The sequence below is a fragment of the Vanessa atalanta genome, chromosome 1, assembly GCF_905147765.1.
Source record: "Vanessa atalanta chromosome 1, ilVanAtal1.2, whole genome shotgun sequence".
NCBI lineage: Eukaryota > Metazoa > Arthropoda > Insecta > Lepidoptera > Nymphalidae > Vanessa > Vanessa atalanta.
The window spans coordinates 6,252,103-6,382,257 of NC_061871.1; the positions used below are offsets into that span (position 1 = coordinate 6,252,103).

Here is a 130,155-nt window from a genome sequence, read left to right on the forward strand (position 1 = left end):
GGGTGAGACAAAATAGTAAGCCGTTTCGGTGAAAGTACATTACGCTCTCGTATGCCGTTAAGGCATCTCTCTAGACCCCTCCCCTCCCTCATTTTTCCTTCATGTGTGCGTAATATCTAAATAATTATAACAATGATGTAAACATATTAATTTTATGAATAAAAATCTTTGTTTCTTATGAAATAATTTCATATTAGTTTATTGATTTACTATAATTGTAATTTCTTGCAATATCAAGTCAGTTTTGATGTTTAACATGTGACTGCCATTTTTATGTACGTATATGTGTATATATGTATTTATGTGAGAGTTCATAACAATTTTGACATACCCTTTTATTATTTATTTTTATTGTGTCTGTTATTTTATACTTAATATATATCGAAAGCAACCGGGTATCCGACGTCATCTATTGTTTTTTTTTTTTAATTAATTTATGGCTTTTGCTATAACGTGGTATGTGTTTTTGTTACATTTTCTTTATTGCTTTTCTTCTTCGATTCAGTTATACTAGAGCAAAATGTAATAACTCAGTATTGTAGAACATGTGAACAAAAGAATACATATATGTATATAGGTATATACGAAAGTTTTTAAAAGCACGGTGTTTTGTCTAAAACACATAGAAATTGTATTTATAATTATATAGCATCGATTTGGTATACTTTGATTTCGTAATATAATAATATTAAATAAGATATATATACAAGTTAGCAAGTAATTTTTAAATAATATCTTGATTTTTATCGAAAACTATCACAATGTTTTCATTAAAGTTATTTCAACGATTCGCTAGTAACTTGTTTAAATAAAATATGTTTTGGGATTTTTGCTTTTGATTAAAAAACCTAGTTCATCGCGTAACTAACGAGTGTTTTGTACGTAAGGAATGTATTGTGATGTCATACACTCAAGACTGTCCTCGTAGCTAGTGTACTTATTATTCAGAGTTATGATTCAACCGAGAAAAGTAATTAAGTTTTCCTTCGTAGACGAGTTTTGCTTGAGGCTGGTTCACTGTTAATTAATCATCCTAGCTGTCTCTTTTCTCAGCATTCTGAAATAGGTTAATAATGGTTGTCTTTTTCGCATCCTTTCCACCGCTTCCATTATTTAATAAAGCAAATAAGTCACTGAGAATTTTTAATTTGCATGAGACTTCGAGATTTCATTAAGCAACGTCTATATTTTTTGCGGATTTATCTTTTAGTATTTGCGAAATGAAATTTTTCTTTTATTTCATTTCTTTAGAGCGAATTCAGCGAGAGCCGATTCAGAAAATCCTGTCAGTGTTTAAGAGTTTCTCACACCAATAAATCGGGTTAAATAAGTTTCCATGTACCAATTGATCCTTCAGCAAGGGAGAAAATTATTAGAATTTCAATTTAATTTTCATGTTGACGATCACTGGTTTTAAATAAATGCGTTATTTAAATCTTTTAAATAATTTAACGATTTTTGTGATCTCTGTTAGAAAAATTAAGTATTATTTAAATTATGGAATAGAAAATAAGATACGTCTAATATTATATGGATGTTATTTACAACGATCATTGAAAAAGATCACGCACTTCAGATCTTCATATAAATTACTAAAGTAAGCAAAGCTCTAGGTGATTTAAAAAAAAAAATGTATGTATTTTTAATCATCAAGTTAAATATAAATAAATGTAAAGAGTATTTGGTAATTTTGTTCATTTGCTTTGATGTAACAGCAAGATAAAAGAGATTCTAGAAAGAAACAAATGCGAATGAAATTTTTCGCAGCGTCGAGATTTATTTAGGAACCCCTGAGGTGCCAGAGTCGACATTCGTTATGGAGAAAGATAAGTCGTAGCCAAATTTAAATTTTCTCTTATAACATATTCTCGTTTATATCATTTGAAGAGATGAAACCTTTTAAACAAGATATTTCTTCAGATATCATTATCCAATAGTTACGTTTTGTTAGCAGCTTTGAAGTTGTTTTTGAAAGTAATGTCATCCCATTAATATCCCAATAAAAGGCCACCGCTCTTTTTTAAGAGATGTTTCGGAACCATTACTCTAAACCAATGCGGTAATATATGTCTATGTGTCAGCATTGATCGGCAAATATATTTTTTTTTACACAATTCGTTCATCACGAAAAACTATAAATAATATTTTTGCAAATATATTTATAAATGGTGCTTTTGTTCTTGAACTGTGGTTCAATTTATGTGTTTAACCCCTAAGTAATATCGGTTCTTTTAGCGTAAGATAATTGCGATACTTTTTAACTGACCGTTATCAAAGAGTCAAACGGTTACATCGATCTGTCAATGACCTCTCTCATTATAAACAACATATAAACCAGAAAAACAGTGCATTTGCATGTGAAAAGTTTATTTCCGACCAGTTCACTAAACCGATTTTCTGGATGATAAAATGATAAAAAAAACTCATATTAAACCTTATATTTTTAGAATATGTACGATACAAATTAAAGATAAGATACACCAGAAGCACAGACAATATGTCTGTGGAAATAGAACTACAATTTAAAAAAAAATGATACAATGAAAAATAAAATTAAACATGAAGCAGTTAAAAATGGACGTTAAAAAATCACTTCATCACTAGTATTTTATTTATTCGTTTAACTAACATTCACTTACACCAAACATAAATAAAAAAAACGTAGCTCTATGAAATAGCTAAGCGTAGTCATTAATAAAAAAAAAACGTATTATGGATAATAGAAGATGAAAACATATTAACGATTCGTAACTGACAAAGTGAAATACAATAATAAATTTAACCACAACAGAGAATCATTTAAAGTAAAATAAGATTATATTGAAGAAATATTATAATAATTGTTATCTACCCTCTATCTATAAAAGAAGAACGTTTTCCTCACTAAATTCTTCATGAAAGATTTGTAGATAGGACGCAAGAAATCTACGATTTGCATAATGTATTTCGTTACGTACATGATGAGTCGGAAAAGATATCAACAATCGTGCTATTATTATTGAGGGTCTTACATAATCTTGAAGTAGGGGAATTCGCACCAAGCGTAGTTCGATTTAAAGGAGGATAAAGTGGTTTTATGGGCTTATGCGGGTAATTGACAGGTATCTTATAACTAAAATTGCTTAGCAGTTAAGGACAATTAAATTTTTTATTAAGAGTTTTATATAAAATTTACCGATATAAAAGCTCCCTGCGTTTTTCTAATATATTTATGATAGCGTTTTAAAATATAATAATCTTCTAATGTTACCAAAATTTCTGCTATCCTTGCCTTCATTCCAAATTCCGTCAAACCTTTTTTTGAATACGTTCTAATAATTATCAATGTGTGCGTTGCATAATGAGGTCTCCAGACTACTCAGCAATATTCAATGATACTTCTCACTGCACTAATTTAAAGAAGCTATTTGTGTTTGTTTATAATTTTCTACATTTAAAATTACGAGATCTTTCAGTAAAAGTACATAATCGTGAAAAGATTCGATTGTCCCAGCAACTTTTAAGTCATCAGCGTCTGTAAAAACAGATGAATTATCAAAGTAAGTGAATAGATCGTTTTTAATTATATGAAATAATAAAGAACCATGGTATGAGCCGTAAGGTACGCCAGAAAAAATATACAAGAATGCAATTGACACCCGTTTACTACAATGAATTAAATCAAGGATTATCTAAGTAAGAGCTTAGCTTAGCCAGTTCAAAAGCGCCCCAATACATTCATATGCCTCTAATTTGGACAGTAGAATATCGCGTGGAACTTTCTCAAACGCCTTAGTAAAGTTCATGCATTTATAAGAATTACAGTAAAAGTTATCAAGTTGGTACTAATTGGTCCTAAGCCCATGTTGGTCAGTTTTAGAATGGTGATTAAAATTATTTTGTATAAGGGGAAATATCTTACATTCGAAAATTTTACTTTCCGAAATTTCCATACAAATCTGTGAGTGGGAAGTATATACATAGGAATAAATCCGGAAAATATTAAGAAATATGCAAAACTTACTCATAAGTATACCTAATAGCATCATAGTTAGCGAATAATTGTGGTATACTTAGAAGAATCGAACATTCATGACTAAATATATAAACACATTTATGCTATAAATTACATTTAGCTTTATACTAATAGTAATTAGGTTAAGTGCCTTTATTAAAACATAATTACAATATAATGCTTCGTATTTAAGCGTCATAATTAACGTAGATTTGCAAGTAAAAAAATCTATGTGGTTATAAAATAGAACAGATTTATTTTCTTTTGTTTTGAATATATCGGCTCTTAATTTTTTTTAGGTAAAATCAAATATTATTAATATTTACATAATAATCGATACAATGTAAGACAGTATTGCTTTTCGTAAAATTTAATATACTATAAAACATACAAATAAAACAAAGTCATTACTAGGACGTGAGCATTTGACTCGAAAAAGTAAGGGTGCAAGATGCGGAACCACCATGAAATGTTGCACGCGATGAAGCGTGTTATCCCGCGCGCTAAGGTAAGCCAATTCAGTCTAAAATAGATTTCCTGACGGCATCTCGCTTTGAACTCAAAGGTAATCCAAATTTAACTTTAATTACGAACAAAACCAACTATCCTTGAGTCAATCTAAAACAACTTCAACGAACCATAAACTTAATGCTATCTACAATATAATCATTCAGTTATTCGATCAGAGTAATTCGGGAAGGAAATCTGCGAAAATAAGTTAACTATAATTATAGTCTGTAATTATGTTTTATGATTTAAAATTAAAAGCAAAATTATATTTACAAAAATACAACCTTTATAGACTCGGAACCTATCTTCGTGTTCCTGGAAACGTTTAAAATAAAACGGATCCGACAGCGCGACGCAACGCCGGCCAGCGCAACTCCACAATAGCTCATTCTGCTTCCCTAATGCTGCAATTAGAACAAAAAAAAAACAACTCAAAGTATTTGTCTCCGGTAGCGAAGGCAACAACTTAATTGTTTAAATACCTCTTCTTTTTTCTTTTGTTATGTACAATAAGAAGTATCTATTCCATTATAAGGACGTGTTATTCTAAAAACTAACATTTAAAATAAACTATTTCCCAATAGAATTGATATTATAAATTGATTTCGTTTTAGTCTTGTCAGCGAATAAACACACGACAAGTTCTTAAAGAAAACTGGATGGAACGTAACCAGTTAAATGCTCTTAGATATCCCTCGGGATTGTTCAAACACGTTTCGTTCACTCAGCACTAGAGATGCTCCAACTCTCAAAGACAATTTCACTATTCTTTCCCTCGGCTATAGAGCTTCCAATAAAGCTGACATATAATTTCAATTTAATACGATATGTTGAACAATATGAAGCTGAAACTCAGTAAATAAAACTAGGCTAACAGTAACTAATATCCGTAGCAATGAAATAATTTTGTTTAAAAGAATATATTTGTGTAATTTTTTTCATTCGAATTCCATTGCGCCAACGCAAACGTTTTTGCTTTTTAATTTTTTTTCAGTATAATTAAAGGTATTTAAGTTTAAATTCTTACTTTTAAATGCTGAATGTGTTGAAGAAATGTGCATTTATCTTGTACCGAGACAACGTGGCAGATTTATTTCCAACGCGTATGTCTAAAACTCTTTCAAGATTACAAAGTTAGATCTCGTGGCGTTTTTACAGGAAAAGTGGATTAAGATTTCCTCAGTATACCTAATATTTCACATTACGGTACGTTCGTATGATTTATAGGAGAACTTTTAAAACTTTCGCATGTCATCCACGAGCTCTTAGCAAAGTTCTGAAGAAAATTTAAACTTTTTACGTTTGAAAGATGACGACCAACCTACGTACATTTAGCGATGAAGAATTTATGCATTATTGTTAAATATGTTAATTATTATTTATAACAATGGCGGAATTGGTCTTTTTTCAGATCACATGCATCAAAATGTGACAAATACGAAATTTAAAAACTTGTCATAAATTCAACCAAACATAAATATGACTCACATAAAATCTTTCCCCTTTTTTTCTTTCTCTTACAATTGGCGTTGTAGGACTCGCCGGTTCCGAAAACACCTGGTGCGCCCTAGCATACCAAAATCTCATTTCAGCACTCTCTGACTCTTTGGAAGCATGACGATCACGATCGCTTGCACATGCTACCGTGACGCCCCGAACTCACATTAAATCCTAGCTTATATATAAATGAGAAAGTGAATTTGTTTGTTACATTTTCACGTCTTAACTACTAAACTGTTCAATATGAAATTGGGAAATGAAAATTTTAACACGAGGATACATCGATGTGTTAATACTCGTATACCAAGAGGAATATTTACGACACACAGACAGCAATAAAAAAAATTATATGATAGGTGGCAAACTAGTGAGAGACTCACCTGATGGAAAGTGACTACCACCGCCCATAGACATCTGCAATACCGGGGGCTTGCAGGTGTGTTGCCGGCCTTTAAGGAAGGAGTACGCTCTTTTCTTGAAGGTTCCCAAGTCGTATCGGTTCGGAAGCTGGTTCCACAGAGTGGTTGTACAAGGCAGAAAATTTCTTAAAATTATTAAATATTTAAATTTATTTTTTGTGTAACCACAAGATTTTTTTATTTATTTTTATCTTTAACATTTTCAGTTTAAAAATACGGACACGATTTAAATACATTTATCTGTGATTCAAAGAGACACTTTGATTCCGAGATCAATATGTAAATGCATCGTGAGTGCACGCGGCTCGGCGAAGGCGTGAGTGCATTTTGTCGTAGAAGAAAATCAACCAGCCGTGAATACGACCTACTGTCCCAAGCCCCGGTTGTTAGCCCGACCTCGTGAAGGATTAAGTAAAGAAAACCTCAAGCGCTATGTGTATTTCCTACGTATTTGTTGCGTTTAATTCCTATAAAAACATTGAACCATTTATTTTTAAGAATCTTTAAATAAATAAATTGGATTATATACAAATATGTATTAATATATAAATAAATAATAATGATTACAGATATGGAAGAAAATTCAAGAGAAATATTGTTTTTATAATATGGAAATGTTAGTTTCATATAGAAATTGGATTTTAATTCGTAGGTAACGTAATCACCTTCATAACAAAACATAACATTTTATTGTGGAATAATTATATAATGTTTATTATTACATTTGTGAAAGTGCCGTTGCAATAAAAAACCATACATGTTTGGAAAGCAAATCGGATTATTAGCGAGCACTATTTAATTTAAAATATAAATAATAATTACATTCGAAAAAAACAACATCGCATAAGTTATTTTTTATTGCAAAGTTTAATTTTAATATGTTGTTGTTATATTTATACAACAAATAAATTCTTAGACTGAAAACGGGGGAGGTATTTAAATTTTCAATGTAATAAATTAACTTGTTCTAAACTTATATTGTAACTTCGATATTAAATTTCGATAGATAAATCTGAGCAATTTATACTTGGGAAACAATTGAACTATCGTTATTTGATACATAAATAGGATAGTGTTAAACCCTCTATAATATATTACAAGTTATTATCATCTAATGTATTCACGTCGTAATTTACGTGTGTAACGAAGTTATACATTGCTGCGTTAATTCGTTTTATACGTTCTAAAATATTCATATGTCGAATTTTATATTCACGTAACACATACGAATATTGTAAAAATATGTAATACCCAGTTGGTTGTCATTACGGATGTACAATGAGGTATTTTCCAAGATAGATTTTATATAAAAGTATTAGAAAGTTTTTTTTTATTATTTATTAAATTATAAAGAAATGCAATAATAACCGTTTTCAATGTACATTGATAGAAATTATGATGTTAATGTCCTTGCTATTCTTTCGACAATGAGGGCGAAATCGAAATGATAAAATCCAACCTAAAAATACGTAGGGCGCAGGGCCAAGGGGCCGTGTTTTTCGAGGTACAGAAATGTGAGTATTGCAAACACTTTATCTCTAGGCTGTAATGGAAAGATATTGACTGAAAAACCCAATAAAATAAAAACTCCATCTGCACATTAAGCCCAAAACCTTTGGATATATTACATCCCTTATGCCTTCGGTTTTATAATCTAATTTTAAAAAACATAAGACACTACAAACACCTAAGTTGTGGGCTGTAAATGAAAAATTGACAGAAAAGCTGAATAATATTTTTTTTACCCGAACTGCGCTTTGAGCGAAAAGTCTCGGGATATACAGACTTATGAGCTAGTAATTAGACCAACGTCTTTTATTCAAGTCTACGAATGCCTTTAAAAAATGTCTCTCTCCTGCGCTAAAGGATCTCTCCTTTTTGAGGGAAAGATTCGGAGCTAGTTCCTCCCTTCTGATCTACTAAAGTCTGTATTGGAGCAACATGATGGAATTAGGAAATATAGACGACATACAAATGAATAATACAATTTTATTATAATAGTTGGTGAATAATACTTTTTCTATTAAATAACACCTTATTTATATGAGTTCTATCCTCATAGAATATTCAGGGAAGATTTTATTATACATTTATATAATAATATATTATATTAATGAATTATGGAAATTATGTAAGTGCTTTCAACGCTTTAAAAGCTTGTTTCGGTATAATATTTTCTGTTATGTTATACAAAAGATATTAAAGACATTGAAAGCTTCTCGCTGTTGTGGAAATCGCTCCAGGCAAGAGAATTTCCCTTCATAAAAACCTCGTGAAATTCCCTCATTTCGAATCAATGGTTCCTTATTGGTATCAAATAGATATTCCATTATCATAATGGTTTTAAATTTCCGATTTCCATTTAACCGTATTAATTTGTTTCAACTATTGAATAATACTACCAACAGTCTTTTATATGTGACCTCTGTATCTAATGATATAGCATGGGTAAATATGGTATATAATGTGTACGTTTTGTAAGTATATTGTGATAGTCCGCTTATCTCTATCTTTCTGTCTGTTGCTTTTTCGAGGCCATACCATATAACCGAATTCGATGGAAATTAGTATGAATTAAGCTTGAACCCCAAGGTTTGCTTATCACCTAATGGTAATAAGCATAAAAAATTGGTTGGTCATATGGGGTTGCTCAATAGAACAATATCTAAAACACAAGCAAAACCGCGGGCGACAACTAGTTAAATTAATAATTATATGTTTTCCACGTACAATTAATAATACTCCATGATTGGATATATCGTCGGATTAAACAAAAGACGGCGGCCGGATGTGCATTTTTACCCAAGCGCCGGCCGTCTCCAATCAGTTTGCGTTCGGTCATCGCGAATTCAGACAAATTCATTTTACATTAGTCATATCACGCACATTAAGATATCATGTAAGCACGGATGTAAATGACGTCGTTGCTTAACTAATGCCCTATATACTATATATAGAGATAGCGTATCACATGCAGTGGTTGCAATATTGCGTCACACGAAAAGATTCGTATATACCGATGATATCGAAGACGTTTTGGTAACAGTGGTGAAGAGGGCACAAATAGCGACTACCAAGGAAATTCTGGACTACAAATTGAAAATGGCGATTCATATTAGAGACGATCCGATAGTAAGCAGACTGTCCGGATACTATCCAGACCGACCAAGCAATACAGAATCCCAAGAAGACAAATAACGCCCCTTCAAATTTATTACAAATTAAAGTTACGTACAACATGTCTATGTGTATATGTAAATATAAAAATAATATATAAATAAAGCAGTAAATATATATAAAACACTATATACAGTCTATTCATTAGCCATTCTAATAAACTCTAACATTTATAAACTACACTGCAACAGACAGACATACAGTTATTACGCCCGTCTATTTGCATCGGGTTTTAAAAACAAAAAATAATGGAATGTATTTGGCCTCACATCGAGTTTCCAGACAGTTTATAATCTGTGTTTGTTGGAGATATAGACAATTACAAGATCGATACTCAATTAACCGAATGATATCGTGGTAAGCTTAGTCCTTTGACATTATGTTATTTGAATTACTTGGGTAACCTTATATTGTAGATGAATATATCGCACCGCAACTGCTTTAGATGTTTTGTCTTAAAACGGCTGATGAGACATATAAGAACTCTAAGACAAATCACGTCCATTCCTTGATTTTTTTCTAGCAGTAAAACATAACATTTGGCAGGAAAAAGCTTACTTGCTCAATTCCAGGCTTGTGTTTATGCAGCGGGCACGCTTCACCGATTTTCTCGACGACAAAATGCACTCACGTTGAGTCTCGCGTGCACTCAGCTTGCCATTCCAATGCTTTAATATTATCGATCACAGCATAGTTTGTCGAAACAAACATTTCAAGAGAATCTTAAGAATAAAACGCAAGCAATACATTTTAAACGCAATGCATATATTAAGAAATGTGTATTTTAAGCCTGTGTCAATAGTTTATATACTATTTAAGTTAAGGTAATTTTAAAGTATTCATTGATCCCAGTTGGCGTGAAAATAAGTAATATTATGGGTGAAACGCTATGAAAATATTACGTTAGTATAAAAATACATATTCTCATCAAATGTGTTATGTGTATAAAATGTATGTACATAAAAAGTATTTTCCGTTTAGTAGCGAATCATTGACTCCACTACGCTATTTCAAATTAGTAGGGGTGCTCTGTAAGGATATACCACGAAGCGTTACACGCGATGGAGCGTGTGATCCCTCGCGCTAACTTAAACCGATCCTGTCTAAACGAGCTCCCCCAAACATCCGTCGCGCTGCCGACCCGAACACACTCCTACTTCTTGTTCAACTGTAAATATGTGTTCCTCGCAAAATTCTGAATTATCTTTCACCTTAAATGTCGTAAATAAGGAACAAATTGTGTAATCGGTCTTTAAAATCAAATATCTCTTTATAAAAAAATATTAAAAGGAATTCTATGCAAATTTATATTTTTATGCATACAAAATTATACAAATAACTCAATTTAAACTACTGCACAGTAGAAATTTTAAATATAACAAACATGACGTACGAACTGAACAAAACGTTCTATTTCAACAAAAGTTAACCTTGAAGCGATCGAAGCCAAGCATTGTGTTCCCGTTTAAAATAAAACAAATTCTTCGAAGCGCTGCAGCGTCGGGCAGTGCGACTCAATAGCTCATTCTTCTTTCCTAATGTTGCAATTAGATTGAAAAATACAACCAAAAGATTTGTCGCTACTAATGAAGGAAAATACTGCTGTCATTTATCTACTAAATTATTTTAAATTTTGGCGTGTAATGATTTAACTATATAAATAATTTGAACATAAACAAATTAGTGTAATTTAATTTTTTATTTGTATCATGTTAAATTTTCTAAGACATTTTAATATGTATAAAAAGTAAATGTAATATAATTAATCAACCACAAACTTTTTGTACGCTTTTCTCTGTCTATGTCTCAATACTATTGAGTGATACTCATAAATTATTATTTATAAAAAAAAATTAACTGTCACGTAAAGTGTATCATTTGTTTTATTTAAGAGCGTCGCAATAACAACCCTTGTGTCTGTGAAACAAAACAATTAAGAACTCATTAAAATAGGATAATTTGATCAAAAGTCTATGAATACACAAATTTTCTTCACTTAATTATAGATTCGTAAAAATAAAATGAAATCGTATTTATTTACAATTTTAATAATATTACACAATATATATATAATACTATAATTTAGAGAAGGCTTTTTGAAAAACTTACTTGTCTCGATATGAAACCCCGAGGGAACTATGAGTGTGGTAGAGGTATCGTGAATCCGATTCTAAGAAGACTGTCATCCGAGATGGCATTGTAGTTTGCACCGATAAGCTTCTGTGAGTGGATCAAGATCACTCTCTATCCTAGTGCAACTTCGTTGATTTTGCCTATGTAATAAAATACAGTACAGTGTGAACAAAATAGCATAATATGTTACTAATAACTTTAATCTGAACATTAAATGGGATGGAATCTACTTCGTATTTGGGATTTGTTGTCCATCTATGTAGGTACCACCCATTCATTCTACATCATATATACCACCGCCGAGCAGAAATACTGTGTTTTGTTGAGTACCGGTTTGAAGGGTAACTACAGGCACAAGTGACATAACTACTTAGTTCCTAGGTTGGCGGCGCATTGGAGTTGTAAGGACTGGTAAAAATGTCTTACGGCGCCAATTTCTATGGGCGATGGTGACCACCTACTATCAGGTGGCCCACTTGATGATCCGCCTACCTGATTCATAAAAAAAATATAGCCATTTAACAAATTATTAGCTAAATTAACAAAAATTGCCTGACTATGCTTTATTGAATTGAAAAGTTATAATGAATGAGGAAAAGACAATCGTTATTACCATTTTTATGAAAATAGAACAAGGATGATTAATTAAAAGTGATCCAGGTTTAACTGGAACTCGGCTGCGAAGGCAGACTTAATTACATTTCATGATATAATCAAAACGCTCAAAAATGACACTGAACTATGCATAATATCCTAATGATAGAAAAAATTTAAATACATATAGTTTTCATTTGTTGTAATCCTTTTATATGAATGAATTTTGTAAAACAAATAGAAATGTGAGATGTATGACCTTGTATTGATGAGTACTAGTAGTTTAAAAATTTTACATGCGTTTGTTCTTGAAGATTTAAACCTACTGTCTCCTCAGGCAATGTAGAAGTTACGTTACTGGTAAGTGCCGCCAATATTGTTAAATATTTTTTTTAATCTTATAATATTACTCCTTTCAGAACAAGAGGCTAAATATTATACATCATTTTTTTATAGTTCATCTCGATATTGAAAAAACTAACATTCATATTATATAACATGAAATCATCATCCTCATAATCTCAGCCGGAAGATGTCCACTGCTGGACAAAGGTCCACCCCAAAGATCTTCATAAACACTGGTGCGTTACTTGCATCCAGTGGCTTCCCAAGAACCTCACCATCTTATCAGGCCATCATAAAGGCAGCCTACACGCGCTACAGTTTCCGTTTAGTGGTCGCCACTCGAGAAATTTTCTGCCCCTGTTTCTTTTCTGGCTATGTTGGTAATTTTGGTTCGCCTGCGAATTTCATCATTTCTGTTTCGAGCTCGTAGGGAAACTCCATTGCTTTTTGCGTGACTTAGATTCTTCTTACGAGGCACTAAGTAAGCGACCACGTCTCTGTTCCGTAAGTCTTCACTGGCAACACACACTGGTCGAAGCAAATCTTTATATGAGTGGGACCAACATGGACATTCGACATAATTTTCGTCTTGTTCATGTTCATTTTTAGACCTACTTGTTGTAAGACTCTGCTGAGATCATCGGTACTATACCGAGGTCTTTCAATGTCTTAGACATGACTCCCACGTCATTGGTAAATCAAAGGTGAGTGATGTTATCGCATTGAAATTTATACCTGATGATGGATATATATATCCAGTCCGGAAGCTTGAAGCTTATATCCCCCAAAGCAGCGGTGAACTGTTTCGGAGATATCACATTTTGAATTCTAATCATGGAGTCGAAACGACATGGTAGCGTTCTCATGTAGACACTTTAAGACCTAGAAATACCAGTTGTGGATTTTGAACCTTACGATCGAATCGAAAACCTTTCTCTTAGTCCACGAACACTAAGCATAGGGGCTGGTTGTACTCCTCGGTCTTCTGTATAACTTGCCACAGCGTATGTACGTATGTATGTATAGCTTGTTCGGGAGGCTGGAAGTCGTCAAATTTGCGCTCGCGATGATTCGTAATAACTTTCAAAATCAACTTGTAGGTCAGAAGTGAGATGGGTCTGTAATTTTTCAATAGGGTTTTATTGACCTTTTTGAATAAGAGCACCACTAAGTGTAGTGACAAGACAATAGTTCTGGACTGAAGTGCAAGAAGTATTTCAGTTCAGAACTGTCTGGACTGAAATACTTCTTGTAAATATTAAAATGCTTCAACTCCACAGATTTAAGGAAAAAGGGATTATTAATTTTTTTATCCTTTCAATCCTATATGTTCATCTTCACTCTGAAAACGGTCCATCATAGCCTCCTAGAATTAATCATTGGCTGAAATTCTTTTTAGGAATGAAAGTGGACTTTGAAGTAATGGTGGTTTTTTTAAATTTCTTATTAAGATTTTATCACAGTAAAAAAAAAAACATTTAACCTTCTATACATATCTAACAATTTAGGGGATAATGAAATCTGAATGCACAGCTCCAAAAAATTATTGTGTCTTTGGATCTTGTACTGACGTATTATGTTAAGATTCTAGTGTAAGATCCTCAAAAGCATGATATTCACTTATGGAGACTACACTAAAAATCTCTGGCCGACGATGTCAAACGTAAAGGCGTGAATGTCGGGCAACCAGAATCACTTTTAAGCGATTCTCGACATTGTTTAAATACTACGCCTCTTTTACTTAGCATGTTTGACTGAATTTTATTTGCTTGGTCAACAACATTACCATAAAGAAATATTATGTTCGATTTTCTCCAATATTGCGGTCGACGTGTTTGTTCAATGATTACGCATTAATCATAATTATGGTTAAGACATGCTATTTTTAATGTGTTTCTAATAACGGTTGTGTTATACTGATAAGTTTTCCGTACATTTTAAGACCCATCTTTGATTTCAAACACTTTAAACAAACTTGCCACAGCTCCTTCATCAATGATACTATGTTCCCTTTTTTTAAAAGAAAAGAATATTAGAGTTCTTGAATATTTCCAATGTACCATCAGACTTTTTTCTATTTGAATATCAATAGGATTTACATTATATAACAGTATTATTTTTACTTAACTTCTCGTAACTTCTTGTAAATGAAAAATTTATAAGAGCCTAAGTGACTCTGGTGTGTGACCACATGTTTATTAATAATACTCATATTATATATTTTTATACAATACAGATTTCTTAGCAATGTTTTACCTCAACGAGCTAATTGAAGTAAGTAGTTTAATTCCAAAGTTAGATGCATCTCAGTACTTATGTAGCTTGTATGTGTGCTAGCTGAAATTATTTTATGATCAATTTGAACTGACGCAAATTAAGATCCATTTGGTAAAGCGTTAGTAGAATCATAGTAGTAGTATTACAGTAGTAATTTATGTTTTTTTTTATGACATTTTTTTAAAATATATTTTAAGTAGAAGGCTAGATTACAAAGGATGCATATGTAATCTTGAAATCTATTTATGGCATCATTGTTAAATCTATATTTCATTGATGATGATTTTTCCAGCTTTGTCCTTTGTAGTGTTTGTAATATGTTTGCAATCGTGTACCATTTTAAAAAATAAGGAAACGTTTTTTTGTTCATTAAAAGTTCACTTTTTAGATCAAAATCGATACATGAATACCATCTGGGGGGCGTCTAATAATAGCGTAACTCTATGGTATTGAAAAATGAAAAGATTTCAGTCTTGTCAGCGAATAAACACGCAGCGTTTTGTTAAAGGAAACTGGAAGGAACGGAGCCAGTTAACTGCTCTTGGATATCCCTCGGGATTGTTCAGAAACGTTTTGTTCGCTCAGCACTAGAGATGCTCCAACTCTCGAAGACAATTCATTGTTATTTTCTTAGAATCCATAGTATTTAACTTCCGATATACCGTTTTTATTACTTTTAAATGCGTACCGAGGCGCAGATTCCCTATTCAGTCTATTTTTAGTACAATGATTTCCTGTGAACAATACTAATGATAGGAATATAAAAATATCATCAAAACGTAACAAAGTACGTCATACATTGTTTAAGTCCTTTACAATAGTACTAGACAAATCAAAAAGGAAACAAAGATAAAAAAATAATAATAATGCCATAAAAATAAAATAACAATAGTTATAAAAAGAACAGCATATAAATGTCCCATTGCTGCGCAAATCTCATAATGATGATAAAAGTATTTTACCCCTTATTCTTTACCTTGGCAACACCCGCCACTTACAATCCGCATTGGGTACACGTGTAGTATAATTTCATAAGACCTATGCTAGTTTGCTCACGAGTTTTTCATCACCACCAAGCATGAGATTAATTAAATCTATAAAACTCAGTAGTGTTTGCTCGCGTAAACCCCGAAAATCGGACTTAGGACTTGAACCCCTGACTGTTACAGTATTTTTTTAATTAAACATTTCAATTCCCCTACTAATTAAAGAACAAAGGTTGTATAAAAACGTTTCGTAATATAAGAAGATGTTTTATAATAGTTTATACAGGAAACGAGATACTCAAGGCTTATTAAAAAGTTCAGAAGAAAATTTCAACTGTACGTCGATTAAATTCTAGTCAGTTCATGCTGTCTCATATCATATTTATATCAAGGTACAATAAAAATAAAGCATTGTTATTTCGTTTTTGAGCAAGTATTATTTTTATAATTGATTTAATATTAAAATTAATAATATTAATTAACATTAACCTTTATAAATGTTGAACGTATTCGATATTAGAACAATAAGTTTTCTATAGGTAAATATTTTATCAATAAAAATGTAAGAGAAACAAATTGTTTTTGTTCGCATTCAGTTAGAACATTAAAGAAAGAAAAATAGTTCAATTTCTACTAGTGATGATTAATGTTCCCCCTCTCGTAGAATGTACTATCGAGATGAGTTCTGAAGCGCAGTCACTGGCCGTAAAATTAATTTTCGTCTTCGAACGCTTTTGAATTTGCTCTCTTAAACCTTAAGAGGTTATTATTACTATCCTAGAATTTATAGTTAAATATTGTAAACATTTATTGAATATGTTTCTGTTACTACGGGTTTTCTTATTTATTGGAACATTGAGCAGACTGTGCATATTACAGATAAAAGTCAAATAAATCTCACAAAAAAAAGGAATATTTTTTTGTTTGTTATCAATACTTTCTTAAACCATTCATCTTTCAGGTCTGAAGTAGAACAAGATTGCCACAATGTGTTTTTATGCTTCAACATGAACGTTTAATGCAGAACCCGAGAAACGGGTAGAATAACACTTGTAATGTTTAGTTACTTAACTCAAAAAATATTGAGTTATGGTATTGAAACTGTTGAGTTCCCGAAGGCGGGTCCTAGTGTGGGACGCTGTATGCGTTGACACGCTGGCCCCGTCTCATATCAGAGAAACCTCATATCAGAGAAACAATATTAGGAGCAGGTGCCGCGAAAAAAAGCTGAAGCAAACGAACGATTAAAACATCCCTTGACTAACAACCCTAACAATATTCTCGTCACATAGAGTGACCCTTTTTCTTCATATTTAAATGACATCTTTCAATATAGCTCCCACTTAATTTTATGGGTATTTTTGAAAGTTTACGGTCATGATGTTCAGCGGCAATGGCTAACGAACCAGTAAGTATCATCTTTTGTCGATGTTGTGTATGTACCACTAAAATATATATATATATATATATCAGGTCTATATATATATATATAGACCTGAATACTGTTTCCTCTATAATGCATATGAGCTTTTATTAAGTCCTGGCTTTGTCTGGTAACCACACTCAAGTATCGTAATAAGTATTAGCGTTCGTAAAGTCTAACCACTAATGGATAGGCGGCATGCGTCATGATGGTTCATCAATAATGCCATGATTTTAGTCGGGCCTTTGTTGAGGTTTACCAATTACTATTGGCAATGGTTGGTTGTGAATATTATAAGTTACTAATGATAATAATTCTAGAATATTTAGTAAAAATGCAAGCTAGTAGTAGCTTAGGACTTACTATCTCGTTCCGTCCAAATATTACTTAAACTCTATATTGAGATGAGAGCTAGTGTTAATAAAGATACAAGGTATATAAAAACTTTGATTTCATTGTCTAAAATTTATGGTACAAGAAGTAAATTGCACTAACTACAATACCAGTGTGTCTGAAAGTGAAGTGAAGTCTGAAAAGACATTTGCACATTTTCCTTCCTTTAAAAATAGAAGCGCTTAACATTGTTACATTATCTGTACACGTAATTACTAAGCAATAAAAACGATAATTTCGTACCAGTAGTATAACTGCTAAACGCCAATTAAGTGGTACCTATCCCTGCGGACTTGTACTGATTCCTACGACCGACGTTCTATTAACATTTATTACATGGTAAATTTCGATCAATATCTCAACGCCATTATTACCTATATACAAACATTACAAAGAGGGTTTTTTTTTTGTCTTCCGATTTCACGTAAAGCTTACTGTGATTGCTATGAAACTTCTATATCTTATAGTTCTAGGATGAATATATTATTATATATAGAACATTTTTTGTGATATATAATCCAACACTGGTAAAACTACATGTAAAATATTTTATTATTTTATACGTATATCCATAATAATTACTCATACCAACGAATAAACTAGCATTTTAGCATTAGCATTTTTTTAAGCATTAGCAGCCTGTAAATTTTCCCACTGCTGGGCTAAAGGCCTCCTCTCCCTTTGAGGAGAAGATTTGGAGCATATTCCACCACGCTACTTCAATGCGGGTTGGCGGAATACACATGTGGCAGAATTTTGTTGAAATTAGACACATGCAGATTTCCTCACGATGTTTTCCTTCACCGCCGAGCACGAGATGAATTATAAACACAAATTAAGCACATGAAAATTCAGTGGTTGCAAAACCCTGCCTGGTTTTGAACCCGAAATCATCGGTTAAGATGCACGTGTTCTAACCACTGGGCCATCACGGCTCTTAATATATAATAAACTAGCAGTTGATTTAATTCACCTAGCAGTCTCGCAATGTTAAATTAACACTTTAACTACCCAAATAAAGATGTACGCGATCCGTTATTCACATTGCAACTGTGTTATAAAATTTTAATATGCAAATGTAATCATTCACACAATGTGAAGGTCTGGGTATATTTGGTTGAGACGAAAAATATGTAATCGTAATTGTAGGCAATGAATTAAAACATAACAAACATTTATATATTTTAAATGAATTTGTAATGATAATAATAAATACAAATATTTAGTATATATTTTTATAACCTTTTATTATATGTCTCAGTCAATGCTGAGAAATAAAATAATGGCCAACGGCTGGCCACTCAGTACACGCACACTAAGAAAATAATATTACGTTAGGCGACTGTCAAGCGTACCTGTCACGCACACTAAGATAATAAAGTTTGCTCGTTTGTTTCAGTTCTTTTGTATTGTAAGCTTTCAAAATGACTTAAATTTATTTCAATCAAAATCATAAATAATAATTCAATTAATAAAACATTTTAAAAATCCTTGATACTCTCTTTTACCGCTTTTATTTGACTTTAATTTTTAAATGCTATTAAACATTATCATTTTTATAATAATATACATATATTATAATTAGACACGCGACTATTGGCACGCCATACTCAACTCAGTATGAGCTAGTTTTCTTAAAATAAAAAACTCGATTTTCACAAACCATAATATAAAACAAAAATCATTCAACATTCAACAACCAATTATATTCATCAGTCTATTTTATTTTTTGGGCTATCGATGCTATAAACAGACTTACAAAGGCTTTGAGTTAACAAATGTAAACTAAAAAAAATTACACGTAGCGTTTATTTGATTTATAAATGATACTTTGAATATTGACATTGGAATTTATTAGCTTAACTAATGGTTAAAATTTGTTTTCGGTATGTTGACAGAACCGGTACAAAATGGTCGTGATATTGGTTTGTATATAATAAATAATGTAATGGAATATACTACAGGTTTGAAATAGTATCTACATTCTGTAATACAAAACATTTCTATTTCTCTTGTTTGAATATTTTTATATTTGTTTGTTATACGTGAATATTAAAACATTCTTTTATTATTTAAATATTCTTATATATTCTGAGTAGGCAAATGATTCTACCTGATGGTAAGGGGTAGGGGAGTCTATACGTGAAGACGATCATTGCAGTCAGGAAGAATTAATGCACTAGTCGCACTCGCCATGTCGGCCCGCAAGACTCTTCACGCCTCGTTTGAAGTAACCCAGGTTATACAAGGAGAAAAACACGTATTCGGGTAGTTTCCATTTTTTGGCAGTGCGAAAATAATATAAAGCCAATAAACAGGGTTGCCATATTTCTTCTTACGTGATGATTTTAATTTCACAGTTAGGCGGTGACTTCGAGAGCTAGCACGCGTATACTTCTGAAGGAAGGGGGAAGCAGAAATTAGAGAAAATAATCTTTCGGAGCACTCACCGTGATGCAGTCAATAGGTAGCGCTCAGCACCGCTATCTCTAGACGCAATTGTAAAGGTTTGAGGGTGATTGTGTCCTTTACGTCGCCAATAATACGGACCACACATTGCTGAAATCGATCGACGGCCTCGAATAAGTTCTTAGTAAAACCATCCCAAAGGTGCGAGTAATATTCAACCCAAGACCACACCTGCGTTTTATACAACAGGAGGAAGGAATTTTGAAGTGCAACCATCATCTTAAACGCGAACTGGCAGACCGTATGTCAGCTGGTTGAAGAGAAGATTTCTTTATCGTTTTCGTTTTACATAAATATTTGTTCATCAAGTATTCATCATAAAAAAAAAACGTTGTTTGGCATATTTTCCGAACATTTATATTGTAATCTGTGTTGTGCGATTTTTATCAAAAATGTGGTCTTTACCAAAAAAACAGACAAAAACATTACTTTCAGGCTTAGACCGAAATTAAATATCGGGTCGATTCCACCAAGAGTCGATTGAGATTACCATGTATATTTCCTGCTAATTCTAAGGCTAGCGCTGTATTTAATTAATTAATTGATTATTATTATTAATACTAACCATTCCTTACATTTCCAATGCGCTACTAACTTTGTGCTAAGATGTTATGTCCCTTGTGTCTGGAGTATCCCTGGCTTACTCACTCTTCAAACCCGAACTTAACAATACTAAGTATTACTGCTTGGCGGTAGAATATATTATACGTGAACGGTACATACTCAGACAGGTTTGCACAAAACCCTACCACCAAGTAATCTAAATAATATCGATCAATATAGTATTGAAATTAACATAGATGATCCTTTTATTTGTAACTGACCTATCAATTTGTTTGTTTATCAAAAGTTATATCAAAAGCAAATTAAAGTCTCAACTCTGTTTATACAACGCTGTCAGTTGGAGTTGTAGTTAAGTATACACTGTCAAAATTTGTTGGTATGCGGTTATGACACAGGCTGTGTTCACACAAGTTAAATACGACTTAGGCAAAGTTCTTGTAACATTGTGAACTAAACTAAGATGCCAGTTTTGGCTGCGAAACTGGCTACATTGTATTTATAAGTAATAATTTAAGTATTTAAGCTATTCATATTCATCAATATCTCTCCTGGACTTGCGTTTACGTTTAGTCTTAATCTTTTAATACATTTATTATCCACTTGTCATCTTTAGTTAGCATTTGAAGATAGAACTTAAATTATTATTGATTGTGATGGATCCCTGCATTGTTCAGAACCCTAATCTAATCGATTTGGGTTCAAATTATTAGGTAAGTTTAAGATTTTTAAAATTCCCAATATGGAAATTAATTTAGTGGCAAACAAAAAGGTTACCAAAAAAAGTCAGTGGTTTCCGTATAATATTTCTTAGAAAATCTGAAACTAAACTAAACTATGGAATAAAAAAAGTTCAACAATGTAGTAAGTGGGAGTCCAATTTGTTGAATTTACATTTATTATTTCCTTATTATTATTAATGGCCAATGGGTGAACCGAGATAACAATGGATTCTATTAGGCCGTAGTCCGACATATGAGTAGATATAGTGATGTGAGATAGTAATACACACTAATTCCAAGTAAGATGTCAGTGTCATGTAATCTCTTTGATATTATGTGTATGTTTAATTAACATAAACATTTCACTAGTTGAATAAGGACAGTCCTTATGAAAACCATCACTAAACAAGTGAAATCAATTATTGACCAAATAAAAAATTGAACATCTCTACATAAATGCAACATGTCACAAAAATAGTATTCGACGATATTTAAGTTTAATGACCGTCATAGATTTTTTGTTAGGAATTTGGTAAGCGAGGTATTCTTCTTAGGTATTAAGATATCTATTGCAATAAAAATATATTTTGTTCATTGAAGTGAATAGATTTGATGGTACAGCAATTGCCGCCAAACCATAGTGATTGCAGCAAATAATCTTCAAAAAACAAAAAATGGGATGCAAAAATCTAATTTATACTTAAACATCTTAAACAAATTGTATATTCCATATTCCGTATTATATTATATTATATTATATTATATTATATTATATTATATTATATTATATTATATTATATTATATTATATTATATTATATTATATTATATTATATTATATTATATTATATTATATTATATTATATTATATTATATTATATTATATTATATTATATTATATTATATTATATTATATTATATATATTATTTTATCTCTTACATATTTTATATTTGTAAACTACAGAAGTAATTTCATACAGTCTACACACATCGTCTTCTTGGTCTTCCCCTTGTTTTAGAACTATTCAGATCGATATTTCTATAAAACTTTATTTTTGTAATATAACATTGATCCCTTCGAATTCACCATCCCATACGTGATAATCAGTATAATTGCAACCGATTTAGCAAGTGTGAGTGACTTATAAATTATTGTAGTTCTTACAGCATGGACGAAACGCAATTCTCTGTATTGACTCTACAGTAGAGAGTTTCCACCACCAGATGCGTGGTCTGCTTCCACCGGTTCTTTTTTGCCATGCATTGCTGACTTTAATACGACCAGCTGTTAAGACCAATAAGAATGCATTTACATTTAGTTATACCTCAAAAGCCGAGATGGCCCAGTGGTTAAAACGCGTGCATGAAAACCGATGATTGCGGGTTCAAACCCAGGCAAGTACCAATGAATTTTCATGTGCTTAATTTGTGTTATAATTCATCTCGTGCTCGGCGGTGAAGGAAAACATCGTAAGAATACCTGCATGTGTCTAATTTCAATGAAACTCTGCCACATGTGTATCCACCAACCCACATTGAAGCGTGCGTGGTGGAATATGCTCGAAAACCTTCTCCTCAAAGGGAGAGGAGGCCTTAGCCCAGCAGTAGGAAATTTAGAGGCTGTTATTTATAATAAAAATGTAATATCAAAAGCTGTCAACGCATTGGCCGTGACCCTGCAAAAATGCATGGGCTTTAATTACTTAGCACCAGGTGACCAGTGCGCTCGTTTGCTTGAAAACGAAACATGAAAAACATGCTTCGTATTCTATACGTTCCCAAACCCAACATTTACATCTCGATAAATTGCATTCGCTTTTCATCCGTCACTCACTAATAGTCTACACTCCGATCCATACATGACAACATCAAACCGATGGCAGGCTTTATATATAGTTTCCCTTTAGTGAGGTTACTATGAACATTGATAAATATATAATGTGACATATCAAAGCCTGTAACATTAAACTATTTCAATGACATGTAATACATAACCTACACCGGTAGGATTAACAGGATGAAATTTCTTTTCCTAAATAGGTTATATGTTGGATGAAAGTTTGTATGCAATTTCGTCGTTTACGATTTAAGAAATATGGGAGTCAGCATTTAATCTTATGTTAAAGTTACTGTTAAAGCGTTTCTGATTATTCATCACCCAAGAGGGTGAAATTGGTGATGAAAGTCGTATCTAAGTTCGTGACTTTTGAAACTTGAAATAGGTGTTTAATAAAGGTCAGTAGTTAAAGCGCTTACGAAGATTCATCCCAGGGAATGAAATTTTACCTTTTCTTAATGTAGAATCATGGAAAGTAGTATTTGGCGTTCTGTTTATAAGTAAAACATCAATATTGCTGTGTTTTCTGATGGTATAAACCAACGATTATAGGACTCAAATTGAATTATAATCCAGAAAATACTTCATCTGAAATATATTGTTCAATAATAAATATTTTAACCTATATACAATAATTAATAGAGCCTACAACGTATGCAAAAGTGAGCTTATTATCGATACGAGAGGATCATATAACAACACGAGCGAAACAGATAAATTGGTCAATTTTGTATTCAAATTATTAACAATTCTATTTATCAAAATGATACATAAATATGAAAAACCTCAGTATATATCTCTACATAATGTAGAGTTCATTATTAATATTTGATTTGCTGTTCATCAAAATAAATTACAGCTCTTACTAGCTTAATGTATTAATTAGTAACCCCTTTGTAATTTTACATTTAAAAGCGTTAAAATATCGTGCATCCGGAGGATTTACCGAGTTTTACGCATAATAACTCAAGCAAAATAATCTTTGCTTCGAGGCCCTTAACAGGTATAGATGGAAGAGCCTATTTACATATATTTAAATTGCTAATAATAAAATCTGCATTTTATTCGCGAACGTGAACAAATACGAAAGAAAATACAATTTTGTGCTTAAGTTAAGTTTCTTTTGTAATTATTTAAAAAAAATCGAAATTAACCGATAACATTGAAATATGTTATATTCCACCTGTGTATGCTGTGAATTCACTCAAACGATGTCAAAGTTGTTCGAGTAAGATCAATACTCGTGTTTGAAGACGCTCTACATACTTATCGGCGATCGGACGTCCAACGGATGGCGTTCCGAACTACACAATTGTTGTCACAGCAGGTACATATCGAGACTGGATCGCAGTAAATTGTAATGGTGGCCTGACCCCTCGCAATCGGTCGAGTCACCGGGGTGGAATTAAACGATTTATCGTCACGGACTCCGATTTTCAGGGATCCCTGTCACAAATACTGTTGTTATATGGCTCATTCTAAGCGCACATTTTAATTTTGTGTTTACTGGGCAGTTCTTTGAATAAGTGAATGTTTTGTACCCTCATATTTTATACCGGACAATAGGGATTATGGGTGTATATTTATTTTTAATACTAATTCCAATCCATTTTATTTTCAAACATTAATTATAGAAATGTTTTAATGATATAATTACATATTGATGACGTTTCATACCTAAACGTGTATCCTACGTCCATCAGATATAATCAGCTTAATAAGTAACTTCAAATAATTCTGCTATTCTATCGCTCTATTTTATGTGATTAACGTTCCACGTCCATAAAGTTTTAAAGCTCATTATTATGAGAAAAAAGAGGATCCAATAGTTTCCACTAGAATTTTAATTCCATATTTTGGTGGTTGTTATAAAACTTCATAATAACAAAAGCTCGGTCGGACTGCAGTTCTATATGAAGTTGAGTTCAATGTATATAAGTTGTTGTAGTCATTTATTATTCAAAAATAAGAAATAAAAGCTATGATATTTTAATTTATGAATTATATACATTATCTACGTTTACGAAAATAAATTAAACACCTTATTTATATTATACAGTTTATTAAAAAAAAAAAATAAAGATTTTAATATTGCATTAGCGTTGATATTTACTCGCAAAAATTATTTATTTCGCCTTGGATTTAGAAGCTTTCAGCAATCATATTTCAATGCGCCTCATTCCGTGTGCGACTCCATAGGGATAATATATCAACCCCAATTTATTTTCTTCAGTAACCTTTCATAACCTCGTATTCTCTGTCCACTCGTGTGGTTCCGTAAGACGATAATATATTTTTTTTTAATTATTATTACGGACACACTTTGTAATACGTTTATGAAAGTGATATTTATTATGTTTAACAATATGTTAAACTTCTTTGTGTAGATCACGCATGGCAAATCTTCAAATGGAGTTTTCCAGGTAGTGTATGCGAATTTCTTCAGATAGAAACGGGTATTCAAAACACGTCTCTCGCTGCGGGGAGACGAGATACAAATCCTCGGGGATGCAAAGAATCTGTTCGCAGCGTACACTTTTATGTTCACCTTAGCCTTATTTATACGCGATTGAATGAAAAATATGTGCATGATCGCATGTCATGTTGATATCATACTTTTATAACTTCAGTTAGAGATTTTATGAAAAAAATCACAAAGAGAACTATAGTTACTATGTAATTTTGCCTTGGAAATTATTTGTTGCATTGGCACTTTTGAATATTATATTATACAGTAATTAACTATATTTTATGATATGTAATAAATAAGTATTTGTTCTATTTTCTATTTATTACTTGTATAATTCAACGAAAGGTTTATTTTCCTCAAATAAAATGCATTTTTAAAGACATTTTTATCGATAAAAAATCATTTCTAAGAAAAACTATTCACAATTATGTGAAATCCGTTGGATAACTTTCATAAACTTCATAAAGTAATATTATATACGTTACATTTCGAATAGTATATCCTGGAAAATGAATGTATTCCTACGGGAGAGCAAAAAAATGTGTCGCCCACCAAACAAATTAAAAAGTATAAAGCCCACGCGACTAAGTCCCGGCTCAGCTCGACAAACACTCTATGTGAATAGAAATCGAAGTATTCTTGATTTTTAGAGATAAATTATGATTATATTGAATCTGCTCAAAATATTTTCTTTTTTTAATAATTACACTGATAAAAATACATAAAATAGAAACATTGTTTTTACAATATATGTGTAAAAAAAATAAAACATTATTACCGTTATATGTATATAACTGATAAAATCTCGCTCCGAGCGAATGTAATTGAAAACGCTTAAAATCATAAAGAGATTCCTTGATAATAGAGAAATTTCAAAGAATGTGATAGGAACTTTAGGGTAACGAATGAAAAATATTTTTACACGAAGCGCCACTAGCTCTACGAGCACTTTGCTTTCACAATATCAGCTTTTAATAAAGTGATAAAACGTTTGCACCAAACACGCGATGCTCTTTATAATTTCTTGTAGTTATTTCACACTATTTTTCCAACATAATTTTATAGTTAATAACGTCGAACATATTCAATATTTTACAGTGTTCCTGGTTGTGTTACTAGAATATTAGATTAACATTTCGATATTAAAATGATGTTCTATTAATAGAAGCGATTATGGATTTATCATTAATTAGCAACAAATTCTATTTGAATTAATTATGTATGATTAGACAACTCTATATATTTATACTAAACCAATTCAGATAAAATTATTTTATAATTTAAAAGGTATAAAAGATAATTATGCACAAAAAAAATATATTTTTATCAACTACCCCCAAAATTTATGAAAGTTAAGAAAATATTTATCATTGTAATACGAGATTATATGTATTTACGTAGGGATAATGTTTTATTATATTATTTAAGAAACGATAAAGAAGAATGTATATAATATATTTTTGTACCAAATGTTTATATATTGGAAAGCACTTGATCCTTTCAATAACAACATCTCTTCTCAATTTCTTAGAACCGCAAGATCCTACGTGATCCGGATCAATGAGATGATTCACTGTATCCTCTCATCATCCTTTAATTCACAAAAAGGATATATTTTATTAAGAGAGAGATTTTACATTATATTATCGACAATATATTCATAAAAATGTACCACGTGATTGATTATTATCAACGACCTCCTTTGTTTATCACATTATTAACATTACATTAACAGCCTGTAAATTTCCCAGTGCTGAATTAAGGCCTCCTCTCCCTTTGAGGAGAAGGTTTAGAGCATTTTCACGACGCTGCTCCAATGCTAGTTGGTGGAATACACATGTGGCAGAATTTCGTTGAAATTAGACACATGCAGGTTTCCTCACGATGTTTTCCTTCACTGCCGAGCACGAGATAATAAAATAATAATAATAAATATTGGACAACATCACATACATTACTCTGATCCCAATGTAAGTAGCTAAAGCACTTGTGTTATGGAAATCAGAAGTAACGACGGTACCACAAACACCCAGACCCAAGACAACGTAGAAAACTAATGAACTTTTTCTACATCGACTCGGCCGGGAATCGAACCCAGGACCTCGGAGTGGCGTACCCATGAAAACCGGTGTACACACTACTCGACCATGGAGGTCGTCAAATGAATTATAAACACAAATTAAGCACATGAAAATTTAGTGGTGCTTGCCTGGGTTTGAACCCGAAATCTTCGGATAAGATGCACGCGTTCTAACCACTGGGCCATCTCGGCTCTTTCGCTCATCGCTTTAACCTTTAATCTTTATGAAGTTTTATATATTCATTCAAAACGACAATAATTTTAAAATGCCAATATGTTACTGATTCGTTCCACGTGATACGCTGAAAAATTTCCCTTTAACGACAGTTAAAACACTGGTTTAACGGTTTCTTTTATTTCTACTACGTGTTCCTTCTTTTTATTTCTTTTAATGATAGATTTTTAAGAAACCGTTTATATCCTGCTATAAATAGAAATATTGCTATATATATATATACATATTATTTATTATGTATTTATAGTAATCGACCTATAAGTAAAATCTAAAATTAAAAAAAAATAAATAATTATTATTTCGTCAAATAATATGTCTAAGTGCACACAATATTACATCATAACAAATTTGTTTTAATAAACACTTATTGTTTCGCTTCGTTGCTTATAATCCCTTTTTATGCTTAAAACGTAATTGTGTTCCAAAAATATAAAATATTGTTTTATAAAATTGAAATTAAAACACGCTATTGAATAACTGTATAAACCATATTGAGACCAAATTCAAGTTCTTTAATCATACTTATAGAAGAGTACCACTACCCCCCTTCTAATCTCCTCCTCTATCAGCTCTTATGGTGTCAAGTTATAGTGTTATCATTCGAATAGCAAAGCTTCAAATCATTACGACAGGTAGACGCATATTGAAACCAATTTCCAAGAATTATTTACATGCTAAGTTTGTTATTGAAACTAATAAAAATCGTGCAAAAATAGCTTTAGGGTTTAAGCAAAATATTCAGTCCTAACACATTTTGCTTAATATCTATTGCTTATTTTTCCCCCTCATAATGCCTCGGGGGATTCCGGTGGTTCGCGTGATTTATGGCTTATGCAAAGAATGAGAGGATATTTTCTACACCATAATTCAGCCTAGTTGAGATTAGAGGCGGACCAAAGGATGATATATCAATCTGTTTTATGTGTGAATACTTTTTCTTCTGTGACCTCGTTTATTTGTTGCGGATGTTACATTGTTCGCTCGTTCCGTCAAACGTTTTCTTTTATACAATTTGATATTTTACTTCAATAGAAACTCAATAGTACGATAGGAATTGGCTAAGAAGTTTTCCTTCGAAGAATTCTTGAGACAGATAACCCATTGTATCGATATTTTATTTAGAATCTATGAATTAACGATGTTATTTATTTTTCATAGATAAATATTTATTTTCTTAAAAATACGAGAATGATTTTATTACAACGGATATATATATATATATGGCTTGATCTATTTAAAAAAAGGGATTTATTTTTCTTGTTTTAAGTACATGTTCGTTTATTTTACCGTAGAATGTTTTTATTTAGTCATAATAATTATATGAATTATTATTTGAATCTAAAGAATCTACAACCATTGACAATATTTGATCTGTGTTTCACAATTAAATTACGACTCAAAACAATTTTATATTATTTGATATACAAATATTCTACTTAATATTTTCTAAGAGCCCTTTAGGTTCGCTTATATGTAATAAAACAAAGGATGTCTTTATTTCAAGTTATTTATACGGCCTTCATTTTTAGCTCGATTATATTGTCAATTAATCTTATATTATCTTTATCAGCATTAATTATGCTATGAATTTTTAAGCAATTTTTAAATTATTCATCTTTTTCGGGGATTTTAAACGAGACAATTGGATTTATTTAAAGCGTAGTGTATAAACACTGGCAACACAAACAGTTACTGAAAATATATCTACAGAAGAAAAAAAAAATGTTTGCCTGACCCGTGATTTGAACCCTATACCTGAAGATCTGCAACTATATACGCTAGATACTTGACCATATAAGAGGGCCGAAATATATTCATACATGGATTTTAATATTACAGAACAATAGTAAAAATGTAACTCATGGAAGGCACGTATTTGTATTAAATAGAGGTTACGTTTTGATATTCTAAAAATAACGATTAGTTTTGCTACTCGTTCCACGTTCTGCTCGCTATTTCAACAATTCTATAGAATAAATTGGTCCGCGATGTCCTATTTCAATGCTTCAATATATTTTGCTGTGTCACCAAATGCCCCGACGGTAAATCGACTTAGAGTCTTCATAATGCTACATTTACATGAATACATTAAAAAAATGTTTTTCTCAGCTGTATCACATGTGTTGATGTCATGTCATTGTAGTTCGGAAAACATAGTCCAATATTGGGCGTATTCAGTGTATTCGCCTCCCATTCGGTCACCTTCTAGCATGTAAATCTGTCTGCTCCTACAATTATACATCTTTCGACATAATGGCGCAACTTTATAAAACATAAACGTTAACCTTAAAACATTATCTGAGATAAATTGTGTAAAGATGATACATTTTTTTAAACAAGGAATTTTTATTTTAAGAACCCTTTTCCAATGCATTTACTTTTCAATGCTCGTCTCAAATCAAGTTTAAACTACTGCTAGAAGTACTCACGACGTAACACAAAAATTAAAATCAAAGAATCCGATTACCCCCTTTTTACTTGGGACAATCCCTATCAGATGTACCTGAAATACATATAGATGCATTATATCTAAATAATCCTCTAACCAGCCTGCATCCGTGCCCATGAGCCTAGGATTGTTCACCACACACCCACTCAAGAGTATGTAGCATGCATAAGCGATCCCATGGCGTGGCTACGGCGGGTAAGGTATCGCAGGCTTTTATACGTTGAGGAATCATACGTGGCTGCATTTTGTAGGAGCACGTATATAGGTACATTAAATTTCCAACGTCATAAAAAAATGTTTGTCATGGTTAAGAATTTTAAATATACAATATATTTAGAGCCAAGTATCAATAACTCCCATTTTTAAATACAAACAAAAACATATTAGGATCCGGTCCAAAATATTTGTGTTTATAATTCATCTCGTGCTCGGCGGTGAAGGAAAACATCGTGAGGAAACCTGCCTGTGTCTAATTTATTCCGCCAACCCGCATTGGAGCAGCGTGATGGAATATGCTCCAAACCTTCTCCTTAAAGGGAGAGGAGGCCTTTATCCCAGCAGTGGGACATTTACGGGCTGCTAATGCTAAAAAAAAAAGAAAAAAAGGATCCGGCCCAAAATATACCCAAAGTAATTGTTTTCTTTTTATTCTATTTTTTATTTCTTTTCTATTTTCGTCGAAATTACTCATGAACTATATTTTCTAATAAACAAGATCGTGATCGATGTTCTAAAGAATAAAATTTGTAACTACTCGGCCGTATTCATTCGAGTGTAAGTTCGCTGGAATAGTTACTAAATCACTATCTATAAAATGCTCTTATCAAACTACCGATAAAACAGGTTCCTTGCGATATTACATTGATCTTACACTAATTGGTATCTGATATTGGAAATAACAAACGCAGTCTTAACGTAAATTTTGTGTTAAATGTAACATTAAATGTAAACATAGCTTTATTACCATTAATCTATCTACAACAAGCCTTATTCAATATTCTCGCTGTGTTGTTTGTTTGTATAATTAGTATAATATTGTAACGTGAAGTTTATGCTTTTATATTTTATATAGTACTTTCTTTTGTTTACAAGGCATCGTTGATATTTTATTTTTTTTGTAAATCATATGGATAGAAAAATAAGGCAACACTCGCTTATGAAAAATGATGTTGTACATAAAGTAATCGTATAGCTCTTAACTTAAACTGATCACTCGGTCGGATGAACATGATTCGTAGACATTTTTTATCCAATTCACTAGTAGAGTAAATTATTCAACTAAGACTTACCATGCCGTGCGTCGCTAATATCTATCCAACGGAATCCCTTTGACGTGCTTAAATATAGTAAAATAAAAATTTCAAAAGGTGTGCACACATATCGTTTTTTTTTTTTTTATTTAAGTTAAGCATTGGGAAAATACATTAGAATTGAATAAGTTATCATAATTTTATATTAAGCAAAATATACTGTCCCTTATAGTAAGAAATAGTGATTTAAAACACAGCCTGGGCTATTTCTTCTAAAAAGGTTCTACTTGTTTAATGTTACAACGGAGCAACTATATTTCATGAGTAAATATACCCTTCGGATACGTTATCTAATATTTAGTTTTAGTGTGTAGGTTCAGGACTGTCCAAACAAAGTAAATATATCATAAAAAAATTGAGTAAACAGACCTGCCTTACTAGGTTGTATACAATAATAATCCAACAGACATTCGAAGTGACATCAAAGTCGAATTATTCAAAGAGACCAGATGAAAAAATACTTACTTTTTGTATACATATAATAATAATAATAAATATTGGACAACATCACATACATTACTCTGATCCCAATTTAAGTAGCTAAAGCACTTGTGTTATGGAAAATCAGAAATAACGACGTTACCCAAGAAAACATAGAAAACTAATGAACCCCTTTTTTTTCTACATCGACTCGGCCGAGAATCGAACCCGGGACCTCGGAGTGACGTACCCATGTAAACCGGTGTACACACTACTCGACCATGGAGGTCGTTGAATGTTATATTATATTATATGTTATATATTATTTTACATGTGACGGTAGGATACAACGGAAGGATGATTAGTAATCCAGTGATAGTAAAAACAAGTAAAAAAATCGAATGTTTCGAGAAAGATTACAATCAATAAAAAAATAATTTTGATAATAATAAACAAAAAATAATCATTTATTTATTCATTTCTTCTATAGTTCCTGTTATGTCATAAGTCATAATCACTTACATGAATGAATATTTTATTATTTAAACTCGATTTAAAAAATCGAAAAGAAAAAACTTTTTTTATGTTGAATAATTTATGTTTAATTTTTAATGTATGTAATTTTAAATTGAGTTAAAATTAAATGATTAATTTATTTTTTACATCTAAATATTATCTGATTTAGAAAACGTTCTTTCATAATATATGTTATTGAAAAATATATATCTCGCTTATATATATTATATATGTAAAACCTGGTATTTGAACTCTCGCTTTTTTACTTTAAATATCTTAATTCATCGTTTCATTTCATTCGTAGTAATAGTAATGCTTAATTTAATAAATTAAATATCACCGTGTCATTTTAAAATGAATTACTTTACATACTCAAGGAATTCAATAAAGTTATCAGTCATAAGGAATTTCAGAAATAAAACAAGATAGTATCTGCAGTCTCATTTAATTTATCATTTGTATTAACTAATATAGGTACATCAAAACACACATGCGTAACAAATTAGATCGGAAGATATGTTAAGAACCAGTGACACAACACACTACTATAGGTCGCTTATAGCTGTACTTCAACCGCCCGGACTTGAATCCGGACGAAAAAAACCGTCAAACCTATTTGTAACCGTTCAAACTAAAAATAAAGTGCGGCTGATCGTATATGTCTAGCGGCACTATTAATGAACTATTTTAGCCAATATCAAATATTTCATTTCAGATACAAAACAAATTCAGGTTTAATATGGACATATTCTTGCGAATAGTCAAATTCGATTAAACACAGTCGGTTAGAAACAGGCCTCACGGCTGGATACTCTCTGCGTACAGAGCGTAAGCAAATATCTACAAATTGAATTTTCCCATCGTCCGAAATATTTCTCGTACCAACGGCAGGAAGCCTAACCTAAATCTAGTATAGAAATGGTTATATCGTCCACCCGCCACGATGTATTACCACTTTAAAAAAGTAGCACTAAAACGCTGTGTAGATATTTTAATATTGTCATTGTTTACTTTTAATTAGCATTTACGTATAATATATTACATGTATACAGCTAGAGTAGAAAATATTATTAATTATTACAAAGCAATTTAAATAAAATTGAGTACAAAATCTCTTTGCTTTTATTATTAATTAATTAGTTTATGCGATATAAACCAAAACTGTTCAAATATACTCACGAACACAATACAATGTTCATTATAAATTCGTAATCGAAATACTGCATTCGAATAAATTTATCAGACTCCAAATTACCCCTTTGAATATTCTATACAGCTGTTTTAAAAATCATAAACTTTCATATAAATTATGGACTTTCAATAAGTAACGATTAAGCATCTTGTAAAAAAATCTAGTCTATAACTATTTACATATATTACAAAACGTTTTTTAAGTACCAGAAGTAAAAAAAAAAAGTATAAAAATAAAATAATATGAAATAATTATATCCGTTTTACGCGAAGCCATACAAAATCAAATGAATGTATAAGAGATATTCGAAATTTTGTAATATGAGTATAATTAATTATCTAGGGAAAATACTTGTACGGTATTTGAAGACATTTCATGTAAATTTTGCTAATAACATTATTTAATATATAATATCTCGAAATCCGTTTTTATTTTACACTATCATCGGAATATAAATAAGCGTAAAAAAATCTTACACAAAATTTATTTTCTACCAAGTGAAATGAAGAAAAGCTGACTTTGAGTTTATTTTATTACAGTTATGTTATGTAATAGTGTTTTTGAATTGCAGACATTTATCAAAATTATCGTATTACTAACGGTTAAATTAACTATTAAAATAACTGTTAAAACCTTTTTGGACGTCCAACCACGAGTCTTACTTTGTGTTATCCCCGATCTCAGGTCACGGGCAATTTAAATTAAAAAAAAACTTATTTTCTTTTTAGAACAAATAAAGATTTTTGTATTTTTAATAATTTTATATATATTAAATAACTGTCTGATATATTCGAATAATAATACATTTATTATAAACTGAATCAAATGAATCTTGACATAAATAAGCGAGCTGTATTTGACTTAGTTTTTTTATTCTCATCAATAAAACTTCAAATCAAAGAAAGTAACAAGCAAGTAGATTAAAGTATACAGAAATGTCATGACAGTACATAAAAATGTCATGATAATCGTCTGCATCGAAGCCACGGCTGGTGATGTATCGTCACGTGCATTATCCTCATGAATCGAAACAGCTATTAAAAAGTACTAAAACGTAAGGTGATTTCTATCGCACCGTCTGAAGGTTCGCGTGACTGTAAATGTTACTTATCTACATTCGAATGTTGTATGGAAGTGTTTTGTGGTTTGTCTAGACATATTTGACTTTACCGTGAGACAGACTCTACAGTCTGTCAGACTTTACACAACCAAAAAACTTCGTATCAGCAACGACAATACTGCTTCATTCTATACGAGTACAGCAAATGTTTTTAATACATATTTCAATACTCAAAACTATTTTTCTTTTAAATAAAATTATAGATTTTTATTTTAGAAACATTTGATAATTGTGTTAAAAAAAATATAACAACAAAATTTAATTTAGAGTCTGGTTTAAAACGAATATTATCGCAGTTAGTGACATTAAAAAAACTAAAGAGAATTAAAATAAGCTTCGTCATATTTAAAACATAATTAATAAGCATATAATATTACACTATATCTAAAATCTAATAAAATCGTCTACTGTACAACTATGGCACTGTTTAAAGTATTATTTTAATTATATATCTTATTTAAAATGGAATGATAACAATGGAATTGCTAAATAATAAACGAGAAGGTAGTTTGTACGGTCTTAATAATATCACCGTATAGTCAAATAGATATTTACTAAGCGCTTCTATTTAATATCGGCGCTTCTCGAGTAAATAAATATTAATAGCGTTACATTTATAATACGGAATGTTAATATTAAAGCCTGTTTAACATCATTTCTTACTTTGAATACCCTTTCTAATATTCATTATTAATTTTCAGCTCTCGTAACTCCCAGATGTAGATTAGTTGCTAAAAAAAAACTCATCCGAGTTCCACTAATTAAATATAATATCATAACAACATATTATAATTTTTTTCAGCACTTACGTACATTGTTCAAAATTCTAATAAACCTCTGATGTGTAAACCGAGCACCGACTTAAGAAGTTTCAATTTTATTTAAAACTACATCCTTAAACTATGAATATAAATTATTATGGCAACATTATCTTTTGGTTATAGATGTGAATACATGTTCTGCTACTTCTTCTTATACACCAGATATATTTAAAATATCTTAAGCAATTATTATAGAATTATGAAACGATTGAGAAACAGTTATGTATCGGTTGGTTGATTTTTTAAGGTGGCGATTTATTCGAAGCGATATTTTTTTGAATATTTCCTATAAAAATAAAGCTTACTGTCCACTATGTTGATTAAGTTGGGTTATACAGCAAAAATTAAAGTGAATAATTGCGTTTCGAACCAGCGTTCATCTTATAAATTTGTAAACTGTGACCACGAAAGAACAATTTAAAATGGTAAGTGTTTAAAGGTGGGACATTCATAAGATACTATTAATATAATCTTCAATTTGCGCTGCGTAATGCGACATTTTTCGCGTGTCTATGTGAATAGATTTAAATGTCAATGAACTGTATTTAAAGTATATAAAACACAATTTCAGTTACTTTATTGATATTGACGATTTGCTAAAACACTAATAACAATCTATGTGCCTTTATGCACGGTATTACATAAAGATGACGGTTACGCCTCGTATATACACTAATACTATGTAAACACAAAAAATAATACTTATTAATTCACCCTTTGAAAGATATGATTCAGATATGACAATGTGTTTAATTAACAATTCTTATCAATAAACTTCGCTGACCACTAACCAGATAGCTTCCAAATTAGTCACTCCACGAGTTTCAATGAACACACTACACTTGCTACAGCAAAGTAAAGCAACGACGAACGCGCCGTCCGAATGAAATCGCTGTAAATATCGCTGTACATCGTAGTGTATTCAGTGGACGATCAGCTTTATTTGCTTGATTAGTCACAATATCGTACCATGGACATCGGTCGTATAGGCGCCTTGACGTCGACGTGTCGGCCTCCGGACTTCACGCTCGCAATACAACCGCGTAGTCCCGAGTAGAGAGCCGGCGGTAGTCCCAGCGGTAGCGAAGGAGCTCCGCCTATTAAAACGTCAAATTAATTCACTTCATAAAACAAAATGGATAATGGAACAAACGTTCTCTGGAATAAGATTATTGCGCGCTTAAAAAAAACAATGACCAATGTTTCTATACTGGTTTTGCCTTTTTTGCTTTGTCGGAGCTGACGCTTATAGTTTTTGACGGGTATTTAAATCGTTTTATACAAATTCGATAATGGTATATAACTATAGAAGGCTACAAAAAGTAATTGTTTTGTGGTAAACGAATCGATGAAATAGTAGAGTACTTATTCAGTTTCATGTAAATTGAACTTGCTATTCAATTATTAGTTAATTGTAGACTGCCTATAACAAAAACGATTTTCGAAGGAAAATTACTAGTTATAATATTTTCATATTTATAAACATGAAGTTGTTTTGAACTCACCAATCCACAGCTTAGGATTCGCTTTCGAGGGTACCAGCAGCGACTGCGAGTAGCCTCTGACCGGCGGCATGTCGTCCACTTGCAGCATCGCAAGTCTCTTGCGTCGCCTCACTACGGCCGTGTGCCACAATCCGTCGTCCACTCTATCCTGAGACTCCACACTTTGGAACCAGTCCTCGTGTGTGGCGGAGTTTTCCTTTGAATCCGTGTCCGTGTAAATTAATTGTAATTTTCCGTAACTAATTCCGAGTCCGATGAAGTCGCGAGGTCGTATACCGATTTTCCGTCTCCACATCAAGAGGCCAGAGTCGTTATGTGTACGAAATTTGATCTCGTATCTAATGCCACGGAGGCTGCGATTCCTAAAATGTATAATGTATTATATTTCACATTTTTTCAGTGTCATTACGAAATTTATTTTTATTCTACATCAATCTCGATATTTTTATACCATGACATACTTCAAATAAATATATATATACAAAACATTTCATAAAACAATGTGTTAGTAAATCCTTTTTATTATTCTATATAGTTTTTAAAGCTATTATGAATGCATCTGTATGCAAATAATTAACGTTATTGACATGCATAATGGAAAGCAGTGTTTAGAATTTATGCTTTTATGCAAACGACGGATATAGATTCAACTTTTATTATGGCGCCCACTGCGATTTCAACAGTCAGTAGCGGAGGCAGGAATATTTAACACGGGTGTTATGTAATGGTGAAAAAATTTGCTGGAATATATGCAAACAAACCAGGTAATTATATTCGTTTTTTTTTTTGTTAGACATTCTTTTTTAATGGAAATTTGCAAACGCCAACTTCTTTGTGTTTATAATTTTTTTTTCTATGGCAACATTTTGGTGTTCTATAAAAATAAAATTAGTTTTTATACTAGGTATTTAAATAGAGTTTGCGACGATTAAACGATTTTATTGGCAACATTGGTCTGCAATAATGCCAACAATGCAATTCTCTTTCACACGAATGCTCTCGCAGATTATAATATTATCCAGTGGACGGATCGGACCGCATCATATAAAATGCATGAAAACATCCGAACGGATTTCACGTTACGCTCCGACCGCTTCGTCAATAATGTGCGCGTCGCTTAACTAAACGTCAAACTTAATAGCTAGTGATTCGCAACCTTTGTTTCCTATTATCTTGTAGTGATAGACAATCAGCTTTAACTATAGTAAATATTACCTTTAAAATAGAGAAAATATCGAACCGAGATGGCCCAATGGTTAGAACGCGTGCATCTTAACCGATGATTTCGGGTTCCAACGCAGGCAGGCACCACTGAATTTTCATGTGCTTAATTTGTGTTTATAATTCATGTCGTGCTCGGCGGTGAAGGAAAACATCGTGAGGAAACCTGCATGTGACTAATTTCAACGAAATTCTGCCACATGTGTATTCCACCAACCCGCATTGGAGCAGCGTGGTGGAATATGCTCCAAACCTTCTCCTCAAAGGGAGAGGAGGCCTTAGCCCAGCAGTGAGAAATTTACAGACTGCTAATGTAATGTATGTAATGTATCGAAAAGGTAAGTGAAAAAGCACATTAGATTTTTTTCAAATCGATAACACTTGAATGGAATATTAAAAGGTCGAGAAACACTGTCTTAACGAAGTAAGTTAGTTCAGTGAATAACAGTTTGACACAAGTTGATGTCATTGAAAGGACGTTACGAGTTTCGCATATTCCAGCGGTCTGAACCGAGTCACGTACGAGCACTTTGGCGTGATCTGATAGATTCAACTCAATTTACAAAGGCTAATGAAGTCCCACTACTGAAATAAGCTCCGAATGTATAATGCGGGAAGCGTTAATTCACTAAGTCGCAAACTAAATTAAACAATATGTATATTGCATTAAGACGGCGCTCGCTTTATCAGGAAGTGACATTTTAGGGAATACAAATTATTAGTTTGAACACTTACACCGATAAAAGAATACAGACGAAAATCTCCTCGTTTTTTTTTTAAAAACAGTTATAAATTAATAAAATACCAATAGTAATATCAAACATGTACCTCGGACTGATTTTAAAAATTTCATGTCAATTCAGTTTAGATATTTCTAATATACCTTCTAGAATCGACATGTATCAAAAACTTCAAGTGAAATTAAGTGAAAGCTTTAGTAAATAAGACTATATGGTACAATTTTTTCCGCTGCTATTTATTGACATATTTAATATAATCTTCATTATGTTATATTATAATAATGAAATATTTTTTAATCGCTGATCAAAATACCTATAAAAACTTATAACACTATCATTTGAAATCTAGTTTAATAAATTTTATTCATTTACGTAGTATACACACACACACACACACATCAGCCCGCATTCGTCCACTGCTGGACATAGGCCTCTCCAAATGCACGCCACTGTGGTCTTTCTTCGGCAACTTACGTAGTATGCAAAGTTTTAAATTTGTTGGTTGGGCTGTCTTTCGACATAGGCTAATTATGTTAGTTGTGCGTAAATCTTAAGAGTTAGTGTGTGTAAATTATTTTTAAGAGAAAATTATTTACCTAAACTATTTTATATCGAAGGTAGATTCATTAGTACTTATATCTAAAAGTATTACTGAGTACATCCTTCAAATGCTATCTTACGTCATAATTTCCTTCACCATCGTTAGTTTGTAGGCTAGAAAGAGATAAAATTAGTTAGTATAAAATGAAAATAATATTTATATCAGTTAGGACAGAATATGTTGTATTATTGAGAAATGTTAAATGCAAGTTTAAAATTAGTTCAAGGATATATCGACGTAAAACAAAAATTTTGAAAATATATTTTGTCGTAATATAAATGACAAGTAATAGCAACATAGTAAAAAAAACTTTATATCAAGGAAATCCCCCAACTTAAAATTATACGCAGAATATAGGATTGAAAAACAAAGTACAATCGGTGTGATAAAATTGATAATACAATAATCGTAAGCGTTGTAAAATGTGATCAAACGATCCGCATGAATATGGTATAAGCCTTATGCGGTACAGCAATCAAATTATCCATTGATTTATACTTCATTTTTCTGCTAAAATTACTTTATTACTTTGCGGTTACATCTCATAAATATATTTGATAATTAAACAAATCAAACGTATGACAATGTTTAATTAATTTCAATTCGAGTAATAATAAATTGACGCGAAACAATAATGATCGTTATTGTCATAATTGTTTTCATTATTGATAAAACATAACAGATAATGGCAAAAGTAATTTCGTTGCTATTATGAATATTAATTCGTTTCCAACTTACCTGCGGCCGCCCCGACTTCTGTACGAATAATAATTATTTCCGTCGAACTTAATGGGCGCTCCATCGTTTAACATCTCCACTTTTAATTGCACCTCGCAATTCCTTCCCTGGTAACCGTCCAGGCATATACATTTGTATTCGTTCAGCAGAGGTATGCATGTACCATTGTTTTTGCATGGAGTCAGACCTAATTATGCATAAATAATTAATTATTTATGTTATTATAAAATTCAATTCACATCAAAACGATTTACGTGTAAATACCTAGATTTTGATAGGGATTTAAAGGAGACCGATGTCCTTAATGATAGCGATCAAGTTAGACAAGCGATGGTCGTAAACATAACTCATACAATGCACTCACCGTCCCCGCAAGGCGGTCCGGTGTACTTAGTCACGCCGCTCGTAGCGCAAGGCAGTCTATCTTCCTCAGCCACTACAGAACACTTGGCTGTATCCCCTCCGTATAACGATAGTGGATGGCCGTTCACGAAAACTTGTTGCACAGCGCCTATGAAACTGCTGGTCACCCCGGACATTTTGTGAGGACGGACGTAGGCACTGAGAAAGATAACTTATTTCAACGTCGTGAAAGACTACCTATAATAAATCATAAGTGAGATTGATGACTGTCTGATTTTATTTTTTTATTTTAGATATAAATATATGTCTGATTTTATTTGCATTCATTTAATGACAAAAAAGAATGTTTTTGCGTTGTGCCATTTTCCTACCAACTCGTGTTCGCAAATTAAATTTGATTGAAATGGTAAAAAAAATATATTTTACATTCAATACAATTTCCTTTTATTTATTCATAGACTTATTGTATTTCAAAGTAAAACGTGTTTGACAAAAACATTACGTCTGATTCGAGACACTTGAATTTAATGAACGTTGCAATAAAGTAACGGAGCTAACAAATAGTAGGACTTAATTGTGTTACTTCAAGTTGTTATCGATTTAAATAAATCTGTCACGTTTGAATTTTAGAATCGGATCACGAACTAACTAATTGATTCAATGTTTCAAATAGTAAATATTAATTGCTGTCATTAATTATTTAAAACGAACTGTCAAAATTTGACAAATCAATAAGACCTAGTCATATGTAAATATATACTCAAATAAGACTTTAATGAATTAATTTATAAAAAAAAAAACTAAGATTTTAATGCGTTAAATTTATATTCATATTTCAACTAATACTAAGCAGCGGTGAGCGAAAAGTGTCTTAAAAAAAACTTTGAAGTATTGTTGTTAAATTGAATCTCAGATGTTTATTATTTTCCTTAAGAGGAAATATGTTTATTTTAAATAATAGAAATTTAGAAGAAACATACATTCAGTGCAATTACTCACGGTAATGAGCCGATAAACAGTGGTAAGGTGAGTTCAAGGTGTGTGAGCGGGGGCGCGGAGCTGCCGCGCAGTGCGGGTAGCTGGTCGAGCTGCAGGCTGCCGTGACGCCCCGAGCGAGACGCGCGCACCCGATGCCACCTACCTTTCGTAATTGCTACTGGCGACCTGGTAAATACGTACATTGAAATTGAATCGGCAATCAGGTGAAATATCATGACACTAAAAACTGTCTTCATTTAATTATATACATAAGACTTAAAGATAAAACGAAACTTGTATTATTTCAAAAATTTTACTCTGTGTTGAACTGAGAATGTCAATAAACTGTATTCATTAAATAAAAAAAAAACTTAAATGTTGGACTAAAACGCTCTGCTCAGAAATATAACGTCACCACTATCAGTGTTTAAGCTACTAAGTGAAAACTTACTTCGAAGTTCTGAAATAAGTCTACAAAGTTCGTTTTTAAAGTAAAATATACTTTTATCATCACTAGAATAAGATAGTCGTTTAATTACCTTTGCATTACATTTTTCGAATCGAGATACATCTAATTAAATGATGTCATGTTTATTTCATACGATAATTTAAGAAGATAAATTTATACCGGAAAAAAACAATGGGCTGTTCTACTCACCCATATAAATCGTTACTGTAAGAATTATCAAACATAACTAACAGCACCAAAGTGGCAACTTGTAAATGAAATCAGTTCAAACACAACAACAATAAGCATTGCTGCTAGGTGTTAGAATATATGATGACTAGACGGTACCTACCCAGACGCCTTGCTCAAAGCCGTAAAAACCTACCTATCAAAACATTCGTGACATTGTATTCGTTTAAATCACTTGACTAATATATAATTTGAATTAATACAAGTTTGAAATATTAAAGTCCCAAACCTCGTTTGTTATTATAATATCAAACGTCTTAAACATCAAATATAATAACAATTTAACGAGCATAAAGGGAATTCGTCTTTGTATCTTAATATTGTTCGCTTATATATAGCATATATGAAACGTGTCTCAGGCTACTAAGCAGAGTCACTTTAACAGGTCCCTCAGTGTAATTACAATATGGCATTATTCATCACGCTATGAAACAATTAATTCTCACACCAACTCCTCTAAGCCCTGAACTTGCCTGAGATTCTATTTACACCAAGTAATAATAAATAATTGTTCGCGGAACGAGACCGAGTTCATTTAATTCGTTAAATTAATTCTTCGGCCCCTAAGCCTTACTTACGTGATATTGGCGATTCCGCTCCCCAAATTGTACCTAAACTGTAGGTATCCATTAACTAAGTTAATCGCTATAAAATCTCCCCTGGCTTTATTGGACTGGCCGGTGTAAAGGAGCATTCCGGAAAATCGGTTCGTTAAAAACCAAATTTCGATTCGAAACGCTTTTCCTACACCTTCGAGAGGTGGCAATTCGACATAACTGGTCCCGTTGAACTGAGGTGACCATGTTTCTTGGACGACGTTTACGTCTGAAAAAAAATATCTTAATATAAAATATTGATCCAGACTCAGTGGATTAATAAGACAATGGAAAAGCAATTACCATTATTGCACGTGTTTCCATTGGAATCGGGGTCGCCTCCGAACAAACATCGGCAAACGTGCCCGCCGTCCGGACCAATATCACACAATAGCCCCTCATCATACCCGCACGGATTCGATTCGCAAGGATCTAATCTCTCATCACAATTGGCTCCTTGAAATCCGACGGGACAGTTACAAGTGTATTCAGTCGCCGAACCCTCGACCGCCCTACACGTGGCTCCGTTCCTACAGGGCATGCTCATGCAGGGATTAGATTGACACTCGCGTACGTTATCTATTGACACGACTAATGAGTCCGGACGACCCAATTTCTTTGTGACTTGATGACGTATTATTCTCAAGTACTTCACGCAGCCGATGAATCCAGTTCGCGTCCCGATATTGTCGTAAACTCTGAATGGGAACAAATAACCATTTGTGTATTTAAAAAAGTAACGAATATTATATCCGAAATTGAATTTCGAATATTTCGTTACACTATCGAAATAAAATATTCAATTTAATTAAGCGGATATTCTACAAGCATTACGTACATTTAATAATACAAAATGTATTTATTACATGCTCTGACGTGTGTTGGTAACGATGCGTTTCATTCTCACTTTTGTTTTTTACCTACTTGCAATTTATTATAAAATTTTAAATACAAGATTATTTTGTTATATTTCAATGCGAATGAAATAATAATTGATATTCCATTATTTAAATTGTAATTACACAAAATAATTTGAAAATAGAATATTACGATACCTGGAATAATTAGTAGGAACACTGCCAATATAAGCGTCCTCGGCGAGATCTAAAGCCTTCAAACTGCCACTCGACTGACCGACCACATCTTCCATATCATCAACGGATAGAATGCCGTCCCGATGATATCGTTTCGCAGAAACTTTATGATACTCGTTTAACGTTATTTTTTCGAGTGATGTTAGAATTATTGCACCATTTCCAAGATTGTACCTAACAAGAAAATTATTACCGTTGATACGTAAAATAAGAAAATTACTGGATATACATTTTATTCGTTTCGGTTTCATTTATTTGAAGTTATAGATATTCGATAAGCATCAAAATATTGAGCTTAAATTGAACATTCGTAAATCAAGATATGAATAAAAATAAGGACTTACCTGAACTCCAAATACCCGTTAACCAATGCGAGCGAAACAAAATCGCCCGTTCCGTCGGATTTCTGCTGATTGTACAATATGACCCCATTCTCAGAGAATGCCTTAAATTCAATATCGATGTTCAACTTATGGTAAGCCTTTAACGGTTTTAGGCGTATATAGGACGTGCCGTCGAACGATGGAGTTTCGATGTAAGTTGTTGGCGGAGCGTCTTTGATATGAGATTCACAGTTCACTCCGGTGTATATATCGGAACATATACATGTATACGTCGAACCGGGTAAGTCTATGCAAGTACCGAGATTGTAGCAGGGCTCGGATAAACACGCGCTATATTCCTCTGTTGTTTCTTGTGCCATTTCCTCTGTAACATATGATATTTTGAAATATGCGAAAATATTGAAAATGTTTCATTGAAAGACAATTTCTCGTTGATGTGTCTATGAATGTTTATACACATAGGTATAAAAGTCAGTAGTGCAAAGGATTAGGGATTCGCTGGATTTCATCCCCATTCCAAGTACTAGCTATACACTTAATTGGAGAATTGAAGACGAATATTAGTAAGTAGTATCATAAATGTGTATTAATTTATGTACATACATAGTATATGTATTTTTTATTTTTATCATATGGTATAATAATTTGGGTCTATTAAAAATGAAATCATTAAAAATTTAATATCAAATATGAAATTACAGCGTTGGCCGTCTTTATTTTATTTACTAAAAAATAATCATATTGTGTTTATTTTGAATAAATAGTTTTCATTATTAATGTGGTTGTTCTTCCTTTTACATTTTACATCTATTGTGATTAATCAATACTTTATTAATATATATAATCTATGTCATTACCGTTATCTATATATCATAAATAGATTTAATTTTAGTTGATTGTTAATTCCAATATAATTTGAAACTTACTTAACAATATTTAAAAGGACAAACACCACAGATTTGAAACACGCATTTGTAAGTACGCATCAACGATCTGATGTGATCCTGATTGAAAAATTGAGCGGGTTAATATATTGTGTGATCTATGCATAGAATTTATTTTATGATTAATGATGATGATTTTATGCATAGTATATATTATTCTCCTCAAACGAAGGAATTTCAAGCAACATAGATGAAGTGTATAACATAGATAAATTTGCTTGAAGCTCCTACTTATACAGATTGCGTGCTTGCACTGTTTGTCTTCCAGGAGTAGCAAAATCTTTTAACATTGATCTTAATGTGCGTTTAATTAATTTATATATTTATATTTTATTAGAGGTTTATTATCCATGCATAATAGTGTAAATAACTCACCAACACACGCCTTTCTGTGCTCAGTAGGTCTATATCCGGGGCGACACACACAGCCACCACGCGCACAGTGTGCTCCGGGAAGGGCCGAACAATCCGCGTCCTCCACGCACAAGTCTCCGAGCAAAGCGCCTACCGCGCCCACTGTAGCCGTTGTCGCGGTTTGTGATCCTAATATAACCAGAATAAATAACCATATAGATTTGATTATCATAAACCTACAAACTGTCTATAAATTAAATATAAATACAATGAAAACTATTACTAGCTTAGATGACTATGCTTTCAAGAGCTTTTGATTTCAATGAACTTAACATTCCAATAGAATCTTCATGCTTTTAAACATATAGGTACTTATTTATTATATGTATCCAGTAACTCATATAATAATAAAATATCGGCTCTTAATATTTATCCGATGTTTCGTTTGCGCCTATTAAATACTAAATTGCTTTGACACACTTTATTGTAAGTAATATACCTAAACAAGAACGTAATATCGCGTCCGAATTCCATCAATAACTCGAGTATTATATTAGTTACACAAACATCGGTTATTAGAAAGTTACAAATAAACTTATAGCTTACAAATGAAGTTAGCTAAGAATTAACAAAACAACAACAAATTCTCCATCATTACATCGGCCCAACAAATAAGTAAGATAAATCGGTAACTAAGTTAAGGATACGAGGAGCAGTGTCACGAAGTGACAAGGGAAACTGCTCACACAACGAGCCGAACTGTAATCTCAACAAAATTAACGTGATTAAGATGAATTGAGCTGTTACTTAAATACGAGAGCCGGATGATGGTCTACAGTTAATTAAGTAATTTCGAAACTACAAATTTCAAAACTTTCGACTATCGCGTTATTTGCGAATTTCGCCAAAGTGCTATTCCAACTTGTTACTGCAAATTAAAAAATCAAATGAATAGTCTACTTTATACCTTTTTCAGTTTTAATAAAGCATATAATTATACCGACGATTAATTGCTCGGTGAATGAGAAAATACCACTTAGCGTCGTCTATTGAGGAAATAATAAAACGTTTGAAATTACCAAATTGCTTTTGAACTGATAGACAATAGACACCGATTGTCTCTCAGTTACTTACCCTTCAGTTTTTGTCCCGATAGAATGCTGTCAAAATCACTCGGTGTCTCTTTTCTCGTCCATTCATATTTGTTGTAGTACTTGTCGGGGTTGAGTAAGTGTCTCGTGGACTTCGAAGCAGCTCCATCGTCCTGTTGTGTAAACTGTATAGGGGAGGAGGGCCGCAGGGGACCAGCTGTACCAGCCACTTCAGACAGCTTACAGGGCCCGAAGGCTTGTACTACGATATCTTCTTGCGTCCGACAGGCTTGCAACTTTAGATGGCACTCAGATTCGTAAGTTTTACCGTCGCTTCCGCATACCTGTTGATTTTTATTGGGGTATAGCTAAGTTGGAAGGAATTTAGTTTGTAAATGAACTCTAGTTTTGAACGCTGAGAGACTAATAAACAGTCTGCACCTGTTGCAACTGAAGATTTAAATAAACTTTTTTAGTATCGTAACTTCGTGCAGGCGATATTTAAGCCGCTCTAAAAGAGACTATATTCTTACGTTATATTAGTTAGAGTGTGACTATGACTAAAAACTAAAATATATTAAGTTAAGCTTTAATAACGGTAAGTACGGGCTTAAGTCTGATTTAGTGCGATTGAGGTTTTCTCCCAATTACTTCTTTCGTTAATGTATATTGCTCTCTACGGCATCATTAAGATCTTAACAACGAAATGTACTTTTAACCCTAAAGTATTAAAAATATATACTATTTATTTCTATTCGAAATTACCTTTTAAATTTAATTATTATTAAAATTTAAGGTAAGTAACTCTTAATTTTAACACTCGTAAAACACAATATTTACTCATCGGCATAGTTTTGTCGCTAAATGATCACAAATGCAATTCCATTATAAACAACGCTTTTAGATTGTAATTAATTGGTAAATTCTTGTAATTGTAATGAGGTCACTGTCGGAACACAACGCATTAAGGCACGTGTATTCAATCCTATTATCGTCGCTATGATTTCAGTACAGTTATGCTCATATTGAAAATTATAATATCGAAAATATTTTTTTGAAACAGCTTAAATGTATTTGTTAAAAATCTCAGCGGAATATCTTATTATTTAAGTACAGTCATGCTTATAATTATTTGCAAAGGCATACCTACAGATATAGTACAGATCTTTTGGTTTGTATTTTGTTTTAACGACAAAAATTTCGATTTCTTTTTAAAAATTTACAAGCTCAAACATTTATTTAATGCAGTCTCACTCTACTGATGCTGATAAATAATCATAAATTTAATTACAACTAAGTTCTATACTTAACTGTCCAGCGATATAATCTAATTGCCAAGGTCTTACAAATATATTTAGGTTAATATCGAATTAAGCAGAAACTCATTTTGAATATAAAGTTATCTTGTTTTTATGTGTATATCTTTTATTTTTATTTTAGTAGGAAAATAAAAAAAAGCAAATAAGTCAGTTTATGATAAGCATTCCTTTATTCATGTACTACCAATGTCTTGTGCCTGCAATTATACTGGCTATCTCAGCCTTTGATCCAAAATACAGTATTGATGTTTACGGTGTTAATGTAAAACGGTTTTAACTAGTTTATACAAAACTAATACTTTATAGTTTATTTAATGTGGACTTAACTACAATTCATAATTCAGATTTGTTTAAATTTCAATATATAAATGAATGAGCTCTTACCAACATGTTCAAGTCGCTGTCGGGGCACGCGGCGGCTGCGCACTCGCACAGCGCTCCGCCCGTACGCTCCGTGCACACCGCACCGAAGTAACACGACAACTCCGCACAAGACTCCACCACGCCTCCGATTTCAGCTAGTGAGATATCAATATTATAGAAGTGTGGACTGAATCTCATCACTAAGGGTGCAGCCGTGAGAACCAAGTGTAATCATATTCGAAGGTCGGAGCTTAAACTTAGGATAACGTTGACACTTTTTTTAACACTTTTACACAATTATTTGAACTCGAGCTCGGTGATAATCTATAGAATACCTTGATTCAAAACGTTACATAAAATCTTCAATGTCAGGTATGTAAACAAAGACGAAGGTTAATTAAACTAATATATAACATTTTTTATGTTATAAATTATAAAAACACGACTGACCTGAGTGAATTAATGAAATAAATAATTTAAAAACGTTACTCTGTACGATGTAAATATTGTAACAATACCCGAAATTTGTTCTGGCATTTAAAAGTTCCGGTGGAATAAAGAAACACAAACATATACCTATCCTATCATGAATTCTGAAAACATTAAAATCCTTTTTTGGGAAATCGTGTAAAAACAGATATAAAACAGTGACAAACCAAAGTTCGTATAAAAATGTCTCCACAACAAGCACATTCTGAAAAGCACTTCCGGAAATAAGGATTCCTATTGTGTACAATATTTTTATTTTTTTACAATCATAATATGTTTTAAAATTATATTTTTATTTTCATAATAATTTTATGTTACTAATTAATTATGTACGGTTAAATATATCTTAACTCTACTTTTCTGTTTCGTTTCTGAGGTTGATATTTTTTACGAAAAGATTCTAATAAATTTATTTTTCTTTTTGAGACTACTTCCGTGTTTAAGACCCGAAAATCTATTACCATTATTCTCCATAAATGACTAAATTCACGCTTTATAACACTATAAATTATAATAAGCGTTACATCTTTATTCTTAACAGAGCTACGCCGGATATAAAGGGAATAAAAAGTGGTCGTAGAGGGAAGATATCCCAATATAAAAAGCAATATATCAGGATTATCGCGCACTTACGATCGGAACAGCCGTTGGGTCCTAACCGGCGACGGTGGTCGGCGCACACCGTACACTTCTGTCCCTGCACGCCGGCGCGGCACACGCAACGCCCCGTCATTTGCTCACAGTCTTCACGAACTGAACCGAATGCTGAACACCCACAGGCTATCACATAAAACAAGATTCCGTTATCCCTACACATCATAACAAATATCCGTAATCGGCCATCTTTTTCTTGTATGTTATTTTAAAAGGGTGATAGCAAACTTTTCCGTTGAAACAAAAGTTCAATCAAGATTTTTAGAAATACTGTCTGCATGGAGTTTTGAATAAGATTCAAAATAGATAGAATTCATATTTGAAGTAGCATAAAAGCCCTAAAATAGACATTCACATAAACTCTAAATAAATTTTGCTTTTAGAAAATATTGAGTGTAAAATAAATAGAAAAAATATTGCTTAATAATTATATTGATATCATTTTAAAACTCACGTATGCATCCAGTATGACCGGAACCTATTCGAGGCAGTCCCCAATATCCGGGCTCGCATCTATCGCACTTAAGGCCGCCCACGCCCGGACGACAAACGCACTGACCGCTGTCATCGCATCTATCGGACATGGAGCCGAGCCGGTTACAACCACATGTCGAAGTAGCCACCGGACAGCCTTCTTCGCCCGGACCGGTCGCTGCGGTCGAGCCGTCCGGACAACAACCGTGAACACTCTCCGAGCAGTGTGCACTTCTCCTGTCATCTACTTGTTTTGTGTCGTCTGGGTGGAATAAATAATGAAAACTATAAATAAAAGTTTTTACATTCTCATATATAACCAATATTTTATTCACGTTGCATTTTATAAGATGGTAACAAAAGACTCAAAGCGATAACAGCTAGCGTGATTGTATCCAATTTACTCGTAGCGTCTTGTACCTTAACCAACTTCACTACGACATTTCATAAATAAGCAGTTGTATTTTGCTCTATAGGATGAAAGGGTCTTATTATAAATTTATATAATACGCTACGTTTTGATATATAATGGCCACAATACTCTATATGCTTATTCCACACACAATTAAGATTTATTATTGGTTCGTTTTATTCATATTTAAGTAAGTAAATTTTACATTTCATAACATATCGACGATTCTATTACAAATGTCGAATTAAAAAGAAAACATTTACAAATTTCGAATTAAAAAGAAATATATACTCGGGCACATTATGAACTTAATATTTTTTTGATGTGAACTCACTTTTAGGACAACATCTAGCGGCAGTTAACGTTATGTGGCAATAACTCCCCGGCGGGCAATCCTGGCGGTGGGGGCCATTACCGCAGTCGATTTCCAGTCCCGTGGACATATCTATCATTGCCTTGTTATTACCGCACGGTCTGACTTCCATACCTGCATACAAATTTATCGATAAACTAAATATTCATAAGCGATTTGAAATTGGTTAAATGTTATTTGGTAGTAAAACCGTATTCCGAATGAAGCATTTTTAGTAAATCATGCAAATAAAATGACGAACCTTTGCACAAATCCAAAGGTCTCAGTCTGAGCTCCAACTGTTTCTGACAGCCCTCCTTCCGCATGGCGCACAAACTCGGGTAGAGCCGAAAGTCGGACGCGCAAACCGGAAAATATTCATCGTCGACCGGACATTCGAAAAGGCAAGAGCAACGCGGGTAGCCGTCGAAGCCGACCTCGCAGCTGGCGTCGAAGTCGCAGCGGATGTCACGGCACGCCGAGGCGCTCGTGCTGCCACCGAACTCAGTCGCGCCCAAGAAATCCGTCGAACCCTCCTCGGCCTCAGTTGTGGTCATCGCGGTCGTAGCTACCCCACACCGAGTCAAATATTTGTGTGTTAGTCAAGCGGCAAAGCGTAAAGTTAGTTAATTGATCGGGGATGGGTTGCTTTATTGGAATTACTGCTAACGATTGGGTTTGAGGACAGTCCGAAAATAAACATTTTCGATATTTTACCGGCGTCGAAAATTATATTGACTTATACTGATTAATTTTGTTATAGGATAGGATAAGTTTGTAGTGTTAATTGTATAAGCAGTTAGTAGGAAAATTTGGCGAAAGCAGTATAGTCGGTTATACGTACTCATTGCAATCGGTGGCACAACAGCGAGTCTATCTTTGCAGTCGCCGTAGAAGATCACATGAAGTTTGGCTGGAGGTGGTAAACGACACGCTGCTTTTTGTAGTTCGCATTCGTTAGGATAGGTCTGCATGGTGCTACCGCAAACGGGTTCGCGTGGCGCACTCGAACAATCCGTTGGACACAAGCATTCACCGGCCACACAGTGAGCTCCAAATGAGCACTGTACACCTTCACACAGTGCTGTAACAAAGTGTAAGTTACATACATCTGCTAACTTAACACACATTTAAAAAATCAATGTCAACATGGTAGAGGATTCTTCGTGTAGATAAAAAAAAATTATCAATTTCCGGTAGTAGTACAGTCAATCAAAATTTTAATTCTAAATTCAAGCTAACGGATTAAAATAAATTTAACCTCGCATAACGTTGAAAAAAAATTTCGGCTACTATTTCATATCAAAAATGTAACCCGATAGTTTTTATTCCGTATTACTTTACTATGTATTAATAAAAGAAGAATTGTACATAATTTAAACAAATCTAAAAGACTATAAAAATAAATTTACACATCGACAAAGAAAAACCTTGTATAAAAAGAGACAGTTTCCCGCCCTCACATATTCCCAACAGTTTAAGATGATCCAATAAAACAATAAATTTCCCGCATACAACGCCATTACTGTACGAGACATGTTCTGGTTTCCATTTACTGAAATGAAGGATGAGAGAAGACATCCGTGAAAATTTAATAACGATTGTTTACAACTTCTGCGCAAAATGAAAGCCTCGTGAGAGCGGTCGATTACTAGCCACTGAGAAAAGAGAAATAGGTTGCTAGAATTAAAAATATATTTGCCCGTGGGCAAGAGAAAAGTAAAATGAAATAGGTACGGTAGCTAATTAAAAAGTTTGAGAACAACTACACTGTAACTCATTAGAATTTTTGTAACAGTTTCGAATCAGATATTTCCTTCATTTTCATTTCATTTGCACCTCTGTAATGACAAATATTACAGACTTGAAATTGGAACATATCGTTACGAAATTCTAATAATAAGACTACTACAAAGGGATTATCATAAGTTCAGCGGGCGGTTTATATGATCGGCTGTTTTCGCATATATTTAAACTACCTCCGTTAATTTCACAAATTGGGTGTCGTTAGAAGCGTATAGCGCGACCAGTGGTTCAAACTATATGAAATCAAAAAGCCGTATTGGACATCTATTGAAGGAATTAAAACATCAATTTCCAAATATGTAACTTTAGCTTTTACTCGCTGTTTTGATTACCTGGACCTGATAATTGCATATGATTTATAAATTACGTCTGAGATATTCGTTTAGGCTATAAACATAATGTGATAGTCATTTATTTATATATTTTTTTTCTATATTACTTATGTAAAACCAATCCACAAAAAAAAACAAATTTAGAAAAGTACGAAATGAATATCTACTATATCTATCTTTTGGTGTTTGAATATCGTTAATATTTGTATTTTGACATTGTTCAGAATATATAATTGGTTTAAATTAAGACTGATTTAATCTTCTTAGGGCTAATGAATCGACTGCCTTAATATATTGTATTATAGACAAATTTACAAGAGACTGAAATTGCGTGCTACACAAGTCAAAGCTATGTTTTTTATATTCAAGATTGAAATGTTACTCTACATTCAAAATAAGTAATTTTCACTTTCGTAAATTAAGACAAATTTCTTATTTTCTTTTGATGGTTTTATTTAATTTAAATTTAGAATTATATCAATGAATAAACCTTTGATATAAATAATCTCACAAAGTGATAAGTGTAAATAGTACATGAAGTTGATAAATTAAATTGTCACAAAGTAATCTAAAATCGGACATCAGAAAGACGACTCACTTTATCAGTCTTAGTTTTGGATCGTAGCTAAATATAAAACACTTTAATCCTTTATCGATCTGTACCCTTGTAAAGAAACAAGCATTATGCTTTCAAAGGAATCCCAAAATAGCCCTACGCTCAGGTTAAATTCGATTGAATATAGCCGAGATTTTAATTAAAGCCAAATCATCGAGAAATCCTCGTTTTTTATTGAAATACATATTTCATTTAATTACTTAATGAACTTATATTATTTACATTAGCAGCCTGTAAATTTCCCACTGCTGGGCTAAGGCCTTCTCTCCCTTAGAGGAGAAGTTTTATTGCACATTCCACCACGCTGCTCCAATGCGGGTTGGTGGAATACACATGTGGCAGTATTTCGTTGAAATTAGACACATGCAGGTTTCCTCACGATGTTTTCCTTCACCGCCGAATTATAAACACGAATTAAGCACATGAAAATTCAGTAGTGCTTGCCTGGGTTTGAACCCGAAATCATCGGTTAAGATGCACGCGTTCTAACCACTGAGCCGTCTCGGTCTCGTCTCTTATATTATAATCCATTTAATTATAATGTTGTGGCTCGATTCGACATTTCCTTCGTAAGGAAAATAATAAACGCAATTAGTCCCACAGACATAGCATTAACCGTATGTTTTTCAGACTATTCGTAGCTGCAAGGGTATTTAAACGGCCATTAGGCGTCTACGAAGCACGTTTGCATTAACTTGACTGGAACCTTAGATAGTATAAACATATATAACGCGTTCGTATAATTAGAAAAACACGTCGGTGTTTGGATTTTAATTAATTTAGTATAACTTGTATCTGCAAAAGGGGCGGTCGAATTAATTATAATTTATTTCTCTCCGGCAACAAAATGTATTTGTCCAATATTATAAAAAAACTGTATTTATATTCAACGCCAAGTAAAATATAGTAGTATAAATTTTATAGAAAATAAATAAATATACTTTCAAATGGGAACGCTTCGTTAAGCCACGAATACACAGCGCTGCGATTGCCTGCACCACACTCCGTTTTAGATCTTGCATATTTATTAAAACTATAACCCTCTGACATAAATACTGTTATTCAACACGTTTTCAAGAAGAGGAAAATCAAAAATTTCTGATTCGATTAAGATAAATAATATAATATCATGTAGTCATAAATCAATTAACTTCAGGATGATGTTCAAATAAATCGGTAAAAGGCCGTCAGAAGTATGGCGATGTTTGTAGTACACTATTGCATTAAATACACTTTTTATATTTTATCCTCCGAGCTCCGAGATTTAAATGAAACTACATTTTATGTTAAGAGAATTTTTAAAATTATATGAATTTTTAATTTTTTCATCTCTGTTTTATATGACAGCGCATAGCTTTCGAGATATTATACATTTTAGCCTTTATTATTAGGTACTTAAGGTTGTACATACTTATATGGCCTTTGATGCCTGAACATAATCAGATATTATTTCATACAGCACGTCAATCTTCATATGAAGATCCTTTGTGCCTCGGGTCTATTATACTTTACACGCTGACAAAGTTTAATTAAAATTTTAGACAATATAGCTTCTAATTTGGTACATAAGGCTCTTTATTATTATTTTTTTACAAATAAAATAATTAGAAACGTATATTCACATTAGTTAAGAAAGCTTTGTGCAAGGCCGTCTGGGTAGGTGCCACACGTTCAAAAAAATCTTCTACCGTCAAACAGTAATACTTAGTATTCTTGTGTTCTGATTTGAAGACTGAGTTAGCGTAACTGGATACCCAAGGGACATAACATCTTAGCCTCCAATATTGATGTTGCATTGGTGATGTAAGGAATGATAAATATTTCTTACAGGGTCAATAACAATGAACTATTTTTTTTTAATTATTATAAGTCTTGCCAACTGGCAATTTTGGAGTAGATTTCGAGTTTGTACTTTCAGAATACTTCTAACCAGTACTTGTTCATTTACCTTTTTATACTCCTTAAACGCCTTAAGTAGTGATATATTTTATGCATAAGTTACTTGGCAGTCCAATCTTACTCGAAATGAGTGAAATCCATCAGCATATTAATATTGTTCTAAAAGAACAGGAATGCCCGTTTGCAAGAAATCACTATCATTTATGTATATATCATATGATGTAAAACATCTCCTAAAAGTGAAGACGAAAATAAATTCAGGATTAAACCTGCGACTTTTATCAGTAGACAATCCATTGAGTGACTGGCGCTTCAAAGGCCTAATCAATTTTAAATTATCCACAATTTAAAATACCGTCACCACCAAATTATAATAACGTTTTAAGTTTTTGTAAGTAAGTGTTTATAGGTACTTCTGTGTAAAGATTGTGTAAATATTTTATTATGTTAAAAAATTATCGAATTTCATGGAAATGAGTATTGTGAAAGGTTAACTAATATTTAACAAAGTGCTAAAACTTGGTCGATAAACGTAATCAGAGTACCAAAAAATATTGCTATTGTTTCTCGACGAAAAAACATATATTATAATATGATGTCAAACACTTATTGACCTCGACCTTTCTAATAACATATTAATATCCAATATTATATCAATAGACACCAATAAATCAATATATTCAACCAGGCTGACTCTCATCCTGCAACGTCGGTGCAATCTATAATAATATGGATTTACTGCCGGCCTATTCTGTCAAAGTGTAATGGAGCGTATATTATTAGGTCCAGCTTGACATGAGTTGTGTGACTAAGCTTGTTCAAACAGGAGCATTTGGGCGACTTAGCCACACAAATTGCGAACCAATGATGATATTTCGGTAAACAATAACTTAATGATGAGTTATTTATATTCCTATATTATTATATGTAAACTGTATTAAACACGGCTTCAATAGCTGGATAAATTTTCTTTGTCGCCCTTCAATTTTTCAAGCAAACCCAAATAAACGAACCCGAGACGAACAGGCATACAAATATCAAAATATATTATTATTGTATAAGATATTGATTAATTGAATTATTCTACACTAATTGTCGCAATTTGTCCTCGTAAGAACTGGATGCCATTAAGTCAGATAATATATAGTCGTCTCAGTATTAAAATATTTGAAAATAGAACACCTCACAAGATAAAAGAAACTATAAGACTTAATAAAGGCATTTCTCTTTGCGATTTTTGATTTTTTTTTATTGCAACGTTAGTTACTGGCAATATACGTTTTTACTGAACTAAAAGTGTCATCATGCCTAATGGAAACTGTCAGAATCGGCAAACGATAAATTTAGTACAATCACGATACAAAACGAGAAACGACTTTAAGCCAAACGATATCTGCTTTCACACTAAGCCATGTCAGTTGCAAGTCTAATTTTCCAGCATCCATTTTTTAAATATAGAACACCTGATTGTATTTGATATATTCTGCCTATAGATATCATATAGAAGCCTTTCCTTCCATTAACTAAAAATGGCATCCTTGCATAAGTAGTGTGAATACCTACTGTTTGGTATACGTCTTCATTTTAAACTAATTAGTAATTCATGTTCGGCTAATGAAACTATTTAGAACTCATTTCTAATTCTTAATTTTAAGCCACTTTAAATTCTAATTCAATATCAATTAATTCATCAATCATCGTTAACATTTGATACCAAATATTTAGTTGTGTTCCAGATCTTTCTATCAAATACAATCTTAAAATGAATCCGATAAATAATTAGCTCTAAATGAACCCGATTGTAGATGAAATAGATAAAAATTTAAAAAACTGGTTTGACATATCACGCTACTGAAAAGTATTCACCTGAAATTGCTACTCACCACAGTCCCCCTTGTACGCGAGCCGCAATGTGCTCTGTTCTCGGCACGTCGTCAAGTCCAACTCACAACGCGACGGGTATGTCTGACCGTCAGTTCCACACACGACGTCCGATTCCTATAAAAATCTTTTATTTTAATTCAGCAACTAGGAGTTAAGATCAGTTTAGACTTACAAATAGCATGTATAATTTTACATTTGTGAGAAATTACATACATAGGAAAACTTATAGATTTGTATTCGAAATTCAAAATTGTTACAGAATAAAAAATATGTACATATTTAAGTTCCAGGTAAAAATAAAAGCGAGATATTTTTTACTATAAAATGTATTTAAGCCCGACGTCTGAACAATATTTTGAATGGATAGTAAATAATAACAAACCCGAAAGTTCAAATATTTCTATGAAATATGCAATACATGAATCGGTTTTAGACGATCGACTACTCCATGGAAAGTGATTTGAACCGTTTGAACCTTCGATACAATTGAATAAACAAAAACAAATTGAATTAAGTTTGGCATCTCTAAATTTTTATTAATTCTTTAGTTTATTAGTATAAAATAATTTGCGGTAACTCTAGGGAGCATGTTTTATTAATGATTTTAATCATACATGTGATTCTAAATATAAAAAAATAAAAACAATAAAATAGACTATACGCATATATTCAATAAAATTAATTACTTTCCGCCGTTATCAATGTGAAATCAATTCACCATAACGTGTTCCTTCATAATTTTTTTTCAATTATTTTTGTGCGAAAAACGTCGGTCGTGTAAAACCGAAACTCATGAACCCTTTATAACATAATCATATCCAATCTTGTTTGGTTGATTGGTACGAGATAAAGTCGTAGAAATTAAATTTTAAATATGATCGCTTAATGAGCGATATAAATACAAACAGCTTGAAAATAATTTAAGTGTAATCAATAATACACGAGCGAGTAAATAATTCGAATCCCGGCAGTTAATACCCGTTAATACTGACTCGCTTCGAACATTTACATTACTAAATAAATATTAAATGTACAATATTAACGTCAGTTGTTTTGCAATCATAACAACTGATCCCCGCAATAATTTTAATCTGGGAACATGAAACGCCGCCACATAATCACTATATTGGCGGAAATTACCTGATTTCGTTTTCAAGGTTTTTAAAATCAGCGCTCTATATAATTAAGGTAATACGATCGATACCGAACCTAGAAATTATTCAATGATTTCATTTTAATTGGATATGAATTTATAAGTGAATGATTAGATATATTCGTAATTACTTTTTCGTATTATTCATTTTATGTTTCCATTTTGTATTTGTTTGTTCAGTAATCAGGACACGAAATTTCGTTTTCAAATTAAAGCCCAACTGAAGGTATGTATATGTGTTTATATTAATTCATCTTGTGTTGTACGGTAAACGAAAACATCGTGTGAATACTTGCATGTGTCAGATAATACGTGTATCCCGTATCCCGAATTAAAGCATCGTAATAGGCCTTGCCCAGCACAGATACATTACAAGTTGTAATTTTACATTTTACTTTACCTGTGTGTTCGTGCAGTTATGATTGCAGTGGCATACAGGGCGACCAGAGTCAGCGTCTACGTCGCAGTCCCCTCCACCCTCGCATATCATGTCCGCACATGTTTCTATACAAACATAAAACAACCTCAAACTATTAATTGGTCATATTTGTTTCTAAAATCTATGGGATTAGTTCATTATTCTATATAATTTTGTATTTATTCAAGACAAAATATACAGTCATTTTATATCGATCAACATTTAAAAATAGTTGCAAAAATCAGGACCGCTTTGATGCGGAATTCTGATTAATTATCAACGAAATTAAACTATTCCTCTTGTTCTCAACTGAGGTTATAAATAAACGGTCAAACTATATTAATAATATTGTTTATTACGTGCTTAAACCTTTATTCGACAACTATTTCGATACTCGGAAAACATAATTTGAATGCTACCGCTGAGTGGATTATGCCCTAAAATGCAAAATACTTTAATAACTTTTATTGGCCTTGTAATCCCAACAACTCGACAAAAGTATTTGCAAATGTAAATTGATGTAATCAAATAAATTTATCGTCCAATAAAAATTCGTAAATGAAAATGTAATAATATAATATTTGTTGTTAAAACTCTCAGCGAATTTAAATTAGATCAATAATATTTGCTCGGGACTGCGTTTGTCAACTGACGCATTTCGAACGATGAGTTAAATGATTACTTTACTAGTCGTAAATAAACCGTTAAGTAAATATATTTCGATATTTTTATCCCGTTTCAAGTATCCTCGCTTATAATTAATATTTTAAGACCGCGTGTTTAAGCAATTCTCTAGCGGATTAAAGCGAGAGAGCTTAATCTCGATCCAGGGAATACAGTTGGTAGTAAATGATTTTCTAAGTGCAAAATTGAAATCTCCTGAATGAGATTTCATTAAAATATGAAAGCGATTATAAGGAGACATTGCTGTCCAATATTGATTCAATAACCAATAAGATTCTGTAAAATTAATCCTTTGTCTTCTTCCATTAATCTGCGTCGCCTTTCATTATTCACTATGGCCGTTTAAATCCCTAATTGACATTTCCAAAGGGGAACAGAAGTGATGAGTTCATTGTTATTAATATTCGCTTATCCTATTAACATAATTAATAAACTTTTCTAAGACTTGAAGATGAACAAATAATTTATAACAATACTATTCCTAATTCAAATATTTTGTTCTTACAAATAATATCAATTAAAAAGTTCCTACAAAATTTGGACGGATTTTTTGAGAATATACATATTTCAACTAAAAAAATAGTTATATATTACTTTCGAAAAGAATAAATTATGCTTTGAATATTAAAATATTTATATGCGTTCATTACATAACGGTAATTATAAAAACGAAAAAATATTATATTAAAATAAACTATAAAAGTTTTAAATGCTTTTTTTTATTTGTGCTAAAGCAATCTGGCGCTCTTTTTATTGACAACTGTATAAAAGGAAAAGACTTTCATAAGAGAAAATAGATTGCGATTTTTCTAAGGAGGGTATTTTATAATTGATTTCATCTCTACCTTTGTACTCATTGATGTCAGATTTGAACGGCTGAATAGGTTATAAAAATACATGAAAACTGGAAATCAATCATTCTGATGAGACATTTTTATTTCACACGTTTTAAATCTTCAAATATAATATACGTGTATTCTATTGAATCTCATGTTCGAATGTGAAATAATATTTTAATTGACATGAATATTCTAGAAATTACTGAGATATATTAGGAGACAGATCTCTGCCTATTGAATTTATTGGCTATTGAATATATCATAAATACTCATAATTCTGTTTCTCTGAAACATTGAATTACTTTACCTCTATAGATATATACGTATTGATGTTAATCTTTACGGACTGTGATATTCCGATACAATTATATCAGATATTTAAATATTAGTTAGCGTAGTAGTTAATCTATATAAATATAGCAAACATAAATTAACTTGGCTAATTTATTCTACGGCAAAATATCGTGTGTAACATGCGCATGGGATATAACACCTTAGCAATGATGGCTTATTCAAGCATTGATGGCAATCATTGCTTGAAGACGATGTTGTAGTCAAGATTTATCACAATCTTAATGTCTATGGAGTTTATGGTGGTCAGCTGATAGCTGAACCGACTTATTCGTCTGACTTTCTAGTGTGATTTTGAAAAAGTATACTTACGACAAGTTCCGTTATAAAGAACGCGCAAATCGCCGTCGCTGAGACTGGTCTGGCACGCGTGCATACGCATCTTGCACTCGCTGCCGTACGTGTTGCGATCGGAGGCGCAGACGGGCGCTAGTGTAGAATCACACACGGGACACGAGCAGTGTGCGGCGCCGCCCCGTGTGACGCACGCACCGCCCCACGGACATGTCGCCCGCGCGCACGGATTTTCCACGCCTAGTGGGTAAGTCGAAGCTTGTTTGAGCGTTTATTCAAATTACATTATTTACTCATTTATATATATTGTTCGAAACAAAGATTCAACCCGACGGATATAAGTTTTGAACTAACTATATTATTAAACAAGTATCAAGAACTGATAAGGTACACTTACGCCTACTCGGTCTATAAACGATATTCCATAGCGAATTTCAATATAGTTAGAAAAAATATTCATGGAGACAATTAACATAATTCTAGCTTTATTTAAAAATAAGTAATAATAAAAAGTCTTTATTTAATTATTTTTTATATTTATGTACGGGCTAGTGCCTACCCACTTGATTTAATTAAACATGAATAGCTGTTATATAATTATAAATAATTATGTTAAAAATATGCTTACCGCATGCTCCCATATATGCGATTCGAATGTCTCGATTGTCCAAGCACGCTGTTCGGTCGAGCATGCAGGGACTATCGTACGTGCGTTCGTCCGAACCACACACGGGCCGCATGACGTCATCACAATCCGGCCCGCACCCACACACGGCTACGCCGCGTGCGTCTAGAGTGCAACGCTCGCGCACGCCGCATTTCACAGATTCGCATGGATGTTGAGCTGTATGAAATATATGTCATTTTTATACGACTCATATGCTTACTTTTTATTGAGCTGAGATGGCCCAGTGGTGGAACGCGTGCATCTTAACCGATGATTTCGGGTTCAAACCCAGGCAAGCACCACTGAATTGCATGTGATTAATTTGTGTTTGTAATTCATCTCGTGCTCGGCGGTAAAGAAAAATATCGTGAGGAAACCTGCATGTATCTAATTTCAACGAAATTCTGCTACATGTGTATTCCACCAACCCGCATTGGAGCAGCGTGGTGGAACATGCTCCAACTCTCCTCAAAGGGAGAGGAGGCCTTAGCCCAGCAGTGGGAAATTTATAGGCTGCTAATGTAATGCTTATTTATTCTCTTTTCCTAAACATGGATACCGTTTTTAAAGATATCTATTATACTCAAGTCGACAATTAAAAAAATACATAGCATTCATTCATATTGTAACAATATTAAAACTATTCAAGTGATATTTAATATGTTGATTTGTATAATAAAAATATGAATTACAGCTAATAAATATAAAATAAAAAATAAAACACTATTTCTTTCATTATTATCTCACGGATGTTCCGTTATTACATTTTAAATATAACTTCATAATATTTATTGAACCAAATAACGGAAAATTTCTAACGTACTATTATTTCAATCAAGCAAAGAGACGTTCCATTTATTGATAAAAGGATAGATAAAAGATAATAACCCTTCAAATATTGAGTTAATAACTCCAGAAAATTGAATTATATCGTTGCTGTCACAATTGCTTTTCCGAACACTACGCCTCGATGCTCGTGTCCAATTACTTTCTTTAAAACAAAATGTCTCCTGAACGGGAACCTCAGCGAGGGGGGTTCCTTGCGTTTCCAAATAAAGATTTAATTTTAGATTAGACGTGAAATCGAGGTAACTACTTATTATATTAAAAAGGAAATTCAGAACGGATCGAGTTTTAAATATTTACAGTACTAATCCTACTACAAAAAATACTTAGTATTACTGTAGTGTACAGTACAATTACAAAAATAAGAATTTAAAACAAACATAAACATCCTAAAATATATAATGAACGTATCTAGATATGACTATTTTTTATATTAAATGTTTTTTTTTTTGGTAAATAGTAGAAGTAATTTAAGATAATGAATAGTATAATCTAACAGAAATTAAATAAATCTCCACGCAAATCGTTAAAACTGAGCGGTAATTTTAGATTTCAAAATACCCTTAAAATTGTTACTCAACAACACATGGTCGAGAGTCTTTCTCAAAATCGAAGTATCTTTCGCGGAAAAACTTTGATTCTTAAAATAGTATATCTATTAGGACATAGGTCTGAGATAATGCAACCAGTAATTAATAGTAATTAAATCGTTTGCGAATATCAATAAAATATATATCAAATTAATTTTAATAATTAAATCATCAGTGCAAGATGACAAGCTGCTATTTTTTTATATTTTTTTATTATAATCCTGTTACAATGAAGCACAAATTGTTTTTAATTATAGATTTGCTAGAGAATATTTTTTTATAATCCACAAATATTAATCGATAGTCTACAGTCTGATACACAGCTCTAATAATTTTGGTTACAAACCTGAAGCACACTCCCCTCTGTAGGCAATTGATAGCTCCTGTTTGGTGCGACAAGATTCTCGACGAAGCGCACATTCACTGACGTAGTCGTTGTAGTCGGACCCGCACACTGCGGAGCCTGGACGCACGACTAAGTCGCACGGAGGCCCACATCTACACACGGGTGCACGGACTTCGTTCAGCTGACAGATACCCCCATCGGCACACTCGTGTTCCAAACATGGATCTACATGTAACAACAAACGGATACTGTATTTTTAAAATCCAAACCAAAATGACTAAATTTTATTTTAAGTGCGCAAAATGTATGAAAAATATAATTTTGTCATATTGAATACTCGAACCCCAATTTGTGGCTTATAGATTTTTGACCTTTATTTGAAACAGGTTTGAATAGGGCGAAAAAGATTTTATGGCTCAGCATAACCTTTTGAATTATAAACGAAATATATTGAAAATTATAAAAGTTTTTATTAAATCGATTTCTTTTGTCTTTGACAAATGGATATAATTAATTTTATATCAAATAATTGATTACTATAAGTATTATAGGTAAACTAAATCTAAAAGCAATATCAACAACTAGGTTAACGAATAAAACTTCGAAAATAACCTGGTTATATGTTTACTAAGGTAATTCACGCGTCGAAAATTTTTAAGTAAGTTTTAACGTAAATAGAACTAATTATATTTCAACTAAAGCGCAGTGGTCTAATCTAATTTTTAACCTTTAACGTTTTCGTCGAATTTTCTATTTTAAAAACAAATTCGCTTTTAATTAAATGAGAGCTGAGCTGACCCAGTGGATAGAGCAAGTAGACATTAACCGAAGGTCGCGGTCTTAAATACGGTCAAGTGCAGTTGAATTTTCATGTGCTAAATTTTAAAGCTTATAATAATTCGTAGTGTGCTCGGTAATGAACGTCACGAAGAAAACGGAAAAGCTATGTGAAATTAAATTTTATTTATTTGACATAGTACACGCTTTTATTTGTTTACATAATTTTGTAACGGAATCTTTAGTTAGATTTTCAACATGTCTGATGAATTTGAAAATTGGTTTGACCAATGATGATACAATAATTTTATATTAGCATCCTGGCTAGGATTGGCAAGACAATAAATTTAAATAAAAATATGAATTTGAAAATAAAAGAAATTATATTGAATTATTATAATATTGAAGCAAACTCTCCAAGAGAAAAGCATAAATTCTCTTTTATCATTTCCTGATTATTTTTTTCAGTAACATGACTATTAAAGGAATCAATTTAGACAAATGTGTATCATCTCGCACTAATGCTGCGTGTTGAAATAAGATCCAACTATTTACCTCACAAGAAACTCTCATGCAGTGGGAAATTATCCATTTAACCTTTTTTTATAATTAAACTAAAATAACTCCATGATATATTTTAAAAGGATACTTAAATTATTCAAAATTTGATATACTTAAAAGGAATGCAAAATTCAAGATAAACAATTCAATATAAGAACAAAGTAAGCTAGTAAAGTATACAGTGAAATTCACAAAGGATGTCGGAATGTGCGGGCATTTGGTCTTGTACAAATTCAGTCCAGATCGAATGTTCCGGGACCAGTTTTGTGAAAAGGGTTCACAAAACGTACGTAGATAGAGTAAAAGAGATTAAATTACTCTCAAAGAAAATACTTTCTGTGAATTTATTTATATTCAAAAGTGACTTTTTTTCGTAATGTAATTTCATTCTTGAATAATTTACGTGCTGGTATTCTATTTCTTACGAGTTAAGATAATCGAATGTTCCAATAAATATTCAATGACCTAAACATATATATTTATTTTATAATAGCTAATAGACACTTACCATGAGAAATGTCTTTAGTAAAAATAAATAAACATAAAAGGTTATGATTTTTTTTCCTGAATGTGACTCGTAAGCTCTGAACTAAGTATTTAGGAGTGTACAGTGTAGGATTTAAACTTTTTTTCGCCTATAAAATTATAATAAAAATGATTTCAGTAAAATCTTGTAAACCCTCTACTGGTCTTTTCCTTTGAGGTATTTTGTAACTTATTCCACAACGCTGCAACAATGCAGAATTTTACTATTTATTCGATCCATACCAATATGATAATGCGAAAGTAACTCTGACTGTCTATCTGTTTGTTGGCCTTTCATGCCCATTGATGCTGATTTTAAATAAAATTAAATAACAAAAATCATAAACTTCAAAAGTTGTGCTTCCTCGCGTTTCAAGTCCGCGACACAAATTTTATTAGTGTAGTATTTTAGTAACAAAGTGAAATAAAATTTTATCGAACATTAAAATAATAATCTCTCATTATGTTTTAAAAACAAATTCCAATGTTCTTATGACCAAATTTCGATCAGCTCTTTAATAACGCACTCACGAAAAATATTTTGATTCTTTTTTTTTTATGTACTCCGTTCCTATTATTAGGAAACGACCTCAACTTAACGAGTTTTATTCACGTTTTCAAACTTGAGACGGAACAATATAAAGTCATTTGTTTGAATAATTTCCTTTACAAATCTCAATCTCTAGTATTAATTTGTTACGGTTGCTTTAACACTTTGTCCAGAAATATTTCAACTTCAGACATACAGAAACAATGGATTCTTTTCTGTTAACAACACCAAAGAATCTTGAAGGAAAATTCATCATTCAAATTAATCATATCCTCCTTACTAAAATTCAGACACAATAGTGTATTAGTGTACCAGTGTGTGTGCACAATACACGTAAACTCATTCGATTTCCTCGAACTTTCTTGCACTGCCAGCATTTTAACTCCGGTCTGTCCGGCAATTTTTAGACGGAAAACTGTAACATCTCGTCACGATACAAGATTTTAACCTGAAACTACATTCCGCCAAATAGCTAAATAAATACAATAGCAATCAATATACGTACCACATTTTCCATGATATTTGATAGTTATGTTAAGTTGATTGTCACAAGCGTGTTTGTCAAGATGACAAGCAGATGGATACTCGTGACCGTCGCTTCCGCAAACAGTCTTGCGTCTCTGACAGCTCCGCGGACACCGGCATTCAGGTTGGCCATAGGTCACTATACATCTGGCCCCCGTTGGACATGTCACGACACTGCACGGGTCTCCGGCTTCTATTGATACAAAAACGTCTATTATGATAACAGATTTTAATTCCATACATACAGAATGGCTATGGGTCACCCGTCAGATGTGAAACAACGAAATTGATGGATATTAGAAGAATTTATAATTAAAGACGACCGATAAATGTACATATATGGAGTGTATAAATTAAATCATATTGTAGTCTTTTATAAAATTTAATATATCTCATTATAATTATAATACGTATTGTAAGCCTACCTATTTATATAGATAATATAGATATATATTTTTAAAGGATCATTAGGTAAATTGTGTATAATGTAAGCTAAATAATAAGTCATAATTATCTAATTATAGATTTTTATTGTGTAAAATAACACTTATTATTAATTTAAAATAATTAAATAAACAAATTATAAATGAGTATGATTGACAATGTGGGTAGTGGGAAGCAGATTGTTCTGGAAGTTATACGGACGCGTCGAAATTGAAGCGAGACAAATAAAATTGTAAAAGTGTAAACCAGTGTGTTTCAATTATTAAAAGTTCTAGCTAAACTGGAAATGTGACTTCAGTATAAATCAAAGAGGTGTGTAATATACTACACACATATATACAACAAACCTCTTTCCCGAAAGCGGCGGCGTAGACGTCGTGCTGCTTTAACTTAATGTTTTTTTTAAATTATTAATAAAGACTTTTATGATATTACTTGTATTGTATTATCAGAAAATAACATTTAGTTTTAAAGCTGTATTTATATTACGTGAACGGAAGCACAAACTCAACAGTTCATTTATTTCTATTCAAATCAAATCTATTTAAATACTTCTTACATCAACAACAAAAATCATCGTATTGTAGATGTACAACAAATTCTGATCGAACGTCATTCAAAATACGATAGATCAATGAGATTCTGTAAGAATTCACTTCATATCTCACTCGTGAATTATTTACAACGATACGCTATTATGATCTTATCTATATCTTCTAATCTTATAAATTTTATAACTATTATAGTCAACATCACATATCAACGTCACATTCTGATATTTCATGCTCGTGTTCTGCGGTGAGTTGCGAGTTCCGTACAGAATAGCTATACGGTTACTACTAACACTAATGCATAAATATTAGTTATTGATTACTATTAGAAGCTATTGCTGTTTGTTAATATCCCGACTGACTCGAATTCTTATATACTTATTTACATTACGTATGAAACGAGTGATTCACTTTAACACAAGTAAAAATTCATACATTTTTATTACATTTCAAACGAAGTGTATTACAATGATAATGTAGGCACTAATAAAATGCCTGCAACGCAGAATTTAAGAGTATTTTTAAAAATTCTATTCGAGATGTTAAATGAACTAAAACTTCAGTTCAATTTACCGTGGCAAAATACTCGCAATTGCTGTCGCGAGACGACATATTTTACGAGATGACTTGGGGTAAAGGGTTATTCATGTTTTGTTATTTACCTCCTACACTAATTTTCGTTGAAATTTATGCAGGAACGCGGCGTATTTTTCACTTTTTATACTTACGAGTCTTTTGTAGCTGTTGCATAATCATTATAAACATTGATACAATTTAAAATAATATATATATATATATATATTTGAGCAAAAAGAACAACGAAGACCATAACGAGGTTTGAAAAAAACTATCAATAACAATCCCTGATTTTTAATCAGTTACTAAAATTAATGTTTACGCCTCCAATTACATTAAAGAAGTGCTTACGATAAAGCATGGATGGTCATTATTTGTCCTATTTGCACATGTACATCTGCATTTGTAACCTGTCTGAACATCTGGTACAAATAAACTAGTATACAATTAATCATTATACAACTAAACCATAAAAATATACCTAAGGATTTTCTATATTGATAATAATAATAATGAACATTTTTGTTTGACAACTCACCACATTCACCCTCATGCTTAATTCTTAAGTTCAGCCTTCTTTCACAGGCTTCTTTACGCAATGAGCAATGGTTACGGTAAGTTCTGCCAGCGGTGGAGCATACGGGTGCCGCTGAGGACGGACAGCTAGTTGGACAGGCGCAGTGGGCACGACCGTCGCCTAGTGACACACACTCGGCGCCCCACCTGCAGAACGTCTTCTCACATGCTTCTAAAATCAAATCAAAAATCAATCAATAATACTTACAGCAAATAAGAAAATATAAAAAAAATCGTTATAATATTCTGGAAGTTCCTTCCAGACGGAGCTATCTGAACAAAGACATGATTAAGGTGTAACCCTGAAAAATCACACAATTCTCAATTTTCTACCTGAAAAACGGAGTCCGTGACTAAATTATTAATGCCGTCTAAAATAAGATGCGAATATCCGCTCTTCCACCGCATTGTGTTAGCAGGCTCTGGGATTACCGATCTATATCGCCTAGTTAAAATTCCGAGCAGAGATTGTCGAGCGCGAAGTCACACAACGCTTTAGCAAAAGTTAATTTACAATTTTCTTCTCGATTCCGAAGTTGAAAATGCTTTTGTTGTATTTCAGAACTCTTGTATGTTTAGCTTACGTGAACTGTAATCGGACTTATCTCAAAGTATTAATTTTATCAGTAAATATATATTCAATGTAAAGGTCCTATGATTAAATATGTATGTTCAGCCGCTTTTGAAAATTCGAATCTGAATGAGCGTTTTATTATTGAAATCGAAACTAATTAGACGCTTATATGACACATAAAATAATGATATATTCTTCTATTTCTATCTTTTTTATCTATGCATATAATAAAATCTTAACTGATCGAAATCTGTACATGGAAGATATTTGAGAAAAAAATATCCTCCATTATTGGGGTATCTATTAACGCCTACAGCGACCACAAATCACATATTATGATTTTTAAAATTTTCGTCTGTTTGTCTGTCTGTTTGTTACTACTAATCTCGGAATCGGATTAACCGATTTTGATGTGGTTTTCATTGATTCACTGTAGTAGCCTTGAGATAACATATAGCGTTTCTTTTATTTAAATCGGGATGTTATGGAACCAGGGCTTTTTAAAGAGTTTCAGTGGTGTTAAATCACCCCTTTGCATTTGAAAATAAATATAAATAGATATGGCACAGATGATTTTATCTTTATACCCCGGTTCCTTCTCATTCCAAAAAGCGAGTCCAGTTTTCAGTGTACACGGCTACCTTATGTGGCTCGGTCGCGTGTTCGCAACTGCAAAAAAATCTATGCTTTAATCCCCGACGGCTCTACGTGTAATATCGTTTAATATAAATTGCGCAGTTAGACAAATACATCATAACTTTTTAATATTACAAGATAAAATAATAAATTTAAAACGTTTGGTTCTTTGTGGTTTGATTTTTATTGCTGAAAAGCACTCATCAAAAGCATAAATCATAATTCAAAATCACAATATATCCATCTATTTTGGAACTACAATACTACGACAGACTCAATAAAAGTACCACCACCTCAATAGAGTCCAGAAAAAAATTTGTCGAGCCATTTAGCTGAGAAATCAGTGAACATTATATAAAATTAAAAAGAAAACATATATAACACCTCTTTCTTAAAGCAGTTCTTAGCTTACATTTGACTTTTGTATTTACTAACCTACCACGAAAGATATTTGATATAATTTAAAATATTATTCTAACACCAAATACATTAGATTTATCCCGAAAGGAAATAAGATCAAGCGTCGATATATTAACCAAGAATTCATTTCCTTCATTTTTATAAAGGCTGTAGACGAATCCGCTTAAAGAAACGAAAGCAGCCGGAAATAACAATTCGAAAGAAACAAACAAAATTCTAGAACACGAATCGCTGTAGACGTCTGATATAAATGGAGACAAGAGGGGCGATAAAAATGATGGCGGATGCCTCGTGAATTGAAGAAAATTAGGATATTCACCGCGCTGCTCTTTCAGCCTCGCTCGAACTGTTTAAATTATCGATAAGTAGCTCGCTACTCGCTGTTTTTCGTAAATTATATACACACAGACGTATAGAAATTACAAATGTATACAGGAATTGAAACTGTAGACTGATCAAAGTCTATTTTTTTTATGTTATAAACGAGCGAGTTTGCAAACGAGCAGGAGGCTCACCTGATGGAAAGTGATTACCACCGCCCATGGACATCTGCAACACCAGGGTGGTTGCAGGTGCGTTGCAACCGAATTCTGCACAACCATCATGTTTGAGGGGGGGGGGGGGTCGGTCCTCCGGGACTCTCACATACCAGACGAAACTTTACTTTTTCTATAAAATAAACTCAAGTAAATCAATCGAACTAATACGTTGACGTACCTGTGTAGGACAAAAGTCCAAAAATGAAATAAGAAAAACAGAAACTATTACGTAAGTGTTTTTATAATTCTAGATTGATACGATTCTTCGAAAAATAATCTCGTTTGATGACAGTTTCCGTATGCATACTTTGTTAACTATAGGATAATAAAATAAGTATTCGTTCACGCTATACGGGTTCATAACAGCAGTATAGTAAAATAGTTGTTAATTTCACTGTTTCGCAAAAATATATCAACGCGTCGTTGCGAACACTTTTAATTATTTTAACTATTTTAACAATCTTAATTATTTTTTCGATGGTATGCAAACAGTATATGCGGTCAATGAATAAAAATTTGAAGTATAATTAAATATATAAGTATTTTGATTAACTTGCTATACCACGTATCTACATTTATTATATAATGCCGTAATGAGTACAGTGCGAAAACGACTAAAGATTTTTTATAGCTAATTTCCGTTCTTGGCTAATTCGATAAAATCACCTGTATATAACTTGTTCAAAGGCATTTTTTGTTTTTTTTTATCAAATTTGAAAAATGGAGATATTAATAGAGAATTTAAAAGTGGTATGTTCTTTGTTTTTCTGTAAAGATTTTTTTCTAAAACTAAACACTTTAAGGAAAAAATATGTTATATGATATCTTAGATGCAGTGAAACTACTTAGACTATAAATACAATAAACATATATTATGAACATATACGAGTACGCGAGTTAATTACTTCAATACGAGCTTGTGTTGAGAAATTATTTAACAAATAAAGTTGCCGTTTAAATTTTGTTGAGATATTTTATTCGTATAGCAATGTTCATTGAACGTTTATAACTTCAATCGAGTTAATAAAAAAACAGGGCGACATAAATCACTGGTAAGCAATGTAATGCACATTTATATGGTACTAGGCTACCTTTTTCATGATTTATTGCTCAATAACAAATTTGTTTCGTAGTCCCTTGGGTGAAACGAATCGAAATATTAATCCTTCAACTTCAACTAAGCGAAAATCATGAATAATTACTTTAAGTTTGACATAGTAATAAATGTTAAAATATAATATTGCGCGGACTTAGGAGGTTAATGCGGGACGCGCCCTCTCAAAGTCTGAACAAAGCAATTTTGCTGGCTCTCGACTTAGTTGGCATGTCACCCGCACAATGTACACGTGTGGACCAAAGATAAGGCATGTAAAGTTCTAAACAGAACAGACTTGTGGGACATTATAATTATACCTATTTTTGGCTGATTGTGGCATTATCTTAGCCTTAGGTTCATGAAAATGCTATTTTGTTCTAAGTAATATAAATATATATCGCAGGGTAATTTGTCAGTAGTCTTGACTTCTAGGTATACAGTCCATCTATGATAAGTAATCACTAACACCTATAAACATTGGTAATATAAGAAATAATAATTTTAATGCATTACCAACCTCCGGAATTAAAGTCTTATGTAATTTGTGTCTGTTACATCTGTAATACAACAATACTATAAATTTCTGTTTTGCGGTAGAATATAGATGATTGCGTAGTACCTACGAGACGAGCCTAGAAGCCCTACCAATAAGTAAATATAAATGTTAATCTTTGATTTAATAGTAAAAAAATAAAACTAGCACAAAAATATCAAACAGTGCTATATCTAAAGGATATTATTATTAATAGTTAATCAAGGTATTTATTACGCTTAAAACTACTGAGTACAGTAACTTTCGAAGAATCGACAAATCAAAACGAATTAGTTGCTAGTATTGATTTAGACTAGGAGTATTTATTTTTTCACTATATGTGCCCAGTGAGATTACAGTTTCCCTGAATTTTGTTGATAATATTGTAAGAAGTTTTGAAAATTACAAAATTCCGTACAATTATACTAGCACGTATTTGCAGTAGCACTGCGACATATAGGAGTACAAATAAAACTAAGCGACATATCCCTGTCGACGAATAAGGGTTGAAATTGCGTTTTGCAAATTATGAATATCATAATCATGTACATAGTATCCATAAAACCAAATAAGTAGGTGCTATGTGTGTTTTATTTATTTTATTTTATTTATTGCTTTAGAAATACCATCGGCATATTCACAAATCATATTTAGGAAAAACAACAAAGAAAACTTGTACAGTGTGATACATTACATTGCAGGTATTTACATTTTACAACTTACATGTTAACAAAGGTAACTAAACACTACACTCAAACATTTAATGATATTATAATTTAGAATCAAAACGAATAAAATTCTTCTAAAAGATTTTGATACTTGCTTGATAAATCGTGACGTATCGCGCAAACGTAACGCGTTAACGGTATTAATTATATGTGTGTGTACAACATCAAGAGAGATAATTAATACTAGTATCAATTTTAGTATCAAGCAAACATTAAGCTGCAAAGCCTTTTAGTTCTATTTAATCATATTAAAAATTCCTTTATACAGAAGTTCCTCTTTTAAAAACGCCAGCCATTGAATGTAGAATTCATCGTTTAGTATGAATAGAACCTTAAGCAATGTAGTCGCCGTCATCAAATAGTCCTGCCATTTATGTTAATAGAATACTTACGCGACGAAAGAGCTTTGGAAAATCAAAACCAGTTTAGAAGAACACTTTGAAAAGGTTGATCTGAATTCGTGATATAAGCTGTCTTAAGGTAGATTTCAATATAATACTATTACTAGGTAAAAAAATAACTTATTAATTACATAGTAATATTTTTGTTGATGTAGTTGAATAAATATTACCGGATGATAATAGTTACCTACGCTCATAGACTTACTGCTTGCATAATTTTAAACACAAAATGCGCTTCACTGTGGGATCTAAGATGTTATGTCTCTTGAAATGAAATTAATATTTCAATTAAAAGTGAAACCCGGTTATATAAAAAAGTGATGCTTAGCGTTAGTATTGATGAGTCAGTTATAAATATATCTTACCTTCGGGGGCGGGAGGTCTTGGTTGATAGTGTAAATCTGAAACATGGAAAAATCTTATCAATACAAAATATAAAAACATTTAAACTTTCGAATATTATCTCATCAACTAGTTGTGCCCGCGACTTCGTGCGGGTTGCTTGAATGTTATGTAAGCCTAAGTTACTCCTTATTACATCCGCTATATGCCAGTGAAAGTCCCGTCGAAATCTGTTCAGCTGTTCCAGAGATTAGCCGGAACAAACAGACGGACAGACAAAAATTGAAAAAAGTGTTATATTTAGTATATGTACCGTGTATACATACATATGCATTTAGTAAAAATGGGATATTTTAATATTACAAACGGACACTCTAATTTTATTATATATATAGAAAATTTACTAAAGATGTACCCTGAATCGTTTATAGGTCAATCTTAGTCAATCCTACATCAAATAAAATCAATCGATAACGAATATTCATAACATTATTGTTCGTTAGATCATGTATCAAAAATTTTTTGCATTATTGCAGCCACTAAATATTCAAAATAACAGTTTCCGTCCCCTAGTTCATTCAGTACATCCATTCGGATTGTTATTTAGAGCAGAAACCACAATAATCTAATTATTAAGCCAGTTCATATGCGCCACAATGTTTTAACTTTACACGTTCTATGCTCCAATAGTTTTTAGTGGTACTAAATGTGATATATTTGCGTTGGAGGCTATAGGCAGAACAATATGGACGCGAATTGTTGGAATGGAACCAGGTTCGCTAAAGATATATTAATTTGAGTTTATATAAATTGTTTTTTTCTTTGTACATAAAATATTAAATAATGTTCTTGTTTGAATTCAAAGTGTGTATTTTCTTCTCTTATTAGATATCGACAATCGATAGTTTTTTCAACGTTAAAGCTAAAAATCTGTCTGCAATACAAATTACACGTTCGAACTTTTTTTCACATAGTGTGCATTTGATAAAGTTTATTGGTACCGATAGTTACTCTATGTTTTGTGATATTTTATTTACGTTTTTGTTTTCACCCTTTGGTTGAAATTCGATTATATATTAATTAATAAAAATTTTACAAAATATTTCTATCTTTATTTCGTTTAAAATTTACAAAATGAATATGAAAATTATTTATTTTTAAAATTAAAAAGTCAAACCTATTCTAATTTTATGGTAGCTTTTTTCATATATTTTCAAGCGGTTCATTATTTATTCAGTAACACCGTAACTAAAACAAATACTCAAAGCGGAACTAGAAGAAAATAACAGCTATTTATTTTTGCAACATGAATAAACAATTATTTTACTTTTAACGAGTAAATTAGGTCGGGGCATGTTAATTGCAGAGTGTAAACCGTTTGAAAATAATTAATAGTAATTTAAAAATGTTCTTTGTAACTACCACGTGCTCGAACAAAACCAACACAAATTTGTCCACACGAATTAATTTACGCACACACACTACCTTAGGCACGGAACATAACATTTCGGAATGTGAAACAAAGAGGTCGCGCCTAATGGGTTCGCAGTCCGGATAAATATAAAATACAAGAGGCTGGCAAAACGTGCGGTCATAGGCCGGGGTGTGCTGAGCGCCATATTGTTTTATTGCAAATTGGTTGGACGTACCGCGCCTGTCCTTTACATATACGAGGCTATTAAACTACGACCGGTGCCCAGTCACGTGTTAAACGAATCCAATCGCTGCACAATGTTAGACGTTGAACGGGCATCGACTCTCATGACACGTAACTAAGGTTCGAAAAAACGTTATGCAAATATCAAACTCAATTCCACGTTCAAATCTGTAGCCATGCAATCTAAAAACATCCTGTACGTTTGCCAAAAAGGTAAACTGTTCGAAGTGCAACTAACTTCATGTATAAATTAAAGAATCATATCTAGTATTCGTTTTGATAATAATAATTATTATTAAATAGTCGTTTATTAGAAGTGTATTTGATACAACCGAAATACCAGAATTAGAAAACGTTAATCTTAACTGAGTATTTCACGTGCTTAACCTGTGTTTATAATTCATCTCATGCTTACTGGTGATGAAAAAACGCAAATACACCTGCAGGTGAATGCAACGCTCCGAACCTTGTCCTCAAAACGAGAGGACGTCTTATCCCAGCAGAGAGGCATATAAAGATTATAAGCTTTTGTACCTGTATTTGATATTTAATAATTAATCAGTAAGATCTGTATGTAGGCGAATCGAGTCTAGCGTAGCAAATAATATAGAATTAAGGAAAGGACAATATGAATGCATGAAATGTTATTACATCATACGCGATCGATGAGTGTATAACAATTTAATAATAATCCAACGATTATCAAATTGAGTTAAATGTTAAATTAAATAGATATCAGATAGAGAGCATTTCAATCGAGTACGAGATTAAATCCGGTAGGGACGCAACAGGAAACTGAAGTGGTATCGATTTACAAGGAATCGAGGCGGCCGGTACAGCGCCGCAACAAATTGAAATTGATATCATCGGTGGGCAGCTACCGGATATTACGGGTGTCAAGCGCAATCACGCACCAGCAGGTCTAAGTGCGATCTATATCAGATCTTTAACTCGCACTGATTTTAGACATTTACCTACACACCTACAACAGAACGGCCTAAGCTTATCTATTAATGCTGCTGCCTCAAGCGAACATCTAACAAAAATTACAATGTGAGTTTGTTCGTTCGAATCGTAAAATTAAATACCTATACACTGTCTAGGTTAAATACCTACACGCGAGCAAGACCACGGATCGAAACTAGATCACAATAAATAAATATGCAAAACTGAAACATTAACCGTTTAAAAAATTGTAGCTTACGCTACTTATTAGTCTAAAAACCTGCGTGTTAAGCTGCCGTTTTTCATTTTCATTTTTGTATAAATTATACCTTTATTCACAATTATATTATTGTAAGGGACACAAGCGTAGCTGTGTGCGTGATTCAGAAACTTTACCCACAAACTGAGTCAGTTTGTTAATGATACAAAAACAAATGCGTTGATTTCATCGTTGAATAACTATTTGCTATAAAGTAGTTTATAATATATAGAATATTTATTTTACAAATATTCGAACATAAACGAACGAATTATTTTTTTGTTTTTTTTTTGGTAAATATTATTAGACTTTTGTACTTAATAAGGGACAACGAGTTCAAAATTGGAATATTTGCATAGATATTATTATATTAATAGCGTAAGCCGATTTTTGTAAGTGATTATGGGCGATAACTGCACATAAAAAGTCGATTATGGTCTAATTTTGAAGAGCTCCAGCTATTTACTAAATTGTTACGATTTAACAAATAATTAATTTTAGAGGGCGGAAAAAAGTTACTGGCCGGCTAGAGAGCGGTACTACGGCTGTATAAGAAAAAAAAGAAAAAACGTAATAAAATTAAAGAAAATTGATATCGACAAATTCCAATTCCAACTGAACTAATGTATACTATTTGACATTAAAAATTTCATTTAAAAGAGTTTTCATTATTTTGGTACCATATATAGATAGAGTGACTCGCAGTTTACAATTAAATTCAATCAAAAAAAACCTGTCATAGGTTTCTAAATTCCTAAAAAATATTTTTATTAAACGCAACGTTTCACGGGAGACTAGTATATTTTAATAGCTGAAGCAACTCCCCGAGAGCGAAGACGGCCCAATGAAAAGAATACTTGCTTTCAAATCCGAGCAAACACCATTGAACTTTCATGAGTTTAAATCTATACTAATATTATAAATGCGAAAGTAAACTGCCTATCTGTTGCGCTTTCACGGCCAAAAAACTTAACCGAATTTGATGAAATTTTATATTAGGCAATCTTGAGCCCCAAGGAAAACATAGGCTACTTTTTATACCTTAAACACTAACCACTCCCCACCACCACTCCAACATGAAGGGAAGCTAGGCTCGGTTGTTAATTAATCTCATGGTCGAACGTTTCAACAAATTTATATCAAAGTCATATTGTTTGTGATGTGACGTAAATGTAGATGAAACTTCTTGATGTGTTCTTTATAAAATTTATATAACCCACCTATAAAAGAAATAAACACAACAATGACGCGCTCAAGTTCCTGTACTACAATATTTAAGAGTTTTACAATCGAAGTTCACAAGTTTTTTACGGTCTTTAAATTCAATTGTTTTACCAATAAGGTAGTAAAAGGAAAGCGTATTTTCTTTTCAAGAGACAAGCCAACTGGAATCAACTGCAGCTAAATACAAACGAATAGATTAAAAGGCTTATTCAACAAATGATTTTGTTTATTATTAAATATATATTAATTATTTGATTAACATTTACGATTAATAACATAACGACATAACGTAACATAATAACATAACAGTGATGATATGATCTATTAAATATTAACAATATTATTTAACATTTATTATTTCATATAACTTTTTTTGAAATTAAATCTCTTCCGTTATAATTAATTCATTATTTGTAATTACTAATTATGCTATTAGTAATAGAGAAATTTTGAGAATTTTATATTTACTATAATGTAGTTCACAAATTTAATATTTATAGATTCGCATCCGCAAAGTCAATACATCCTTCCGTGGTGGTATTCATTTCTATAATAAGATTCAACGGCTATTTTTAACTTGGGCTATTAACAAATTTAAATACTTTGTTAAAAAAAAAACTCAGTAAAATAAGGCGCTTATCAACTCTCAATACAAGAATATATTAATGATAAAAAACTTGGACTTATTTTTTGTAACCATGCATGATATATAGAAAAAAAAATTAATTGTAATTTACTTTTCGAATCGGTGGTACCTTTACATTTACTTCAATAGTGCAATGTGATCAAAAGTGCTTTCTGAGGCTACTTGAATAAAGACTATTTTGATTTTAATTTTCTGTTCTTATGAAACTAAATTTGAAAAATATGTTTTTTTTAATAAACAAAAATCTTAACGTATATCTTGAGACTTAAAGTCTAAATTAATAATATACAATATTTAAATATAAAACAACTTAAATTACTCTTATGTATTGATAAATAGGAAAATACTTTAAAAAAATTCAGATGCGTTATATTCAAATCCAATAATTAATTAGTTTATAGTGATACGTAACTACGACCGCAATATAAATAATATTTAAAAGCATAAATTAAATTTTCTAGTGAACTAAATATTTCAAGCCAGTCCATATATTCCTGAAGAATTTTGTGCTCGAGTAGCGTGAAAATTAATCGATCGATTAGCCATTCGCTCCGAAGCTAAGGTTGAACGTGACCCGTGAATCAGTCCCCAGGCACTGCCGGTAGAAATTAATTATGTCGGAGAATGAAAAAAAAACGGTTAAGTGCGGGTATAACGAACACCGTTGGTCCCGTATATACATGTGGGGTGTGTATTATGACACCTAATTAAAAGTCAATAGTTTTTTTGTTGTGCTTCTAACAATTTATTTGACATCGCAATTTTTTTATTTGTATGTTTACACACTTACATATTACGAAGGATTACTGACATTTTTGTTTCCTCAGAATTCCTATATTTATGAACCAACTAGTCGTCGCCCAGTGCTTTGCTCGCCTTTTAGGGTTCGGTACTCAAGTGTCAGATATAAAAAGTAGGTCATATCAAACTTACGTCATAATCAAAATCAAAATCAAAATCAAAATTTACTTTATTCAAGTAGGCAAACAAGCACTTTTGAATCGTCATTTTACAAAACTATATTAGGTGTAGCTAAGAAATTTCATCAAATTCGGTTTAGTGGTTTGGCTGTGAGATCCTAACAGACAGACAGAGTTAGTTTCTCATTTATAACACTCGTATAGATTTGGTTTTGGAGTAAACAGGAGGTATACTCTATACAACCCATTATATTAAATTAAAAAAAAATTAAGTCTTATTTCCTTGTTATAAATGATATAATTGTGGATTTAAATTGTAAACTAAGCGCTTGGGTCATGATTTAGGAATCATACATTCGACACGGCGATCATATGAGCCTTCTGTTTTCAGTTTTATGACAAAGGACCCCTAAAATAACTAGTTTTCGATGTATTGGCGAATGAAATTAGAACATTAATTTCATTTTCTTTTTTTAACAAACATTGTATTGCGCCAGTTTAATACAGTTTTAAGGTTTCCTTGGTGAATCAAATGTTGATATGGCTCAGGTATTTTCAACAAAACAGAGACGTTTATACATTATTATTAACTCAAAGGTCGAATATAATTGACTATGTTCGTTATTTATACAGTAAATATAACTTTATTAATTTGTCCTTGCACCTACAATTAAACCTTATTTGCGTGGTTTTAGTCACGGATGTATAACTTGCTATAATAATCTTTTATTTAATAAATATTTCTCATACTACGTAGTACTTTATATCGCTATAATCAGTTTCATATATTACAAACAGTCAAACATATGGGCAGAGATTTATCTGTTTTTTTTTTTTTGTTTATTAGTAATATTGATCACATTTAATATTAATAAAAGCATGATTATGAGAATATTTTATTAAAATACAAATAAAATGGAGATATCTGTATAAATTTGTTTCAAGTATATGAGATGTCACGCTTATTTGAAAACGCCAAAGGAAATATTTTATTGATAAGTTAAGACTCTGATAATACTGTTAGTATTTTGACATATTCCTAATATATACGATCCAATAGTACAATTATTTGTTATTTCTTATAATTTTAAATAAAAAATAATCTCTTATAATATTACTATCAACTCCATATTCATAAAAGCAGTAAGTTGTAATAATAGAAAACAAATTAATTTAAAAAAAATCGTTCTTAAAATCATCTTTCGTAATAATGAAGTAGACTATTATTTTAATATTATTAATTTTGTTATTCAATTTGAATAAATCTATGAAAAAAAATATCGATAGTTTTGTTTGCAGATTAGTAGTTAAATTCATTCAATAGTTTCATTGCAATTTGAAAATCCTCTACATGGCGGCCAAGTGCCACTAAAATAAATGTTCTGTCAGAGAGAAAAACGAGGGGGACGTTACTCCACACGCCCGCGCCCCACACTCGTTCACCTCACTATTTCATTTCAACAGAATCAACTGTGAATTAAGGGCGTAGGCCATACAAACGGTACTTATCATTTATATTGCTTTGGCAATGCACGATTTAAGCTTTCTCCTATTTATGTACACCGCCATAATATTTCTGTCACGCTTGTAATCGCTCAGATAATAAACTTAAGTCATACTATTAAAGTATCTACATCGATATATACAACTCTTTATTATTTACTACGGAAATATATATTAAACTTTTACTTACAGTTATTGGTCAATAAGAACCCTGTCGAAACGCCCAACAATATTAAAAAAAATAACAGTAGTAGTATTATAAGTGCTGGTCTGCAATAGTGAATCCAACAATAGTCTTCAGAGTTTGCTGCTTGGCCATTTGAAGACCACGAGCAGCACTTGCTGCATGTTGAATCTGACGGATTTGTAGGCCGCACGACGGCACTGTTTCCCTGCTGGTTGACAATCACACCCTGCACCGGAGTCTCGTTTCTCTGACTGTATGTAGCATTCTTTTCAGATATGCGCGCAAAACCTGAGCTATCTTCTTCTTGTGACGTTCCATACACGCCATACGATGCCACCATGTCGACTCCCGAAAGTGACCTCGTGGTGTCGTTGCCGCTGTCTTGCACGCCATTATTATCTGATGTAGGCCAACACTCACACGAACATCGGTCTTCTTTTCGTCTTTGCCTAATCTGCGCCGCATCCGATCTCGTGATTTGAACTTCGACTTTCTTCTCTTCCTCTTTTTTAATTTTATTGTCTTGTGATACAGTGTCATTATTCGAGCTATAGCTTTGCAAGTTTTTATGGTTTTCTATATACCAATGCCTCTCCTCCGCTCTAAGTGTCGTATCGTTATTTCCTTCGTACACGTCTGCGTAATTTGAGAGAGGGTGAGAGGAGGGACTGTAAACTGGTACAGGTGCAAGCTGTCCGTACCCTCGTTCATATTGCGGAGGCCTTGAATTCGTTGCGTAGTAGGTTGTAGATACAGGCACGGTATACTCGTAGCCTGACCTGTTCATCTTCAGTCCTTATTCGCCACATTTGAATTTACTTTTTGCCAAAACGACATCACTTTCACTGGGTATTTAAGTTATCTAAAACATTGATAAATATTACAATGCTTTTTTCGTCAAAAAACTTCATATCGGATCTATCATAAAATATGAAGAAAAATGTATCCATGTAACGTTGTGAAATAGGGACGGTGGAGTGGGGAATATAAGTTGGAACACAAACTTTGTTGATTTTGTTATGTGTTACATTCGGAGGCAGAAAGTTATAGAGTTGAATACACATCTGTTTATCTCAATTACTCCTCTTGTTCAGCGGTGGTATTTATCTTTTGTGTTAGGACAAACGCCGCTTTCCTCACCCGCTACAGAATAAGGTAGAACAGGGAAGTAACAAAGTGAGTGAGCAAACATTCCTTACAAGAATACTGACTGTGTATAAACAAAAGTAATTTTTGTAAATATTTTACTTGCACTAGTTCACTATATTATTACCTTTATTCGTCTGCGATCGTTTTAAAACTTGATTTTAATACGCGGTTAATAAAAATTAGTGGGACCGCTGAGTCAATTATTTAATGGAGTGTTAATCCCTGCGGTCAATAGTACGTTCTGTCATAATTAATTAAATTAAAAGCAAACTAGTCAACAAAGTCGTAACATGAAACTGGATTGCGTTTGCGTTTTAGAGACTAATATTATAACAAGCACGTGAATTTAAATAACACATTACTATATTTAGCGAGTTTATTTCGTTCTCTGCTATTTTAATTTAAATTTCGGTACCATAATGTTATAAATATAATTAAGTATACAGAGAATTATAAAAGATAAGGATTTTGAAATAGACTTGATTAAAAAAATATCTTCTTACGTTGTATATAAATATTCATTTTATGCTCTAATAAATCGAATTTAGGTAAATGAAAAAATAAAATATTTGTAAATAATGAAAACGAAAATTTCGTTTTGTGCTATATTATTTTGGTATCGTAATATTATTATCATAATAAAATGTTTATGAAACGAAAACGCGTTTGATCTATCCTTTATATATTTGAATTATGTAACATTATTTTTAAGAACCAAGTAAATTAAAATGAAAAAAAAATGTAATGGTATAAATAAATATAAAAAACATTCCAATGTATTTTCCGTGAATTTTAATTCACTATCATTGTATACGAACAAGATTACTACTAATTAGATTAGTAAACATATTTATTTATCAAAGATACGTTGGCTTTGATTGTAATAATATTTATGTTCTAATCCTTGTCCCAATTATCCTAATTAAAACCTCCTTAGCGAGACTTGACATGGATTAAAAGTATTTGCCTCGTAAGTAAATTGCTACAGGAAATCCTTTTAAATTAAATTTACCTCGTCCTATTCGTTAAATTATGTTACATTTTATTTCAGATTTTATATAATGGACATTAGACATCGACAATTTTCTTCATATATATATATACAGTTACGTAACTTACTAGTTATTACTTCGAACTAAGAGAGAGTATTTAATTTATTTAAAATCTTGTTTTTATCTTGTGAGTAACCAAAATATTTTTTTAATATATATAGCGCTCTCACTCTGTTTGAAGACAGCTAGCCTTCTCTATCTCTATCTCATCACGAACCCACTCCCCAAGGAATTGTTTCAATAGTGGATACAGTAAAGCTCTTGGAGCGATAACATTTCATGCTAAGCTGTAGTTTAGACCCATAGAGAAATCTCTCGCTACGATTAATCTTAAAAAAATTGTAACGATCCATCGTTAAATGTATTAGTAAGGCCAGTTAACATGTATGACTCCTGGCAAATTCAGCTAAGACATAAAAATGAAATTAGTATTGACTCGTAAATATTTAAGTAAATAAATATTGGTTGTGTTATAGTCTGACAGTGACGAGATACTAAGTGCAGTTGGTCAGTCCAGCTTCGTACAATTTTATTCTGAGTTTAAAAAAAAATATTAGTCTTTGTATATTTAGATCTCCAGTTAAATTTGATAAGGTTTTATATTGACTAACAAAAATACGGACTTAAATAATTTTAACGTTTTCCCATTTTTAAAGATAAAAGTAATTACTGTTATGTATCCATAAGAGACGGTTAAAATATCCTGTCCTACACTTTATACTTATATTTCTTTTATAGTTTCAATGTATTTATCACAGTTTTACCACCATTTGTCTAAAAAGTATCCTAAAAGGATTAGTTTTTCATTGAATACGATAACAAAATAAATAGACTATATCACAGAATATATCAAATTACACAGCTAATATCAAATCAAATCAAAAATATACTTCATTCAAGTACGCTTTCACAAGCACTTTGAATCGCAATTTTACAAATTAATTTAATTTAATGAATTGTTTTAAACGCAAAGATACCACCGGTTCGGCAAGTTAGAATCAGCAAGAAACTAAATACTATTTCAATTGATTCAATGGTTAATACGTGCATATTAAAAAAAAACAAACGAAACGTATACATCAAAAATGTAGATGATATATACACATATATTTTCTCTTCTTCTGTCACTAGTAATTTAACATTTGAAAGAAAAAGACAAAACATTATGTTACATAACTGCTATACAGCGTTAATTAACACGGGCGCTATAATATTAATTTGATTGATGCAATGATTATAACAGCAATAGCCGGCGTATGACGTCATAAAATAAATTACTTATTGAACCAAATATTTACAAAAGCACAATACAAATACAAACTACAGATAGAGAGGCGTAATTCAATATTTACTTTAATTCTATAAGCTGATTAGCTTCATGTCCTACTGAGGAGGACGCGGTAAAAGTTGGACGAATTGAGTGCCGTACTACCGCACGTGTATTAACTTACTGTTCATTATTTTAATGAAAAAAAATCTTATTAAAGGAATAACAATGATTTATTTGAATATATATGTAAATATAAATCTTTTTTATAAGATCACTTTGACTCAAAACTCAGATTATCAGATTTTGTGTTTTTTCGGTTTATAATAATTTCAATTTACAATTTAATACAACGATTCTGGTCTGTTAGAATCGAATTTATTTAAGTATATTTTGATTTTACCGGTACGGAATGTAGTTTCAAATGGAAATAAGCAAAAAGAAACTCATAACTACTGAGTGTTTTAATTGATTAATTTACAGGTATTACTCATACGTGTAAATCAACGAATACTAACATCTCTTTTTAATAATCTATGAATTCTTACATATGCAACATATGCTTTAAAATAATTAATTGTTTTTTTTTGTTGCCGGACAACTATGGTACCTCACCACTGCCTATAAACTTGTGCGCCGTGAGAAATTTCAACCATTCCTCACATCGTTAATACGCCACCAACCTTTGGAATTAAGTCCCTTGTGCCTGCAGTTACACCGGCTGACCCATTATCCTTACTAGACTTGCCCAAAGCCCTACCCCACCAAGTAAATTATAAAACTATGTGTCGAATATGATAATACAATAAAACAGCAGACGGAACGGAACAAAATGTTATTGTCGTTTCATATTAATCTTGTTAATTGTGTAAAGGTATCAGACAGGTGATCTTGTTGTTTCTAACGAAAATGTTATCATGTATTTTGTTTTTTTTTAATTTCAGTTCTTTAATATATGACAATGTTATGTAAGCGATGACTAAGCCTTTTCTCTATCTTACTTCAGTTTATATCTAGAGCAGGTCACGCAAAGCCATGCAAACCACCTCTAAGACTAAACTGTTGAACATGTAAAGAGGCACATTGAAGCCACCGCCTATTTACCGCAAGAGCTATTTTCTAGTGCCTTGTTTACACGTTCCACACTTTCTGCACAATTGAACTATTTTATCCAAAACGTATTTCGTATAAGTTACCTCTGAATACTTTTGTATGTGCCTATATGTATGTTATTACTATGACAATATTATTTTAAATAACTAGTTTTTAATTTATCTTTTACGTATCATTAAACAATTAAATTATCGAATGACGTTAAAGAAAGGCGGCCTTTTATTTTATATTGATAAGTGGACTGGCGAATGGGTCAACTAATGCTGGTCATAGACGTTGGTATTATAAGTAATGTTAACCAGTTGCTACAAAATAACAACCTAGTTAACTAATATGCCGTAATAAGCCCTTTGTATTATAATTATCATTTAATTTAATTTGTTTATTATATATCATCTCATGCTCGGCGATAAAGGAAATTTGCTTGTGTCTTACAAAAGAAGTCACATGTGTTATGTGTATCCGCATTTCACCTACAAACGAAGAGCAGGACTTATTCCAGGAGTGATATATTTACAGGCCCCAAATTCTACCCACAAACTGACAGTTTATCGCAATCGAATAGAAAAATAAACGTTACCGTTCGTTTACGAGTTACGAGAGATATAAATTTCGTTCTCATTACGATTAAACTGAGGTTAATTTTTGTAAGGAATATGAATGTCCGCGTTGGACCGGAATTGTACCTGTCTATCGTCAGTAACAAAATGGTCATCACAATCGTCAATAATAAAACGTATTCTCAACACCAAAAATGTTACGTTACTTTGTTTTATGTTATGTTGAAGTTTATATAAAAAACTGTCTAAAGTTTCCGTAGCACAACGATGTATATGAAATAACGTCTGTCCGTGTGACATGTGAATATTTTTATATGCAAAAAGGTTAGTATTTTCACGTTAGTATTTTTTAGACATGTATTTATAGTTTACCTTTTTTTTTCAAACTAAATATGCACAACATTTACACGAAATTTGACATATATAGATGTAATTATTATGTATATGTATATACATACATATGTATATAATTTTTAAGTTCTTTCATTCTGTCCTGATTTGCTATTAAACTAGCGGTCCTTACAGTTTCACTTTAACGTATTCAAAAATAAAAGAGCACATTAACATTTAATAGGTCTATTTGAAGATTCAATAGATATTTGTTTGTTGTGAAATATTCGCAATAAAGGTTAATTGAGTGTGCATTTTGTTTGTGGCAAACGAAAATGACGAAGAACGTTAGAACAGACTTTAATTTAACAAATTTTAATAAAGTACACAACCAGTGTCTTTAGTAATAGCGCAAGATAGAAAAACTAACGTAAAAGCCTACGAGTTTCAATATAATGTCTGATCAATAAATACTCGCTAAAATAATCATAACGCATTATATTTGCTTGATTAAATTAATACCAATTAAAACAAAAAAAACTGCTTTTTATTACTAAAACTGATTTTAAAATAATTCTCAAAGACAAAAGCAAGATTTTTTATTAAATTTCCGCCACTCACTAAAACAACTTCAGTCCCCAAATAGATTCATTTTGTATTCTCTCTATAAAGGGACATAAAACAGGTCCTCAAAATGCCCCATTTTTACTTCAGTCAGCAATATTAAGAGGAATAAGATTGGTAGGCGGTGGCGTTAAGTCAATAAAGTAGAGGAATAACGCACCGTTCAGCAGTTTCGACGAAACGGTTCGGGTCACAGACGTGTGTTAGAACAATCGGTAGCCGGCACCTGAACGTCAAATGTATGCAAATAACCAAAACATTTAAATAAGCACGTTGTAACCTATTGTGTGAAATTGCGTATGTAGCTATAATTCAATACTAAGCTCCGCATTATTCTCTTGTTTACAGTACTCAGGATCGTTTTGTGTTTGTCCACTACGATAATAACTTAATTTTACACGTTTCATATTTATCTATTACACTTATTAATATTCCATTCGCTTGGAAGTGTGTTACGCTTTAGTGACTTGGCGGTTTTTGATTATTTTGGTATAGAAGACAATTATATCGAAAGTCATTTATTTATTTATTTCTAATTAAAAGAAAAGATATGTCGTAACGTTCGGGTAACAGGAATGGTGTCATATACATTTATATATAATGAGCTGAACTTAACTGCCAATTCCATTATCTACTATATGTATGTATGTAAACGAAGTACCAATCATTTTAATCACGAAATCTCAGAAACTATAACACCTACAAAAATGACATTTGGCAAGTAGGTTCCTTATTTGACAAGCTAATAATGCATTTTACGAAACTCCACCCCGGGTAAAACGGGAGTTGGAAGTTTGTGTTTTATAAATTTCGCGCGGGTAAAGCCGTAGGTTCAGCTAGTAAATATATCATTAATGTAAAAACCCAATGATTTATGGAATATGCTATTATTGTTTCCTTATCAAATACTAATCTTCTAATTCAAATACCATAATTGGATTACAAGTCTGTTTTGAATACGATAAAGTATATTAATTTATTTTCAATTTATATTTATTGTACTTCGATGTATACCCAATGAATATTTTATTTAGTTTCAATATAGACGCACAGCAATAAAAATATAAAATATACACATAAAAATGCCGCATGTATCTGGCTTTAAGCCAACGAATCGGTATGTTTTACTCTCGTATAATCTTACATGTCTCTTAAAATATTGCGACCGTATTGAAGAATGATGAAAATCGTTTCTCAAAATGTATTCCATTTAAAATACATTTTATTTTAATTTGTTTATAATAATTAAAACAAAAGAAAACTAAAACACGTAACCCGGCTTGTTACAGAACAAAACGATAAGAAAATGTCTATTTACAGTAATTAAGGAGCTACGACTCGTAATTATACTTAATTTAGCTTGAAACTCGGGGCATAGTTAGTAATTCTAATATTGTTTCCACAAAATATTATACCGAAATATTAATTAATTTGTTTCCATGATAAAAAATACAAAAGGTCAAGGTTTGTCTGTAGTAACTTAACAAAACAGATTAACCTGAGATTACTTGATTTTCTCGCTTCATGAATCTAATGCTAAAACAGATTATTCATTTACTTCAAATGGGTATAAGAAATTTTTACTATTTTTATATAGGGTGGTGATAAAATGATATTATGGTATATTATTAAACAATCCATATATAATCGATTTCCGTGCCGAGATCTCGCATGTTACCCACTCGCAGACCACTAATTACCGTATACCTTTAATTTGTTATATATCTTGTATTAAGAGTTATTTATAATATTTCTATAAAGTCTTTTTCGTCTTTTTGCAATCGTATTCAGTTTTAAGTAATAAATTCTCCTTTAAAAATATATATTTTCTCAATTTTTACATTAACAGCCTGTAAATTTCCCACTGCTGGGCTAAGGCCTCCTCTCCCTTCGAGGAGGTTTTCTCAATAAATTCAGTTTATTTAATAAAAAAATAAATATACTTAAAAGAGTATTAAAAATCAAATACATTTAAATGTACATATTTAAATTAAAATGTGATTATGTATGAAATTTATTGTACATGGAATATTAAAAAATGAAATATAAAACGAATATTTTCCGGATCAAAAGTAGCGTAAAACGTCCGCTATCCGATTTTGAAAGTTCGATCACCATCGATTTAGCCGTGCTCAGCTCAGGTCACCAATCATTATAATGTCAGTTCATATATTTCAGTTTGATGTTCGATAGCGTGATCATGAAATGCTCAAGAAAAATTTTGCATGAAACAAGAAATAGCAACAATTACGAATAGTACAGTCATATTAAAATTTTATTTATTTTTGAAGGAATACGCATAACGTGAAGCTAAAATAATTAAAGTAGAAAAAATATCGTTTAAAACTTATTTACGTAACTTCCCGCAGAAAATACGAAGAGGCGAATGCCGCGAGGCAAAAAGTAAAGAGAAAAACCTAACCCTACGCTGGTGTGAGAATTTCATTACAGCACACAATGGTTCTTAATTATTTAAAAATCAACCTAGTTATTTACTACTGTAGAATATGTACAGAAACTTAGTCAATCTAAAACTAGAAGTAACTTTTTCATTTTTAGTCGTTTCGTTAAATGCGCCCTATTGTTAAACGTGTAGAATTTGCTGTAATTTTTTTTTATTTTATTTGCCATAAATAAATATAAATATTTTTGGGAGCTGTATGAAAATTAAAATTTGTCGTAATTTTTCTGTCTCTTTTTAACGTTGAAGCTCGCTACGGCTTCGAGATGATTTTAACAAAGTAGAAATAATTACATTTGTGATATGATGATGTTTGCAAGTAATTCTAACACAAAAAGTAAAGTTCAACTACACCACTTACTATACAATCAGTTCAAGTAACAGAGATTACAATAATTATGGGTTGTTCGTATCTGGATTAATTCCGTAGTCATACAACTTTGCTATTAATAAATTTAAATGAGTATATTAATTAAAAGTACTAGAATATATCGATAATAAAAAAAGGTGAACTTTCTATTCGTTGATTTCCATACAGGATGCAAATTATTATGTTTAGCTACCCCTACTATCTAATATGTCTCTAACTAACCTACCTAAATATATCTCTAAGTTGATAAAAAAGAGTAACTACCAAGAGTTTAATTGCTTGTGTTTTTAGGTAGAATCTAATTTCCTAGGTGGTGGTAGACGTTTGTTCACGACTGGAAAGTGCTTATGAATCTTAAATGAGTTTACTCGAAGAAAAAAAAAAACATTTTGGGGGATAAATTAAATAAAATCTAGTATATACAATACAATAATATACTTATAACAAATATGTTAAGGTGATTTTTTTTTCTTTTTGTTCCTTAAGATACAATTATTCGATTTATAAAATGTCAACTAGCCTAAAGGTAAATGGGAAGTCACTACAGGAATTTATGAACGATGAACTTATTATAAGGGACAGCTTCGCGTTGACGAAAACAACATCATAATATTTAACACAATATAAGTAGATATTAACACAAACTAGGTCATACTAATCATCGAAAGTGAGTGACGGACCGCATCGGGTAATCAACCAATGCACCCATATAAACGAAACTAGAGACTTCACATACAACGACTGACAACACTTCCACGCGGAACACTGAACACATAAACCCCTCATACTGTACTCTTTTGGTTAAGAGCTCCCATAGTGATAACGACTTGAGAAACTTCGGTTAAAAATTAAGTTGCTAATGACATGTGATTCGCGGTCCCGATATCGCCGGAAGGCTGCGTAGCGTCGACGTAACGTCGCCGTAGCGCGGCGCGGACTGGCAGCGAGCACTACGACGCCCCCGCCCGCCCTGCCCTCCTCCTCTGTCACCGCCACTTGCCCAAATCCAGACGAGTTTTCATTAATGTTGTTATCGGTGTAAAGTTCGGCCAAGATAAACTAAGAACCTACAGCTTTAATTAAATGTCCGTGAAATAACCAAAGACAAACAGACAAAGATTCGATAACATTAAACGAGCAATATTATCTGTAGTCGAGATTTTAGACAATATTGATTGAATATTGACTTGTAACTTCAATGTTTGCGAAATGACAAGCTTTATAATATATTTTTTTTAAAACAATACACGTAGACTTCGGTCACACTATCATTCAAATGTATTGTTAAGGTTCAACTTAATATTTATCATGTCTCTCTTTGACGTTTTATTTGTTTAGAGCATTATTTTAGCCCTTATGGTTATTTGAATGTCTTACTCGTGTAAAATATACATACAGATATACTTCTACTAATGATGTAATCTTGAAGGATTTGGGGTCTGAACCCAGGACATCAAAACATACGGCTTTATATCTAGTCACTAAACCAAATTTTTTTACATTACATTAGCAGCCTGTAAATTTCCCACTGCTGGGCTAAGGCCTCCTCTCCCTTTCAGGAGAATGTTTGGAGCATATTCCACCACGCTTCTCCAATGCGGTTTGGAGGAATACACATGTGGCAGAATTTCGTTGAAATTAGACACATGCAGGTTTCCTCACGATGGTTTAAACACACATTAAGCACATGGAAATTCAGTGGTGCCTGCCTGGGTTAGGACCCGAAATCATCGGTTAAGATGCACGTTTTCTAACCACTGGGCCATCTCGGCTCTCTAACTAAACCAACGCGATATACTAGTAAATATACATATGATATTACTGAACAATATATTTATTATCTAGACCAATATTTATTGAACCTATTATACCCAAGACGCTAAAATGATAGGGGTTTGGGCATTGTCTAAGTATTTGTAACGTTTCAATAGAATCCGAACTATGAGTATGTATGTATATATGTACATATGTAAGAGGAATCGTGATTATATTGTATTAAATCAATCTTATGGGTGCAATTGTTCAATATTTATGAAGTCATAAAGAAATCTTATGTAGTATTCATAAACTTTTGCATTAAGGTGCGCGTTAAGATAGCGTGCAATATTAAAGGTTACCTGTTAAACAGTTAATACAATCATAATTTTGTTACATTATTACTTAAATCCTATCTTAAGTATTAAGATAGATTTAAGTATTCTATAGTAAGTTTGACTTTTAATATCACGAATGCGGGTCGTTATCGATTGAAGAGCAGAAATAGTAAGAATTATTGATATCGCGTGGGTAGCGACTCATACAAAAAGTTTGTAAAAGGAAATAGAGCGAACAAACTGGCGGGTAACAAACTTTTCTGCCGGGACGCGACGCGAACGCGGACGTTACTTATCTGCCGCCGCCGAGCTGACAGCTGCAGATGAAAAATTGAAATTGTGTGAGATAAAACTACCTAACTGCCGCTGCACTGCTGCGCGAACAATGTGATGACAACAAGTACGTAATCATTTTGCGTTGGATGTTACCCAAGTGAATTATTTTGATTTTGATAAATGCACTTTAAACTGTTCACGAACACTCTACAATACATTAAATAGGATGCAATAGGAAATAATTTCGTAATAAAAATGTTATTTCGTTTGCACGCAGTCGGTATGTTTAAGTTTGACGATCACTGAAACGCGAACAGTATGTAAATGTGCACTCGTGTTCATCCGGATCCTATATCAATTCGGCACGGTCGATGGAAGCTGAATAGTGACAACAGCACTCGGTACTAACATGCAATAATAACGAATTGTTCGAAAGTGTCAATCCTCGACCCTTTTCTATTCACGGAGCGGGCTCGTCGAGAAAACTGTGTGAAAATATCGCAAAAATCATACGCATAAATTCTCTTATCTTAAATGAACATTTCTCTTCCGCGTGGACGTCTGGTAGCTGAATGGATAACGTCGACCCTCCCTCACAGGATCACCACCATCGAGTCATTTGCTTTTGTTCTCGTGCAATTAATAACCGACAGAAGGGGGCGTTTTCGAACCACAGTCTCCATTGGCCTATCTAGTAAAGCTTTCTAGCTAACATAATATTCAGAAATATTGATTTTCATTATCCATAGTTTTGTATTACATTACATTTTTACATTAACAGCCTGTAAATTACCCACTGCTGGACTAAGGCCTCCTCTCCCTTTGAAGAGAAGGTTTTGGAGTATATTCCACTACGCCGCTCCAATGCGGGTTGGTGGAATACACATGTGGCAGAATTTCGTTGAAATTAGACACATGCAGGTTTCCTCACGATGTTTTCCTTCACCGCCGAGCACGAGATGAATTATAAACACAAAGAGAGAGCCGAGATATCCGATGATTCCGGGTTCAAACCCAGGCAAAGACCAATGAATTTTCATGTACTTAATTTGTGTTTATAGTTTTGTATGCTTTATTTAAATTACATATCCATAAAACAGTGAACCTGTGAACTAGAGCCGTCGAACCCATGAACATACCCGTAGCGAATTTCAGCGAAATATAATTTAACATAACTGCGCTTTGGTAAAAAATGACAAGGGACATCATAATATATCATCGTTGAACATTCCGTGAAGAGTTCGAATAGCTAATTGTTAAATGGCGTGCTCACTACGCTTAAGCCGTTGATTGCTACGCTAGTAATGGGTTTAATAATGTAACATCGGCAATGCATTTGTTATATTTGATAAGGAATTCAAATTTGAATCGTGAATTTACGATATCAAACACAAGCTTGATTCAGTGACTACATTTTTGTGCTCCATATATACAGTTCTTATGATTTCAAATGACAACATCTTTTCCCTAGAAAATACGCAATCATCAGGAAAAATGTATTCCATTGTAATAGGAACTTAAAAACACGCGATATATTTCTAAATTCTGGAGTAGCGGTTTAATTTATCACGCGAAAAACTTTTATAGAACAGCGAATAAAGTTTCATAACAGAGCGTTACACAAATTTTTCAGCGTGGATTTCTTCCTATTTTCCGTGTCACATTAGGTCGGCGCCGCCTAAACACAGGCCAAGTTCTACATTGTTGTTTACGGTAAATTCGGAACTTAGCAGGAACAATTCAACCCATAAATTTCGTGTAATAACAGCTTACAGTTTCTCTAGACACTTGTACGAGCACCGCAATAAGGTGCGTTCGTAAAGTAACCAACTATTACGGTGATACTTGTTTAACTTATCGGAATCAAATCATTGATAACAATCAGTGTTGGGTTTTGGAAACCAAATTGGAAGCTGAATTGTTCGCTTATTTGCGATACGATTTCATCTATATTCATTGTTATTTAGATTGAGTATTTTTTTAATTCTATTATATATATTTTGTTAGATGTACACCTGAAGTTATAAGTAAAGAAACAGCCTGTAAACTGCTGGCCACTGTGAAATATGTGACAGAACTTCAGGCACATGCAGGTTTCCTCACGATGTTTCCTTCATCACTGAGCACAAGATGATTTGTATATAGAAATTGACGCACATGGAAAATGGAAGATATAGAGAAAATTCACTGGTGCGCCTGGCTTCGAACCCACGATCATCGGTTAAGCTCATCTGGAACCTCTGGGCATCTTAGCTGATATTTATACATTTTTAATCATAAAATATTCCTATTCTTATGAATAGGAAAAATTAACGATTAAGAAATCGTGAATTATCTATATAAAAAAGACGAAACTGCGTAGCAGTGTTTTTATCGTTTGTTTTTCAACCAATTTTCTTTTATTATTTTATGTTTAAGAGCGATTGATAAGCGTTAGTGTTTTGATAACTTATGAATACAAAAAAAAAAAATCATAATATAGAAATTCATATTCCTTTCACTCAAATTTGTAACACTGGTCATGGTCAATTTCAACTGCAATAATAATCACTTAATAAAAGCCCGTAAGATCAATAGCAAAAGCCTCCTTCTCATCACGGCTGCATCAATATATGTCACCTCTTACGATGTTTACCTTCTTTTCTAAGGGCCAGATTTAATTATAAACTTAAGCTCGTGAACAAGCAATTTGTGCCTGACCGGATTTAAACTTCCTTTAAGATTTACGCTTTACAACAAGTGCGTCATCTCGTTCTAAAATAGGAATTCTCTTAATCAAAAGTATGTTTCAAAATATTTACTTTCAATTATAGTTTCGTAACTCCATTGTCCAACCTTAAAAGATTCCATTTCATTATTACTATATTTGAATCGCTCACTTAGACGGCTTTGATATCCAATAAAAAGCTTACGTAGCTAGCTTACATAAAAGCAATTCCAGGTACAGAATAAAATAACGTTTTTTTTTTATATTTTATATTTTCATTGAATTTTTCTAATAATTTAATAATATAATAAAACTTCTTAAAATCAACGACAAACGTAAGACTAGTAAAATCGTATCGAAGTACGTTTGATCGTAATACGAATATATAAAAAAAAAAAAGAATAACAATTTACGATGTAAATATTTAATACTTGTTACTTGCTAGTATTATGTTGCCTGCAGTGCACTAATTGCTGTCTAAATTAAAAGAAGCTTTAAACCATAAGTATTTTCATAACCAAAAATAAACGCTATGCAATATTATTGTCTATACCGGCATGAAGTATCAATTAACCACACGCGCAAACGTCGAAAAAAAAAAGTATAGTACACCTCCAAAAAGCGCTATAACTTTTTCAGACTTCTGTCAATTCGTGCAATTTATTACACGTGTTGTGTAAAATGGTAATCACAGCGTTTTAAAATTTATAGTTAGTATTATGTGTAGCCGGTGACAATTTTAAGTGGAATTATCTCGCAGTACCGCCAACAGCCGGACGACCGCAGCCCGCAGCGTAATTAGCTAAATATGACTTTTAAACTAAGAGCACGTCGACAGAAGCCTCTTCGTATTCCGAGCCTTTTTGGGGCAAATTTTCAGATAAATTCTACATTTTCAGACGCTGTTAAGAGACCGATGGTTTTGCTGTATTTAGTTTATAAAATTAAAAAGGGTTATCAATTCCTGTCCACTTATGTTTAGCATATATGTAATATGATTACAATTTTCCCTAAATATTCATTAGGTCTCTCTCAAATGAACTCTTGTTCAAATGAAGCATATTCTAAATATATTATTACATTAAATAGGAACAATTTATTCAAAATTATTTTAACTTAAAAATAATATATTTATTATAATACGAAAACATTTGGCTTAAAATATTATATTTTATACAACCTATACCTTACAGGCGTTGCAAGGCGTTTTTGTTTGTCTTTAAAAATATAATATACCCATTATGACGGATTGAACGTTAAGGAATTTGAATTGCAGCGCTATATAGTACAAAATAATGTAAAACTTTCTTCATAAAAAATATATAAATATGCTATATTTTATGACAATCGGTCAAACGGAATATCAAACATATACACCAATATATATGTAGATAACATATTAACGAAAGGGAAAAAAAATATCTTTAGTTTTCCGAGGTTTTCCGAGGTCAAATGATAAAATTTTAGATAAGACCTAATAATAACAAATAGTGTCTTACTTATGTTATTACGTCGACTCGAGCCGGCTTAGAGAGAAATATTAAGGTAGAGAAAAGGCAAGCAGGCTTAAATAAACTAATGACTCCTAACGTTAACCCGGTAAATACATTCTATTTATTTTTTAATTAAAAAAATATCTCGGATGCTTAGTATGAAAGCTGCTGCTTCATATTGCAACGAGTGATTAAGAGAAGGGTCAATTTTGAACCATTTAGAGCCGAAAACTAAATGATACTGAAAAATTATATGAATTATTTAAAGATTTTTTTTTAAATAATATGAACAAGGGGAGAACAAACCCTTGCCCATTTAAATAGTCAGTAATATTTGGTTTCGTGGGAACGAAACGTGTATCACAACACTTAGTTAAATAATAAATGTACTTACTTGATTACTATGAAATAGAATATATCACAATATTGTTTCTTTTTAAATACAATAATAAAACAGAAAGCTATTACTTAACTTTTTATTTAATTTTTTAAATAAATTTACAATGTTTTAAATAACAATACAGTAAAAATTCATTCAAAATTAATTTAAACATGACACGTATAAGTTACTTAGAATATGGAATAAATACCAACGGACGATTTAATTAAAATAGCTTTGTTACCGCCTTATATATATGTAACAAATATAATTTGGAGTGAGCGTTTTAATTTCATGTCACGTACACGCGGAAAGCTGACCGTAATACTAGTTCGTGAAGTCCCACTATAAATCATAACGCCATTTCAATTTACTCTGTAACACGTTAGTAATAGGGCAACGGTATGTACTAAAAGATTCAAATTCGTATTCAAGAAACGATACGATCATTAGTTAGTGCAATTTTCTTCGCGTCCTGTACACGAATACTATCGAGAGCGTTACGGGTGGAATGAATAATACTTAATAATTGCTTTTGGCATTGGTCTTGGAAATCAAGTTTCGCTGGACTTTGATAATAAGCAGTACAGTTACCTCCGCTTTGCGGTCTCGTTACGCTCGTCTTGTAGAATAATTGCACAGGTATTAATTAAATTCAGCAAGTGTATTTCGCCTTATATAATAAGCGTCTACTAGAATTAACATTGTTAATAAACCTATTCTTTAGCGGTAATTTATAGTCCTTGATATAATTGTTTCTATTTTTTTCGCTGTATTTTATTATGCAAATCATAAGATAAAATTAAAAGACTAGAGCAATGAGAGGATTTTCAAGGTAAAACATTTCATATTTAATATAAATCTTAGGTTTAATTTTCAACATATTCACCAACAGCTGTTTTTATAACTTTCGCATTTTCCACGGGAGAAAGATTCCGTATTAATTTTGCAATATTTTGTAACGGAAAATTGAAAGTATAAATCCTTGTTCACGCGTATTGATTGTCCAAAACCTACCAACGGTTCGGAGAGAAATACCTCGGCCCCGATAAGGAATTACGCAAGAAACTCGACAAAATTTTATTTTTCTTCTTATGGATAATCTAGGCTTACAATAGAATAAATAAAAATATATTTTACTTTAAATGTTTTGGAGACAATTGCTTCAATCCGTAAGTGTATTAGCATATAGAATTTTATTAATTTTGTAAGATCTTTTATAGCATACAAACAACATGACTTCATGATTTTTTTGTTATATTATACGTTTAACGATTTCTAGGATCCTTTTGTATATGTGTACAAATTTTCCATCAGCAATAGGGCTCCGAAACGTCTCACAAAAGAGTTACTCACTTCGTAGTCGGGTAACAGAGGTTAAAACTATATCATATACTTGATGGGTCAGATATTCTACTGCCAAACATCAATACTTAGTATTATTGAGTTTCCATAGTGTTTTTATTTTTAAATCGTGAGTAAGCCAGTTTAACTACAGGCACAAGGATATAACATGTCAGCGCCCAAGGTTGGTGGCGAATTGGTGTGATGTAAGGAATGATTATTATTTGTGGTGACCACTTACCATCAGGTGGTAACCACCAATACAAGTGTTTAGTCATAGTTTCTGGAACCATATCTTATTCGTACATACACTTCGGTAAAATATATAGTAAATATATTTTTTTAAATCGACAAATAATAGTTTTAATTCGTTTAACTTATTAATGAATATTAAAATCTCGTGTTGTAAGCTGAGAAACTAAAAACCATTTTAAAATTCCAAATTGGCGTATTATATGCATTTAAGATACATATTCAACAGAAAACGTTTTCAAATTTGCATATCAATCGAACTTATAAACTCTTAATACACGGTCTATAAGAAACATCAACTGATTACATCCTTTAAGATAAGTAAGTTCCTTAACACCTCTTAATGTAATGCTTATCGACAAAAATGTGTCTCTTCACGTTGACATTCTTAATAAAGTTTTGTTTCGCTACTGCCGAGCAGTAATAATGTATTCTCTGTGATATGAAATGTACATTCAGATACTTTTAACGGAACGGCTCCAATGTTACTCTATTAATAATGCATTGGTTGATAAAACATCATTAGCGTTGTGGCTGCTTTGCAAGTCCACTGATTATACCAAGATATACACACACATATATAGTGTTTTAAATTGCTTTTTACTCTCTTCATGTACATATTTTATATAACATATATATATATATCTAATGAGAGTTTATAGTTTTTCATGCTAATTTCTGATAATAGTAACATATTAAAATCGTTTGTTAATAATTGAAAACTTGTCAAAGACTTATGAAGCTATTAGCCCAATCGGCTCTGGAATAATGCCAGTAAAAATACTTTAGTAAATAAACCAGATTTAACTCCCGCAGCGGTAGACTGAATTTCGTGTGCTTAACATTAAAATATTGATAGAGAATTAAAAAATATTTACAGATAAAAAAATAAAAGTGTAAATAAAATTTGATCGCACAAAAAAGTATTTAATATCGTTACTCAATAAATTGAAAAATAAAATGTATTTAACTATACATTTTTTAAAATACATCGTATTTTATTATACATTTGAACTTTTTGATAATATTTACAATTCCAATTAATAGTCGAATCGAAACCCCACAAATGCATCTTGAAAAGTATTTCAGCGTATCTATTGTACAAACTTCAATAATTAAATATTTATATGGTATCATCGCGTTCACTTCAGTGTAATGCGATGAGCGGTCTTGAAGCCACGGCTTCAGGAAACACGTACATGTAATATTATTGATTACAGGGAGCGGCGGTCCAGCCGATTTGAATTTCCAATGAGCTCGTTAGAATCGGCCCGGACACGGGCCTCGGACAGGCGATAAAAACTTCATTCCTTTTTAGCTGATTGTGCACGTTGCGATTCGACCGAATTACTGTAATCGTTTCCTTTTTGTAAACGATTTGTACTCTCAGGCGTTCGACCATCGATTATACGGGATTCATTTCGTATAATCAAACCAATTTCGTCCCAATTCTAGCAGCTCGTTTACATTAAATGAATACAAATTGTTAATTGTGATAATTTAATCTCCAAGAATTCGCTGAAACATTTGCATAATAGTGTTGTGTTTTTCTTTTTATTCGTATTTTGAATGTCCGTAAATAAATGTTTAATCCAACGCAAAGTACTGCTACGTTATAAATTTATTCGTACAAGTAAAAGTAATTATTTTGCTCTGAAAGTGATATGCCTAGGAGGTATAAGTTATAACAGACTATACTTTATCCTGCACAAAGTCAAAACCTGATACCCTTTAAGCGCCAGCTTAATAGGAAAACGTAACCGATAACCGACAATCCTCGTAGCGATACCCACGTAGGTGGTAAGGGTATCGGAGGTATCGCTCTTAATTAAAGCAAGCAAAGCCTACCGGCAAACTTCGATTGCGCTGTCAAAAATCCCAAGAATTATTCCGGCAGTAAAATAACTTGTACGATTTTAGACTTTATCGTGCAAGTTCAGGCGTATTAGCGAATTTATACGTTCGGATGCAATATGCCTGCGGATCGCTCCCGCTGCACGCAGAGCTTTTATTAAAAACAGTTTTTATTTATTGACGGTTCGAGCCTTGCATGAGTTGAGTTTTACTTGCGTTACTGATTTTCTCGATTCGGATACGGAATTGGGTTTCAAACAATTGATTTCATTTGTTGCATAGACTTGTTGACGTTAATTGTTAAGTGTGTTAAATAAACTACAAACGACGTTAAACAATATATATGTTAAATATAAATTAAATAAATATTATATTTGTATGTAACAAAACAATATTTGAATAATGTCTCAAGACAATTGTCAAATAAATGTCGCCTGTGTCTAATACGTTATTTGTTGTAACTGGCATTAATTTGTATTTTCATTTTAACAAAATTAATAATAATACTTAATGACCCACTTCACGAATTTCAAAGTGATTGATTGAGGCGGTCTCTGAAGAGTGTAAAGAAATAAACGGCTATTCATTTCACCTTAACAAAACCCTACGTGGGTAGCCGTGATTCTGTTTTGACTATTTGCTTTCTAATACTTCCATATAATTGGATATTGTTTATATAAACCTTTTATAAGCTATTAATTATGTATTTTTACATTTTCATGCTTTTGTTTTATTTTATTTACAGTCAGTCAGTCTGCCTACTTATTAGTAGGCAAACTGACTAACCACCACCCGAGTGGTAAGTAGTAAAAAATATTAACGATCGCTCATATCGAAAATAATTAACATATGAGTACAATTTAAAGTTTTACATATTTTTTTAGGGTTCCGCACCTAAATGGTAAAAACGGGACCCTAATACTAAGACTTCGCTGTCTGTCTGTTGCCAGGCTGTATCTGAAGAACCGCGTTAGCTAGACAGTTAAAATTTTCACAAATTATGTATTTATATTGCCGCTATAATAACAAATTGGAACTAAAAACTAAATAAATTAGATATATTTTGGTGGGGGGGGCTCCCATACAACAAACGCGATATCTGCCCCTTTTTGCTCTATATCAATAAATGTGTCTACCTACTGTTGTTTATGATATAGTTAGAGATGAGTTAAAGATAGAGAAACGGTCAAATGGATCACTAGATGGTTAGCTGTCAACACACATAAACATTGGCGATGTAAGAATTATTAACAATTCCTTAGATCACCAATTCATGACCAACCTTGGAACCTAAGATCTCATATCTCTAGTTAAACTGGATCACTCACCCTTCAAACCGGAACATAACGACGCGGTTTGGCCGTAAAATATGTGACTAAAATATGTACTGATCCAGACAAGCTTGTACAAGTAAATTATGTTTATTTTACAAATAAAACCTTCATTAATATACATCTAAATTATTTGTACTCACGACTTAAGCGGTATTATAAATAGATGTTCCCAAATCATCTTCGGATTATTCGTACGCAAATTAAACCAAAGCAACTTAATAGGAATTTACATTTATAAAACGACTCAATCAACGGACGACCGAGTTCGTTTAATGGCAGCACTTAATTGGTTGCCATGTAAATTATTAAAATCGCTGACAATCTACAAGTACGAAACAGGTACTCAGCGTATTTTATATCTTGCGTAGAACAGGAATAAGGGATAATTAATTGAATAATTTAGAAGATACTTTTATAGAAGCAAGTATATTATACTCACACACATAAAACCTACTGTTCGTCGATTTTAGAATGCATTCATAATTTATAAATGTATATGCAAAAAAAATATATAAATAAATAAATATTGAACAACATCACATACATTACTCTGATCCCAATGTAAGTAGAACGACGGTACCACAAACACCCAGACCCAAGACAACATAGAACAATGAACTCTTTCTACATCGACTCGGCCGGGAATCGAACCCGGGACCTTGGAGTGGCGTACCCATGAAAACCGGTTTACACACTACTCGACCACGGAGGTCGTCAAAATTATAAGTAAAATATATAGTAAAATTAATAACATATTTTACTAAAACTTCGATCATAAGACTTAAATTGGCAATATCGCCCGTGCGCCTCATTTAATTGCTAATGCCTTGGTGATCTAAGTATGGAAGCTTATATGGGTTAATGAGTTCGCTAGTAATTCATACCGAGGCGGAAGTGCTCCCCTGGTTATGAAACTGGTGCACGCTCAAGGCAGATGAGGCAAGTTATACAGGCGTTTGTCATTTATCAACCTTTCCTTTTAGTTGTAATGATATGTCTCATCGGGCCTCGGAGGATCTTATATTATACTTAAGAGGAAAGTACACGAGAACTATGCGCTTCATAAATATTTTGCTAAGTATTAGGTTCAGATAAAATGTTTTGAATAATAACGTATAGATTACTTAGGTACAGTATAGTAGAAATGTATTTATAACTATAGTAATAATCACAATACATAATCAAATAATTGATATTTTTTATTGAATCAGCGACAATCTTACACGAGAAACAAAGGTAAGCCGAGATACCAGATCCACTAAGTCAGTACATCCTACCTAAGCAAGATAACCTACATAACAATATTAATTTACATACAAGACAAACAAAGTTAATTGTCCATTTCTAACTGTGAAATTTCATAAAGATAAAGAATAACTATTAAGATTCTCTCTAGAAACTTCATTATAAACCGTTATATTATATTTAGAAGTGTCTGTTTGTAATATTAATATAATCGCTTCTTACTAAATTCATATGTATGTATCGAGATACATATACCAAAATATATATTTTTTTTATTTTTGTCTGTCTGTCTATTCGTCTGTTTGTTCCGGCTAATCTCTGGAACGGTAGGACCGATTTTGACGGGACTTTCACTGGCAGATAGCTGCTGTAATTAGAAGTAACTTAGGCTATTTTATATGTAAAATAATAATAAAATCACGCTGCAATTTCCAAGTACAGTCCAGTACCGCGCGCAGGCCTCGCGCCATTGTCACATCGGGTTCCACCCACCAACGACTTAATATCAAAAAAGCTGCCTAATACAGAATAAATAAGTTATAGTAAAATCTGCGAACTGAACAAAAACTTATTTGTTAAATTAAAACGCGCACGAAGTCGCGGGCACATCTAGTCCTAAATATGAGTCAAAAGTTATAGTAGCTTATATGAGCCTACTTGTATATTTTTAGGAAAATAAATAAAAAATAAAAGGGCCGTCCAATAGACTCTCGATAACGTTGTAATTTTTTTTTTTTTACTTTTATTTAACTTTACCTAAAGCATAACATATTAGCATAATGTTGGTAATTTAATTTTAAACCAGTTCTATTACAACATATGACCAATAATTTTCACAGAGTACTAACTAACGTTGCTAATAATACAATTCTAAAATCGATATTCAAATTCTTAAATAAATTAATAATGATTATAATTAGGTCTTCATTAGCTTGTCAATTTACACTTAATACTTCAATAGTAAATGTTGTCAAATAAGCTAGATATAGTAGAGCGATAGTATTTTTATTATTTAAAATCAGTTATTATAAATAAAAATAAACTTCACTTGTATAACGATAAAGACACACGGCGAAGAAGATATTACGATAATTGTTACAAACACTCGTATAAAGATAAATATACGTTGACATGTTAGGAATATACATTCGATATCTGATAATTAGACATTTAAAAATATACACGTAATAATGTAATTAAAATAAACAGCGCTTTATTGCTTTATCAAGCGTACGCTTATTGCATTTCTAGTTAAAGCATAGTCATTAAATTATGTTCAATTATGTACGTTAAACGAACAATGAATTTAATGTCGATTAAATCATTTATACACAATAAATTTGTAATTTTTATACGACATGTTTCAAAACGAAAACTAGGGAAGTATGAAACCTATTTACAATTCAAGTAGATTTCTGAAAGATTCGGAATTCAATATAAATATTACAATAATAATAAATATAGATTTTTGTTTTTAACTATAACAGCTTGTAAATTTCTCACTGCTGGATTAAGGCCTCGTCTTCCTTTAAAGGCCTAAAAGTTTTCCACCAACCCGCACCGGAGCAGCGTGGTGAAATTATCTCCAATACAAGCGTTCTAACGACTGGTCTATTTCGGCTCAATATTGCATCATTATTTATTTCTCTAGATAAATTCACTATAAGGGACAATTAAAAACAATAATAAAGTAACATTTTCCCTATAAAAAATACTAACCAAATTAATTCCAGTAAGACCGGATCCGTTGTTACTTAAGATTTACATAAAAAAGAGGCTCACTGTTTGTTATTGACTATTTTCAAGCTCGGATTTCGGGTTACCCAATAGTAAGATACTCTTTATCAGGAATTCACGCGAGAAAAGTAATTTTCGAGGGAATATCGTCGTCACAGTAACAGATCAAGGGGCTTATTTGAGACCAGTTGAGATCACTCCCACACTTATTATACGTTTTGAAAATAATCTGGAGTGAGTGTTCAGTTACGAAACAAGGGATCTAACAAATGAAAGTTTTATAAAAATCCTCTTACTGGTAATGTATGACCATAATGAAATGTTTTATATTTTTGAAATAAAAGACTTATAACATTTTGTAATTAACATATATTAATGCAGTTATTTTTTATAATTATTTTAATAAGGTGGACTGAAGATTTTGTCATCGGATGGTAAGTGGTCCTACTGTTGTAAGAAATACTAACTACCAGACTTGGTGGTAAATATAATAGATCACTCATTTAGTTTTAATGTGTATGTATTAAGAAACCTCTTACAAGCATTGACGAAATATCAAATTACAAGTTATTCCTACTGAATTTTTTAATGTGGATATTGAGTCGTTGGTTACTCAATAATATAAAAACGTCTGTAAGAATTAGAATGATATTTGAAATAGAATTAGTTTCTACCCTGACTTAACACATAAGCTACCCTCTTAAACACTAGTTGACGCTAGTTAAACTCAAATCTACCGCCAACTAAATTACACTATGTATAATTCTCATCAATTTTAGCACCATTATAGTTATTTCGCTAACATAGCCGTTCCATAAGTCGTATAGACTTTTATTCGATCCATAAAATAAGTAAAGTGAAAATTAACTTCGTCTTTTTGTTTTTTAACCGGTGGAAAAATTTTATGAGTCTATTGATATTAGTTATGTCACGTAAGCGTAACATATTGCTTGGGAGTGCGGGTTAAACTTTTAATGGACGCTCTCTAACTGAGAGCAAGCCAAGAGGAGACACGAAATGATAAAGACGGTTTGTCATACTTGTCTGAGTAAATACGGGAGATTTGAAGTTATATTTCATTTATTTTTCGTAACAAATAAGGATAATTGGTCAAAGTTATTGGACAATTTAGAAAATTGAATTGTTTATGATTAATGATAGGATAAAGTATATATTTGTTTTATTATATGGATTTGAAATCCATACAAATACCATTGTTTTTTCCTTAAGAATTTACTTAGTGTGTGTTTATATTTGTTTGTGTAACAGTAAAATTGTAAGCATGTGCGAGTACGTCTAAAAATCTGCAGTGTAACAGACAAAATCTATTAACCTCGCGTTTAAAGGACAATTAAAACTTGCGTGGTAGTAACAGGCCTTTATTAATTATAGCAACGGTACAATTAATAAAAACACAAATAAACACAAATTAAAAACATATGTGGGACTCGTACGTAGTAAACCGAAATACCCACTATATAACCAGGGGTACTTTCATTGTGTCTTCGGTGGGCGCCATGGGATCGCTTTTGCATGCTACCGTGACGGTAAATTGTGTACTATCTTAAAGTAAGATTCACATATTGTAACCACTGGCCAATTTCAGCTCAGCTGACACAGACACAGACGCCGTCACGTTATTTCTTTAAATTATTAAAAAACAAAAACAAACTATTTTCAACGAAATGTATTTTCAGACAATATTGAGACACAATAATTGTAAATATAAAAAAACAACCTTGCTGTAAACCAACGTTTTCAATAGAGTGCTAAAAAATAGCTCATGTGCTTAGCATAACAAAGATATTATGAATTTCAAATTCCGCGAGCGTTATTTTACAAATTACTTCTGTAAACTTTTATCACCATGATTATTTTGAACAATTTATACACCTTCCGAGTCATAAGAATACCGTCTCAACCATAAAGTGACCTCTTATAAAGAACTTGCTTGCACTTCAAACTCGATTTTAATCACTTTAACAACGCGTCTATTATATTATTATGTTGTATCAGTTTATGCGGTTTGTGCTAAATCTTGCTAGATGTCTCAATTTAATGTAATATAAATACGTTGTAAAAGAAATCTTTTCTATATTGACTCTCTGTACTTCATAAAAAATAATGCGTTTGGAGAATAAAAAAGTATACTAAAAAAGTAACTTTTTACAAAGGGTATTTTTAATGCATAACAATTTAGTATCATAGATTGTATTGCTACTTAAAAATTTAGTAGAAATGTATACAGTTAGTTTAAACTGTTTAAAATTTCCATGCAAAAGGTATTTGAGTCTCATAATAGATGAAGTTGAACAAAAACGTTGTGACGTATTTAATCCTTATAACAACTAAGTACATATACATACAAAAATCACCAAATTAGTGTAAATAACTTACTAGGCTTCTTACATTTTTAAGTATGAAATAATAATATCTTCATCGTTATAACGAACAGCTTATTATAATAATATCATAAACTTATAAAACGAGGAAACTAGTCTACTAAAATGGTTGCCAATATTTAACTACTTACTGACAATTCGAACACTACAAATTACTTCTATTTGAAAATAGAATGACTGATATGTGGGTGGGTACCACCTCCAGTATCAGTAGCTAGATGACCTTGAACCGTCGATAAAATAAAACTATAAAATAATTAAAGCTAGACACGGGAGATACACCAATAAATGTCCACGGAAAATCGAAAAAAATGTCTAGGCTAATTACATTTATAAGGCACGATAAGGCACGGGTAAAAATTCTGGTACCATTAAAGAAGTCATCAGGCAGAGAGCAATAAGCAAATGAACGCGCGGTATCTGTTCAGACATTCCGTTATCGGTCGGACGCCACACCGAGATACTATCGCGTTTCCGTCCTTAGGACCTCGGTACAGTAAACCAATTCCAGGATAAAACCTTCGATGAATGGAGAAGTTCTTTGAAGCTATGAACGCTTACTCAATAGAAAAAAGTGTATGGTATTTTTATAAATATTTTTATTCATTACTAGCTGTGCTCGCAACTTCGTGCGCGTTGTTTGAATTTAAGTTATTTGGATATTGTAGCGTGATTTTATTTTTATTCTATATTTAATTCTAAAATAAAAGTAGCCTAAGTTACTCCTTATTACATCCGCTATCTGCCAGTGAAAGTCCCGTCGAAATCGGTTCAGCCGTTTCAGAGATTAACCGGAACAAACAGACAAAAAGACAGACAGACAGACAAATGTTATTTTGGTATATGTATCGTGTATAAATACATATGCATTACGTAAAATGGGTTACTTTAATATTTCAAACAGACACTCCAATTTTATTATATGTATTAAATCTCTGTAGACTAAAAAAACATGCCATTGTTAATCTTATTCGCTTAATTTATATGCATCATTTGTAAACGTACTTGTACATACATACTACTATTTTATAGGAAACTAGTTACAACCTGCGACTTCGTTAGTGTTTAAGTTGATCGTCAGATTATTAGGCATGAAAAGTAGAAGAATATGTCGTTCCTTGGAATTCAAACTTCATACCAAATTTCATCAAATTCGCTTCAGTGTTTTGGCCATGAAAGAGCAACAGACAGACAGAGAGTACTTTCACATTTAAAATATCAATATAGATTATACATACTTACATTAATAATACATGGTATTACCTCGTGTATCGAGTAATATTATTTATTTATTTTTTAAATATTGGACAACATCACATACATTACTCTGATCCCAATATAAGTAGCTAAAGCACTTGTGTTATGGAAATCAAAAGTAACGACGGTACCACAAACACCCAGACCCAAGACAACATAGAAAACTAATGAAATTTTTCTACATCGACTCGGCCGGGAATCGAACCCGGGACCTCGGAGTGGCGTACCCATGAAAACCGGTGTACACACTACTCGACCACGGAGGTCGAGGATTATTATTATTACTTTATAACCGCAAGGTTACGGTGACATATCACGTATAATGTATTTCTATATAATTAAAAATAGGATTACCGGAAATGAAACATGCATACAAGTTTAATTCAGTCAATTAATAAAGTATATATTACATCTTAATACAAACATATTAAGCTACATAACTTGATGCATAAATTAGTTTGTGGGAAAGTTGATTTTAAGTGACTGACTGTTATGTTATTTATATTAAAATCGTTTTAATCATTGTTAATACATTCTTAATGTGACTATACCCTGCCTATCTTAGTTAAAATATAATTTTACATTTAAATTTCTTATATTTAAATATCGGTTTGGCTCGTGATTTCGTCTAGTTAGTTAGGATCCATATAACGTTGACTTTGTGTAATAACCGTGTTCTTTTAGAGCGTCAGAGATTATAAATTCAATCGACTATAGAGGAGTCAAATAAAACCAGGTTTATCTTTTAAATGCGTTTTTAATATAAATATTTTGTTTAATTAATTTGAATAATAATAATCGAATGTATGAGATACCGGTCCCATTTCCTTTAACACCTCTTACGAGTAGCTGAAGGATGTCGCTCCTACCCATCTTTATATATTTAACTCTTTTGAAAAATATAAAAGGGGGAGGAGGTTGAAATGGCCCCGCGCCCGCCATCAACTGTAGATTCCAACCATAGATCGGTGAACCTTCCTCGGGCATGGGAAGTGCGATTTTATAGTGTGCAAACACTTTGTTAAATAATATATGCACTAGAACTAAAGTCCAGCAGGTATCACAGGCGTAGCTGAGGTGTATAAAAGACTAATAGTCTTATAAATAAATCAAGACCGTAGTCTAGCGGATAGCACAGTAATAACTATGTTATTCAAATCGACGATTAGACTTATAAATAAATCAACAAACTAGACCGTGGTCCAGTGGGTTTCACAGTCGTAACTGCGGTGTTTATAAAGTAGCCAATGCTACAACAATAATAATAAAAATAAGGATCAAAGTCCCATAAATAGTCAATCTGTCATAGATGAGGAAATCTGTAGTCAATGGGTTTAACCCTGGATTATCATTGCATTAAATCACTGTTTCTCATACCAGTTCAAGTGCACTACCATCAGGCGGCCTAATGCAAGCACAACGTTATTCGTTGCTATATCCACTGTCGCAGAGTGTCGTTTTATCGTAAGATAATACGTATTAATTCCAAACATAGTGGAATAATATTCAATTAAACTCATAGATTACCGCGTAGGAATCATTTAAGTGGATTTAGCATAATTTGCTATATTTTCTACCGTAGTAGGTTATAAAGTATGAATATATATATCATGTATCATAAACGTATAATCGTATTCTTTCTTATAACTAAGACTTACATCTAAGACTTATAACTAAGACTTAAAACTAAATCGAACGTTTTCTTAACTAGCTTATAAACCTTATAAACGCTTCGCGTATCACGTTTTACTTAAATCTATAACTATACAGTGGATATACTTAACTCTACAACAGGCACACACCCGACAATCGATTACTTAAACCAGCTTTGAACTCAGATCATTATTTGCATGTGATAATCAACTTCAAAGAGATATACGCAGTCTTATTACTAAACTAGGTGTCCTACTACAATATTTCTTATAATATCCTTAACACTGGGCTAAGGAGGCGTCCCTAAAAGGACGAACATTTTGCTACAAACGACACTTCTCGTATAAAGCGATTAGTGCGCCATATATGTATAGTGATGCCAGCCTGGATGAAATCCATTATTTGGGTCCTTCACTGCATGAACGTATCACTTCAGCATTATTACAGCCTCCGCAACGCCCTGCAACATTCGGTCGTGATTCCGGTACTACCGATTGATGAGAGACATCAATAAAGACATCGTAACGTCAACCAGCCATAGCTCAGTACCACATAGCACATACACTACTCTAGTAACCCGGTAAGACAGAGTGAGGGACATTACCGTATCGCCAAAGACGTTATACAGTAACCTCAAACCCCGAAACTATCTCACGTAGGCAGCCTCATTGGTAACAGAAGGAGGGACACTACCGTATCGCCGAAGACGTTATACAGTAACATCACACCTCGCAACTGCATCACCTAAGCAAATTCAAGACGACATCGCCACGAGGGACACTAATGCAGCGACTCTCGGTCGAGCCACACAGCCTCAGACCACGCGTCGAATCATCAAGAATCCACCAGAGTATATTCAGTACAGTACTCGTGCGCGATCATTTTGCATGTGCATAGTACAAATATATTATAAAGGTTTTGTTATTTAACAATAAAAATCTTAAAACATCAACATCATTAGATCGTTGTCGTCGTGATCGTATCAAACAGTTATACCAAACTTGGATCTGTTTACTGATAATAATTGTGGAGTTTTAGAACGACCGGTTTACGAACTTACGTCCGTCGATCGACACAGTTTTACATGAAGAGTATTTATTTCGACCGCTATACGAACTTACATCCGTCGATCGTCACAGTTTTACATGAAGATTATTGATTTCGACCGCTATACGAACTTACATCCGTCGATCGTCACAGTTTTACATGAAGATTATTGATTTCGACCGCTATACGAACTTACATCCGTCGATCGTCACAGTTTTACAATATAATATCGCTACAACTTGCTCCGCTTACGGTTTACAAGAATCTGCAACATGGAAGACAAAGTTGACAAGCAATATGTTTAGTTATTTTACAAATTAATTATTATTGAAAGAAGTTCAATCATTATTTATAGCCTTATTGCTATTTGTTAATATACTTGATTTAAATTTCATAATTAATAGTCACCGAGGTAACAATCTACTATCAGTATGCATCGCCCAGTACATACTTTTTTTTTTCAATTAGATATTATCGCAAGACGGCTACCATCAAACCGTTTCTATATCATATTAATTTCATTATTATATTTTATTCGAGGTTAACCCCGACCTTCTTTATATCGCTTTTATATAATAAATATAATGTCTCATTGAGAACACTCATTCATATGACGGCCTGCCTTACCGTCATTTGTAATAATCATTTGTATTATTTATAGGAAAAGTGCACGAAGCACATTCTCATTATAATTATATTTTGCCATGCATCCACCATTAATATATGAGTAGGCACTACACCGACACACGGATCTGCGCCACTCCTATATTTCAGAATAATCAACCATAGCTAGCAGCCTCGCAGTATAACCCGCACAGCTGCACCGCCTAGTATCATTTCTTATTATGTAATTTGATATGCATTATTGCACGCGGCCGATGCGGCGAGCGCATCACTCCACGCGTCCAATTTGAACCGAGCTGCCAAGCATCATACCCCTATATATGCTTTCACGAGAGTATGACATTCGGCGCAGGTCAGCCTTAAATCTATAGAATTTTGTATGGAAAAAGGCTGGCGTCGAGATTTTTCCTTCAAAAAGTGGCACGTCATTTTCTTCGCCAATACACGAACATATCCATGAATACACGAACGATTTCACCAAAAACGTATGAAAAAAGATAAGCTTGATATAATGTCATTAATTTATTATTCCATGTATATGTATACATTTACTATGCAATCTCATGAATTTATTTGTATGTATGTTTTTATGTTTCTATATATGACATATAATTCTATATATGTATGTATGTATGCATGTATGTAAACTCTCCAAAACAACTTGACCAATTTTAATTAAATTTTAATATGTGCTTAACTAAGTCTACGGACGGCTTATATTGGACCCGGTAGGTGGCGCTGCGACCGATGTTATGTTTTATATATAAAAAAAAATGTATTAAAATAACAATAATTCATTCTCATGTATTTATGTAAATAGTATAGTATAGTCCGTTACATCCAACCCCCTAAATTATATGAAGTTTATCAGAATATAATTTACTCCTAAATAAATTAATTCTTTTATCTTGTTTTTTACAATATACGTGTATTCAAATATTGCAAAAAATATATATATTAAAAGTAGGAACCTCGCTTATAACTATATAGCTTCCTAAAAATATTAATAAGGTGTATCTTGATGGCCGCCCATCTCCCCTCCAACTAAATCTATATAATCAAAACATATCTATACAATCATATAATTAATTTGTTAAGATTTATTCAGTTCAATTTTTATTTAAGCAATCAAATGGATTTATCCTTTTATTTTATTTTTTCTATCTTATTCTATGTATTCATTTCCTTGTTTTAGATTAATAGATGTAATTGAGCCATCACCGACCCGACCAAACTTTTAGTTTTTATACATTTATTTAAAAAAAATTACGTTTATATACAATTTATAAATAACCTAATTTAACAATCATCAACCTTCTCTTAAAATGATTATAATCTGTATTATGACTAATTTTAATTAATACTATTACAATTTATACTATACTATAGAATATCGTAATCAAATATATAAAATATCAATATGTTAAATCAATTAAATTCCAAAATCCAAATTTTATTTTTCCCTATTTTATGAATTTATTATTATATTATTTTTATTATTATTGTAAATATTTCTCAAAAGAGTCCTGAGCACAACTTATTTTTTTATATAAGCATTGTACAAGTTCTCATATTTGTGTATAGTTTACTTATTTATATTTCAAAATATAATAAGGCCCAATTATGTACTAAGTGTAATATCTAGATAAATGGATTGCATTAAAATTACCACGTATTTCTTTTGTTTTTGGATTCATTAACGTATATACATTTTTAAAGGGAACGGCTGCGATTAAATATGGTCCCTCGTATAATAATTCGAATTTACTTATCTCTTTCTTTTGAGCATTTGAACGTGTCGATCTTCTAATTTTAACTAAATTTCCAATATGAAACTGAATCAGTTTATGTGTTTTATTGAATTTAACTTGTCTTGTTTCGCTCGAACGTTTAATGTTTACGCGAACCTGTTGTCGTACCTTTTCGGAGTCAATTATTGACTTTGAGCTATGCAATAACTTGTCGATCGATAAAGTGGGTCTTTTACCATAAAGTACTTCATTTGGTGTAAATCCTATGCTATCATGGTGTGTATTATTATAAAGATCTTCTACCCTTGGAAGTATTGTAACCCACGACTTATGTTTGTGGTGACAATATGTACGGAAGAGTCTCCCTAGTTCTTTGTTAACTCTTTCTGTCGTGTTTGGCCTTGGATTACGCACGGTTGTGTTAATTGTTTTTATGTTAAGTTCCTCGAGACCTTTTTTGAATATTTTACTAATAAATTGTGACCCGTTATCGGTCATAACACTGTTTATTTTTAAAATTTTATTAAATTGTTTAATTTTTGTTAAACATGAACGCCCGGTAGCTTTACGCAGTGGATACAATTTTATATATTTACTAAAGGAATCCTGTATAACTAAAATAAATGTATAACCGAAAGTACCTGATGGTAAAGGACCATAGAGATCAGCCATTACTATTTCACCTACATCATTAGTAATGATTGACTGACAAGGCCCAACATGTTTTATATTATTACTTTTCGAAAGCTGACATAAATGACACTTTCTAATTATATCTTTTACGTGCTTAGATAAATTTTTCCAGAACATTCTTTCTCTTATGTATTTTATAATTTTATAAGCGCCTTGGTGACCCATCTCTTCGTGTACCTGGTTAACTATTTCTTCCCTTAATATAGCTGGTATATAAACTACTTCACATTTATTAGTTTTGTAATAATATATATTGTTTCTAAAGATAATTCTATTTTTGTAACGATTATTTTGACCATTAATGATTTCATGAATTTCATTATCTTCACCCTGAAGCTTAGGCAGTTGTTTGAGCTTTAATAATAATGACTTATTGTCTTTACCGAGATAGAAAATCTGCGGAAACTTGTTTTTTGCCTCTTGAATTTTGTAAGTGTTTGGAGGATACCTAGATAAAATATCGGCTACTATGTTGCTTTTGCCTGTTATGTACTCTATTTTATAATTAAACTGTTCTAAATAAAGTATCCACCTTGTAACTCTACTATTAAATAAATTCCAATTTTTAATAAATAATAATGCTTTGTGATCTGTTTTTATAATGACTCTACTTCCTCTTAAATATGTTTCGAATTTCTTTAAGTTAGAAATTACTGCAAAGAACTCCTGTTCGGTTATAGTCCAATTTAACTCAGCTCCTTTTAAAGCTCTACTATGGAAGCCCAAGACTTTCATTTCATCATTATTTCCTAACTGATACAAAACCCCTGCGAAGCCGATTCCAGATGAGTCAGTTTGTAAGTAATAAGGTTTTTGGAAATCTGGATGTTGAAGTTCTATTGTCTGTATAAATTGTTTTTTAGTTAATTCAAAAGCTTTTTGTTCTTTGTCTGTCCATGACCACTTTTTATCTTTCTTAAGTAATTTACATAGTGGTAAAGTACATAATGCGTAATTGGGAATAAAGCGTCTATAAAAATTACATAACCCTAAGAAAGCTCGTAAGTGCTTAATCTTTTTTGGAACAGGAAAATTTTGTATAGCCAATACCTTATCAGGATCCGTACGAATACCTTTTGTTGATATGATAAAGCCAAGCATCTTGACTTCATCACAAAGAAACTCACATTTCTCTATATTGCATGTCATTCCGGCCTTTTCTAACTTCGACAAAACAATGTCTATGTGGTCTATGTGATTTTCAATAGTCCCAGAGGTTATTATGGCTAAATCATCTAGGTAATTAACACAAAAATCTCGAACTTCCGGGCCTAGCACTTGGTCCATTGCTCGACTAAAACTTCCTACTGAAGTCTTTAGGCCTTGTGGTAACACATTGTATACAAATGATTTTCCATTGAAAGAAAACCCTGTATATTTTCTACTATGCAAGCTAATTGGTATTTGAAAGTATGCGTTATTTAAGTCTATCGTGGTAATATAATTACACCCATGAAATGAATTTAAAACGTCTAATTGCAACGGCGGTTTTTCAGTCTCTGCAATCATATTCTTATTAATTTCCCTAGCATCTAAGAGAACTCTTATGGTTCCATCACGCTTTAAAGTGAAAGTCAGCGGACTACTATAAGGCGTTGAAGCCCTTGAAATAATATTTAATTCCTCAAGTTCCTTAAGTTTTCCTTCCATTTTCTGTCTATAGGCGTAAGGTATAGGATATGATTTTTTCACAATGGGTTTATTATTAGTCATTATTATCTCATGCTCGTAGCAATTACAACGTCCTAATTTTTTAGTAAAAACGTTTTTATATTTATATAGCATTTTTAAAAGGTTTTGTTTAACAGGGTGAGAAATATCTGTCCCTAATTTAATTTTTTCTAAAACATAGTCGAAATTTTCTTGAGCAATAGTCATTACAGTCTTATTTAACCATGTATTGCGGTTTACGATAGGTATAATGTACTCTATATTATTCTTCGTTAACTTTATTTGCATATGTTCTTTTCTAAAATCTAAAACTATTTCATTTCGTTTGATCCAATTGAATCCCAGTATAACTGATCGTGACAAATTCGGCACAATTAAGTAACCAATGTCTAAAGTTAAGTTTCCTATCTCAGTTGGTATCATCACCATTTGTTGTATTTTTGAACTACTTAAACCTATTGCACCCTTAATTTGTACTGCTTTAACTGGCATTATAGGCAAATTAAAATGCTTAAGCTCAATATAAGTTAATTCTGATATGCAAGTGATATCACTACCCGTATCGAGTAATGCATCTAATTCTAACGTAATTAACTTAACGGGAATTTCACATCTTATGTTCGTATCACTTAAATCTAAGTTTTCGTGTTCCTCAAAAACGTTTAGAACTTCATGTTCTACAACATATTTTTCCTTGTTACAGTTTGATATAAACAGTTGAACCATCTGATTTTCGATGTCTTCCTTATAATAACCAAATCCCGTTCTATCTCTCTCTGTCCAACAGCTTGTATTGGTCGGAGTATGCCTCTACCATTAAATTTTCTGCCTAGTGGTTGTCCAGGCAACCAGCCAGTTTTTAACATCATACACAAAGCTTCATCCCCTGATTTAACAGCTGAGACGGGGTCGTTTTGTTCAGCCATATTTAGTTTAAATTATTGTAATGAGATGCATTATTATAATCTCCATTGCAATCGTTTTCATATCCAGTATAATCATTGTGAATTAAATTTGTTTGATGGTTTTGTCGCTGGTAATTTTTATTGTAATCTTGCTTCTGCCAATTTTTATATGGATGATGAATATCATTTCTATTAATATAACGTTCTCTGTTATTACTCACATCTTTTATAATTTTTGGTTTGGAACTTTGTGGTGGCAATCCGTCGTCCTGTTTATTGATGTCATCGAGATTTCGCAAAAAATCAGTTAATTCGATAACTGTATCTCCTTTTGACATTGCCCACATTTGTTGTATATGTCTCGGATAATGCCTAATCATGTCTGAAACTAGTTGTTGTTCTGGTATGGTGAAAGATAGCATTCGAACTTGGCTAGTTAGGCTTAAAAAGTGACCGAGCATGGTGGGGTGTTGTACTTTATTCCATTTTGCACATACAATATCTCTTCTTATTTTATTTTGTTCTGACTCTCCCCAGTAAGTGTGAAGAAAGTCAGTTTTAAAGTCGTCTAGAGACTTCCATTGGGGAGAGTAAAGTCTCGCCCAATCTCTAGTTTCACCTTGTAAACATTCATAAATTAAATCTAATTCTTTTCCTTTACTTGGAATTTTTCTAAGATACGCGGTTAAATCTTCTAAAAATGTGACGGGATGATTTTTATTTTTATCGAATTTTGGTTTCTCTGTAGCTATGTTTAAAATATTGTAAGGAGTATTTTCAATGACTATATTTGAAGAGGACGCCGGTTGTTGTGACTCTACAGTCCTCTCATTTCTTTGTTGTAATTCCCGTTCTAAATTATTAATTTTCATCTCCATTACACGTGTTGAACGTTTCATTAACTTGTAAAGTGTCACAAGTTTTTGTCGTCTTGCAACGGAAGGTCGTATGGTTCTAGCATTGCTGCTTTGTGTGGGTTCTATTCTCTCTGAATTTCGATCATTTGCGCTTTCTTGGGTTTGTTTGCGACGTTGCGCAAGTGGTTGATTGATATCATCATTGTCATTTTGTCTATTCCTTTTTCTAACCATTTTGTTGTATAGTTGTTAAGCTAGTCAGAAAATTAAATAACAATAACAATATATTGTTATTCCAGTAACGTTCAATATAAATATTTAGCACTTTTATTAACACCTTTAGTCTAATAATTGTCACTATACACAACTAGTTTTAATTCTTATTACTCTGAATATTCATTAAACTCGATATGCACCTAAAACAAAAGAAAAGTACGTACAACCCCCAGACTCCTCAAACTTTACAACCCCCAGACTGTAAAGGTTATAAAGCCTATTTGAACATATAAATCTCTTTAGACTCTTTCCAATTCACGGACAACAAATTGTAGGCTTTCGCCTACTTTTAAAATTAAGAATTAGCCGATTTGACCATCCTGGTCGCGGCACCAAATTGTGACTATACCCTGCCTATCTTAGTTAAAATATAATTTTACATTTAAATTTCTTATATTTAAATATCGGTTTGGCTCGTGATTTCGTCTAGTTAGTTAGGATCCATATAACGTTGACTTTGTGTAATAACCGTGTTCTTTTAGAGCGTCAGAGATTATAAATTCAATCGACTATAGAGGAGTCAAATAAAACCAGGTTTATCTTTTAAATGCGTTTTTAATATAAATATTTTGTTTAATTAATTTGAATAATAATAATCGAATGTATGAGATACCGGTCCCATTTCCTTTAACACCTCTTACGAGTAGCTGAAGGATGTCGCTCCTACCCATCTTTATATATTTAACTCTTTTGAAAAATATAAAAGGGGGAGGAGGTTGAAATGGCCCCGCGCCCGCCATCAACTGTAGATTCCAACCATAGATCGGTGAACCTTCCTCGGGCATGGGAAGTGCGATTTTATAGTGTGCAAACACTTTGTTAAATAATATATGCACTAGAACTAAAGTCCAGCAGGTATCACAGGCGTAGCTGAGGTGTATAAAAGACTAATAGTCTTATAAATAAATCAAGACCGTAGTCTAGCGGATAGCACAGTAATAACTATGTTATTCAAATCGACGATTAGACTTATAAATAAATCAACAAACTAGACCGTGGTCCAGTGGGTTTCACAGTCGTAACTGCGGTGTTTATAAAGTAGCCAATGCTACAACAATAATAATAAAAATAAGGATCAAAGTCCCATAAATAGTCAATCTGTCATAGATGAGGAAATCTGTAGTCAATGGGTTTAACCCTGGATTATCATTGCATTAAATCACTGTTTCTCATACCAGTTCAAGTGCACTACCATCAGGCGGCCTAATGCAAGCACAACGTTATTCGTTGCTATATCCACTGTCGCAGAGTGTCGTTTTATCGTAAGATAATACGTATTAATTCCAAACATAGTGGAATAATATTCAATTAAACTCATAGATTACCGCGTAGGAATCATTTAAGTGGATTTAGCATAATTTGCTATATTTTCTACCGTAGTAGGTTATAAAGTATGAATATATATATCATGTATCATAAACGTATAATCGTATTCTTTCTTATAACTAAGACTTACATCTAAGACTTATAACTAAGACTTAAAACTAAATCGAACGTTTTCTTAACTAGCTTATAAACCTTATAAACGCTTCGCGTATCACGTTTTACTTAAATCTATAACTATACAGTGGATATACTTAACTCTACAACAGGCACACACCCGACAATCGATTACTTAAACCAGCTTTGAACTCAGATCATTATTTGCATGTGATAATCAACTTCAAAGAGATATACGCAGTCTTATTACTAAACTAGGTGTCCTACTACAATATTTCTTATAATATCCTTAACACTGGGCTAAGGAGGCGTCCCTAAAAGGACGAACATTTTGCTACAAACGACACTTCTCGTATAAAGCGATTAGTGCGCCATATATGTATAGTGATGCCAGCCTGGATGAAATCCATTATTTGGGTCCTTCACTGCATGAACGTATCACTTCAGCATTATTACAGCCTCCGCAACGCCCTGCAACATTCGGTCGTGATTCCGGTACTACCGATTGATGAGAGACATCAATAAAGACATCGTAACGTCAACCAGCCATAGCTCAGTACCACATAGCACATACACTACTCTAGTAACCCGGTAAGACAGAGTGAGGGACATTACCGTATCGCCAAAGACGTTATACAGTAACCTCAAACCCCGAAACTATCTCACGTAGGCAGCCTCATTGGTAACAGAAGGAGGGACACTACCGTATCGCCGAAGACGTTATACAGTAACATCACACCTCGCAACTGCATCACCTAAGCAAATTCAAGACGACATCGCCACGAGGGACACTAATGCAGCGACTCTCGGTCGAGCCACACAGCCTCAGACCACGCGTCGAATCATCAAGAATCCACCAGAGTATATTCAGTACAGTACTCGTGCGCGATCATTTTGCATGTGCATAGTACAAATATATTATAAAGGTTTTGTTATTTAACAATAAAAATCTTAAAACATCAACATCATTAGATCGTTGTCGTCGTGATCGTATCAAACAGTTATACCAAACTTGGATCTGTTTACTGATAATAATTGTGGAGTTTTAGAACGACCGGTTTACGAACTTACGTCCGTCGATCGACACAGTTTTACATGAAGAGTATTTATTTCGACCGCTATACGAACTTACATCCGTCGATCGTCACAGTTTTACATGAAGATTATTGATTTCGACCGCTATACGAACTTACATCCGTCGATCGTCACAGTTTTACATGAAGATTATTGATTTCGACCGCTATACGAACTTACATCCGTCGATCGTCACAGTTTTACAATATAATATCGCTACAACTTGCTCCGCTTACGGTTTACAAGAATCTGCAACATGGAAGACAAAGTTGACAAGCAATATGTTTAGTTATTTTACAAATTAATTATTATTGAAAGAAGTTCAATCATTATTTATAGCCTTATTGCTATTTGTTAATATACTTGATTTAAATTTCATAATTAATAGTCACCGAGGTAACAATCTACTATCAGTATGCATCGCCCAGTACATACTTTTTTTTTTCAATTAGATATTATCGCAAGACGGCTACCATCAAACCGTTTCTATATCATATTAATTTCATTATTATATTTTATTCGAGGTTAACCCCGACCTTCTTTATATCGCTTTTATATAATAAATATAATGTCTCATTGAGAACACTCATTCATATGACGGCCTGCCTTACCGTCATTTGTAATAATCATTTGTATTATTTATAGGAAAAGTGCACGAAGCACATTCTCATTATAATTATATTTTGCCATGCATCCACCATTAATATATGAGTAGGCACTACACCGACACACGGATCTGCGCCACTCCTATATTTCAGAATAATCAACCATAGCTAGCAGCCTCGCAGTATAACCCGCACAGCTGCACCGCCTAGTATCATTTCTTATTATGTAATTTGATATGCATTATTGCACGCGGCCGATGCGGCGAGCGCATCACTCCACGCGTCCAATTTGAACCGAGCTGCCAAGCATCATACCCCTATATATGCTTTCACGAGAGTATGACATTCGGCGCAGGTCAGCCTTAAATCTATAGAATTTTGTATGGAAAAAGGCTGGCGTCGAGATTTTTCCTTCAAAAAGTGGCACGTCATTTTCTTCGCCAATACACGAACATATCCATGAATACACGAACGATTTCACCAAAAACGTATGAAAAAAGATAAGCTTGATATAATGTCATTAATTTATTATTCCATGTATATGTATACATTTACTATGCAATCTCATGAATTTATTTGTATGTATGTTTTTATGTTTCTATATATGACATATAATTCTATATATGTATGTATGTATGCATGTATGTAAACTCTCCAAAACAACTTGACCAATTTTAATTAAATTTTAATATGTGCTTAACTAAGTCTACGGACGGCTTATATTGGACCCGGTAGGTGGCGCTGCGACCGATGTTATGTTTTATATATAAAAAAAAATGTATTAAAATAACAATAATTCATTCTCATGTATTTATGTAAATAGTATAGTATAGTCCGTTACATTAATACCTAAATTTTCGATGATTGGACGAATATACACGAGCAAAAAAAACAATAAATATTATTCTCCGTGACTGAAATCTAGGGAAACTAAAATAGATTGTGTTCTAGATTTCAAAGTAATAATTTACATGAACGAAGAACTAAATAAAGTATTCGTTTTCAAAATTTTGAGTAATTATTCATTATAAATAACAATTTTTTTTTTTATTTATAACCAACTTTCTCGAGAATCTTTCAACCATAAACATCAGCGTATTTATTTTATACAAAACAGCTCTTAGAGTAGCAGTACTTAAAAAAATAACTTTTTAAATGGGTCTCAATGTAACATAAAAAAGACTATTACCAGCTCAATATTTCCCACCCTTAGCGATCCCCCCTTAGCTTTCGCAGCTCGCCAAGCCCGCCAACACCGACCCTGCCTAGTCGTGTTCCAGAGAATGTAACAACCCTTATCTACACTTATACATGCAAACTCGGTTGGATCACGACAATCAATTTACTATTTCACACTAGACTTTATTTTTGAAGCAGAACTATTTTACATAAAAATGTTCTTTAAGAAGTGGAAAAAACATCAGTAATGTAATGACTTAGAGACATGAAATAACGTTTAATTAACATTAAACGAAGTACGTAGCGATATTACGCTCTAGTCTTCGCCACCTTCGTAACACTCGCATAGTTAATTCAATGATCGTCTGCATAATGACTTGCATATGGCTAGTTTGAACGTGTTCCAAACTACCACCTTCTAATTTGCACTAAACTAATGAAGGGAATTCACCACAGCGGTGTTTTTGTTAGCGCCGATGTGAAAGAAGACGGGGTTTTTTGGCACTGACACCGGCGCGCGTTTCAACGTTTGCGCAATTTATCTTTTGCCTTCGAAAAGATTGCATTTTAAAGTTTCCGTCGGGTAGCATTTGCTTGTAATGTTTGTTCAACGCAACCGCCGCTACAATATTGAAATGAAGGTTTTTTCCTTAAAACGAAATTGCTCGCAACAGTTGTACATTCATGTATGAAATGCAACGGAGCGGGCGAACCTTCGTTTATTTGCAGTTAGACAACACGGCCAGTTGTTTTCCAGTGCTCGAGAAGGGATTTTCATATCAATATTCAGTAGCTGTAAGTCTAAGACTGCTTTGGGCTACTTAGACAGCCATTTGCAGAGAGATTGGCCCGACCTACGAGGTAGATTGCTGAACTTTAGAGATAACTTCAACAAACTTCGAACATTTTGACGCTGCAATATTTGGATAAGGTAAACTAACTGCTTTAATTAAGTTAAGGGACATTTAAACATAACTTACTTACATATTCATTCGTATTTTATTACTGACGGAGTTTGAATGTATTATTTTGTTATTCAAATACATTGGAAATCAGTTTCATTATGTCTAGCGTTGGTTGGTTTTTTTGCAAGTAATTAATCTACTATCTAACCTCAATATATTGTATATTGTGTTTTTTCTGTTTGAGCGGTGAGTGAGCCAGTGTAATTTCATGGACATAACATCTTAGTTTTTATCGTTCATGGCGCATTTATCGTGTAAATAATCATGCACATTCCAAACCACTGAGTCTAGAGAGCTAGAATTCGAAGCAAAGGCTTATTTTATAAGTTTTACATCCTTGAGAAATAATTTTTGATAATTTAATTTTTAGGATGGATAAATGAGAGTTGGCGATAATGACCTTTTACAATCAAGTCCATTTCTTCGGCTGCCTTTCAGGAATAATAAGCTTGAAAACTAAATTACCTTATTTAATTATTATTAGGAAGGCGGACGAGCAAATGGGCTACCTGGTGGTAAGTGATCACCACGCCCTATAGGCAATGGCAATGTAAGAAATACTAACCCCACATCGCCAATGCACCACTAACCTTGGGAACTAAGATGTTATGTCCCTTGTGCCTGTTACACGGGCTCACTCACCATTCAAACCAGAACACAATAATGCTAGGTACTGCTGTTTGGCGGTAGAAAATTCGATGAGTAGGTGGTAACTACCCAGACGGGCTAGTACGAAGCCCGACCACCAAGTAAGTAATTAACATTAATAACACTTGATACAAGTTAAATCTTTATAATAATATATTATATATGGATCATATACATATATGTAACTCAATATTAAATGCAAATACAATGTTTTTAAATTAAATATAAAATAGCAAAAGTATGCAACTGCATTTATGAATTTTCACGTTGGTATGAATAGAATTATTATATATATATATATATATATATATGTGTATGTATATAAATTTAATTGAATCGTTAGGCAGACTGGCAAATGTACATGTAAATGTACTTATAAACATTGATATTATAAGAATTATTAACAATCCCTTACATTGACTGTACTCCAACAACCTTGAACCAAGATGTTAGTCCGTTGGTCTGTAGCAACACTGACTAACTCACCCTTCAAATCGGAACACGATAATATTAATTATAACGGTATAGCGATAGAATACGTGATGAGAGGGTGGTACATGTCCAGTTAATACTAGGTGTGTAGCTGATGGGATATCTCATCGGAAACATTTTACACCAATCTAAAGATTTTGCTTAAGTACCTTCTTAATTAACAAAATACTCTTATAGTATTTTGGTAACATGCATTGCTCTTATCCTTCTATGTATTCACCATTCAATCTGATTAATTTCCATACAAACTTACATCCCCTATTTAACATCTTTAGAGATTAAGTGCATTTAGAAAAAACCTTCTTTAGTGCTCACCTTCGTCCAATAAGGAATTTCAGTACAAAATGACATGCCGTGGGTTGTTAATCAGACATCAGTCTAAAATTTTATTAAATATATGAATATAGTATAAGTTACTTGTATACTTTTATAATACTTTTTTTTATTCCATATCGGGGTAAAATAATTTCGACTCCGCTCACTGATTACTTAATTGGGACTGCCATAAAAAAAATAACCTCGCCTTATTTTATATGTTCTCGTTGTAAAATTATATGTTCATTAATTCCGAAATCCTTGCGTAACTACTTGAATGTATAAATTTATATTACCAGCAAAAATTATTGATGCTCCTGTCGTTATTACTAATACCTACACCACATTTTTATAATTTTAAGATTCGAATGACCTAGTGATGGACATAATACATCAATCAATCTTAATCAAAGATAGCTAGTTCGAATCCGGACAAATAAAACTGAGCTTCTACCAGTAATTAAATAAGGTCCAAACAAGGTCTTTGACAAACAGACGGGTTATTACAAACTTCCATTATTGTTTTGATTATTTATGTATTTATTTATTTTTTATTAGGAGTTAAGTCAATTGTGCCTGTAATCATACTTGCTCACTCCTTAATCCAAAATACAACAATACAAATTAGTACTCTTTACTTTTTAAATTTTTAAATAGCTACATAAATATAATACTATTGCTCACGAATATTACATTTCAATATCAATAAATGTATACAAGGTACATTTTCTCGATAAAATCTTATTTAAATATTTTAAGACTCGATTATAATCTGCAATCGATTTGCCAAAGCACGTTGTTCCGAGCCATTACGAGTCCGCCACAAATCGATTTATATTTGCTGTACAATGGTTGCAGATTGTTGCTCGCCGTGTTATTAGTATTTCGTTTTAAATATACTGGCGCAACACATGGAAATTGCTACCATTACTTGAGAATAAAATCAAGAGAACAATTTAGCAAACCAATAAACTTATACAGTTTATTGTTTTTAAATAAATTTCTATATGGCGTTTGTTTCGTCTGAGTTAAAAGCCTTATGAGCTATTATTACTTGTGGCTTTCGCAGTGAAATTATTGTAGCGTATTTTTTTTTCTTTTTTTACGAAAAAACGGACTGCAGTCTCACCTGATGGACAGTGACAACCACCGTTCATAGACATCTGCTAATGTGTTATGTTGTCAGCTTTTTAGAAATGTATGAGCGCCTGTCTTGAATGTAAGTAATTATAAATAGCGAGGTTACGTGAGAGCCCTTATGTTTATGCTTACTTGACCATGGCAAGGATTTCATGCGTAATCTCCATGACAAAGTAGTAAATACTATGAACTTAGTCGTGTGCATTTACCGTACGTGCATTGTATTAAGTCATTATGCCTTGCTCTACAATCAAGTGAACTAGCTGAGGCAAGATAAGACACGATGCTCGCAACCAACAATACGTTTCAAATTGTTGGTCTTCCCTTACAAATTACCACTGGAATCCGCCCAGGCATAAGTTATACAGACATACGTACATTTAATATATATAACATTATTGTCAAACTGATATAATTTTACTTGTAATTACCCTATTTTAATATTCTCACGCTAATAAGCGTGTATGTGCAAAACGTCAGAAATGAGAAATGATATGTCCAATGACAACAACCAAACACGAATATGAGTATGAAATTAGAAGCAAGTCTTCGGGAAGTTAATAAGTTAAATTTAATTAATAAAATTTTAATACAAAAATCAAAACCTTCAATAATACCAACTCATTCACTCACTGTTTTAACAAAATAATTATATAAAATACTGTCTCTAAAGAAAGTCTTCAGACAGATCACAACGCACAATGCTTCGGGATCTCATTGTAATGTACTTAAAGAAATCGCCCGCTTTAAAGCGAAGTTTTTCTTTTTGAAATTTATGAAGGTCCTTATCTCAATCGCTATGAAACAGTCGATGTTAACAATTTTTTTGTTACCTCAAAAAAGTGACAAAAACTTAATTTCAGATAAGAAGATCTTTAATTTATATTATACTAACCAAGCTTGGTCTTCCTAAATATATACGCCAATTGTCATCGCGATCAGTTAAATAAATGAATGTAGAAATTCTCATGCTGCAGTGCCATCTAGTGGCAAGTTACAAATAATATATATACGTAGGTATATTATATAACTATATAATATAGTATATATAACTGTATAATATGAAGTACTTTAATTTTGATCTTACATTTCGTAATAGATAATTTTATCAATAACTACGACATTGCTAAAAATATTTATGCTTTTAACTAAATCATGGAATTACCATGGAATGTTTAAACGAGAAGTTATTTAAATGTACAAAGTAGAGTAGCATAAGTAGGTGGGTTTTGGCGCCACTTGGCGTAGCGTGGGCGAACCCGTGTCGAACTGCGTACATCGCCTTCGCCATGCCGTAACCGCAGTGATTAAGTGCCCAGCGCACTACTAGCGCAAATGAAATCGTTTTATAGTTTTTTATTGACGCAATAAATATTATATTCAAAATACATATATTGTTAACCATTAATATGTTGATTTGTTAAATAATAATATCATCATAAAACACAAAAATAATATGCTGTAACAAAAAATATATATTAAAAATGTGAAAGTATCTCTGTCTCTGTCTTTTATTCTTTCACGGCCAGACTACTAAACTGAATTTGATGAAATTTGATAAGCAAGCTTGAGCCTTAAGAAAGAACTTTTTGTACCTAAAATCTGATGACTAACACCGATACGCGAGCGAAGCCGAGGTCGACAACTAGTTATTTTATAAATAGCTTTGAATTCGTTTAATAAAGTCTAGTTCATAATAACATATTATGTTACAAGTACGTCAGTTCAATGTAAAACGGTATTCTTTTCTTTGGTATATTATTCCAGTAAGACCAATAACAACTGTATATTCATAAAAGAAAAACTTTATACCCCATGAGAGATTGGATAGTAAAAATGCTTTCCGTTTCAACCATTTCCCACGTCATACGAGCAAAATTACAAAACTCTTGAACTTTGAGCAGTTTGACTATTTATAAATGATATATTTATAAGCGTCAATAGTACAATAGTTTACGGGCTGCCTAGCGATGTAAAAAGTCGCAGGTTCGATCACGACCCCTTGGACTATTGTCGACCCCACTCCTAGTACAATCTTTATTTTTAATGGGAGATATTTATCCCTCAAATTAAGCCTAATATTTGTAATAACTTATAAAAAAAATTGAAACGAGATAATATCGTTACAGTACATAAAATGAAACTTCTCTTCAACAATAATACCATTAATCTGACTTAAAAACGTCAAACAGATTAAAACCTAATTAAGTAGTCTATTGGATAAGTAAACACGTCTTTTTACTAAAGGAACCATTACGGAAAATTAATTAAACTTTTATCTTAATAAACTTCAAGTAGAGCTTAATATTGTACGTATTGTTAAAACTGACTTATTAAACAATCGAACGAATTATGAGTGCTTGGTCCATTGGAAAACACGTGTAAGTAAAATGTTAATACTTCTAATAGTAACATTGTTTATGTGTGACGGTAATCACTTATCGTAAAAGCTTATTTAAGTTTAGTTTGCGTTGGCTTTTTGTAATAAATATTATGTGGCTATAGTAAAGTTCACTTGGTAGTAGAGCTGTTTGCAAATACATCTGGTTAGGTACCACCCACTCGTCAGATATTCTAACCCAAACAGCAATACTTAGTATTATTGTGTTCCAATTTGAAGGGGAATAATTCTTTCAGTGGCAAAGTCTATAAGCTGAGTGAGACCTGACCAAGGTCCTCGCTAACCTATTGCGTAGAAAAATATGTAAATTTAAATAATTACTAACCAAAATGAGGTACGTGGACGTGGATGGATGTAGATGAAGTGGACGACCAAAGAAACTATGGATGGATTGTGCGAAAGACGATATGGCTGGAAAGAATGATACTTCTGTGATGACGTCAGATAGAGAAGTATGGAAGAAGAAGACACGCTGCGCCGACCCCAAATAAAATTGGGATGATGGCAGGAGAATGAGATACAATAATTAATTAAATATATATATATATATATATATATTGGACAACATCACATACATTACTCTGATCCCAATGTAAGTAGCTAAAGCACTTGTGTTGTGGAAATCAGAAGAACGGTACCACAAACACCCAGACCCAAGACAACGTAGAAAACTAATGAACTTTTTCTACATCGACTCGGCCGGGAATCGAACCCGGGACCTCAGAGTTGCGTACCCATGAAAACCGGTGTACACACTACTCGACCACGGAGGTCGTCAATGAGATGATATTTAAAAAAAGACAATCGCTATTCAATGAACGGGCTTCGTTCAAACGATTGGAATCCGTGAGTGTATCAAATATAGTAACATCAATACAATGATAAAAATTACAAAACATTAACATTTCATTAACAGCCTGTAAATTTCCCACTGATGGGCTAAGGCCTCCTCTCCCTTTTGAGGCGAAGGCAGGATTTCGTTGAGATTAGACACAAGTAGGTTTCCTCATAATGTTTTCCTTCACCGCCGAGCTTGAGATGAATTATAAACACAAATTAAGCACATGAAAATTCAGTGGTGCTTGCCTGTGTTTGAACCCAAAATCATCCGTTAAGATGTACGCGTTCTAACCACTGGGCCATCTCGGCTCTAAAGCTGAACATAATAATAATCAATTCAAAAAATTATTAATCATTATTATTAATTATATCAACCGGTCGATACCACCCTGTATAATCAGTCATATCATAGACAAGACGAACACAATTATGCTAACGCTAAATAAACGGCTGTGGTGTTTGTAAGCAGTCTAAGCTAGTGCAGAATATTACGTAGTGCTTAACTGTTCTATATAGCATAATAGATAACAATACAAATCGCTTTGAATGATAGTGATAGCATCGTATTGACCACATTGTC

The 130,155-nt window shown here is 32.4% G+C and overlaps 1 protein-coding gene across 2 annotated transcripts; it reads right to left on the reverse strand.

Annotated features, from left to right (window-relative positions):
- Positions 1–35,537: 35,537 nt before the first annotated feature.
- On the reverse strand, positions 35,538–91,510 carry LOC125070593 (agrin-like). Of its 2 annotated transcripts, XM_047680562.1 has the most exons (27): positions 91,282–91,510; positions 81,704–82,562; positions 74,383–74,418; positions 69,054–69,263; positions 66,925–67,137; positions 64,007–64,231; positions 62,186–62,401; positions 61,576–61,797; positions 59,372–59,475; positions 57,818–57,932; positions 52,126–52,365; positions 51,544–51,849; positions 51,264–51,416; positions 50,498–50,779; positions 50,023–50,169; positions 48,922–49,055; positions 47,262–47,562; positions 46,149–46,316; positions 44,830–45,193; positions 44,447–44,659; positions 43,695–44,089; positions 43,374–43,620; positions 42,120–42,284; positions 41,122–41,318; positions 40,758–40,944; positions 37,458–37,819; positions 35,538–37,049 (listed from the first exon to the last, which is right to left on the reverse strand). In XM_047680562.1, exons 2-27 carry the CDS (start codon positions 82,485–82,487, stop codon positions 36,904–36,906), a joined length of 6,132 nt encoding a protein of 2,043 aa, XP_047536518.1. In that variant the 5' UTR covers positions 82,488–82,562; positions 91,282–91,510; the 3' UTR covers positions 35,538–36,903. The 2 variants fall into 2 exon arrangements, with proteins under 2 accessions (XP_047536518.1, XP_047536585.1); XM_047680629.1 differs by lacking the exons at positions 51,544–51,849; positions 91,282–91,510 and having other exon boundaries at positions 81,704–82,058.
- Positions 91,511–130,155: the final 38,645 nt, after the last annotated feature.

Coding starts and splice junctions, on each gene's coding strand:
- LOC125070593 (XM_047680562.1), bottom strand. CDS start 82,487: ATGAACAGGTCAGGCTACGAGTATACCGTGCCTGTATCTACAACCTAC. Junction 44,660..44,829: donor AACGGGTATTTGGAGTTCAG/GTAAGTCCTTAT, acceptor TTTTCTTGTTAG/GTACAATCTTGGAAATGGTG. Junction 37,820..40,757: donor AGAAGTCGGGGCGGCCGCAG/GTAAGTTGGAAA, acceptor TATACATTTTAG/GAATCGCAGCCTCCGTGGCA.